This window comes from Poromitra crassiceps, assembly GCF_964638095.1.
Source record: "Poromitra crassiceps genome assembly, chromosome: 1".
NCBI lineage: Eukaryota > Metazoa > Chordata > Actinopteri > Beryciformes > Melamphaidae > Poromitra > Poromitra crassiceps.
In genome coordinates this window covers 56,652,961-56,797,139 of record NC_139623.1, presented here as the reverse complement: position 1 = coordinate 56,797,139, position 144,179 = coordinate 56,652,961, and the positions used below count along the sequence as shown (strand labels likewise).

The window sequence follows — 144,179 nt, the reverse complement described above, 5'->3', positions numbered from 1 at the left end:
CTCGTGAGTGTGTGGGGGGGGGGGGGGGACCTCTGCTATTGTTTACAGACAGCTTTTAAATCACAGCCTTACAGACAGCCTTTAAATCATGGGGTACAAAGTTTACAGCAATATCTCTATCTAACAAAAATTACCAAAATGCACAAAAATATCTGATTATCTCTGAAGAATATTACATTTGAAAAATTCCATGTTTTGCTTTGTTTTATTTGTCAGGGTAAACAGAAATCTGCAGATGAGGCGATTTGTTTTTACAAAATATAATCAAAATACAAACAAAACATATCAAAAACATATTTTTGCTAATAATATAATATATTCTGGGCTGTAACTGCTTTGCCTTTGCCCTTTGGTTTGAGGTCTGCAACACAATACACTGAACATAAGTCCTTGGAAACCAAAACATGTGTTTAAGTGTGTTACACCCCAGGAAATTGAGTTATTAACCACCCAGTAAAAATTTAAACTGAATTGAATGTCTCCAAGTGTATAAATTAGGAGCTGAACATTTGTTCTCAATGCAGTTCAGCTTTTCTTTAATGGATTTGGCTTCACGCCTCCGATCGGCTTCTCTGTACACAGGCTGAGCAGCCAGGCAGATGCTCCTCCCCCCCCACCCCCACACACACCTACACAGTAAAACTGTCAGTGTTATTTTTTCTGTGTTAGTGTAAGTCGTCAGTGTTATTTTTTCTGTGTTAGTGTAAGTCAACAGCATTCAGTGTAATTTTAACACTTAATTTATCATAACTAACACCACAAGTGTCCATTGCTTAAAGTGTTGTGGTGGATTTGGGGTGTTTACAAATTCCAACACTCTAGGTGAGCACTTGGACACACCTCCACTTCTCCAGAAACGTTTCACGTCGCCATTTTCTCCTCCTGTTTGGTAAGTTTTGCAATCAAATTTAACGTTTTAAGTTGGTAGGTCGGTTAGATTAGCATAAGTAATATCAGTGAATGTGGTCAGAGTTGAGTTTGCATGCGAATATTTGTCATCAAATCCAATTGTAAAACGTATTTGTCGAAGTGGCCGACTGCTACCATGAGGCCAGTCTGTTTAACCACACTCATGGAGAAAGGAGCTAATGCTAACGCTAGTAATATCTGCTACAGGTTTTAATACAAGTTCTTCTTTGTTTTCGTTTGCAACTGCTAAAGCCTATAACGTTATCTTGGTGGACAACGAGCGGGACATGCAGTGGAGGAGCGAGCGAAGGAAGAAAGGTAACGTGGTATTATGGTGGACTGTTAGCAATTGTAGCTAGTAAACGTTAGCTCAGACGGCATGTAGCCTCAGCAAACCACTTATTGTGATCATATCCCCGCATTCACAGCACTCCCAGTGCTGGCGTAATCCATATAAACCCCCTTCTTGCTTCACCCGAAATGAAATGTCCAGGATTTGTGTTAGTTGGTGGCTCAAAATTAAGCTTTAGGTTTAGTAATAGCTTCGATAGCCAAAGCTTACACTGGCAGCATTGAGGCTAGCTGTGCATTGATTCTGCTTTGTTTCATAAAGCATGGTGTGGCCCTGAGATTAAAACAGTCTCATAGACCAGTTCCACAGTGGCCATGGCTCTAACTACAAACAGTGGCAGCAGCAGGGAGCCATAGCGCTAGTTTGAGCCACTTTTGCCATGTTTAAAGGAACAGCTCACCCTAAAATCCAAAATACCCTTTGTTCCAACCCGCAGATGCTGTGATGCTTTCCGCGCATGAAAGATTACTCAACTGATTTCTGAAATGACTGCCCGCAATATGCTGCCGCTGTGTTTTGTTTTCATCACCATGAGTTTGCTGAACAGGTAAATAAATAAATATTAAATAATTTAGATAGAAGTAGCCTAGATGTTGGTTTTAACTTGAATGATTTACAGTTGCACACATTGTGTGTGTGTGTGTGTGCCTGTAATCACGAGCACACACTAAACGCACACTTGTCCACATGATCACGTGTTTTACTGCCATTTTATTCAACTGCAAAATAAATCTTTTTTCAGATTCAATTAGATACCAAATACTAAGAAAAATGGTGCAAATCATAACAATTCAGCGCAAATAATGGCTTTCACGTCTGTGTAAAAGTGATTTGTGAAACTACGTCTGTAATGCTGGATAAAAAAAATCCTGAATACAATACAATTTTTTCTCTCTCATTGTAAAGTTAGTAGCTGGGCAAAAAAAAATCAAAAATATTTAAAATACAATGCAAAGGTTTGGCAAAGTACAGCACAGCATAGCTTTGACTGATTTTGTCTGTTTATAGCTGTGGACAGTGTTTTGACTGATTTTGTCTGTTTGTAGCTCTGGACAGTGTTTTGAAGACAATGACTATCATCGGAGTCATCCTCTCCTTCCGCTCCTTGGCTCAGGAGGATCTGAGAGACGTAAGACACACACACACACACACACACACACACACACCCTCACAAATATAGACATGCATGTAGACACACAAATAATGCATGCAAGGACTGTTAGAACACACAGGCACAGTTGAAAGGTAAAACGTCAAAAAATGTATCTGTGCCAATCAGAAAATGAACCTGTCCCTGTTCCTAAAAAGTCTGTTTTGTCTCTTGTCTCTAGGTTTTGTCTTGTCATATTCCATTCCTGGTCAGTTCAGTGGAGGATTTCAAGGACCACATCCCGCGAGAGACAGACATGAAGGTAACACACGCTGAAAAGACACAAACCCTGGAAACACACTGGACACAAATAGTGGAAACAGTCCAAATTGCGTTCAAACCTGTTGTCTCTGTGTAATTTGCTTTCTCTCTCCTCTGTGTGTGTGTGTGTGTGTGTGTGTGTGTGTGTGTGTGTGTGTGTAGGTGGCAATGAATGTCTATGAGCTGTCATTGGCAGCAGGTTTACCCTGCGAGATCGACCCTGCACTGTTGGTGGCGCTGTCTTCACAAAAGAGTGGTAAGATAAACACAGACACACACACACACACCCTCACAAATATAGACATGCATGTAGACACACAAATAATGCATGCAAGGACTGTTAGAACACACAGGCACAGTTGAAAGGTAAAACGTCAAAAAATGTATCTGTGCCAATCAGAAAATGAACCTGTCCCTGTTCCTAAAAAGTCTGTTTTGTCTCTTGTCTCTAGGTTTTGTCTTGTCATATTCCATTCCTGGTCAGTTCAGTGGAGGATTTCAAGGACCACATCCCGCGAGAGACAGACATGAAGGTAACACACGCTGAAAAGACACAAACCTTGGAAACACACTGGACACAAATAGTGGAAACAGTCCAAATTGCGTTCAAACCTGTTGTCTCTGTGTAATTTGCTTTCTCTCTCCTCTGTGTGTGTGTGTGTGTGTGTGTGTGTGTAGGTGGCAATGAATGTCTATGAGCTGTCATTGGCAGCAGGTTTACCCTGCGAGATCGACCCTGCACTGTTGGTGGCGCTGTCTTCACAAAAGAGTGGTAAGATAAACACAGACACACACAACGAACACACACAAGTGTGTGTGTGTGTGGGGGGGGGGGGGTTTGGGGCAGCAGAGACACAAAGAAGTTATATTATGTTCTAATAATTTCCATCCATTTAATTATCTCCACTATAGGCATCTCCACTCAGCAGGGGACCCCAGCAAGGTGGCGAGGAGGCTGCTGCTTCTGCTGATAAAGATGACCATGACGGGCCAGACGAAGAGGACAACACAGCTTCCACTTCCTCGGCTGAATCCATTCAACCTCAACCAAAACGGAAGAAAAGTTCTGTGCTGGACTTTTTGGGGGTTGGCTATGGAGAGCATGCCATCCCCATTAAGATCGTGACAAGCTGGAGCGGTACTGGCTGGAAGCCTGCATCCCAGCAGACGAGGAGGATCCACTTGTGTGGTGGTGCGAGAAGGAGCGATCCTTCCCAAAGCTATCTCATCTTGCACGTCGCTATCGGTGTGTGCCTGCAACATCTGTGCCAGCGGAGAGTCTTTTCAGCTGCTGGACTCATAATTAACAGGCTGAGGCCTGACACCAGAACATGTTGACATGTTGATTGCACTGAACAAAAATTCCTCTTTTCACTGATGCAGCAATTTCATTGTTAATGTAGCCTTCCTAGTAGTGTTTCTGATGGCGATTTATTTAATAATATTTTCTGTTCTCTGGAATATGTGCAATGTTCATAATGCACTGGGAAAAGTGCCACCTGCATTTCAGAGCACTTTTTTTTAAGTTATTGATGGTGGATTATTTATTTTTATTTGCTGTTATTAATGTGTGCAATGTTCATATAATGCACTGGGCAAACAAGGATTTTTTCAAAATGTCTATGGGTGAAAATTAATGGGGAATTCTCTAAAAGTATGTTAAATAAGCATATTTACATTTTGCAATAACTGCTAATCCTGTTTACATTGGTTAATGCTGCCTGCACATACTAAAACCATGCTGATACCCAAATCTTTTTCTTCTTGTAATATTTCAGTCTCCTCTCCTTTGATGCTTTTTATCTTATATCTTAATTGTTTATGACATGTACATGTGTATTTTGATTTGCATTTGATTTAATAAAACTTTACTATTCACGATGTTCCTCGCAAATGTTCTTCCCCATTCAATAAATAAATATTGATGGCATTCATTGAAAGTGTAACAATAACGTGAATTTAAGCACACAGCATTGATTTATTATTATTATTAGGGAGGGGATTAGCCAAGCATGACCAATAGCAAAGCTATCATAAGATCTGTCAACCAATCACAAGTGATATTTCTCTGTGGCTCCATCCAATGAATGGACAAGCTAGCAGGTTAGTGACAGCTCTATCCACCAGTCACAAGCCATCTTGTATTGTAAGAGTGAGCTGCTCTCATCCAATGAATGAATTCGTTTTTCGCTAGAGGGCTGAGCTTGCTGCTATTCACATTCTAATTAGGCGCACTGCAAGGTGTGAAACATCTATTGTCGCGGCTGAAAGTCCCCCCCCGCCCCCGCCCCCCCGTGCCGACACCCGCGGATGCGTTTTCGGCGATCAGCGGACAAAACAAACGCAACACCACAGGTTTTGTACTGCCGTGAACTGCCAGGAATTAGAGAGGTATGTGGCCGTATGTGGCGATCTAAGGGGACGGAAACCTGGCTTTTCGTGCAGTGACCATCCTGAGGAGAGCTGGATCAAAGGGGGAAAAAAAATCGGAAGGATTTGGGGTTTATTGTTCTGTATTCTCGTATAGCAGCCTTAACCGAACAATTGTGCCAAATCTGGTGTCTCGGCGGTCAAAGGGCCCCTTTTAATTGCAAAAAAGCATGTTTGTGATGATGAGATTACTCGCCAAAACTGCTTTTTCGCAACTAAACGGGCTGCTGAAGTCGCAGCGACCCCAGATTTGACACATGTGATTGGTAGGCGGGTCTGAACTAGTGTGTAAAATATTGGCTCATTTCGGAAAGCGGGGGCAGTATAATTGCCAGAAAGCGGTTTTCGCGTACCATTGTATACACCAACAAATGCTTTTTTGCAATATTTTAGCCCGCTAAAGGCGTAACGACTCCAGATTTTGCACAGGTGATCAGTCCTCACGTCTAAACCTGTGTGCCAAATCTTGGCTCATTGCGTCCAGCGGGGGCAGTATGATCTCAATAAAGCTGTTTTTCGTCCAGTTTTGGCTGACTTGACCACATTTAATGGCCGTGCGGACCGACTTCCTGTAAACACAACTCCAGCAAATTTGGCTCACAGCTAGGGCACCCTCCAAAGCCTACTGTGAGCAAATTCTAGCCAAATCGAAGCTACGCTCAGAGAGATAGAGCCCGGCACAGCTGACAAAGTCACAGAACTCATGAGAAATCCTGAGTTTTACAAAAACTTTACAATGCTGGGGGCATAATACGCCTTTGGACACCATCCACAACATCCATTCTCGCTACAGGCTAACTACAATACCTACTCTAGACTCTCAAACAGTGTTTTCGGCCGTCGCTTCAACAATGGATTTTTAGAGAATTTCCTTATATGACACACATGTAGATTCTCCATGGTTGGGCCAAGACACCCATGTCACTACTGGGCCTATGAGCTCCAGGGCTGGGCCCTCACACCCAGGGCGGATACCCCCAGCCCCAGGTTGTCACTGCTGGGCCTATGAGCTCCATGGCTGGGCCTAGACACCCAAAACTGACTGCTTTCTTTTTGTTCTTTTCAAACTCTCCCGCTTCATCTTCTGACTCTGACTCCATTTCCTCATTCCCTCCATCCGCCAGCTTTCGTTTCGCGTCACCAGGCTCTCTCAGAGGGGACAGTCTTTGGCGCTACCTACTGTACCCGAGTGTGTAATATCAGGGCTTTACATACGTCTACATACTTCTAAAGAAAATGCTACAAAGGAGAAATAAATATATATCTGACGATATAATCCTGTATTTTTTAAAGAAAAAATAAAGAGAGCCTGGCAAAGTTCTGTTTCTTTGTGGTTTAATGACAGTTTGAATTGGTTGTTTGTTTGACTGTTTAATTTTATTTATTATTATTATTATTATTATTATTATTATTATTATTATTATTATTTACTAAATTACCATTATTATATTGACCTATTTCCAGTCCTGAACTATTATTACTGTTATGATTACTATTTTCATTACTATTATTATTATTTTAGCGCACAGGTCGTAGACCTGGTGAGACGAGGGAGGAACCCGGCCGGGTGGCAACCCACAGAGCCCGGTCCCTCTACGTACCAGAGCCCTCTCCCTCCCCCGGTCCCAGCAGAGTAGTTCCGGAGCAGCGGATTGAGTGGCCCTGACCACGTGACCTGCACCTTCGACCCTCCCTATAGGGCTGACCGTGGGTAGCTACTGGGACGTAAGTTGGGGCTTGGCCAGCCCCGGCTGGGTCACCTGGGCGAGGGTGTATGATGTTGCGAGACCCGAAACATCCTATGACCCCAGGGTACATCACTGAGGATACGTCCCAGTTATGCATCCATGCAATGTTTTTTTTTTTCTTTATTAGTTAGCCTGGCCTAGCCAGTGACTCATAGGAATAGACTATGTGACAACCAGGAAAGACTAGTGACTACTGGAGAGTCAGTTGACAGCCGGAACAGGGACGGCACCCGGGTAGCAGTATGGGTTAGCTCCCCAGCCTGCGTCTTCCGTGAGGAAGAAGCCCAACAACCCACGAGAGGCCTTTTAGGAGGGCCATTCAAGCCGCAAGTGGAGACTGCAGTGCCACCAAGTACTGGTACTGCATGGTGTCCACTAAGATACCATCACCTCGGAATGAGATGTTTGGAGCGGGGGAGTCTGGTGCAGCGCACAGGTCGTAGACCTGGTGAGACGAGGGAGGAACCCGGCCGGGTGGCAACCCACAGAGCCCGGTCCCTCTACGTACCAGAGCCCTCTCCCTCCCCCGGTCCCAGCAGAGTAGTTCCGGAGCAGCGGATTGAGTGGCCCTGACCACGTGACCACCTTCGACCCTCCCTATAGGGCTGACCGTGGGTAGCTACTGGGACGTAAGTTGGGGCTTGGCCAGCCCCGGCTGGGTCACCTGGGCGAGGGTGTATGATGTTGCGAGACCCGAAACATCCTATGACCCCAGGGTACATCACTGAGGATACGTCCCAGTTATGCATCCATGCAATGTTTTTTTTTCTTTATTATTAGTAGTAGTATAACTATGGTTATTATCATTATCATTATAATTACTGACATTTCTATTATGATTATTGATTACCTATGATTACGGCTTCCATTATTATTATTATGATTAGTTTAGCTACGGTTATTATATTATTATTATTATTATTATTATTATTATTAGGGGTCCAAGCACGAAGTGCGTGGATCCCTATTGTATCTGTTCCGTTTATTAGTGGCCGGGCCAGCGAAGCGGCAGGGCCACTGCTTGTATTTGCCTGTATTATTATTCTTCATCTCCCTGGAAGTCAGCCTTCCCATGCATGAATATAAACCAAACTTTGCACAAAGGTCCAGTCCCATGCAAAACTAAGTTGACGTGAATTTGGCGCCTATAGTCCTGATGGTGGCGCTACAGCGACCGTCTAAAGTTTCAAACTTTGAAAATTCATAACAAATCAGGCATATGGGCCACGGCTTTGGCACTTTCACCGAAATGTGTGCCCAAATGAGGAGAAACTTTTGTACGCTGCAACCTATGGCCAATTATGAAGTCTAAAGACAGCAAAACTGCAAAAACTGCAAAACTAATTAAACCCTACTCCTCCCACATTTTTTCTTCAAACGACACCAAACTCCAGCATCTGCATCGTTAGACTGTCCTCCACAAAACTATCAAACAGATATTTGATAGATCAAAAATTGAGCCCACAGTGCATCCAAATGTTTTACTGTAAATGGTACTTTAAACAGCTAATGCAAATTTTTGCTAAATAAAGCTTGAATCTCCACTGATCACTGATGATGTCATCAGTGATGTCATCAGTTTGGTGACATCACTGATGATGTCATCTATAAATCGCTCAGCCTTCCTCTCCATAACATCAGCTCTCCCACCTCATCGACTCTACCACAGCAAGGAGGCAAGTAACTTGTGTGTCTGCTTGTCTGTCTGTACACCTTTCTGGAGAAGAAGAAATATTTGTAGCCCTAGCATGAGTGCTAACTTATGATAGTGTTGTATTGTGTTTTAGGAAGCAAGGGTTCAGCTGCACCCTAGGACAGAGAAGACATGCAGCAGATGATAGAAAGCTCATCCATAAGAGACTTGACTTGGACTTGTGACTAAAGACTTGAGAAGCAACCTAAAAGACTTGAGACTTGCCCGGCCACGACCCATTGCTGCGCAGCAGCTATAATTATTATTATTTTTCTTCTCCCAGGAAGTCAGACTTCCCATGCATGAATATAAACCAAACTTTGCACAAAGGTCCAGTCCCATGCCAAACTAAGTTGACGTGAATTTGGCGCCAATAGTCCTGATGGTGGCGCTACAGCGACCGTCTAAAGTTTCAAATCTTGAAAATTCATAACAAATCAGGCATATGGGCTACGGCTTTGGCACTTTCACCGAAATGTCCGCCCAAATGAGGAGAAACTTTTGTACGCTGCAACCTATGGCCAATTATGAAGTCTAAAGACCGCAAAACTGCAAAAACTGTAAAACTAATTAAACCCTACTCCTCCCACATTTTTTCTTCAAACGACACCAAACTCCAGCATCTGCATCGATAGACTGTCCTCCACAAAAGTATCAAACAGATTTTGATAGATCAAAAATTGAGCCCACAGTGCATCAAAATGTTTTACTGTAAATGGTACTTTAAACAGTTAATGCAAATTCTTGCTAAATAAAGCTTGAATCTCCATGAAAAAAATTGACAATATTTTGCTGTCAGAGTAGTTGAAGTGTGCAAAGTCTAAGAATTGTATGTCAAAAACTGAATTTTTGACAGTATTTTGAATGTATAGCCTAAAGAGCATCGTAATTGCCCTAATTACCTAATGATGTGATGTCACTTGAGCAATAATGTCATCAGTGATGATGTCATCAATGATGTCATCCTTCCTGGCTGAGTAGGACTGGGTGGGTGATGTGTTCAACTGCCGTGTACTTAACCTGCTGCCTTCTGCCCCAGCCCTGTCATGAATGGCAGTGTTCTAATCTAAGCAGATTGGATTGCATGCAGCAGATGACAGAAAACTCATCCATAAGAGACTTGACTTGGACTTGTGACTAAAGACTTGAGACGCGATTTGGACTATAGCTAAAAGACTTGAGACCTGCCCGGCCACGACCCATTGCTGCGCAGCAGCTATAATTAGTGGCCGGGCCAGCGAAGCGGCAGGGCCCCTGCTTGTATTTGCCTGTATTATTATTATTCTTCTTCTCCCAGGAAGTCAGCCTTCCAATGCATGAATATAAACCAAACTTTGCATAAAGGTCCAGTCCCATGCCAAACTAAGTTGACGTGAATTTGGCGCCAATAGTCCTGATGGTGGCGCTACAGCGACCGTCTAAAGTTTCAAACTTTGAAAATTCATAACAAATCAGGCATATGGGCTACGGCTTCGGCACTTTCACCGAAATGTGTGCCCAAATGAGGAGAAACTTTTGTACGCTGCAACCTATCACCAATTATGAAGTCTAAAGACCGCAAAACTGCAAAAACTGTAAAACTAATTAAACCCTACTCCTCCCACATTTTTTCTTCAAACGACACCAAACTCCAGCATCTGCATCGTTAGACTGTCCTCCACAAAAGTATCAAACAGATTTTTGATAGATAAAAAATTTAGCCCACAGTGCATCAAAATGTTTTACTGTAAATGGTACTTTAAACAGCTAATGCAAATTCTTGCTAAATAAAGCTCGAATCTCCACGGAAAAAATTGACAAGATTTTGCTGTCAGAGTAGTTGAAGTGTACAAAATCTAAGAATTGTATCTCAAAAACTGAATTTTGACAGTATTTTGAATTCTGCCCTCATGTATAGCCTAAAGAGCATCGTAATTGCCCTAATTACCTAATGATGTGATGTCACTTGAGCAATGACGTCATCAGTGATGTCATCAGTGATGATGTCATCAATGATGTCATCCTTCCTGGCTGAGTAGGACTGGGTGGGTGATGTGTTCAACTGCCATGTACTTAACCTGCTGCCTTCTGCCCCAGCCCTGTCATGAACGGCAGTGTTCTAATCTAAGCAGACTGGATTGCATGCAGCAGATGACAGAAAACTCATCCATAAGAGACTTTAGACTTGACTTGGACTTGTGACTAAAGACTTGAGACGCGACTTGGACTATAGCTAAAAGACTTGAGACTTGCCCGGCCACGACCCATTGCTGCGCAGCAGCTATAATTATTCTTCATCTTCTTCTTCTCCCAGGAAGTCAGACTTCCCATGCATGAATATAAACCAAACTTTGCACAAAGGTCCAGGCCCATGCCAAACTAAGTTGATGTGAATTTGGCGCCTATAGTCCTGATGGTGGCACTACAGCGACCGTCTAAAGTTTCAAACTTTGAAAATTCATAACAAATCAGGCATATGGGCTATGGCTTTGGCACTTTCACCGAAATGTGTGCCCAAATGAGGCGAAACTTTTGTACGCTGCAACCTATGGCCAATTATGAAGTCTAAAGACCGCAAAACTGCAAAAACTGTAAAACTAATTAAACCCTACTCCTCCCACATTTTTTCTTCAAACGACACCAAACTCCAGCATCTGCATCGTTAGACTGTCCTCCACAAAACTATCAAACAGATATTTGATAGATCAAAAATTGAGCCCACAGTGCATCAAAATGTTTGACTGTAAATGGTACTTTAATGCAAATTCTTGCTAAATAAAGCTTGAATATCCACTGATCACTGATGATGTCATCAGTGATGTCATCAGTTTTGTGACATCACTGATGATGTCATCTATAAATCACTCAGCCTTCCTCTCCATAACATCAGCTCTGCCTTCTGCCCCAGCCCTGTCATGAACGGCAGTGTTCTAAGCAGACTGGATTGCATGCAGCAGATGATAGAAAGCTCATCCATAAGAGACTTGAGACTTGACTTGGACTTGTGACTAAAGACTTGAGACGTGACTTGGCCTATAGCTAAAATTATTATTATTATTCTCCGCTAAAACAGCATGCACGTCAAAAACCGTAAGGGCTACAGTAGCCAGACCTTGCACATAGGTTGGAAATGTGCCCCACTACTCAGAGACAAAAAAATAGCCATATTGGCCAGATGGTGGCGCTATAACAGACGCTTTTGCGTATTGACCCATAACTGCTGAACCGTGAGGCGTAGAATCAAAATTCCACATCTGCTGGATTCCCTGGATCAATACGCATCTATTCATATAGACCACGCCCATTTAAGTCTGCTAGATTTTCCGCCATCTTGGACTTTCTAAAAAAAAAAAAAAACGAACTCGTCCTAGGTCATTTGCCCGAATGAGCCCAAACTTTTTGTGTGTCAACTCTGGACTTCCCTGATCTAAAAACTTACAAAGAATTTGGATACGTGAAACCGTCTTGAAATGATAAATGTTTAAACTTTTGATAAACGAACTCGTCCTAGGCCATTTGCCCGAATGAGCCCAAACTTTTTCTGTGTCATCTCTGGACTTCCCTGATCTAAAGACTTACAAAGAATTTGGATACGTGAAACTGTCTTGAAATGATAAATGTTTAAACTTTGACACTATGTCATCACCGATGACAGTCTTGTGACATCACTGATGATGTCATCTATGATGTCATCTATGATGTCATCTATGATGTCATCCTTCCTCTACATAACATCGCGCACACACACACACACACACACACACACATGCACACACACACACACACACACACACACACACACACATGCACACACATATACACCTATACACACACACACACACGCCACACACACACACACACACACATACACACACACACACACACACACACACACACACACATATACACATACACACACACACACACACACACACACACATATACTCACACATATACACACACATATAAACACACACACATATACACACTTACACACATATACACTAACACTACTATTACTACTGCTACTACTGCTTGAACTCGGTCAGGTCACCAGATCTCAACCAAACTTTGTGCACTTGTGCACATACCAACTCTGACTAAATGTGCAATTCAGTGTCTATATTATCTGACATACACCCCCCAAGTCACCGGAAGCTTGGACCCCGCATCGCCGCTTGCGGCTATATTTATTATTATTATTATTGTTTAATATGTCCCATTATCCCCCCCCCCCCCTTTGACTGGATTGGTTTATTTTTGATTGTTTGACTGTTTAATTTATTTCATGTTTTGTTAATTTATTTATTGATCTATTTACTAAATTACCATTATTACATTAACCTACCTTCTGTTCCGAACTATTGTACTATTATTACATACAGTAGTTATAATAATGATTATTATAACTACTGTTTCCACTTCGATGATTATTATTATTATAACTATTATTATTATTAGGGGTCCAAGCACGAAGTGCGTGGATCCCTATTGTATCTGTAATGTTTATTATTATTATTCTGCCCTAAAACAGCATGCACGTCAAAAACCGTAAGGGCTACAGTAGCCAGACCTTGCACATAGGTTGGAAATGTGCCCCACTGCTCAGAGACAAAAAATTAGCCATATTGGCCAGATGGTGGCGCTATAACAGACCCTTTTGCGTATTGACCCATAACTCACACCCATTTAAGCCTGCTAGATTTTCCAAAAAAAAAAACGAACTCGTCCTAGGCCATTTGCCCGAATGAGCCCAAACTTTTTCTGTGTCATCTCTGGACTTCCCTGATCTAAAGTTGTATAAATAATTTGGATACGTGAAACCGTCTTGAAATGATAAATGTTTAAACTTTGACACTATGTCATCATAGATGACATCATAGATGACATCATAGATGACATCATCAGTGATGTCACAAGACTGTCACCTTCTCTATGATGACGTCAGTTATGACATCATAAATGACATCATAAATGACATCATAAATGACATCATAAATGCCCTTCTCCTGGTGCACTGCTACTACTGCTTGAACCCGGTCAGGTCACCAAATCTCAACCAAACTTTGTGCACTTGTGCACATACCAACTCTGACTAAATGTGCAATTCAGTGTCTATATTATCTGACATACACCCCCCAAGTCACCGGAAGCTTGGACCCCGCATCGCCGCTTGCGGCTATATTTATTATTATTATTATATTTCTACTATGATTATTTATTGACCTATGTTTATTAATATTATTATAACAAGTCACCACCACTGCTACCACTTTTAACAGTTATATATTATCATGACATCCTTAAATTACATCCCCATCGCTTATTATAGATATTTTACACATAGCTATCAGCACTCATCTCCATCCATAATTTTACTTTTTACATTTTACACACAGTTTGTTTTTATACACAAACAAACAAATATACTGTACATCCTGGTCGGGTGAAAAGAAGCAGCTGGTGACTGCACATCTATTGGAGGAAGCATGTGCAGGTCCACCTACGGCCCTCCCCAGATCCGGCAGAGGGGGTGGAGCAGTGACTGGGACAGCATGTGTGTATGTGCATGCACGTGTACATATTGAATATCAAACATAGGCCTATATATTAAAAATAAAATTATACTTTTATGATGATTTTGAACGTGGCACGTTGGTTCTCCTTTGCGCTGTTTTCCTCCCTCCGCTTGTGCTTCGATCTATCTATCTATCTATCTGTCTGTCTGTCTGTCTGTCTGTCGATCAATGCAATTGCAATGCAAACCTTGTATGCTGTTGCGTTGGGCAGTGAGTTTGCCCTGGTGTGTGTATGTGTGTTTGCTCATGTGTGGGGCTTCCATAGACCGGTCAGGATCGCACCGCACTTCACACGAAACATACTGGTTTTGATCTGCCCGTAAAAACAATGAATGGACATGTACAGTAAGAGTGGTTTCTTTTGAGCACACCATGTGAAATTACTATCTCTCGCCTCGCCTCTCCTCCGTCCGTGTGTCACACTCTCGCAGCACCACTGAGCAACAGAGAGAAATTATTCGCTTATTTGATCGAGTAGCATCACGTGTGATGATTTACAGCGCATGCATTGGTCTGTGAGCTTACTGGCAGATAAACCAGTAGTACCGTAAAGACTATAAAAGCATGTGCCGGTTAAAATAGAAACGGTCCGTGAAAATGTAAGTTATCAATGTTTTGTAGGTTATAGGGCTCAGTCCGGATAGGACGGCATCTCGGACCGGATGCGGACCGGAGTCCGGACTTTGAGGATCGCCGGCATATTGCATGCCTCCGCAAACAGCGCGAGACGGGAATCTGATTGGTATGGCTTGTATTTGCCTGTATTATTATTAGTGGCCGGGCCAGCGAAGCGGCAGGGCCACTGCTTGTATTTGCCTGTATTATTAGTGGCCGGGCCAGCGAAGCGGCAGGGCCACTGCTTGTATTTGCCTGTATTATTCTTCTTCTCCCAGGAAGTCAGACTTCCCATGCATGAATATAAACCAAACTTTGCACAAAGGTCCAGTCCCATGCCAAACTAAGTTGACGTGAATTTGGCGCCTATAGTCCTGATGGTGGCGCTACAGCGACCGTCTAAAGTTTCAAACTTTGAAAATTCATAACAAATCAGGCATATGGGCTACGGCTTTGCCACTTCCACCGAAATGTGTGCCCAAATGAGGAGAAACTTTTGTACGCTGCAACCTATGGCCAATTATGAAGTCTAAAGAACGCAAAACTGCAAAAACTGTAAAACTAATTAAACCCTACTCCTCCCACATTTTTTCTTCAAACGACACCAAACTCCAGCATCTGCATCGGTGGACTGTCCTCCACAAAAGTATCAAACAGATTTTTGATAGATCAAAAATTGAGCCCACAGTGCATCAAAATGTTTTACTGTAAATGGTACTTTGAACAGTTAATGCAAATTCTTGCTAAATAAAGCTTGAATCTCCATGAAAAAAATTGACAATATTTTGCTGTCAGAGTAGTTGAAGTGTGCAAAGTCTAAGAATTGTATGTCAAAAACTGAATTTTTGACAGTATTTTGAATGTATAGCCTAAAGAGCATCGTAATTGCCCTAATTACCTAATGATGTGATGTCACTTGAGCAATGATGTCATCAGTGATGATGTCATCAATGATGTCATCCTTCCTGGCTGAGTAGGACTGGGTGGGTGATGTGTTCAACTGCCGTGTACTTAACCTGCTGCCTTCTGCCCCAGCCCAGTCATGAATGGCAGTGTTCTAATCTAAGCAGATTGGATTGCATGCAGCAGATGACAGAAAACTCATCCATAAGAGACTTGACTTGGACTTGTGACTAAAGACTTGAGACGCGATTTGGACTATAGCTAAAAGACTTGAGACTTGCCCGGCCACGACCCATTGCTGCGCAGCAGCTATAATTAGTGGCCGGGCCAGCGAAGCGCCAGGCCACTTCTTGTATTTGCCTTTATTATTATTATTCTTCATCCTCCTGGGAAGTTCGACTTCCCATGGATGAAAACTAACCAAACTTTGCACAAAGGTCCAGTCCCATGCCAAACGTCTTTGACACAAATTTGGGGCCAATAGTCCTAACGGTGGCACTACAGCGACCGTCTAAAGTTTAAAACTTAAAAAATTCATAAAAAATCAGGCGTACGTGCTACGGCTTTGCAACTTTCACCGAAATGTGCGCCTAAATGAGGGGAAGCTTTTGTACAATGCAACCTATGGCCAATTATGAAGTCTAAAGACCGCAAAACTGCAAAAACTGCAAAAACGATTAAACCCTACTCCTCCCACATTTTTTCTTCAAACGACACCAAACTTCAGTATCTGCATCGTTAGACTGTTCTACACAAAAGTATCAAACCAGATTTTCGATCGGTCAAAAATTGAGCCCACAGTGCATCAAAACGTTGAATTCTGGCCCCGTGTATAGCCTAATTACCTTAATTACCTTTGGCAATTAGGTTGTATTTGTGATGTCATCAGTCAGTCAAGCAATTGTGATGCCATCACTAATGTCACTCGAGCAATTGTGATGTCATAATATTTTTTTTCCCCATTGACTTGCATGGGGTTTCGAAAAATCTTGTTACATTTGGCAATTAGGTTGTATTTGTGATGTCATCAGTCAGTCAAGCAATTGTGATGCCATCACTGATGTCACTCGAGCAATTGTGATGTCATAATATTTTTTTCCCCATTGACTTGCATGGGGTTTCGAAAAATCTTGCAGTAAATTAGCTGTAATTCAGAAACCATAACAGCTACAGCTACGAAACTTGGTAGGGAGGTGCACAGAGGGGCCTTATACTATACACGAAAGAAATACACAAATTGAGCAGATGGTGGCGCTATAATAGCCCTCTTTACAGCCTGCGCTCGGCCCCTAAGGAGGATCTGCAGTCCTCTTCGGCCGAGCTCGTGTTGGGCCAGCCACTAAGAGTCCCTGGGGAGCTATTGTGATGTCATGTCATAAGTGACATCACATGTGGTGTGATGTCACTCCTTTGCATCGACTTCCACACTACGGCAATTGGGTTGTATTTATGATGTCATCAGTCAGTCAAGCAATTGTGATACCATCACTGATGTCACTCAAGCTATTGTGATGTCATGTCATAAGTGATGTCACAAATCCTTTCTGGTTGACGCTATATAAGTGGGAACAGTATATCTTTCCATGTAAGGTCCCGAGTCCCATTAAAGAGCTCCAGTAAGCACTCGTCAAACCTGCAGCGTAGTCCCCAAGAAATACAAACTCCCCAGGTGACTATCAATCGCTCAGCCTCCTTCTCCATCTAACATCAACACCGCAGCAGCAAGAAGGGAATTCTGGTGAGATGCCTCGCAACAAAAAACGCCATCAGATGATCAAGAAGCTCCATGCTGCAAGGAAATCAGAAAAAGCTAGTGCTAACACTGCAATTGCTGAACAAATCCATATCAACAATTCCCCAGATCGATCAAGACATAATGTTGGTGAAATCCCTGCAACATTATGTTCCATGGAAAGAGGGCTATAATAGCCCTCTTTACATTCTGGTCCATAACTTCTGAACCGTATGGTCTATCATCAAAGCCTTGAGACTTGCCCGGCCACGACCCATTGCTGCGCAGCAGCTATAATTAGGGGTCCAAGCACGAAGTGCGTGGATCCCTATTGTATCTGTTCCGTTTATTATTAGGGGTCCAAGCACGAAGTGCGTGGATCCCTATTGTATCTGTTCCGATTTTTTTTTTTTTTATTCTTCTCCGGTAAAACTGTATGTACAGCAGAAACTGTAAGGCTCAGCATAGCCAGACTGGGCACATAGATTGTAAATGTGCCTCACTACTCAGAAACAAAAAATTACCCATATCGGCCAGATGGTGGCGCTATAACAGACCATTTCGCGTTATGGTCCATATCTTCTGAACCGTGAGGCGTAGAATCAAAATTCCACTTCGGCTGTATTCCCTGGATCAATACGCATCTATCCATATAGGCCACGCCCATTTGCGTGTCCCTAGATTTTCCGCCATTTTGAATTTTATCAAAAACCTACTTTTGCGAACTCCTCCTAGACCGTTTGGCCAAATCACACGGGAATTTTTCTGGGACATCTATGGACTACCCCGACCTGAAGTTATTAAAGGATTTTGGATACGTGAAACCGTTTTGAAATGATAAATGTCTAAACTTTTGTGTATTTGCTTTTGTTCTTTTCCTACCCTAAAAGTGTGTGGATCTCAGAAACCATACACCCCCCATCACCCAAACTTTCCACACAGGTTCACGACATCACCCACTACTCAGAGTAAAAAAATTACACCAATCCACCAGACGGTGGCGCTATAACAGCCAATTTCACGTTTGTCGGTCCATAACTTCTGAACTGCGAGCTGTAGAATCAAAATTCCACATCTACTGGTTTCCCTGGAGCATCATGTATCTAACCCACTAGGCCACGCCCATTTCTGTGTGGTAGATTTTCCGCCATTTTGAATTTGATCAAAAACCTACTTTTGCGAGCTCCTCCTAGACCGTTTGGCCAAATCACACAAAACTTTTTCTGGGTCATCTATGGACTACCCCGACCTAAGGTTATTGAAGGGTTTTGGATACGTGAAACCGTTTTGAAATGATAAATCTCGAAACTTTTAATGAAACACACGCCAACACTAAATTGCCCACAACTCATTAACCGGTCAATTACAACTACTGCTGCTACTACTGCTACCACTCCCACTACTACCAACACTACTACTACTACTATTACTACTTCTGCTACTATTACTACTACTACTACTACTACTACTACTACTACTGGAAGTTGGAATGTAGCATTTTGGGTGGGGTTAATGTGTTTTGGGGTTCTGCATCTGCTGTAACATAATACACAGTTGGTTTAGATGTCACACAGTAATGCCCGATCCACAAAGACTTGACACCCACGTTTGAATAAAAACAAGTTTATGCCATAATAAGGTTACATCCGTGCCTCGTCATTGCTGTGGAAGGATGGTGTAGGGGTAAAGTAGCAGACCCCAAAGCTGGAGGTCCTGGGTTCAAACCACGGCCAGGTAACTGTTTTATTTTTTGAAAATGTAGAATAAAGGTTAATCTGGATATAATTATGTATAACGCTGCTGAATACACACTGTGTACATAGCAGAATAACTGAATATGCCTATTCATGGTAATGTCATATTTCGACGTCATCTTGACATTCCTGTGTAGATGTCTAAATGATCCTCAAATCGGCTGTGATTTGGCCTAGTCCTGGACGTCACTGAAAGATGATATCAGAACATCATCATGATGTAATTGTGTTTGCTGGGAGCCTTCTTTCAGATGAGAGAGGAAAAACATTCCAATACATTATTGTGTCTTCACATGTGAAAGGTCCAAAAAGAGAATTCAATCTGAATTATCCTTGTCACTCATGTGCTCATTGTAACAGCACAACCCACACCAATTAGTTCAAACACCTCCATTCAGGGCATACTTTTAATGTAAAGTGGTGCATTATGTGTGTAATACAAAAATGTCCTTAATGGTAAATGGACTGCATGACAAGCTGCCATGCAGGGTGCTGGCTATAGTCACCAAAAGCAATTTCAGGGATAAACCCCATCAACCTTCTGTAGTGGACGCCACTACGCCCTATGGTTTGATGTGTGTGTGGGAAAGACACAATGACAACTGAAAATTCTGATTTCAGAACACAAAAGCTCCATCATGAGACAAGAACTAACCTCTCCTGTTGCAAAACACGTTCTTGAACACAGCCACGCAATCTCCAGCTAACATTTCCAAGATATTGAAAAAGTTCATGAAACACCGCAAAATAAGGAGGCAGCATGTGGGGTTTTAATTACTGTTACTGACTTACCTGTCTGAAGTTGAAAGTTTTTCATCCCACGTGGGGTTTGAACTTTGAGCGGCAATGGTCTTTAGTTAGCATAAGTCATGTGCTTTACCAAGTGAGCTATCCAGACTGTTGTATTTAACTTTGTAGACCATATTATATGTATCTGCAGAGCCAGAGAAGTACTTGTCGTATTGACAGTATGTTCTACCCAAATACCACTTTCTGTCCAGATACTTAAAGGTATATTGTACACAAAAACTGCTTTCTATCCAAGTACTACTTCAAGTTTCAAGACATCACCCACTACTCAGAGGAAAAAATTACACCAATCTACCAGATGGTGGCGCTATAACAGCCAACCACCACTACTACTGCTGCTGCTGCTACTACTACTACTACTATTGGCTACTAGTGAAGGCTGTGGCTCAGGAGGTAGAGTGGGTTGTCCACAAATTAGAAGGTTGGTGGTTCGTTCCCCGGCTCCTCCAGTCCGCACGTCGAAGTGTCCTTGGGCAAGACACTGAACCCCAAATTGCTCCCGATGGCTGTGCCAGCACCCTGCGTGGCAGCTGGCCGCCTTCGGTGTGTGAATGGGTGAATGTAGGCACATTGTAAAGCGCTTTGGATAAAAGCGCTATATAAATGCAGTCCATTTACCATTTACCATTTACTATTCTTAGTACTTCTGCTGCTACTACTGCTACCACTCCCACTACTACCAACACTATTACTACTACTGCTACTACTACTACTACTAGTACTGCTTGGAAACCGTCAGGTCACCGGATCTCAACCAAACTTTGTTTACTTGTGCATATACCAAGTCTGAATAAATGTGCACTATCTGACATATACCCCCCAAGTCACCGGAAGCTTGGACCCCGCATCGCCGCTTGCGGCTATATTTATTCTTTTTTTTATTCTCCGCTAAAACAGTATGCAAGGCAAAAACCGTAAGGGGTACAGTAGCCAGACTTTGCACATAGGTTGGAAATGTGCCCCACTACTCAGAGACAAAAAATTAGCCATATTGGCCAGATGGTGGCGCTATAACAGACCCTTTTGCGTATTGACCCATAACTGCTGAACCGTGAGGCGTAGAATCAAAATTCCACATCTGCTGGATTCCCTGGATCAATACGCATCTATCCATATAGGCCACGCCCATTTGCGTGTGCCTAGATTTTCCGCCATTTTGAATTTTATCAAAAACCTACTTTTGCGAACTCCTCCTAGACCGTTTGGCCAAATCACATAGGAATTATTCTGGGTCATCTATGGACTACCCCGACCCAAAGTTATTAAAGGATTTTGGATACGTGAAACCGTTTTGAAATTATAAATGTTTAAACTTTTGTGTATTTACTTTTGTTCTTTTCCTGCCCTAAAAGTGTGTGGATCTCAGAAACCATACACCCCCCATCACCCAAACTTTCCACACAGGTTCACGACATCACCCACTACTCAGAGTAAAAAAATTACACCAATCCACCAGATGGTGGCGCTATAACAGCCAATTTCACATTTGTCGGTCCATAACTTCTGAACTGCGAGCTGTAGAATCAAAATTCCACATCTACTGGTTTCCCTGGAGCATCATGTATCTAACCCACTAGGCCACGCCCATTTCTGTGTGGTAGATTTTCCGCCATTTTGAATTTGATCAAAAACCTACTTTTGCGAGCTCCTCCTAGACTGTTTAGCCAAATCACACAAAACTTTTTCTGGGTCATCTATGGACTACCCCGACCTAAGGTTAGTAAAGGATTTTGGATACGTGAAACCGTTTTGAAATGATAAATCTCGAAACTTTTAATGAAACACACGCCAACACTAAATTGCCCACAACTCATTAACCGGTCAATTACAACTACTGCTGCTACTACTGCTACCACTCCCACTACTACCAACACTACTACTACTACTATTACTACTTCTGCTACTATTACTACTACTACTACTACTACTACTACTGGAAGTTGGAATGTAGCATTTTGGGTGGGGTTAATGTGTTTTGGGGTTCTGCATCTGCTGTAGCATAATACATAGTTGGTTTAGATGTCACACAGTAATGCCCGATCCACAAAGACTTGACACCCACGTTTGAATAAAAACAAGTTTATGCCATAATAAGGTTATATCCGTGCCTTGTCATTGCTGTGGAAGGATGGTGTAGGGGTAAAGTAGCAGACACCAAAGCTGGAGGTCCTGGGTTCAAACCACGGCCAGGTAACTGTTTTATTTTTTGAAAATGTAGAATAAAGGTTAATCTGGATATAATTATGTATAACGCTGCTGAATACACACTGTGTACATAGCAGAATAACTGAATATGCCTATTTATGGTAACGTCATATTTCGACGTCCTCTTGACATTCCTGTGTAGATGTCTAAATGATCCCCAAATCGGCTGTGATTTGGCCTAGTCCTGGACGTCACTGAAAGATAATATCAGAACATCATCATGATGTAATTGTGTTTGCTGGGAGCCTTCTTTCAGATATATGAAAGGAAAAACATTCCAATACATTATTGTGTCTTCAGATGTGAAAGGTCCAAAAAGAGAATTAAATCTGAATTATCCTTGTCACTCATGTGTCCAGCTCAGTGGCCTTGTGGTCTGAATGTCCGCCCTGAGACTGGGAGGTTGTGAGTTCGATCCCCGGCCGAGTCATAGCAAAGACTATAAAAATGAGACCCATTTGCCTCCCTGCTTAGCACTCAGCATCAAAGGGTTGGAATTGGGGGGTTAGATCACCATATGATTCCCGAGCGTGGCGCACGCTACCGCTCCCCCAGGGGATGGGTCAAATGCGGAGAACAAATTTCACACATTGTGTGACAATCAGTGGGACTTTACCTTTACTTTACTTCCATTGTAACAGCACAACCCACACCAATTAGTTCAAACACCTCCATTCAGGGCAGACTTTTAATGTAAAGTGGTGGATTATGTGTGTAATACAGACATGTCCTTAATGGTAAATGGACTGCATGACAAGCTGCAATGCAGGGTGCTGGCTATAGTCATCAAAAGCAATTTCAGGGATAAACCCCATCAACCTTCTGTAGTGGACGCCACTACGCCCTATGGTTTGATGTGTGTGTGGGAAAGACACAATGACAACTGAAAATTCTGATTTTAGAACACAAAAGCTCCATCATGAGACAAGAACTAACCTCTCCTGTTGCAAAACACGTTCTTGAACACAGCCACGCAATCTCCAGCTAACATTTCCAAGATATTGAAAAAGTTCATGAAACACCGCAAAATAAGGAGGCAGCATGTGGGGTTTTAATTACTGTTACTGACTTACCTGTCTGAAGTTGAAAGTTTTTCATCCCACGTGGGGTTTGAACTTTGAGCGGCAATGGTCTTTAGTTAGCATAAGTCACGTGCTTTACCAAGTGAGCTATCCAGACTGTTGTATTTAACTTTGTAGACCATATTATATGTATCTGCAGAGCCAGAGAAGTACTTGTCGTATTGACAGTATGTTCTACCCAAATACCACTTTCTGTCCAGATACTTAAAGGGATATTGTACACAAAAACTGCTTTCTATCCAAGTATTACTTCAAGTTTCAAGACATCACCCACTACTCAGAGGAAAAAATTACACCAATCTACCAGATGGTGGCGCTATAACAGCCAACCACCACTACTACTGCTGCTGCTGCTACTACTACTACTACTATTGGCTACTAGTGGCGGCTGTGGCTCAGGAGGTAGAGTGGGTTGTCCACTAATTAGAAGGTTGGTGGTTCGTTCCCCGGCTCCTCCAGTCCGCACGTCGAAGTGTCCTTGGGCAAGACACTGAACCCCAAATTGCTCCCGATGGCTGTGCCAGCACCCTGCGTGGCAGCTGGCCGCCTTCGGTGTGTGAATGGGTGAATGTAGGCACATTGTAAAGCGCTTTGGATAAAAGCGCTATATAAATGCAGTCCATTTACCATTTACCATTTACTATTCTTAGTACTTCTGCTGCTACTACTGCTACCACTCCCACTACTACCAACACTATTACTACTACTGCTACTACTACTACTACTAGTACTGCTTGGAAACCGTCAGGTCACCGGATCTCAACCAAACTTTGTTTACTTGTGCATATACCAAGTCTGAATAAATGTGCACTATCTGACATATACCCCCCAAGTCACCGGAAGCTTGGACCCCGCATCGCCGCTTGCGGCTATATTTATTATTATTATTCTTTATTAGGGGTCCAAGCACGAAGTGCGTGGATCCCTATTGTATCTGTTCCGTTTATTATTATTATTTTTATTCTCCGCTAAAACAGTATGCACGGCAAAAACCGTAAGGGGTACAGTAGCCAGACTTTGCACATAGGTTGGAAATGTGCCCCACTACTCAGAGACAAAAAATTTGCCATATTGGCCAGATGGTGGCGCTATAACAGCCGAGTGCACGTATTGGCCCATAACTGCTGAACCGTGAGGCGTAGAATCAAAATTCCACATCTGCTGTATTCCTTGGATCAATACGCATCTATCCATATAGGCCCCGCCCATTTGCGTGTGCCTAGATTTTCCGCCATTTTGAATTTTATCAAAAACCTACTTTTGCGAACTCCTCCTAGACCGTTTGGCCAAATCACACGGGCATTTTTCTGGGACATCTATGGACTACCCCGACCTAAAGTTATTAAAGGATTTTGGATACGTGAAACCGTTTTGAAATGATAAATGTCTAAACCTTTGTGTATTTGCTTTTGTTCTTTTCCTACCCTAAAAGTGTGTGGATCTCAGAAACCATACACCCCCCATCACCCAAACTTTCCACACAGGTTCACGACATCACCCACTACTCAGAGTAAAAAAATTACACCAATCCACCAGACGGTGGCGCTATAACAGCCAATTTCACGTTTGTCGGTCCATAACTTCTGAACTGCGAGCTGTAGAATCAAAATTCCACATCTACTGGTTTCCCTGGAGCATCATGTATCTAACCCACTAGGCCACGCCCATTTCTGTGTGGTAGATTTTCCGCCATTTTGAATTTGATCAAAAACCTACTTTTGCGAGCTCCTCCTAGACCGTTTGGCCAAATCACACAAAACTTTTTCTGGGTCATCTACGGACTACCCCGACCTAAGGTTATTAAAGGGTTTTGGATACGTGAAACCGTTTTGAAATGATAAATCTCGAAACTTTTAATGAAACACACGCCAACACTAAATTGCCCACAACTCATTAACCGGTCAATTACAACTACTGCTGCTACTACTGCTACCACTCCCACTACTACCAACACTACTACTACTACTATTACTACTTCTGCTACTATTACTACTACTACTACTACTACTACTACTACTGGAAGTTGGAATGTAGCATTTTGGGTGGGGTTAATGTGTTTTGGGGTTCTGCATCTGCTGTAACATAATACACAGTTGGTTTAGATGTCACACAGTAATGCCCGATCCACAAAGACTTGACACCCACGTTTGAATAAAAACAAGTTTATGCCATAATAAGGTTACATCCGTGCCTCATCATTGCTGTGGAAGGATGGTGTAGGGGTAAAGTAGCAGACCCCAAAGCTGGAGGTCCTGGGTTCAAACCACGGCCAGGTAACTGTTTTATTTTTTGAAAATGTAGAATAAAGGTTAATCTGGATATAATTATGTATAACGCTGCTGAATACACACTGTGTACATAGCAGAATAACTGAATATGCCTATTCATGGTAATGTCATATTTCGACGTCATCTTGACATTCCTGTGTAGATGTCTAAATGATCCTCAAATCGGCTGTGATTTGGCCTAGTCCTGGACGTCACTGAAAGATGATATCAGAACATCATCATGATGTAATTGTGTTTGCTGGGAGCCTTCTTTCAGATGAGAGAGGAAAAACATTCCAATACATTATTGTGTCTTCACATGTGAAAGGTCCAAAAAGAGAATTCAATCTGAATTATCCTTGTCACTCATGTGCTCATTGTAACAACACAACCCACACCAATTAGTTCAAACACCTCCATTCAGGGCATACTTTTAATGTAAAGTGGTGCATTCTGTGTGTAATACAAAAATGTCCTTAATGGTAAATGGACTGCATGACAAGCTGCCATGCAGGGTGCTGGCTATAGTCACCAAAAGCAATTTCAGGGATAAACCCCATCAACCTTCTGTAGTGGACGCCACTACGCCCTATGGTTTGATGTGTGTGTGGGAAAGACACAATGACAACTGAAAATTCTGATTTCAGAACACAAAAGCTCCATCATGAGACAAGAACTAACCTCTCCTGTTGCAAAACACGTTCTTGAACACAGCCACGCAATCTCCAGCTAACATTTCCAAGATATTGAAAAAGTTCATGAAACACCGCAAAATAAGGAGGCAGCATGTGGGGTTTTAATTACTGTTACTGACTTACCTGTCTGAAGTTGAAAGTTTTTCATCCCACGTGGGGTTTGAACTTTGAGCGGCAATGGTCTTTAGTTAGCATAAGTCATGTGCTTTACCAAGTGAGCTATCCAGACTGTTGTATTTAACTTTGTAGACCATATTATATGTATCTGCAGAGCCAGAGAAGTACTTGTCGTATTGACAGTATGTTCTACCCAAATACCACTTTCTGTCCAGATACTTAAAGGGATATTGTACACAAAAACTGCTTTCTATCCAAGTACTACTTCAAGTTTCAAGACATCACCCACTACTCAGAGGAAAAAATTACACCAATCTACCAGATGGTGGTGCTATAACAGCCAACCACCACTACTACTGCTGCTGCTGCTACTACTACTACTACTATTGGCTACTAGTGGCGGCTGTGGCTCAGGAGGTAGAGTGGGTTGTCCACTAATTTGAAGGTTGGTGGTTCGTTCCCCGGCTCCTCCAGTCCGCACGTCGAAGTGTCCTTGGGCAAGACACTGAACCCCAAATTGCTCCCGATGGCTGTGCCAGCACCCTGCGTGGCAGCTGGCCGCCTTCGATGGGTGAATGTAGGCACATTGTAAAGCGCTTTGGATAAAAGCGCTATATAAATGCAGTCCATTTACCATTTACCATTTACTATTCTTAGTACTTCTGCTGCTACTACTGCTACCACTCCCACTACTACCAACACTATTACTACTACTGCTACTACTACTACTACTAGTACTGCTTGGAAACCATCAGGTCACCGGATCTCAACCAAACTTTGTTTACTTGTGCATATACCAAGTCTGAATAAATGTGCACTATCTGACATATACCCCCCAAGTCACCGGAAGCTTGGACCCCGCATCGCCGCTTGCGGCTATATTTTATTATTATTATTCTTTATCCTCCCGGGAAAACGATTAAACCCTACTCCTCCCACATTTTTTCTTCAAACGACACCAAACTTTAGTATCTGTATCGTTAGACTGTTCTACACAAAAGTATCAAACCAGATTTTCGATCGGTCAAAAATTGAGCCCACAGTGCATCAAAACGTTGAATTCTGGCCCTGTGTATAGAAGCCTAATTACCTTAATTACCTTTGGCAATTAGGTTGTATTTGTGATGTCATCAGTCAGTCAAGCAATTGTGATGCCATCACTAATGTCACTCGAGCAATTGTGATGTCATAATATTTTTTTTCCCCATTGACTCGCATGGGGTTTCGAAAAATCTTGTTACATTTGGCAATTAGGTTGTATTTGTGATGTCATCAGTCAGTCAAGCAATTGTGATGCCATCACTAATGTCACTCGAGCAATTGTGATGTCATAATTTTTTTTTCCCCATTGACTTGCATGGGGTTTCGAAAAATCTTGTTACATTTGGCAATTAGGTTGTATTTGTGATGTCATCAGTCAGTCAAGCAATTGTAATGCCATCACTCATGTCACTCGAGCAATTGTGATGTCATAATATTTTTTTTCCCCATTGACTTGCATGGGGTTTCAAAAAATCTTGCAGGAAATTCACTGTAATTCAGTAACCATAACAGCTACAGCTACGAAACTTCGTAGGGAAGTGCACAGAGGGGCCTTATACTATACACGAAAGAAATACACAAATTGAGTAGATGGTGGCGCTATAATAGCCCTCTTTACAGCCTGCGCTCGGCCCCTAAGGAGGATCTGCAGTCCTCTTTGGCCGAGCTCGTGTTGGACCAGCCACTAAGAGTCCCTGGGGAGCTATTGTGATGTCATGTCATGTCATGTCATGTCATGGCCCCGTGTATAGCCTAATTACCTTAATTACCTTTGGCAATTAGGTTGTATTTGTGATGTCATCAGTCAGTCAAGCAATTGTGATGCCATCACTAATGTCACTCGAGCAATTGTGATGTCATAATATTTTTTTTCCCCATTGACTCGCATGGGGTTTCGAAAAATCTTGTTACATTTGGCAATTAGGTTGTAATTGGACTATAGCTAAAATTATTATTATTATTCTTCATCTCCCTGGAAGTCAGCCTTCCCATGCATGAATATAAACCAAACTTTGCACAAAGGTCCAGTCCCATGCCAAACTAAGTTGACGTGACTTTGGCGCCATTAGTCCTGATGGTGGCGCTACAGCGACCGTCTAAAGTTTCAAACTTTGAAAATTCATAACAAATCAGGCATATGGGCTATGGCTTTGGCACTTTCACCGAAATGTGTGCCTAAATGAGGAGAAACTTTTGTACGCTGCAACCTATGGCCAATTATGAAGTCTAAAGACCGCAAAACTGCAAAAACTGTAAAACTAATTAAACCCTACTCCTCCCACATTTTTTCTTCAAGCGACACCAAACTCCAGCATCTGCATCGTTAGACTGTCCTCCACAAAACTATCAAACAGATATTTGATAGATCAAAAATTTAGTCCACAGTGCATCAAAATGTAAATGGTACTTTAAACAGCTAATGCAAATTCTTGCTAAATAAAGCTTGAATCTCCACTGATCACTGATGATGTCATCAGTGATGTCATCAGTTTTGTGACATCACTGATGATGTCATCTATAAATCGCTCAGCCTTCCTCTCCATAACATCAGCTCTGCCTTCTGCCCCAGCCCTGTCATGAACTGCAGTGTTCTAAGCAGACTGGATTGCATGCAGCAGATGATAGAAAGCTCACCCATAAGAGACTTGAGACTTGACTTGGATTTGTGACTGAAGACTTGAGACGTGACTTGGACTATAGCTAAAAGACTTGAGACTTGCCCGGCATATTATTATTCTTCATCTCCCTGGAAGTCAGCCTTCCCATGCATGAATATAAACCAAACTTTGCACAAAGGTCCAGTCCCATGCAAAACTAAGTTGACGTGAATTTGGCGCCTATAGTCCTGATGGTGGCGCTACAGCGACCGTCTAAAGTTTCAAATTTTGAAAATTCATAACAAATCAGGCATATGGGCTATGGCTTTGGCACTTTCACCGAAATGTGTGCCCAAATGAGGAGAAACTTTTGTACGCTGCAACCTATGGCCAATTATGAAGTCTAAAGACTGTAAAGCTGCAAAAACTGTAAAACTAATTAAACCCTACTCCTCCCACATTTTTTCTTCAAACGACACCAAACTCCAGCATCTGCATCGATAGACTGTCCTCCACAAATGTATCAAACAGATTTTTGATAGATCAAAAATTGAGCCCACAGTGCATCAAAATGTTTTACTGTAAATGGCACTTTAATGCAAATTCTTGCTAAATAAAGCTTGAATCTCCACTGAACACTGATGATGTCATCAGTGATGTCATCAGTTTTGTGACATCACTGATGATGTCATCTATAAATCGCTCAGCCTTCCTCTCCATAACATCAGCTCTGCCTTCTGCCCCAGCCCTGTCATGAACTGCAGTGTTCTAAGCAGACTGGATTGCATGCAGCAGATGATAGAAAGCTCATCCATAAGAGACTTGAGACTTGACTTGGACTTGTGACTAAAGACTTGAGACGTGACTTGGACTATAGCTAAAAGACTTGAGACTTGCCCGGCCACGACCCATTGCTGCGCAGCAGCTATAATTATTATTATTCTTCATCTCCCTGGAAGTCAGCCTTCCCATGCATGAATATAAACCAAACTTTGCACAAAGGTCCAGTCCCATGCCAAACTAAGTTGACGTGAATTTGGCGCCTATAGTCCTGATGGTGGCGCTACAGCGACCGTCTAAAGTTTCAAACTTTGAAAATTCATAACAAATCAGGCATATGGGCCACGGCTTTGGCACTTTCACCGAAATGTGTGCCCAAATGAGGAGAAACTTTTGTACGCTGCAACCTATGGCCAATTATGAAGTCTAAAGACAGCAAAACTGCAAAAACTGCAAAACTAATTAAACCCTACTCCTCCCACATTTTTTCTTCAAACGACACCAAACTCCAGCATCTGCATCGTTAGACTGTCCTCCACAAAACTATCAAACAGATATTTGATAGATCAAAAATTGAGCCCACAGTGCATCAAAATGTTTTACTGTAAATGGTACTTTAAACAGCTAATGCAAATTCTTGCTAAATAAAGCTTGAATCTCCACTGATCACTGATGATGTCATCAGTGATGTCATCAGTTTTGTGACATCACTGATGATGTCATCTATAAATCGCTCAGCCTTCCTCTCCATAACATCAGCTCTGCCTTCTGCCCCAGCCCTGTCATGAACTGCAGTGTTCTAAGCAGACTGGATTGCATGCAGCAGATGATAGAAAGCTCATCCATAAGAGACTTGAGACTTGACTTGGACTTGTGACTAAAGACTTGAGACGTAACTTGGACTATAGCTAAAAGACTTGAGACTTGCCCGGCCACGACCCATTGCTGCGCAGCAGCTATAATTATTCTTCTTCTTCTCCCAGGAAGTCAGACTTCCCATGCATGAATATAAACCAAACTTTGCACAAAGGTCCAGTCCCATGCCAAACTAAGTTGACGTGAATTTGGCGCCTATAGTCCTGATGGTGGCGCTACAGCGACCGTCTAAAGTTTCAAACTTTGAAAATTCATAACAAATCAGGCATATGGGCTATGGCTTTGTCACTTTCACCGAAATGTGTGCCCAAATGAGGAGAAACTTTTGTACGCTGCAACCTATGGCCAATTATGAAGTCTAAAGACAGCAAAACTGCAAAAACTGCAAAACTAATTAAACCCTACTCCTCCCACATTTTTTCTTCAAACGACACCAAACTCCAGCATCTGCATCGTTAGACTGTCCTCCACAAAACTATCAAACAGATATTTGATAGATCAAAAATTGAGCCCACAGTGCATCAAAATGTTTTACTGTAAATGGTACTTTAAACAGCTAATGCAAATTCTTGCTAAATAAAGCTTGAATCTCCACTGATCACTGATGATGTCATCAGTGATGTCATCAGTTTTGTGACATCACTGATGATGTCATCTATAAATCGCTCAGCCTTCCTCTCCATAACATCAGCTCTGCCTTCTGCCCCAGCCCTGTCATGAACTGCAGTGTTCTAAGCAGACTGGATTGCATGCAGCAGATGATAGAAAGCTCATCCATAAGAGACTTGAGACTTGACTTGGACTTGTGACTAAAGACTTGAGACGTAACTTGGACTATAGCTAAAAGACTTGAGACTTGCCCGGCCACGACCCATTGCTGCGCAGCAGCTATAATTATTCTTCTTCTTCTCCCAGGAAGTCAGACTTCCCATGCATGAATATAAACCAAACTTTGCACAAAGGTCCAGTCCCATGCCAAACTAAGTTGACGTGAATTTGGCGCCTATAGTCCTGATGGTGGCGCTACAGCGACCGTCTAAAGTTTCAAACTTTGAAAATTCATAACAAATCAGGCATATGGGCTATGGCTTTGTCACTTTCACCGAAATGTGTGCCCAAATGAGGAGAAACTTTTGTACGCTGCAACCTATGGCCAATTATGAAGTCTAAAGACCGCAAAACTGCAAAAACTGTAAAACTAATTAAACCCTACTCCTCCCACATTTTTTCTTCAAACGACACCAAACTCCAGCATCTGCATCGATAGACTGTCGTCCACAAAACTATCAAACAGATTTTTGATAGATCAAAAATTGAGCCCAGAGTGCATCAAAATGTTTTACTAATGCAAATTCTTGCTAAATAAAGCTTGAATCTCAACTGATCACTCATGATGTCATCAGTGATGTCATCAGTTTTGTGACATCACTGATGATGTCATCTATAAATCGCTCAGCCTTCCTCTCCATAACATCAGCTCTGCCTTCTGCCCCAGCCCTGTCATGAACTGCAGTGTTCTAAGCAGACTGGATTGCATGCAGCAGATGATAGAAAGCTCATCCATAAGAGACTTGAGACTTGACTTGGACTTGTGACTAAAGACTTGAGACGTGACTTGGACTATAGCTAAAATACTTGAGACTTGCCCGGCCACGACCCATTGCTGCGCAGCAGCTATAATTATTCTTCATCTTCTTCTTCTCCCAGGAAGTCAGACTTCCCATGCATGAATATAAACCAAACTTTGCACAAAGGTCCAGGCCCATGCCAAACTAAGTTGATGTGAATTTGGCGCCTATAGTCCTGATGGTGGCGCTACAGCGACCGTCTAAAGTTTCAAACTTTGAAAATTCATAACAAATCAGGCATATGGGCTATGGCTTTGGCACTTTCACCGAAATGTGTGCCCAAATGAGGAGAAACTTTTGTACGCTGCAACCTATGGCCAATTATGAAGTCTAAAGACCGCAAAACTGCAAAAACTGTAAAACTAATTAAACCCTACTCCTCCCACATTTTTTCTTCAAACGACACCAAACTCCAGCATCTGCATCGTTAGACTGTCCTCCACAAAACTATCAAACAGATATTTGATAGATCAAAAATTGAGCCCACAGTGCATCAAAATGTTTGACTGTAAATGGTACTTTAATGCAAATTATTGCTAAATAAAGCTTGAATATCCACTGATCACTGATGATGTCATCAGTGATGTCATCAGTTTTGTGACATCACTGATGATGTCATCTATAAATCGCTCAGCCTTCCTCTCCATAACATCAGCTCTGCCTTCTGCCCCAGCCCTGTCATGAACTGCAGTGTTCTAAGCAGACTGGATTGCATGCAGCAGATGATAGAAAGCTCATCCATAAGAGACTTGAGACTTGACTTGGACTTGTGACTAAAGACTTGAGACGTGACTTGGACTATAGCTAAAATACTTGAGACTTGCCCGGCCACGACCCATTGCTGCGCAGCAGCTATAATTAGTGGCCGGGCCAGCGAAGCGGCAGGGCCACTGCTTGTATTTGCCTGTATTATTATTATTATTCTTCTTCTTCTTCTCCCCAGGAAGTCAGACTTCCCATGCATGAATATAAACCAAACTTTGCACAAAGGTCCAGTCCCATGCCAAACTAAGTTGACGTGACTTTGGCGCCATTAGTCCTGATGGTGGCGCTACAGCGACCGTCTAAAGTTTCAAACTTTGAAAATTCATAACAAATCAGGCATATGGGCTATGGCTTTGGCACTTTCACCGAAATGTGTGCCTAAATGAGGAGAAACTTTTGTACGCTGCAACCTATGGCCAATTATGAAGTCTAAAGACCGCAAAACTGCAAAAACTGTAAAACTAATTAAACCCTACTCCTCCCACATTTTTTCTTCAAACGACACCAAACTCCAGCATCTGCATCGGTAGACTGTCCTCCACAAAAGTATCAAACAGATTTTTGATAGATCAAAAATTGAGCCCACAGTGCATCAAAATGTTTTACTGTAAATGGTACTTTAATGCAAATTCTTGCTAAATAAAGCTTGAATCTCCACTGATCACTGATGATGTCATCAGTGATGTCATCAGTTTTGTGACATCACTGATGATGTCATCTATAAATCGCTCAGCCTTCCTCTCCATAACATCAGCTCTGCCTTCTGCCCCAGCCCTGTCATGAACTGCAGTGTTCTAAGCAGACTGGATTGCATGCAGCAGATGATAGAAAGCTCATCCATAAGAGACTTGAGACTTGACTTGGACTTGTGACTAAAGACTTGAGACGTGACTTGGACTATAGCTAAAAGACTTGAGACTTGCCCGGCCACGACCCATTGCTGCGCAGCAGCTATAATTATTCTTCATCTTCTTCTTCTCCCAGGAAGTCAGACTTCCCATGCATGAATATAAACCAAACTTTGCACAAAGGTCCAGGCCCATGCCAAACTAAGTTGATGTGAATTTGGCGCCTATAGTCCTGATGGTGGCGCTACAGCGACCGTCTAAAGTTTCAAACTTTGAAAATTCATAACAAATCAGGCATATGGGCTATGGCTTTGGCACTTTCACCGAAATGTGTGCCCAAATGAGGAGAAACTTTTGTACGCTGCAACCTATGGCCAATTATGAAGTCTAAAGACCGCAAAACTGCAAAAACTGTAAAACTAATTAAACCCTACTCCTCCCACATTTTTTCTTCAAACGACACCAAACTCCAGCATCTGCATCGTTAGACTGTCCTCCACAAAACTATCAAACAGATATTTGATAGATCAAAAATTGAGCCCACAGTGCATCAAAATGTTTGACTGTAAATGGTACTTTAATGCAAATTCTTGCTAAATAAAGCTTGAATATCCACTGATCACTGATGATGTCATCAGTGATGTCATCAGTTTTGTGACATCACTGATGATGTCATCTATAAATCACTCAGCCTTCCTCTCCATAACATCAGCTCTGCCTTCTGCCCCAGCCCTGTCATGAACGGCAGTGTTCTAAGCAGACTGGATTGCATGCAGCAGATGATAGAAAGCTCATCCATAAGAGACTTGAGACTTGACTTGGACTTGTGACTAAAGACTTGAGACGTGACTTGGCCTATAGCTAAAATTATTATTATTATTCTCCGCTAAAACAGCATGCACGTCAAAAACCGTAAGGGCTACAGTAGCCAGACCTTGCACATAGGTTGGAAATGTGCCCCACTACTCAGAGACAAAAAAATAGCCATATTGGCCAGATGGTGGCGCTATAACAGACGCTTTTGCGTATTGACCCATAACTGCTGAACCGTGAGGCGTAGAATCAAAATTCCACATCTGCTGGATTCCCTGGATCAATACGCATCTATTCATATAGACCACGCCCATTTAAGTCTGCTAGATTTTCCGCCATCTTGGACTTTCTAAAAAAAAAAAAAAAACGAACTCGTCCTAGGTCATTTGCCCGAATGAGCCCAAACTTTTTGTGTGTCAACTCTGGACTTCCCTGATCTAAAAACTTACAAAGAATTTGGATACGTGAAACCGTCTTGAAATGATAAATGTTTAAACTTTTGATAAACGAACTCGTCCTAGGCCATTTGCCCGAATGAGCCCAAACTTTTTCTGTGTCATCTCTGGACTTCCCTGATCTAAAGACTTACAAAGAATTTGGATACGTGAAACTGTCTTGAAATGATAAATGTTTAAACTTTGACACTATGTCATCACCGATGACAGTCTTGTGACATCACTGATGATGTCATCTATGATGTCATCTATGATGTCATCCTTCCTCTACATAACATCGCGCACACACACACACACATGCACACACACACACACACACACACACACACACATACACCTATACACACACACACACACGCCCCACACACACACACACACACACATACATACACACACACACACACACACACACACACACACACATATACACATACACACACACACACACACACACATATACTCACACATATACACACACATATATACACACACACATATACACTAACACTACTATTACTACTGCTACTACTGCTTGAACTCGGTCAGGTCACCAGATCTCAACCAAACTTTGTGCACTTGTGCACATACCAACTCTGACTAAATGTGCAATTCAGTGTCTATATTATCTGACATACACCCCCCAAGTCACCGGAAGCTTGGACCCCGCATCGCTGCTTGCGGCTATATTTATTATTATTATTATTGTTTAATATGTCCCATTATCCCCCCCCCCCCTTTGACTGGATTGGTTTATTTTTGATTGTTTGACTGTTTAATTTATTTCATGTTTTGTTAATTTATTTATTGATCTATTTACTAAGTTACCATTATTACATTAACCTACCTTCTGTTCCGAACTATTGTACTATTATTACATACAGTAGTTATAATAATGATTATTATAACTACTGTTTCCACTTCGATGATTATTATTATTATAACTATTATTATTATTATTATTATTACCTTTATTATATTTCTACTATGATTATTTATTGACCTATGTTTATTAATATTATTATAACAAGTCACCACCACTGCTACCACTTTTAACAGTTATATATTATCATGACATCCTTAAATTACATCCCCATCGCTTATTATAGATATTTTACACATAGCTATCAGCACTCATCTCCATCCATAATTTTACTTTTTACATTTTACACACAGTTTGTTTTTATACACAAACAAACAAATATACTGTACATCCTGGTCGGGTGAAAAGAAGCAGCTGGTGACTGCACATCTATTGGAGGAAGCATGTGCAGGTCCACCTACGGCCCTCCCCAGATCCGGCAGAGGGGGTGGAGCAGTGACTGGGACAGCATGTGTGTATGTGCATGCACGTGTACATATTGAATATCAAACATAGGCCTATATATTAAAAATAAAATTATACTTTTATGATGATTTTGAACGTGGCACGTTGGTTCTCCTTTGCGCTGTTTTCCTCCCTCCGCTTGTGCTTCGATCTATCTATCTATCTATCTGTCTGTCTGTCTGTCTGTCTGTCGATCAATGCAATTGCAATGCAAACCTTGTATGCTGTTGCGTTGGGCAGTGAGTTTGCCCTGGTGTGTGTATGTGTGTTTGCTCATGTGTGGGGCTTCCATAGACCGGTCAGGATCGCACCGCACTTCACACGAAACATACTGGTTTTGATCTGCCCGTAAGAACAATGAATGGACATGTACAGTAAGAGTGGTTTCTTTTGAGCACACCATGTGAAATTACTATCTCTCGCCTCGCCTCTCCTCCGTCCGTGTGTCACACTCTCGCAGCACCACTGAGCAACAGAGAGAAATTATTCGCTTATTTGATCGAGTAGCATCACGTGTGATGATTTACAGCGCATGCATTGGTCTGTGAGCTTACTGGCAGATAAACCAGTAGTACCGTAAAGACTATAAAAGCATGTGCCGGTTAAAATAGAAACGGTCCGTGAAAATGTAAGTTATCAATGTTTTGTAGGTTATAGGGCTCAGTCCGGATAGGACGGCATCTCGGACCGGATGCGGACCGGAGTCTGGACTTTGAGGATCGCCGGCATATTGCATGCCTCCGCAAACAGCGCGAGACGGGAATCTGATTGGTATGAATGATGTAACGCCCAGCCATTGCCTGGCCACACCTGTGAATAATTCTGGTGCTTAAGACTGCCCAAATCCTGTTTGCACCGGCATTTTGGGGGCGCAGATGATTTGTCACGGCTCTAATTTGTCCCTACGGCACGTGCTGTAGACGTTTCCGCATCCCTGCCGAGAATTGCATCCCCACCATATTTCGGGGCTGTTTTAACTTAGAAAACAGGGAGGTCACGTCTACCCAGACAAATATATCACTTTTAAACAGTTACATTTCTGTATAAATCATTACAATATGCTCCCGTGAGGTGGGGATGCGTTTAGCTGCTCCCGGGCGGGGGTGCAAAACTCGGCATAACATCTGTACACCTGTGCAAGGCGGGCTGCTATCATTAAGGCACGCAAACCGGTGCACAAGCGCAAATAGGGGATATCGCCTATACCAAGATAGGGCCCAGAGTCCCTTCTCTGTGCCTGCCGTGTATTAGAAAAATTGCAAGCTAGTTAGCTTAGCACAATAAATGGTAGTCAATGTTATGGCTAGCCTACCCCTGTTAACATGAAAAAAACACATAAAACGCTTCCATACTGCTCACCTGGCATAATCCAAGTCTCCACAAGCCCTGAGATGCCAAATTGATGTGGAAATACATCATTTACACCCTGTGTTTAGCTTAAATCTGCAGTGTAGCCAGGTGTTGGGGGATGAAGTGACGTTCCAGCTGCACATGGCTATATTTCAGCTTAAAGCAGGGTGTAAATAATGTCTTTTCAAGTCAACTTGGCATCTCAGGGCTTTTGGAGACTTGGAATATGCCAGCTGAGCAGTATGGAAGCTTTTTTTTCTTCATGTTAACGGCTAGCCGTACCATTGACTACCATTCATTGTGCTAAGCTAACTAACATTTTTTTCTACTAGTACACGCGAAGAGAAGGTACCCTATCTTCTTGTCAAGCCGGTCGAAGCGGTTTCCTGTCTCCTGTATGTTTCAGGCATGGAAATGTAAGACGGCAACACACTTCTAAATGGCTTGTTTTACTTTAAAGAACTCCCAGATGGCACGTTTGCTTTAACCGTTCAACATACAGAAGAACGACACTATGCAGAAACATGTGCCCTGCACTTCTCCGAAGTAGCAGAGCAATGGGACATTGCAAGGAAGGTGACGACAATCGGTACAGACAGTGCACGGAATATGATAGCAGCAGCAAAAATCATGCCATACCAACACATGCCGTGCATTGCGCATAGTATACAGAGGACGATTACAACGTCAATACGTGACAGTGCTTTTGAGAATGTATTGCAAAATGCTGCAAACTGGTTGGACATTTCAAGCATAGTCCAGCAAATGCAGCAGAACTGCAATGAGAACAAGCAGAGAGAAGACAAGAGCCTGAGCCTCTAATCCAAGACGTTTCCACCAGATGGAACTCCACTCTGAGCAGGATCACTCGGCTGCTCAAAAACAAAGATGCCATCAGAGCTACACTTGATCTCCATCAGCAAAGGAGGAACACTCCAGCCATGCTGACCAATGCAGAGTTTGAGAAGATCCAAAAGCTTGAGACACTACTTGAACCCTGCAAGGTACTACTTAAACACACACACAAACACACACACACACACACACACACACACACACACACACACACACACACACACACACACACACACACACACACACACACACACACACACACACACACACACACACACACACACATTGTAGACATTTTTACCTCCTACATTCTACATTGCACTTCTATTGAATTTAAAATAAATCTAAAATTCAAGATCACAAGTACATTTATTTGCATTCATTTGATTCCCAATCACGACACACTGGTAAGAATTATTAATATCAAATAAAAAATGCTTTGAATGCAAAATAATGGCATTTTAAACATGCGATACAAGGATGCGGTTAATCGCGATTAACTATAGTCAATCGCAAGATTAATCGCGATTAAGAAAATTAATCGTTTGACAGCCCTAATATATGTGTAGCTATATATCAGTGGCGGCTCCTGAGCTTGAAAGCAAGGGAGGACAAAAACATTTGGGCGTTTAGTTTTTTTTAGATTTAGAGGAATATCTCATTTTAATTTAGCATTAGGATTAGACTGTTGTGATGTGATTATTCAGTTTTAACCATCAATAATTGTTCCTTTTCTCATTATTTGATTTCTCAGAGTAAATACTGTATATTTATTTCGAGATTTTTGTCAATTATTTGTGCTGTTATCGTTATTATTAACCTAGTTACTCACTTCTACACTAGCTTAGATTGTGTTACTTATGGATGGCATGGAATTAGAGTGAAAATAGATTATCCCCCCTTTTTGCTGCGGACCCCACTTTGAAAACCACTGGCTTAGGCTACAACTGTTGTGAGAAGGTTTCAGGATTTATCTCTATGCATTAGGCTGTGATTACTATTTCTATAAATCTATTTATTCACATAGATTCATGATATATTATGGTATACAGCCTACATGTGACATCAATGTTTTGATTAATCTGTCTAAATGTAGCCTATTAGGCTACTGCATGACTGATCCTATGATGTCATTGTAATCACACTCAGGTGTGCTTTCACAGGACAGGTGTTGTCCATTCAATCAGCCCACCTGTCTTTATAATGGCTGTCTTGCACTGTGTTTGTATGAGACTTGACATACTCGTTTAGTTACATTCCAATTCATCAACTTTGGAGCATTATTTACCCCCCCTTCCCGACATGCTAGGTTGACATGCTTGGTCCCAATCGATTCACTCACACTTTACAAATGTGCTCGCTGTCAGCAATGGATTTACGGGCCAAATTCATTTTAAAAATGTGGGAGTTTAAGGTTGCGGTTTTTATTAGGAAACATGACAGCATGAAACATAAATACGAAAAAAATAGCGCTGCTTGGTGGACCATTTGCACGCCAAATTTACTAGAAGGCCCGGATAACTTGAAATTAATTGACTTACAGTACTTGCACATCCATGCCGTCTGTAGTGTGTAGTGGCATGCAGCCGAGACGTTGCAAATATCCCAGTTTTCTCGGTCTCCACTCCGTACCGCGGCCCGTCCGATCGAAACTCGTGTCGGCTTGTAATGCAATGCAACGACTGTCTGGCTTATGAACTAAGTTACTGCTTGATAAAAAGTAAATAAAAATAAGGGGGAAATATAATATGCTGCTACTGTCGTCAGTGTCGTGTAAATCTATATATTCCTGTCAGCTCATCACAGCAAAGTGGAATTTTGATGTCATCACTTCCTCGTAGTGAACTGGATTCAGCGTTGAGAGACTCATTCAACATTGGACAATACAATGTCAATCTTACCGATCTATCCAATCAACAACCAATTAGGTTGAATAAATTAATTGTTTGGTATTGATTGGTGAGGGTGGGTTAGGCTCCAGCTAAATATGATTGGTTGAAAAACACATCATTTCACTGTTCCTTGTGAAATTCATGTGTTTTCAACCAATAATATTTAGCATGAGATAAATTATCATGGGAATCAAACGCCCTAGGGGAGAATGTGTCTGTGCGTTCGTGCGTGACTTGCTCACCTGCATTGGAAGAGTCGGCATAATCCTCTTCTTTCTGGAGCCAATCTGTAGGTAACTACAAGCACAATGTAATGAAAAGTTACCATGCACAACAGTCTGACTTCAAATTCAATTATATTACAGAGCTAAGATGGATGTACCGTAATTTCCGCACTATAAGCCGCACCGGAGTATAAGCCGCAGCAGCAAAATTGCCTGTTTGTTACATATATAAGCCGCACCGAACTATAAGCCGCAGGTGTTTTAATTTTTTTTTTTTTTTTTTTTTTTTTTTTTTTTTTATGTTTAATTACCATATGTAAGGGTTCATGCACAGAGGGGATTGTTGGGAAAGAGATGGCTGTTTGAGGAAGCTCCCATTTATTAACATTTCAACAAAACAACATGTGGATTTATAGTTAGAAAGAGTGCTAAAGAAGAGAGAATTCCGTTTTTTTTTCCTGAAAAAATCCATAGATAAGCCGCACCGTTATATAAGCCGCAGGGCCAAAAAACGGGGAAAAAGCCGCAGCTTATAGTCCGAAATTTACGGTAACTGTATTGACACATAACCCATTCCTAGTAGAAGATGACCATTTTCCTGTTTTGTCCCTGCATGCTTTTTATGCTCCTGACCATATCCTCAATTGTATTACTGATACATTTGACCCCTAATATCAATTTATTGCCACAACTTCAAGTCTGAAACTGGAAGTACACAAACCTAAACCTAACATGTCCGATAAATGTTAGGTTGAAGTCAAGAATGATATGTCAGCTTATGTGTTCTCAGGTCAGGAGGACAATCTATCAAAGCAACCACAAGCGCTTGTTTTGCACACTTTATATTTGATTTAAAACACAATGTGAAGTTAAAGGGATATTTCATGAATAGGTGCAGCTGTTACCAGTCAATCATAGGGGAAAAAAGTTATCGACACTTGAATGTAGGTAGTGTTCACCGAAAACGTCCGTCTGTCCCCAAAAAGCTGAGAAAAATGCATTTTGGTAAATGAAACGTTATGTTCACGGGTCCTGAACGGAATCACAAGTCTTTGACTGATACTGGCCAGTGTTACACCAAACTATGTATGCACGCCATATGATTTGGTTTCCCTTTCTACCCAAACATGCTTCTGTTCTGGTCACAACTTTTACTGTAGGCCCGGATCGAGGGAGAAATTCACCACGCACGCAGAGAGGGGAGGTGCGGGTCACACTCTTGTCTTGCCCAGGGCCTTCTGGTTCTCCATGTCTGGAGGTCTGAACCTCATGTCTGACAGCTGAAATGTACATGGTGTGAGGGCTCACAAACCGAATTACTAATCTACCTGAGAGGAGAAGTGACTTATGTACGTTTACCAGCGTCTGGTGAAAAACATCCTTCAGCTTTGAGTGACTGTCACGAGTCCGTCCAGTGCCGGTCCGCCCTATACGCTCACTACGCAGCTTGCGTAAGGCCATCAAACACTGTAAAGGCCCCGCAAAATAATTGCGCAAAGGAACTTGCATTGATCAGAAGTGACAACTAATCAATCCATTGCAAGACCAGTGCACAGCAATACTGCCATTTTGGCCTGGATGAGACACCTCTGATTGGCTGCCACGGTTCTGTGCTGTTATCCCATTGGCCAAAAGTGACGCTGTCAAAGTAAATGTGTCAACTCTTAAATCTTACCTTCAACACTCTTTCGGCCGCCCTAGCCGGTGCCGCGTCTATGTGCCGACAGGCCGCAGTGCCGACAGGTCGCAATGCTGATAGCCCACAAGCAGAACCAGCTGAGCGAGGCGGCGTGCAGCGTGTCGGTGGAGCTAACCTCTCCCAGCCCCCACGCCAAACCTAACCTCCCCCCATGCCTAAACCTAACCTCCCCCAGACCCTAACCCAAAACCTAACCTCTCCCAGCCCCCACGCCAAACCTAACCTCCCCCCACGCCATGCCTAAACCTAACCTCCCCCAGACCCTAACCCAAAACCTAACCTCCCACCCCCACGCCTAAACCTAACGTCGGCATTGCGGGTGGTTGGCATAGCGGGTGGTCGGCATAGCGGGTGGACCCCGCCCTAGCCTCCCCCAAAGTGTTTAGCGGGCATCAATGTAAACAGTAGCTACTACATGGGGGTCCACCCGCTATGCCGACCACCCGCTATGCCGACCACCCGCAATGCCGACCTTAGGTTTAGGCGTGGGGGTGGGAGAGGTTAGGTTTTGGGTTAGGGTCTGGGGGAGGTTAGGTTTAGGCATGGCATGGGGGGAGGTTAGGTTTGGCGTGGGGGCTGGGAGAGGTTAGGTTTTGGGTTAGGGTCTGGGGGAGGTTAGGTTTGGCGTGGGGGCTGGGAGAGGTTAGCTCCACCGACACGCTGCACGCCGCCTCGCTCAGCTGGTTCTGCTTGTGGGCTATCGGCATTGCGACCTGTCGGCACTGCGGCCTGTCGGCACATAGACGCGGCACCACTACATGTCAAGTTTGCTGACTGACTGCATAAAAGATGAAACGGATTTATCCCTCTGGCAATAAAAAAAGAAGACGTAAAAGAAAAACGTAAAAGTGAACTGCGACAAACAGCGGCCAGGTAGACGAAAACTGTTCACTCCGTCACCACTGTTGCACTGTCAATGGTTTGTTGTTGACTTCTGCAATGTAGCCTAATGTTAAGTTGACACTAGCAAAATGACACTAGCATTTAGCAACTTTTGGAGACCAGGCAGAAAAAAGTAAGACTGGATCATTGCAAGCCTGATGGATGGACAGACAGACAGACAGACAGACAGACAGACAGACAGACAGACAGACAGACAGACAGACAGATAGATAGATAGATATTCTATAAAAAAAAAAAAAAACTGAACTAAACTTGTACCACTGTTCCTTCAGAAGTTGTAGTTGTCATTGACTGTGTTGCATAATTGATTGCTCTATTGCTGACAAAAATGTGTTATTGTAAGTCGCTTTGGATAAAAGCGTCTGCCAAATGACGTAATGTAATGTATGTAATATTCTCATAGAGGAAATTAGGTTATAATTCACAATATTCACATTTGGTGGTGGTGCACAAAAAAGACGCAATAACAAGGCCCACAAATACATTGACAATAATAAACAAGACAACATTTAGTCTATCACACTCAGTCAAGGTTTAGTTAAAAGTCTGGACTAGGCCTACTGCATGATGGAAAGCAATGGATTGACATTGACTAAATAGCTATTGATTAGTATTGCAGCAAAGCTATATTTAATAGTATTTTATATTTCAACATGTATAACAGGAAATCTGGGGGAGAACAGTTTAAACAGGTTCAGATGCAACTGATCAATATAATAATAGTGTTCTATAATTTGCAGGTTCTACGCTTAGGTTTGTCAGTAAAGGAGATGCATGGGTCATCAGCCAGTACTGACACAGACCCAGTACAGTCGGCTTCAGCAAGTACTAACAACAAGACCCGGTACAGCTTCAGCTTCAATAATGCCAGGTGTACAGGAAGGCGTATTGTAATGGGAGCACTGAGGTGTCATAATGTGCGTAAGAGAGCCATCTATCACATGACGGATTGAGGATATCAATGAGATGAGATATCACGTCAATGACGGGGAAGCGTTGTCTCATAAATGACATAAATACACCTCAATGGCGGGGAAAGTGTTAAGCTAGCTCAGCTTGATTTGGTAGGACTAAACAGCTGGTGACTAGAAAAGTACATTCTATCAGTAGCATACAGCAGTGGAGGGGGTATACAGCAGTCTAGCCACCTGTTTCTCCAGATTTTTCAAATAATCGCCATCCACACCAGTTATCTATATTGGACAGCAGGGTGGCAAGTGGAACATACCATAGCATAGATAGACCATACAATATGGTCATTTGGTTGGTTTGTAAACTCCTGTTTTGGCACCCCAGGTTTAGCATTTTGACCGTCACCATCTTGGTTATTTGGAGTTAGAAGCAGCTAGCCTGAGACCATGGCCCTTTCTCAATATGGGTTCTTGTCTGTTCTTGTGTCCCTGTGAAACGTCATCAGTCGCAGCCCAAAACTGTTCCAATGCAAAGTTCACATTTCGCCAAGCACGCTTAAAATTTGCGGATGTGTTCTCGGCATGCCCACTTTACCGAGGATGCTGTGGTTGGTTACTTGTGTCAACTTGGCAAGGCATGTATCCCAGCATTCATTTCGGCATAAGCTTAGGCAGAATAAGCTCTGGTAAGTTTTTTTTTTTTACAATTTAAACGATTTTATTTCATCACTAAAAAAAAATCTTTTTTTAATACTTTATTTCAGGCATTAGGAGGTACAATTTTACAAATCAATTTATTTTCATACAACCTGCGGCATTTCAACTTTTTTTTTACATAACATAACAGCATAAAAGGCAAGGCACAGACAACATATTAAGACAGAAAAACAACAGAAGGGATAGCCAAAAAGAAAGAGAGAAAAAAAAGAAAAGAAATTAAGGTGTGTGTGTATGTGGGAGGGAAGGGGTAGGGAAGGAAAGTAGATCGGGTAATTAGGTCGGGTAAGGAGAGGGTGTGGGGAGGGATGAGGGGTGAGGAGGGAATTGGGGGATTACACTCACCGATGGCGTCATGCTGCCGTATTGTGGTCAGCGAGGTTGACATCATCACCACCGGTAGGTATTGGTCAGTGGAGTCTGATGACGCCACACCTACGCCGACATTGTATCTACCCGCGGCACCACGTCCGCGGCGACACAGACCTATGATGCCATCAATGAGTGTGTGTCTGTATCTACTCCACCTCTAAGACATACATATATGACAAAACCGAATAGTTTACGGCCTCATATCTCATTCATTTGTTCCATCGTCTTTCATATTCTGTCACTGCCTTTCTAATCTTATAAGTTATGCTTTCCATCTCTAAGATTTCCTGTATTGTTTCTTTCCATTTTTGGACTGATGGAGTTGCGGGGTCTAACCAGGATCTAGTTATTTGCTTCAGAGCTGCGATCCTGAGTATTCTATACAAATACCGATCTGTTTCCTTCACTAGCTCTGCTGGCGGTTTTTCAATAATGATATGGAAAGGTTCAACTGTTGATTTCATGATATCCCCTATGATTGAGTTTCTAGAAGGATTCTAGTACAGGGCAGAAAAAGAAGATGTGTGAGTGGTTAGCCTTTCTTTCACCACATTTTCTCCAGCAGTCTGCTTTCATTGATGTATTAATTTTAGAGAGCACGTTTGGGTTAAGAAAGAATCTTGTGGATAATTTCCGAGCAAATTCTCTACAGTATTTGGAATTTGTTGTTTTATGAATCTCTCTCCACACTATTTCCGCTGTCCATTTTTGTTGAATACTATTCTGGGTGTCTATATTGCCTTGAAGAGTTTTATATATTTTTGACAGGGCATTTTTGATTACCTTGTTATGATTTTTGATTAGAAAACCAATTAAAGGATGTATTTCTAAAATTATTTTCTGATGACTTTTGATGTCTACAAGCAGGGTAGTAGATTTCAACAATTGTCACTTTACGAACATTTATGGCAAAAAATTGAGCAACAAAAAAAGCTCCAGAGCACAATTGGCTGCATCTACATCAGCTGAGCTTTTTTATTTGTGTACTGCAGGCGGCCTCTGTGCTGGTATTGTGCAATACCCTCAAGAACGCATCGGCCCCTATCTTCCCACTGGCCTTAGGCGCTAAAACTGGTGTTAAACGCAAAAAAAACGCGCCTTGCGCCTGCCTCGGGAAGATAGCATCATGGTTTTAGGCCCCGAAATGCGCTTTACGCCGAAGAGGCATGGCGCAGTGCCAGAATAGGCCAGAATGGGTGTTTCGGCCTTAAAGGACGGCTTTCCCGTGGGGAATACGAATATATATAAAAGCTCACGCCCCTAAGGTTTTCGAATCCGTTGAAATTTTTGAAATTGGTTGTTCACAGCCAGAGCAATCAACCATCTCTCACATATTTTTTGGCCTCGCCGACGCGTTTTACGTCAGAGAGGCCAAGTCCGCCTTGCGGAAGTCGAGCACCTATGAACTACAAGTGTTGTAGGGCTGTGCCGCCATGGTCCCGCCTCTAGAGGTCCTCCACGCCCCTTCAGAGGTCCTGAAGAAAAACAAAAGGCAGCCATCTTTTTTCACCGCCTAGCCTAGGCTAGCTAATGTTAGCTTCCCATAGCTCCTTGCAAAGAACCATATCTCGGGAACGGAAGCACGTACAGACACTGGCGGCATTGGAAAGCTCGTCAAATTTTACATCTAGTAGAAGGTGCGTTGAAGTTACGAAATCAACGCTGAGCAATGTACCCTTTTTTACACATTTTTACATGAAATAGTTACAACATCAGATGCTCCTAACTCCTAGGAAAATGCCTTAAAATGCATGAATTTTTTTTTATGAAGACATCTCCCGACATATATACTACCGTTTAAATTTGGTGCAATTTGGAGGCAATTTTTTAAAAAAATTTATTCTTCTTCTCCTAATGTTTTTATGTCGAAGCCTTCTTCTTCTTCTTCTTCTTTGAGTTTTATGGTGGTTGGCAAACATATATGTGCATTACCGCCACCTACTGGAGTTTGATATCAGCCAAATGCCTGAGGGGTGGGCGTGGAATCGAAGGCCACGCGAGCCCAGTGCATTGTGGGAACTGTAGGATTTCGGCTCCCCGCACCCGCCCCTCCCCCCACCAGCCCCCCCCCCCCCCCCCCACCCCCACACACACACACAGAGTGGATTTTGGTTGATTGCTGAGGTTGTGAACAACCAATTTCAAAAATGTCAACGGATTCAAACTCCTTAGGGGCGTGAGATTTAATATATCTTCATATTCCCCACGGGAAAGCCTTCCTTTAAATACCGATTATCATTCTGCCCAAACAAATATTCACTGTGCTGGCTCCCCTACCAAAGCCACACATGTGAAATCTCCCAGCATTGAGGCTAATTCCTTTTCGACAAGAAATAGCAACCAAATCAGCCTAAATAGGCTAAGTGGTAGATAGAAATAATATTTATGTTAACACAACATGCAATTCGAGAACATTTCAATGTTGTACAAAATAAAACATAAAAATCAAAACACAACCCTATGTGAAACATATATGTAATCCAGGTGGAATCCCTCGCAAAGTTAACGTGATAAAGATGAGTGATAGCCGTAACACGGTTCTACTGTGATGTCCGCTCCAATAACACTTGGCTTACTTCACATGTACTTTTACAATAAAAACACATTTATGCAATGACTTTACATAATGTAGGCTATAGCCTATTTATGTGCATCATTTAGCAGGTCGTCTACAAGTTATAAAACTACCTGCCTGTAAAGTTTGGAAATGAGACCACAGCACAAAGGGAGTAACGTTATAACGCTTTTAGTGATCTTTTACTGTTCTCTAGAATACAGGCTTACAGACCTCTTATTCAGTTGCTTCCTGAACCCGCTACCCACGAAGAAGACCGGGCACTGAATATCACAACAACAAACTGAGAGTGCCCTCTTGTGGACAACATGAGAACATCACATGCATAGCAACATAAACATTACAACCCTCCCCCCCTTACTTTTTTCTTTTACATCAACTGTTAGCATGCAATTAAACTCAGATTTTTTTCTTTTACATCAACTGTTAGCATGCACTTAAACTCAGAATTTCTTCTTTTACATCAACTGTTAGCATGCAATTAAACTCAGATTTTTTTCTCTTTTAGCACTATACTTTTCAGTCCACTCAATTTATTCAAAGTCAGTGAGGTATGATGGGGGTCCTCTGTTTGCCCTGACTGGATATCTACGGACAGGTGACTGACCCCGGGGGGTCAGGGGGCTCTGGGTTTTGTTCTGGATGGATTTCAGTCCAGTCCATGGCATCCTGTCCACCACCCATGCCTTCCCCCCCACCTGCATGAGAGTGGTGATTTCCAACCCCCGGTAGAGTCTTAAAGTGAGATGAGTTTCTGGTGATGATATGGTTGTTGCGTTTGGCTGTCACCATGGAACCTTTCACAGCGATTACCTTATATGGGAGGGGATTGTAGGGAGGGCATAGCTTCCCTTCCTTCTTTTGACGACACAGGACCAAGTTGCCCACTTTTAGAGCCAAAGGAGCAACACAGCGCCTCTTGTCAGCATTATATTTCATCTTGTTCTTTGCCACCGCATCCGCTTGTCGTAGCTTTGCATCCGTCTGAGACTGAAAGGGAAGAGGAGATTCGGGCAGCTTGATTCTGAGAGGCCTACCGAAAAGCACATCGGCAGGGGCCATTCCAGTGGAGCAGTGGGGCGTGGCACGGTAGTTCCGGAGGAACGCATACAGAGTCTGTTTCCATGGAAGACCTTCAACATGAGAAGCACGTATTGTCTTTTCAAGAGTACGCATAAAACGCTCGGCCTCTGCATTAGCCTGCGGCCACAGTGGAGTTATCTTCCTATGTCTGAAACCCAGGTATGTTGCGAAGTCTGCAAATTCTGAGCTTTGGAAGGGCGGGCCATTGTCCGTTTTGACCTCCAATGGGATCCCCAATGTAGAGAATATTTTGTCAAGTTTAGGTATCGTGGCTCTGGCTGATGTGGACTGCAGAATTTCTACCTCCAGATACCTGGAGTATTCATCAGTGACCACCAAAAGGTAATCACCAGAGGGGAACGGACCACAGAAATCCACACCAACTTTTTCCCACGGGGATGATGGCAGCTCAGACATGCGGAGAGGCTCTTGTGTGTGATTGGGCACAACAGCCTGACACGGGATGCAGCCAGCTATCATGCTTTCTACTTGGCCGTCGATGCCAGGGAACCAGACCTTCTCCCTGATCAACCTCTTCATCTTAACCACCCCCTGGTGGCCTTCATGTGCAAGCGATATTGCCCTGTTTTGTAAGGAAAGGGGGACAACAATCCTTGTGCCCCGTAGCACCATGTCATCATTAGCGGTCACCGTCAGTTCATTTTTGATTTTCTTGAATGACATCCACTCCGTCTTCGTCAGCAAAATCCTGTTTTTCAGAGAGTGACTCCCACAATCCTTCTTTAATGAGTCTAATGACTCTGCACAAAGTGGGGTCAGCTCTGGTAGCATCCTGAATTTCGACCAGTGTCATTGCTTTAGGGACAGCATTTATGGCGATAAAGTTCACGTATTCTTCCGCTTGCCTCTCAGCGTTCGAAGCCTCCTGACAGACATGTGACACCTGCGCAGGGTGACGTGACATATAGTCTGCCGGGTTATCCTTGCCAGGTTTGTAACGGACCGTGTAGTTGTACGGCTGCAGACGCAGACCCCAGCGTTCTATACGAGCAGGCGGCCTGGATTTGGGGTTATTGAAGATCCATTCCAACGGCTTGTGATCAGTGATAAGGACAAAGGGTGCTCCATACAGGTAGATGTGAAAATGTTCACAGCCCCACACAATGGCAGTGAGCTTCACGTTCTGTCTGTGAATATTTACGTTCAATGGGGGACAGTGCTCTACTTGCATAGCTTATCACTCTAGCTGGTTCATTTGGGCCTTTCCTTTGTGCCAATACGGCCCCAAGACCCACTGGGCTAGCATCGACTACCAGTTCAGTTAGTTTGTGTGGGTCAAAGTAGTTCATCACAGCATCACTTGTAAGGCTTTGTTTCATCTCCTTGAGAGATCTCTGATGCTCATCTGCCCACGTCCACTGAACACTCTTTTTCGTAAGTTCCCTCAAGGGCTGAGTTATTGTGGCAAAATCTTTGATGAAACGGGCACTGTAATTTGCCATGCCGAGAAGACTACGGACCTCGCTGGCATTGGTTGGGGCAGCAGCATCATGAAGCGCCTGAACCTTTTTGGGATCAGGAGAGAATCCCCCATCTGAGAATGTGTATCCAAAGAAGTCCAGAGTAGTTTGTGCATATGAGCACTTGGCCTTATTGAGAGTCAGGTTCTTCTCCTTAAGGCACTGAAATGTTGCCCTAAGAGCTTGATCATGTGCAGCCTTCGTGTCACCAAACACCAAGATGTCATCACTTAGGTTGATAACTCCCGGGATGCCATTCAGGGTTTGTTGGATGGCATTTTGGAACACCTCTGCGGCTGAGGAAACGCCAAAGCTCAGTCGTTTGTAACGGCACAGTCCCACGTGAGTGGAGAATGTTGTGATGTATCGAGAGGATGGCTCCAGTTCTAGCTGATGATACCCACAGTTTAAGTCCAATTTTGAAAAGAACCTAGCTCCATTGAGTGACTGTATCACGTCATCCACTGTAGGGGTGAGATGTCTTTCCCATTCAATGGCCTGATTTGCAACCTTCATATCCACACAAAGGCGCACTGCTCCCGGGTATTTTGGCTTAGGAACAGGGACGATTGGAGAGACCCAGGGAGTGGGACCGTCCACCTTCTCGATTATATCAAGGTCCTCTAGGCGTTGCAACTCTTCCTCAACTCTCTTTCTTACATGAAACGGTATCCGTCTGTGAGGTTGTGCAACTGGAGGAACATCTTTCTTTATGTGCAATTTGACTTGAACGTCCTTCAATTTGCCCACCCCACAAAAGAGATCAGCATACTCTGTGAGGAGATCATCCACTGACTTCACTTCTGTCTGGTCCGAGGCGGTTGTGGGCTGCACTGGTTGTCGTGGAGAGGTGTGAAGTGCGTTGGCAACTTTGACCAGTCCCAGTTGAGTGGCAGTGTCATAGCTCAGTAGATTCCCATTATTACCTTGCAGCACATTGAACGTTGCGGTTGTAAATTTAGACTTTGATTCCACTAGTGTGGTAAATTTCCCTATGGCAGGCAGTGGGACACGTGAGCCATAAGGAAAGATGGGAACCATGCATTTGGTGAGTGGGGGCTTGCATCTGAAACTCTGATATGTTGCTTCAAGATGCCCCAGTATCAAGCATCACTATTATATTGCAGTCACTGACCCTTATCTTTGCATGTGGAAGCTTTGTTGTTGGTCGGGAAACTGTGTAAACGTACTCCTCAGAAGACTCTGTGTCTACATTACTCATTGCTTATGATGTGATGTCACCGCTTCCCCTGGTGTGTACATAATGCACTTCATGTCGTCCTCTGATGCCGCCTTGTGGTCGTTTAGAGCGACAGCATTTTGCAAAATGTCCTTGTCTCCCGCAAGCATTACATATTTTCCCCCGTGCCGGGCATGGCATCCCTTCACGGTGGGGAAAGGGACCAGAGCAGTTGTAACATTTTTTCTTTACAGCTCCCCTCCCCATATCCACAGCTAGAACGTCTTCCCTTGAATGTCCTTCTTTGTGCCTGTTCCATTCCTGATGCTTGAATCTCAGCAAGTGCCATGGTTCTGCCGATCAAGGGGAGCTCAGTCAACGTCATCTCTGGTTTCTGTAATGCCTGACGCCGTAGCTTATTACATGTGCATGTTTGAATTATCATAGTTTTGATCTCTCTTTCAACATCAGGGAAGTCACAGGTTGCTGCCAACTGCCGCAGCCTTGTGTGATAGGAGTCAAGTGTCTCCCCAGCCAGTTGTTTAGCTTGTCTGAATTTGTAAGTCTCGTAGGTTATGTTGATTTTAGGGGAGAAGTACTCACTCAGTTTGTATTTTGCTCGTTTGTAATCCTTTGCTTCCCCTGTGTCAGTGAGCGTGTCAAAAACGTCCTGCACACCTTCCCCTGCATAATGCAGAAGCATTGCCCGTTTTCTTGTATCATCTTTTACATCCAGGGCAATCATGACGTTCTCAAAGCATTGTATCCACTTTTTCCAACGGACAGACAAAGTCTGATCTTCACTGATGTCAAAAGCAGGAAAAGACGGCAGACATTACACTGCCCTGAATGAGCCGAGTGGGGGTGCTTGTTCACTATTGTGAAAGTTATGTTTACAACATAAAGATCATGGAATTGGATGCTATCAGGAATGTCACCCATACAGTAGTTAACGTTCTATATTGTAGGCTACAGGGAGACTGCATCAGCCCTGCTGAAGAGATCTGTATTTGCCTGGCTGTAGGTTGAATTGTTTTATTCAGGCTATGATCTGTGATGTGCTGAGATATCCAAATTGGCATGAAGAGATGACAGCATGCAGCCAAAACCCGGACATGGATCGAGTGGATCGGAGCTTCGAAAGGAAGAATGTCATTGAGTAACTGCAGTTCACCAATGAGCACAGTTGTGAATAATTATACGCTTAAAAGGCGTGGTTATAATGGTTAAGGCCGCGTGTAGCGCCGACACGAGAATAGCCAGTGCGCCGGTCCACGCCCAATAATATGCGCTGCGCCTGGCGCTAAGCGCTAATTTAATTTTTCATAAATTCATTAGGAAAGTGTTTATTGAGGTCAGTAAGAAGAAGTAGTCTCATTTTCCTATTGACTTCCATACAGCTTTTATTTGCAGGCAGTGGAGTCTCCCCCGTTAGGCCATTAGAAAGAATGCAGGTTTAAGGCACTTCCACATATTACATTTTCAGGACCAGAGGTTGCCCCTTGCAACATACCCATGATGCCAGAACACATTCCCACTCATAGAGCTACCTACCACTTCACTGCTGTGTGTTATTAATAGCTGCACAAATCACATTACGTGTAAGTCAATGTATAGGCCAGGTACAGTGCTCCTATGTTCAGTGTAGACCTCATCAGCTTGTACCATGACTCAATGAACAGGTTTGATGCCTGTTTGATGCCCATTAACTGTAACAGAGAGTTATAGTTATGGCTTACAGCGCAGTCCGGTGATGACTTTGAAACAGTGATACAGGCAAACCCTCCTGAGGACAAACTGTAAACTAACATAGGACTTGAAGTGTAGCCTAGTTCAGTGCAGTTCTCAAACTTTTTCACATTATTACTCTAAACACAAATGAGACCACAGACCCTCAATTGATAAGATTTTGTCCCAGGGTCCCCATCTGATAAGATTTTGGCTTTTAGATGTTTTATTAGCCTGCCTCCCCAGGGCGGCTCCAAACAGTTTTAGAGTGAGGCTCAGTGGATGTAAGTGAAAAAAATATTACATTAGTTATTACATTATCAAAAGGAGGCCACATAATAGGCTAAATGTGTGTGATTTGGTTAAAGAAATAGTTCATAGATACAGTAGTTTGGGGGAATTTTACAGTTTTTCCCACCTTCCCAGAGTCAGAAACAAATAAATGCCATCAGACAGACCTTTTTATGCCTCCGCCGGCGATAGCCAGGCCGGAGGCATTATGGATCCGGGTTGTCCGTCCGTACGTACGTCTGTCCGTACGTACGTCCGTCCATATGTCCGTACGATGTTTGTTAGCGCGATATCTGAGGAACGCCTTGACGGAATCTCATCAAATTTGCCTCAAACATCGACTTAGACTCAAGGATGATCTGATTAGATTTTGGTGGTCAAAGGTCAAGGTCACTGTGACCTCTCGAACGCCATTTTCAAGCTTGTTAACGCGATATCTCAGGAATGACTTGACGGAATGTAATCAAACTTGTCTCAAACATCGACTTGGACTCAAGGATGAACTGATTCGATTTTGGTGGTCAAAGGTCAAGGTCACTGTGACCTCTCAAACGCCATTTTCCAGCTTGTTAACGCGATATCTCATGAATGCCTTGACGTAATTTCATCAAATTTGCCTCAAACATCGACTTGGACTCAAGGATGAACTGATTAGATTTTGGTGGTCAAAGGTCAAAGGCCAAGGTCACTGTGACCTCTCGAACACCATTTTCAAGCTTGTTAGCGCAACATCTCAGAAATGCCTTGACGGAGTTTCATCAAATTTGCCTCAAACATCGACTTGGACTCAAGGATGAACTGATTCGATTTTCGTGGGCAAAGGTCAAGGTCACTGTGACCTCACGAATGCCATTCCCAAGTTCGTTAAAGCGATATCTCAAGAACAGCTTGATGGAATCTCTGCCAATTTGGCTCAAACGTCGACTTGGGCGCAAGGATGAATGGATTACATTTTGGTGATCAAAGGTCAAGGTCACTGTGACCTCTCCAACGCCATGTTCAAGCTTGTTAACGCCATATCTCAGGAATGCCTTGACAGAATTTCTTCTGATTTGGCTCAAACATCGACTTGGACGCAAGGATGAACTGATTCCATTTCGGTTATCAAAGGTCAAGGTCACTGTGCCTTCTTGAATGCCATTTTCAAGCTTGTTAACGCGATATGTCAGGAATGTCTTGATGGAATTTCTTCGAATTTGCCTCAAGCGTCCACTTGGACTCAAGGATGAACTGATTACATTTTGGTGGTCAAAGTTCAAGGTCACTGTGACCTCACACACCCAATTTCCAAGCTCTGTAACGCAACATCACAGGAGCGCCTTCACGGAATTTCTTCCAATTTGCCTCAAATAGTGATTTGGACTCAAGAATGAACTAATGGTGGAGGCATAAGTTCTAGTTGTAGTCTGAAGTATGCTAGCCGATAACAAAGCATGTGGATTAGATCATATTTCTGCTGAACATCTCAAGTTAGCTAGCCCCAAGGCTGCAGCTCTTCTTGCCATGTGTTTCAATGGCTTTATGACCCATGGTTTTCTGCCGCCATCTATGTTGTCAGTCACTCTGGTGCCTGTTATCAAGAATAAGACTGGCAAAGTTGAGAGCCTAGATAATTACAGGCCTATTGCCCTAGCCAGTGTGATTTCCAAAGTATTTGAAATGGTGTTATTAGATCGTTTAAATTTGTTTATATCCAGCACTGACAATCAATTTGGCTTTAAGGCCAGGCATAGCACTGATTTGTGTATCTATGCATTGAAGGAGGTTGTCGAAGTCTATAAAAGGCAGAACTCCTATGTTTTAGTTGGTTTCATAGATGCATCGAAGGCTTTTGATCGAGTCAATCATCATAAGCTGTTTCTAAAATTAAGTCAAAGAGGTGTGCCTGGCAGCATAATACGCATACTGGCATACTGGTATGCCAACCAGAGTATGCTGGTAAAATGGGGCAATAGTGTCTCTACCCCTTTTTGTGTTGGTAATGGGGTACGGCAGGGGGGGCTACTCTCCCCTGTTCTCTTTAATTTATGGATGATCTCTCTGTCCAGCTAAGAGACTGCAGAACAGGATGTATGATCGGTAACGCCTTGATTAACCACCTTATGTATGCGGATGACCTGGCGATCTTCTCCCCCAGCAGCGCTGGGTTTCAACATCTGCTGAATATCTGTTCGGATTACGGGGTCCAATTTGATGTTAAATACAATGCTAAGAAGAGTGTTGTTATGATCTGTAGAACGAAAGAGGACCGGGATCTTGCTTTTCCTGTCTTTCTTTTGTCTGAGCATGCTCTATGTGTCTGTGACAAAACCAAATATCTGGGCCACTTCATCACTGACCATATGGGTGGTGATGATGATGATATGTATAGACAGCGGCGTGTGTTATACATTCAGGCTAACATGTTGGTCAGGAAATTCCACTCCTGTTCGGATGATGTAAAGATCACACTCTTTAGGGCTTACTGTACCCCTATCTATACTGCCCCCCTGTGGGCAAAGTTTAAGAAGGCAAGCATGCATAAACTTCAGGTTGCCTATAATGATTGCATGCGCATCTTGCTGAAAAAGCCCAGGTGGAGCAGTGGTAGTGAGCTGTTCTGTAAGGCGGGGGTGGCCACTTTCCAAATCTGAGGTACAGGTTCATCTGTAGATTGAACGTGTCTCAGAATGTTATTATTAAGTTGCTCACTGATCCTGGGCTAAGCACTGTGAGATACCAGTCACATATGTGGAAATTCTGGTATGACCCTCTTTTATAATGTACTTTTGTTCTTTTATTGTGCCCTTATGTGCTTTTTGTAATTGTGTATGTGTCATCTATGGACCAAGCGTCTGCCAATAAAGGTTTGATTGATTGATATGTCAAACAGCAATATGAAGCTATCTTGTCTCAATTGTTGGGTGTTTATGGGATCAAATAAAATCAGGATCCCATGCCATCCATGAATTTAACGAAACTTGTAACTCCTTGTCCCTAAGCTTTTTCTGAGGGGAGGCCCACAGTCTCAGACTTTGAAAACCACTGGTGTAGTGCACCAACTACAGCTAGTCAATTTCATTGTGCAAATGTATGGCAGAATAAAAAAAAAAATCTGGATTACAAATGAGGAATATAAGTATGCAGTGCAGCGGTCACTATAGGCTAGAAGATGAAGCAATGCAAGCAATCTCAAATTATAAAGCGCAAAGACCAAAATAATTATAATAGTCATACATTCTGTCATTGTTGATGGAATTCTAGTGAAAATAAGTTATTTCCCTTTTTGCTGAGGCCATCCTGAAACGGCCACTCTGACTCAAGGACCCCTGGGGTCCCCAGACCCCTCTTTGAGAACCACTAACCTTATATAGACCATTGTTAGAAAGCACATTGGCAGTCCAGTCAGAGTAGGCTACCTGGCTATAGACTCTGATGCAGACATTTTAAGTGAAAACTGATAACAATTTTGACTCTTACTCCAGTTTCTTGAACCTCTCCCTCCCGGCAGCCACGTACTGCTCCCCGCTCCGCAGGCTCTCCAGACAGTCCACCCTGTGGCCTCCTCTAGGCGTGTAGATGTTCCTCACTGCGCCAAATGCCGGCTGCACGCCCCAGGTCACCTCTCGCAGCAGCGTCTCGAAGTTGCACACCCTCTTCTGGTTAATCACCAGCCGGCGAGCCTCGTAGTAAGCGTCGCCGTTTCGGTACATAAAGATGTTCTTCACCACGGGCTGCGAGAGAAAGTTTGGCTTTTCCGAGCTCATCCCTGTGCGTAAAAGGCGAGCGCTCTTTTAATAAATGATAATATGCCCACAATAAGATGATCCCAAGCGGGACGAGCACTTAAATGCCATTATAACAATATTGTAGCTGTAGCTCTTCCATCCTGCGCAAATGTTAAGGGTGAGAGCAGCAGTGCGGAGACAAGTTCGAGTTGGCACTTTGGGTAGAAAAAGCTTCCACGAAGAAAAGAAAGAAAGGAAAAAAAAGAGGTTCCTCACGCTGGTTATGGAATAGAATCCAAATACGCAATTTAAAATAAACTATGTTACAACATGCATGGAAAAGCGGCTCTGTTTCCACGTTAGAGATATCCACCGTTATCACCAACTTTGGCTCCCAGAGTGCCAAAGCGCTCCAGAGGAGACGATGCTGCGTTACTGCCACTCGTGTGCACCGCTATGCCCCAGACAGGTGACGAATAGAAGCCAGGCCACTGCTGAGTTTCCAGGCTGTCACGGGAGCTCATCTGTTGGGACGTACCTATGGCAACGTGCTGCAATCCTCTCACCCACTGCTAGGGACTTCTTCACACAGCAGCCATTATCAATAGGTATGAAAAAACATGTTTAATAAAATGCATGGAGTCCATGCCATGGAGTTCACATGGGAAACAATAACAATCATGCATGAAGAGGTCATGCATAAAGGATCAAATGACGGCTTGGTCACAAAAAAGAACAAGAAAAAACTCTGTCACAGCCCAGTTGAAGGTTAATTAGGCACCAAGGGACCAATTGGAAAGCCAGGTTGCCAGTCCTGAAAGAAGGTGAGTTGGGGACAAAACAACATGTTTGTTTTGTGTAGCTACCGCAATCGTGTTGCGCAACAACGTGGGGACATGCAGCTTATTTTGTATTATCAAGGGACACATTTCCAGCTGGCCCCTGGGACTCATATCAAGGACTGGAGTAATAATTTAGATTGATCCCCAATATTTTTTTTATAGTAGCCTATTCTTCCCTCCCCTTTGTTGACTATACAGGAACTCATGGAATCTTGTTTCCAGCACAATTATATATTTTTTACCACATGAAGTAGCTACAGCAAGCCAGTATTTTTTGTTAGTGGCTGTACATTATACTCATCATCATCATCATCATCATCATCATCATCACAACCACTTCAACTTCCAGTCCTTGTCTTCCTTTTCATCATAATTGTCGTCATCATCTCATCAGGACCACCAGCATCAGTAGCAGATAGGCTACTCACCCCTCAAGAATAGCCTATAGTGTAGCCCTGTATGACATGCAAGGATATTGATACTAGATAAGAAACGTAGGCTTTATTATAATACATAAAGAAATATAAATAGTTGGCTTTTTACATAGAGAAAAAGATTGAACTAAATTCTTCCCTATGGCTGATTGTAACCAAGTTTGCCATTGGGTAACTGCACCCCAGACTTATTTTTATTGTAAGGGTTCCAGTGGACCGTTTCTGAAAATGAAGCAAGAAGCAGGTGCAATGTTGATGAAGTGCTGTGGCCTAACAGGGAGATGAGACTGGATCAGACCGACTGTAATACAGTATGTGATGAAAACTATAAATATGAGGTTAGAGTTTCAGGAAATGCATCTAAGCGAATAACCGATTGAGAACAACTGTAATAAGGTCCAATACGTTTTGATGTGATTCTCCCTTGTAGCCACAAGATGGCGGTATTACACATTCTGCGGAGTCACCATATTGATGGATGTTGACATGGATGACATCTAATGAAAAATACATGCTTCTGGACATACTCTAATCCAAATAATAATAATAATATAATACTTATTATTATGATTATAAGAAGAAGCAGTGTGTGTGTGTGTGTGTGTGTGTGTGTGTGTGTGTGTGTGTGTGTGTGTGTGTGTGTGTGTGTGTGTGTGTATGAGCATGTGTGTGCGCGCATGCGTGCGTGCGTGCAGTCACTGTCTCTTGCTTTTCCTGAACAGATTTCCAAAATCTTGTACAATTTTGGTCAGACATGCCTGCACCATATTCGATCTAGTAATTTCAATATTAGTGCTGATTCCAAGTCAAGTCAAGTTTATTTGTATAGCCCTAATTCACAAGGATGTCTCAAAGGGCTTCACAGAGAATGTCTAGCTAAATCTAGCTGTCACAACAATAACAATTACAGTAATAATAATAACTGTAATTAGAAAATGTAAATAAGGAAGAGTCCAAAAAAGAAAAAGAAGATTGAGTCTTTAATGTTCATAAGTTCAGGAAAGCGAGATTCCACTCATTTGTATATCAAAATGCTTATCGATGAGGTGAAATTGGCCACCTTTGTCTAACTGTTAATTAGGTCTGCTGATGTAAAAAAAAATTGAGCCCACAGTGCATCAAAACGTTGAATTCTGGCCCCGTGTATAGCCTAATTGCCTTAATTACCTATGGCAATTAGGTTGTATTTGTGATGTCATCAGTCAGTCAAGCAATTGTGATGCCATCACTGATGTCACTCGAGCAATTGTGATGTCATAATAGCTCAAAGCCTTGAGACTTGCCCGGCCACGACCCATTGCTGCGCAGCAGCTATAATAATAATAATTATTATTATTATTATTATTATTATTATTATTATTATTATTTCCAGACCTCAAAAGACTTCACCAGTACCGCTCTGTGGCCAAAGCAACTGTTGATTCTTTGGGGTTTCTCAAGGATGACCCAAACGCTATATCGTCATGACAACAGACTCTGGGCTCCCTGATATAGAGTTTGATCTATGTAACATGAGAACCATAGGGGAATCTGGCCAAACACTTTCTCTTCCATAGAAAACCAAACACCAGGGATGTCTGCTGCAGCGTTTGAGTGAGAATCAGGCAAGTGGAGGTGTAGGAGCCAAATTTGGTCTGCTATTATTTCCTGTGATTATCATGTGTAATGCTTTATATGTCCTTGGGGTGTTGCTGTGCCATATTACCTGGGCTCAGGTGATCTATATAGGTACTGGCTTCACTGTGGTTCACCAGGTGTTTTGACCCCGGAAGGGCAAAGGGTCTTTGACCGCTTCACTGTGGCCCTACATTTGTTTGGTGTGCTCTGCCTTTTCTATGTTTGGACAACAAAATGGACTGTATTCACGTTTGTGCACTGGAGCAATAAATCCACATTTTCATCTGAAGGACTGCCTCGATCATTTCTCTACGCAACACACAACAATATGGTATCGTATTGAACATCAGCAGAGCAAGCGAGTCAGCCAGGCTATCCGGTGGTTGAACAACTCAGTAGCTTACAGTATAGACTGGGCTCCTTTAACAGGAGGCTTTTCTATAAGATTTGCAGATTGAGGTGGACTGACATGTAGCCTCTGTATTTCGTCAGCAGAGGGAAGTATTGAACAAATAACATGGCTCTCTCTCTTACACCAGTTCTCAAATCCCTGCATTGGCTGCCAGTAAATCTTAGAATAGACTTTAAAATTCTGCTAATAGTTTACAAATCTCTCAACGGGTCAGGCCCACACTACATCTCTGAAATGCTTCTACACTATGAACCATCCAGATCCCTGAGATCTTCAGGCACTGGTCTACTAATTGTCCCAAGGACCAAATCTAAACATGGTGAAGCCGCGTTCTCCCACTATGCCTCTCATAACTGGAACAAACTCCCTGAACACATTAGATCTGCCCCTACTCTGCCTATTTTTAAATCCAAGCTAAAGACCTTTATGTTTACTCTTGCTTTTAACTGCTACTAAACTACTGCCTCTCTCGGCCTGTAATTTTAAAAAGATTTTTCCTGTACATTTCCAACAAATGGACTGTACATGTAATAATAATACTGAAGAGTGCCTTGTAACTTATTTAAAACAGAAATAATGTTTCATGTTTGTTAATTTGAGTATATATTTTAACTAAAACTGTCGGCTGTGTTTTTTATGTGTTTTTTATATGTGCATTGCTTTGCTGCTTGTTTTTTCGATTATTTTTTTGTAAAGCACCTTGAATTGCCTTTGTGTATGAAAGGTGCTATATAAATAAAATTTGACTTGACTTGACTTGACTCTCACACACACACACACACACGCACACGCACACGCACACACACACACACACACACACAGACACACTGTGCATCCTGTCCTCACGGCCTTGTCTCCTCACATCCACAATGCTACTGTTTTGGACGTTAAATCTGCAATCGTGGTGAGAGGCGAGATGAGTCTTCTCCCTCATTTACCTTCCATGATCCAAAGGTATCATGAAATCATCATGGTATTCAGAAAGTCTGCAAAAGAAAATGCTGAATTATGTGAGTTTCCAGTCATTACGTTATGCACGCCGCGTAATGGAGTTGGTGAAGAGGTAGAGAGGGGAGGCTGGCCAGCGAGACTAGTGAAGAGGAGGCGCATTGATTGATGTGATTATAACATCGCCAGACACCAGTCAAACCCTAAATCGAGGGAATTAATCCCATTCCCCAAATAAATGAGGTAGTCTAAAGAGAAAACATCCAGGAGGAAAACATGATGTTAAAGCTGTAGGCTCTGCTGATCTGCTGCTACACCCAACATGCGTGCCGTTGTCTAGCTATGAAAAACATCTACACTATTAATTTAAAGTTTCTTGATTATACAGAGGTACATGAAATAGATTACCAGGCACCACTCGTCAATTCGGCATATAATCCACGGAGAGGTTACTCTAAGTTAATAAAATGTCAATTCTGGATGTGAGTCGTCTGTTATCCCCACTGGTTATCCCGCTGTCTTCCTCTGTTAAAACTGCATGTTTTTGAATGGAGTTTGATTACAGATTTGCTAAAGCCGTTTCCATGCATGATGCACGTATCACATTTCTTTTTATTGATAGCTTTAAATGTTGTACATCGCCCTCCATGGCATAGTGAAGTACTTTATGATGGCTTCTAGACGATATCAGGCCTCAAAAAGTTGTTTAGAACCTCTTGGGATATAACTTTGACAGTGACGGCTGCCATTTATTCTAGTCAGTTTGCCCTGTGTTTGTCCGAGTGAGCGCGGGGGGTGGGGCTTAGCGATAGGTCAATTGGTTAAAAAAAAATGCATGAAGGATCCTCCAAGTCTCCTTTCCTCCTTCCTCTCAGCCTCGTCTCCTAACTGAACCAAACAGACCCATAATTACAAAAACCCAGTAGAAAACAAAAATTAGGAAGGAGGTACAAATAAGAACTAACTGATCGGTGGTACTAAGTGCTTCACAAACATGAATGAATGAATGAATGAATTTTTTTTATTGGTCACCACCACCACCAAGCATACACATAACCAAAGGTTAGGGGCAGAAGCAAACGCTTATGTTAAGCCCCCCCTTTTCTTACAATTAAAATAAGAAAATCATCATGATCAGACATTTTGGACATTGTCCTTACTTGCCATCAAATAAACAACAAAGGATTTCAAGGAAAAATATCCTAATACAAGAAACAAAAAAAAGCAAAAAAAGTAAATAAGTAATACAACAGTCAAAAACCAGTGAGTAGCAAATAACAAAACAAACACAATCCATACATGCATATTCATACATTTTATAATCATCATTTTATTATTATTATTATTATTATTATTATTATTATTATTATTATTATTATTATATATATATACATATACCTATATATATATATATATATATATATATATATATATATATATATATATATATACCGTATATATATATACTTCTACATACACTTTTTTATTTATTATTTATTATTATTATTATTATTTATTTATTTATTTATTTTTTCCTTTTGTCCCCTACATCATTCAGTTACCTAGGAACTAGACTGTAATTTTCCATCATCATGTCTTTATACCTTTTTTTAAAGATCAACACATTCTTACTGGATTTTAATTCCTCCGGCAAAGCGTTCCACAACTTCACACCACAGACAGATATGCACCTGCTTTTCATAGCTGTGTTACAGAAGGGTTGTTTCCAATTTTGTTCGCCTCTAAGGACATAACCCCCCTCTCTTTCTTTGAACATTATTTGTATGTTGGACGGGAGCACTCCCTTTCTGGCTTTATACACAATCAAAGCTGTTTTTTGATCCACCAAGTCCATGAATTTTAATGTTTTTGACTTTATAAATAATGAATTAGTGTGATCATAGAATCCAACATTATTCACTATTCGTATTGCTCTTTTCTGTACTGTACAAACTGACTGTAGTGTGGTTTTGCAAGCATTACCCCAGATCTCAACACAGTAAGTTAAATAAGGTAAAATCAACGTGGAATAAAGAGTGTTCATGGATCTGCAGTTAAGGAAGTGTCTGACTTTGTTCAAAACCCCGATGTTTCTGGAGATTTTAGATCTTACTTTGTTCGCTTGGGATTTCCAACTGAATTTATGGTCTATTACTACCCCCAGAAAAGTGTTTTCGTATACTCTTTCTAAATCAACCCCTCCTATCCTTAAACCTACCTGAGTTATTAAATGTGTTTTGCGATTACCAAAAATCATAAACTTAGTTTTATTTAAATTCAAAGATAACTTATTAACATCGAACCACATTTTAAGTTTTTCTAGTTCTACTGTCTCCATTAACCTCTGTAAACAGACATCTGAGTAGAAAATATTGGTGTCATCAGCAAAAATTACATATTTCAAAATATCGGACACATTACAAATATCATTTATATACATAATAAATAATTTTGGACCAACTATAGAACCCTGTGGTACTCCACACATAATGTCAGCAGGTTTGGACATGGCATCTGCCACCTGCACAAACTGACTCCTGTACCTGATGTAACTCTTCAGCCATTCCAGTCCCACCCCTCTGATTCCAAACCTTTCCATTTTCTCCAACAGAATGTTATGATCTAGGGTATCGAATGCCTTCTTCAAGTCTATGAAAATCCCCACAGCAAACTTCTTATTATCTACTGCACTTGAAAGTTCTTGAAACATACAGCAGATGTGATGCTTAACACTAGAACCGCCACTGTGGTCTTGTGAGACTGTTTTGATATTTCCAATGCATGTTCTGTATTTCAATAAAAGATATGACTCTGCCTGTCCATGACTTTTCCTAAATATGTGTTTTTTTACTATCTATCAAAGTTTTAACGTTGTGTAATGAAAGGTAAGAGAGTAATAATCATTTATTCCTTCAAACGCCAGCACAGTCGCATAGACGCGCTTCAGGTGGTGAATGGAATGTTTAGAGTAAGTGCGCTACGAGGTAGCAACCGCACTGTTATTGGATAATTATTTGCGGGGCCTATACCCCGCAGCAACTTATCTAGAGAGAGATAACTTTATTCACTTCACAAATCATGTCTTGGACCAGATGGCTCGTCTACTCTGTGAAAGGCGCAACTCGCAGATGGCTAGTCACTGTGTTCTGTAATCTCCTGGACATGGCCGGAATAAACGCGTGAATGCACGTCAAGCAGGCCAGCCTGGCAGCACACCATGTAAATTTCACACTGTTGGCACTGGGGGTATGTCTTCCCATGCCTTCGGTGTCTAGTGCCCAAGTGGGCTATCTCGTCCAAAGGGCCTTTCTGTGTGGAGTGTGCATGTTCTCCCCATGTTCCCCTGGTTTCCTTCATATAACATCAATATGGACCCCCACTAAAACATGCAGAAGACCGTCGTCTGATCACCGGTGGTTGGAAGAAGTTGGTCCCCGGGCACTTCACTGAAGCTGCCCACCACTCCAGTCCAGAATGTGGAGGACGAGCCAGGATGGTGTGTGTGAATAATGCGTATGTGCATACAATACATTGCTTATCCATCCTGTATCTTTATCTAGAAAATAGTCTATGTAAAGGTTAATGCCGGATGAGGTGTCCATTATCACACATTAATGGACGCCGTGGCGGCGTGAAGCAGCCTCTGGGTGGCAGCGTGAAGCAGCCTCTGGATTGCCTCTGTGATAAATCAGGGGCGGTGGTCAGCCCACTCTCTGTTCGAAGAGTCAATAATGTCCCAAACCTTTTCAGAGAACAATCATCCCTTAATGTCCTCATGTGGTTATTGAGCCCTCTGTCTGTGCGGGTGTGGTTTTGGATTCCCCTGTTCCTTTAATGAACACTGGGGATTCAGGCTCATGCTGGCCTTTCTTCACAAAGGCCAAAGCAATTACAGTATTGCTTTACTGGGCCAGGCCTGTGCTTGAGTTTCCATATTGGTGCCGTCTCTGTTCAGACAACAGACATGATTGACGCCCATATAGATCTGTTTAGAGGCTAGACAACCAATGTTCCATTTGCAAGAGTGATACATCGTTTATGTTCGGCTGTGCATCAATAAGAGTTTAAGGGGGAATTCCAAACTATGCTTTTTTTTGTTGTTGCATGCAGTATGTTATTTTCGCCTATTGTATTTGAATATTTCTGCATACTGGGGTCCCCTAAACAGTCTTGGAATTGCATAAATCAGGTATTACTGAAAAGCTAAGACTGTTGTGGATTCAGTAAGCCCAATTCTATTAATATGTGATGACGTTAATCCCCATAGTAGCCATGTCAGACCAGATCAGTAGTGAGACCCTTTTTCCCCCCAAACTTGATCTCACTGTATGAAATGACCTATTGTAACCTCAAGGATAATCCCAGCTTCATGAAATTTTACAAGCCCAAACTACAGACCTAGGGCATTCAGGGGATGTGGGCTATGGCTTTCCTAGGTATATGACAACAAGGGGGTTTCTGAGCAATTTCCAGAAGATAAATGCTTATATTTATTAATTTTACTGCTATGCGGGAAAATGACAAAACACCGGGAGAAGCAGTTAAAACAAAATTTATTAATTTCTTGGACTTTATTCGACAGTACAAAACAAAGCCATACTGTCAGAAACAGCACAAGGCACAACAGCAGCACAGGCATGCAGTTTAGAACATAATGAATCCTCCAGTGTGTTACATGGACAACAAGATGAAAATGAGTACATGTCTGAAAAGGGTTTTAGGATTTCTGTCTTCTTTAAAATGAAAAAGAAAGGTTTATGAGCAGTACATATTATGATGCATTTTCCATGCAATTCTCATCAAGATCCTTAAGGATGTCTCAACTTCAGAGTAACAAAACACTAATTCATATACAGTAAGATTGTTGGTCTTGTTTAATATCATACAAGCTACAATACAATACAAGCCCCTCTACATTACATTTACTTACACAGATATACACAGATTTACATTACGCACAGTTCAATTGCAGTGTCATCAAAAGCAAAAAAAAAAATTAACAGTCTTGAAATACTAGACCAGGTTTCTGTAAGTTGCAGAATTAAAGCTTTATTATTTCTGGAGAAAATGTGATGAATAGCTTCATAACCATCTGGAGATAATGGGAATATGGGGGGGGGGGGGCATGCAGTGGCGCCTTAGGATTAATTTATTATATTCCTGGTGCTGTAAATGTTAACAATCAAGAGGTCTATTATTATTATTATTATTATTATTATCATCATCATTATCATTATATTGTTGTTGTTGTTGTTGTAGCAAATTTTGCAGTGTTAGTAAGTTGCAATTTAATTAGGAGTGTTGTCTGCCCACTCATACTGTAGAGCTGACATGGCTCTGTTCTAAACTATCTACGGTAATTAACTCTGATAGGTGTTGACTTACATAAACTCTGCCATAGTGCTGTTTGAGTTAATTAACACTGATGATTTTTCCATGAAGTATACATGATACCATTGGTGGACAACGGTAGCCATCATAACACTCATTGTAAAAAGAAAAAGAGTAAAGAAATTGATATTGCCTGGGATCTAATATAACTTGACATTCATTCAATAGCCTATCTCTGCTTGCTAAATACTTGCAGTAACAGGTTTTTGGCATCTGCAATAACCAAATTAGTTTTCACCCCCTTTTCCATCATTTTAAATGGCATCATTTTATTTTGCATCACAAGACACTTGACATGTGGTTTTTTTTAGCTTGTGGTTAGCAGTACTCAATGTTCTGAATGAGGAATGCCAGTGATTCTAACACACTGAACTGTTTTGTGAAGACAAATAAGAGAAAAAGAGTTGTATTGCCATTGATGAGGAGCTTTGTATCTATGGGAATAGCAGGTTGAACAGCACATTGCCTGTTTGACTGAACCCAAGTCACCCATGTCAACACATCAAAGCTTCACACACCCATTGATGAAATTAAACACTACCATTTTGACAGCTTTGTCTGCACTTTTAAACATCTCCCACCACCATCTTTGTAATCGTTATCATCACTTTGAATGGCTATTTCTCTTTCGCTCGGCTCTTCGTTGTGCATCCATGAATCTGAAACCATACATTCTCTCTCTCTCTCTCTCTCTCTCTCTCTGAAGCTTTCACACCACCAACCAGTGATGCAGCTGTGGGAACAACAATAGAATATGGCAATGAAACAAAGCATATACAGTGTCCTGCATGGGCTTCATTTTCACTGTTCTCCCCTGTGATATGGATACAGTATGTTCTCTGCAGTATACTATCTAAAGAGGGAATGTAATAATCTGTGTGGGTTTATTAAAATGATTAGAAAGCACACATTTTTCTATTCGAAAAATTGTACAAAAAAGCATTGTACAGCAGAAACCAGAAGATTGCTTTAAATCACTCCCTTTTCCCAGTATGCATTTACCGTGAACTGCCGAACTTCCCCATTGTCTACCAAGTGGTGCTCTGTCTCTGGGGTGATGGCATAAGCCAGTCTCTATACAGAGGGAGGGGAGAAGGGCAATTATAACACATTTTAAGAACATTTATAAATAACATGTTGAATATTTAAATATTGCTATGATCCTCACTATTTTTTCCATGAGAGCCGCATTGGCAGGACAAAGTCGATAGGGGAGCCACTTTTACCGAGAAACACCAAAAGCCAGCCCAACCAAGCATATCTGCCTAATTTCATCTAGGAGCCTATGAAATCAGTGTTATTGTTTTCCAAAATTATGTTTTTTCTGAATGCTATGTTTTACTGTTTATGCTATTAATAATCAGAAAGAGTGTCTAATAATGTGATGAATGAATAAATGAATAAATAAACAAAGAATAAGATATAACAGTAACTTTGTAATGTTGCAACACAACATTACACTTTTTTAATCAAATGCTTCAATACAGAGTCAAAACAAGTAGGCTACATAAAAAAAGCAATACAGCCACAAAGTGCTGAATAAATTCTAGTCTTGAATCTGCTGCAGAGTTTATTGAATTGCCTCCTATCTGAAGGCAGTCTCTGAGTGGATTAGTACAGAGTAGTTTACACTTTTATTATGCCTCCGCCGGCGATAGCCAGGCCGGAGGGTTATGGATTCGGGTTGTCCGTCCGTGCGTACGTCCGTACTGTATGTACGTCCGTCTGTCCGATGTCCTTTAATGTGATATCTGAGAAACGCCTTGATGGAATTTCATCAAATTTGCCTCAAACGTTGACTTGGACTCAAGGATGAAACGATTAGATTTTGGTGGTCAAAGGTCAAAGTTCAAGGTCACTGTGACCTCACGAACGCCAAGTTCGTTAACACAATATCTCAGGAACGGCTTGACGGAATTTCTTCCAATTTCGCTCAAACTTCGACTTGGAGGCAAGGATGAACTGATTAGATTTTGGTGATCAAAGGCCAAAGGTCAAGGTCACTGTGACCTCACGACCGCTCGTTTCATGCTCTTTAACACTATGGCCTCTATCTTCCAACAGGCGCTATCCCTAAATAGCGATTTGGGCACTGTTTGCGCATGCCTTAAGGCACGGAAGATAGCGTTCCGCCTTGCGCCGTCCGCCAGGTGTTCTGCCGAGTTTTGCTCCCCCGCCGAGCAGCAAAAAACCCCATCCCCACCTCACGGGAGCTACTTGTAATGATTTATACAGAAATGTAACTGTTTCAAAGTGGTATAATTGTCTGGTAGACGTGACCTCCCTGATTTCTAAGTTAAAACAGCCCCGAAATATGTTGGGGATGCAATTCTCGGCGGGCATGCGGAAACGTTCACGGCACCTGTCGCAAGCGCAAATTAGAGCCGTGCCAATTCTGCCAAAAATCATCTGCGCCCCCAAATGCCTGCGCAAACGGGATTTGGGCGGTCTTAACTACCAGAATTATTCACAGGCGTGGCCAGGCAATGCTGGGCATTACGTCAATCAAAACCAATCAGATTCCCGTCTCGCAATGGTTGTTTGCGCGAGGTTGCCTCGCCGAGGCATGCAATATGCTGTAATTCTCTCCATGCGTAATAGAGTGTACTCACTCGTACGAGGACAGAGGGAGCTTATTGACAGATCGTCTGTGGTGCCAATGACCCGGGTTATGAAGGTAAATAGCCTATGACCATTGTCCCACAAGTGTTCTCAATTCATTTCCCTCTTTGCAATGTGATAAAAGTTTCTCAGTAAATTATAGTTGATTGCCTCACTGAATTATCTGCTAATACCCCATTTTAGCAGCATAATTTGATGTCTTGGCATGGCAAGGCTGTGCTTAATGACATATCCAAAAGGAATTCCACTTTCCACTCCGCAAATACCTCTCTGCGCTGGGAGCGCAGCCGTAATCTCCGCGCAGAGCGCCCAGCACAGAGAAGTATTTGTAAGAGGTCCTTTTCATAGCTCTTAGCGCAAAGTAATTGCGCGCTGCTGACGATAGGGTAACGCCATCTATCCCACATTTTAGTGCTGAAACGCCTGCTTTGGCATGGGGCAGCCAATGCCCAGTACAATTATCACAGGCATGGCTTGTGTCCTCCCCCAATTTGCATTGTGCATGGCGTTAAACGAGCGCAATCGCAAAATTAGCACTTTTGGGAACACAGAAGGCTGTTATTTACCCTTTGTCGCCACCTGGTGAGTAAATATATATGTAACTAAAACCATTAAAATTGACAACCGGTCCACAACTCTTTTTTCCATGTATCTACTGGTCCTTGGCACAAACCCCCTGATGAACCCCTGATCTAGATGGCTTCCAGGGACCTAGCCGGACCCAGAAGCCCAGAATCTGCTCCGGGGGCCGGCCGGCCTGGTGTTGATGCGAAGCCTTTAAAACAATAATGTTATTTTTATGAAAAAGTTGCATGTGTATACCTTTAAGTCCACTACTGAGCAGGTGTAAGACCCCTTCTATTTGTTATACTGTATGTCACAGTCCCCCCTTCTCCATTTCAAGAGGTTGGCAACCTAAAGCTGGGAACATGCTCCAACGTCAGCCTTGATTTGGAGCCTTGCCGACGGCAGCTAGACCCATATATTCAAACGTCAGCTTGACGAGGGGGTCGCAGGGGAGTCCCCAGCAAAATTTGTAGATTGTGTGATTCCACTGAGATTTCAATGACCTGAAGTTAGCCCAAGGAGAGAATGTAGTGCATATACTTGGTAATAATTTCACTCTCTCCTATTATGTCCCCATCTACATTATATTACTTGCGCTGTTCACGTCAGCTGCATCGAGTCACATTTTCAGAGAGGTGCTGCTGCATGCCAGCTGTGCCGGCAGGCCCGCCAACCGCAGTGCTTGGCACATTGGGCTTTGACGCTGTAGCATGTTTTCCACATAACTGACTGAGGACATTTCAGTGAGCCAGCTTGCATAGACAGCAGCGTGACACCATTGACCTTGTATTAGTTTCTGGTTGGCTATCTGGAGCTACAGTAGTATGAGGAACAGCATGGATTGTGCTGAGAAAGGAATCTACCAATCAACATCATCATTGGTAAGTAGCAAATAGGGCTACATGCAGGCGCGCAAGAACATATTTTCAGCAGTGGGGGGGGGCTCAATATATGAGACCAATCGTTCATTTTGTGATAAAAGCACCAAATTTTACAGATGTGTTCATTCTGAACAAAACTGGATATTGGGGCATCGCAAATTTGCCCCCGGGTGGCCACCATCGATTTGTCGATTTGTCAATATTTCCTACCCGATTGGACCCATATGCAATACCAGACATAATTTTTGCACTTGCAACGCTTTCTCCAAATTTGGCACTTTTATCACTAAATGAACATGAATAGCTGCACTAATAGGCCTATAATGTACACACATAATGAAGTGACCAATTACTTTGTAAAAGTCCATATACCCCACTTCCCGCGCCATGGTTAGGGTTCCAAAAATTAGAACTATCATTTTAAATATATGCATAAACATATAGTTGATGACAGTATGCCTGGGGTGGACTGCCCTTGATGAAAGAATTCTGTCATAGCAATGATTAACATGTATACAACAAACTATAATGAATCAATGCAGCAATTTTTTAACAAGGCATACAGTAGCTCAGACTTACATCGCAGAACTTTCCAGGCAGAGTGCAGAGTTTGTAGATGGCGTAGAGAGGCACCATGGTCATTGATGAGATGGCCACACACCACCCCACCATGTTAGCCCATGTAGGAAACGTGTAGGGGCCATAGGTAGGAGGGTTAAAGGTGGCAAAGCTCACCACCACCACGAACTATGGAAAAAGAGGGATAAGTCTCAATCGATAAGGCTACATTTTGTATTTTAGAAAGAAAGAAAAATATTCATCTTCATTAGTCTTTCAAAAGCCATTTGGTCTCTGTATATTAGGAGCAACAGCTGTGTGTGCATTCGTGGCATTAAAGCCCCATTAAGTAACTATTTAACCTTAACACGTTCACTGCCAATGGCGAGTTGACTCGTCAAAAAAATTCCAACGGTTCACTGCCAATGACGAGTTGAGACGTCAAAAAAAAAAAAAAAAAATTTGACGGTGCTACGTGGATCAATGCCCCCCACGTCTCCTATAAAAATATTGGAGCGACCGAACGTGTACAACCCATTCCACCGACCCACTAAGTGGCGACAGTGCTCTCCATTCTAGAGGAAGGCAAGCAAAAAGCAGTAGGAAGCCATTCTCATGAAAATGGATTGGCGAAAACGCTTTCGCGCTTGGGAGCTGGCGGTGGGGTTTTGCAAATTTGCATAATAGATTACGGGTGGAACACACTTTGAAACACGCAGCATAAATAAGACCAGAATCGCAAAAGCTTCATCAAAGCTCTCAGAACCCCAAGAAACGAGCGAGCCCATCCATCCAGACTTGCCCAGCGGCCGCCAGGCAGACAGGCAGACAGGCACAGCAGCAGCAAAGCAGTGAGCCTGGTGACGCGAGGTTACAGCAGCAACGAGCTTGTGACACGCCCGCTGCAGCCAAGAAGAACACACACGGAGGGAGGAGTTTGAAGGAGAGGGGTGTTTCCTGCTGTTATGGAGGAAATTACTGTTCAAAACTATTGTTTAGATGTCTGACGTCTTACTGATGCCAAAAATGAATGGTTAAAGTGACTGTTCTATCGAATTTCACAAAAAGCCGTTTATCTCAGAATAAATTTACAGACGCTGAAACCATGCTGTATTCAACTGCTAATGCTTACATAACTACTAACTCTACAAACTAACTCTTTTAGACAGAGAAAGCACACATTCTATTAGTTCTTTTGAGATATTGTGTGTTCACAAAATCCTAACAGAAACGAATCCTCGGCTCTTGAAAGATGAGCCAGAATCCTCAAAAAAAACCTCTGGCAGAAGCTAACTACAGTTTTGAAAAACGGCTGGCAGTGAATGTGTTAATATAACAGTGTTTTAATCATGTTGATGTCCTAGTGACTTCTAATAGAGAGAATAGCAGCTCTGTCATTCCCGCAGCACCCTCTGAAAGCCTGTTTCTGCATTATGCATTTTTTATGTCCGCGTCCTGGAGCGGCTTGACAGTGTCAAGTTGCCTGCTGGGAACTTTTAAGTCCATTTCCTGCACAGAGCCTTCAAATTACAAGTGTTCCACTGACAAACTAATGGGACACTTTCATTGTGAAGTATGTTTAGGAAGTGAAACAGGTTTTGCTTGCTAGCTAGCCTGGTATCCAGCCCCATGAATAGCAGTTGTCAGCACTATATACGGGTCTATATATAGGGATGGGTACCGAACTCGGTACTTTTTACAGGCACCGACCGAAAGGGGGCGGTACTACCGAGTATCAGTTCACATGAAATCAGACGGTACCTCATTTCGGTACTTGAACGCATCTGAGTAATAAAAGAGAGTGGGTAAATTAGAAATTCCGACGGAACCTTAAGGCAACACGCGAGAGCGTGTTACGTCAGTACGTCACTCTACCTGAAACATCAACAAACAGGACCACCCGAAAATGTGGCTACACTTTACCAAGATAGACTCAGACAACAACACTGGTTGCAACGTTTGTGATGTGAATTGCAAAGCTGGCCAGGGAAACACCTCAAACTTGAGGAAGCATGGTCAAACACAATTTTAGCTAAATGCTGAAGACTGTAACGTCTTAGATAGGCTGAGGGTGAATGAAGCAGGCAGCGCATCGCAGCTAACGTTAGCAGCACCTCCTCAGCTGTAACGTTGAGAGAGGCATCAACTTCTACAACATCAGGTAACGTTATTTAATTAGCTAGCGTTAGCTGGATAAGTTGTTTCACTGCTGTTGTGGTTGTTAGATAACGGGGCTTTTCACTGTCTTCACAACGACTGCAAAACAGAGATCGCTAACGTTACTCTTGCTGCATTGTCAAGGGTTCAACAGAACATATTTCCTCAGCCTGTATAGTAGCTATCAACATGAAATAAAAAGCATTTGAGAGCTTAAACCCGTGGCTTTTTATTTGGAAGGGTTACATTTGCCGTAATCTTTATTAACATTTCTTAAAATGCATTAGAATCTTTTTATTTTTAGGGGTTAAAGATCTTTTTTTTATGAACATTAGAGCAAATATAATACGAAAAGCCAAAGGGTTAAGCTCTCAAATGCTTTTTATTTTGTTTCTATGTGCTACAGAGCCTGAGATATGAAGGCTTTAGTGAATACCGACCGCTCTCTCTGAGAAGTTTGGACTTTTTTTTTTTTTACAACTGTAATTTTTTTGTTATTAGAGCGTGTAAAGTACCGAAAATGGTACCGTTTTGGGTACCGTACCGAATTCCAGGTACCGGTATCGGTTCAAATGTGAACGGTACCCATCCCTATCTCTATATGGGTCTGGACACAAGCCCATCCACTCGCGATTATTCAGGACTAAACTTGCGTCACCAGGCTCTCTTACAGGAGAGAGAGCCTGGTACCCATTACTACAGGGAATGATCATCTGCTCTAAGACCCAGAAGTTCCGATGGGCTTTCCGCTTTGTCCCCCATAGAAGGATGGTTTTATATGGCGTTCATTTTATTTTTGTAGCTACATAGCTAAATAACGTGTATCACATTTATTTACGTTACTATGACTATGACTGTTTTCAGAGCAGTCATTTTTTTGGAGGGGCCGTTCCTCGCGTTTCCACCAGAACATCAGTGTGTTTGCGCCGGATGACGTGGTGCTATGCTCCTTTTGGCCCCTGACTAATTCAGGACAGATATTGCCCAAGATCTCTAAATTTGCTGGTCGACGCAGGCGGCGGGACCTAATGTAACGTTAGTGATGACGCATTACAGAGCACTGCAACAACACACCTGTATGTTAATATCACTGCAACAACACACCTGTATGTTAATAGCACTGCAACAACACACCTGTATGTTAATAGCTAGCTAGCTGTTACATACGCTTAATCCCACTCTCAGCACTCTCTCAATCTTTCTTTCTCTCTCTCTCTCTCTCTCTCTCTCTCTCCCTCCATCCCTCCCTCTCGTGGGGCCTGCGTAAAGGACTTCAAAGCGAGTGCAGCAACAATCCCCACCACTTGCTTTTCAAATCGTAACCTTTGATTGACAGGTGATAAATCATTGGTTAATTGACCCAATGAAGTAACCACCAGGCTCCAAGGATTACAGAGAAATTTGAATGCCAGAAATGGAGATCCATCTGCCTGTATGCGTGCACTCCTGTGAGATGAGAGGAGGCCACACTGGCCCTTGCCCGCAAGGCACAGATCAGCGCATCCCACCTCCTTCACAATACCACCACAGAGACACCACGACGCGTGCGCCTAAAGTCACGGCACCCCTTTTCCATGCAAGCCCACAGGCTACTCCACACAAGACCACCTGACACTTCCAAAGCCTCCTGGGTCAGGACGAGATGGAGGGACCAGTGGAGGTCAGCAGAACCATCCAGGCTGCACCTCTACATCAATGACCCTCTGGACGTCCCTGGTCAGGACTTGCCCCGGAAGCAGTGGACAACTCTCAACCGCCTAAGGACCGGCGTCGGACGCTACGGCGCCTCAATGAAGAGGTGGGGTCTTAAGGACAGTGCCTCAGGCGAGTGTGGAGCCCCTGCACAGACTGTGGAACATATAACCACCAGTTGCCCCAAACACCGGCCACCGCATGGAGAACGCGGCCTGATGGAACTGGACGATGAAACGTTGGCCTGGCTTGCCTCAACGGAGCTGCAGGTCTAAAGACACACGCCAGAAGAAGAAGAAGAAGAGGAGTGCAGACAGGCCCACAGCCCTGCTTGGCTGGTCTGTGTTTCGGCCAGAGAATCAACTCATCAGTAGTGATGCCAACACGGAGATAAGCATCGCACACCAATCAGAGAGTAATAGAGCCTTTTTTGCCATCATTCTGTATGTTCGCCTCTCATCTCTGTGGCTGTTGCATACTTGCATACTACACAGCTTTCACTGTGCCAGTGCCACAGTCACAATAATAGCTGGAGGTACAGTATCATCAGTTTCTCACCATGGTCTGTTTTATTGGCTGCTTATTATTATTGGTGTTGTTGTTGTTATTATTATTATGATTATTATGATTAAATAACAGCCTACTGGTGGAGGTGCTCACTGGGTCTCTCACCAGACCTGCCACTGCTCTCTTGCCTCATAGCTATGTAAACCCTGACCATGTTGTCACTGTTGTGGAACAGATTATGTACAGTATAGGCAAGTGGTTCTCAAAATCTCACTCTAGCCAGAAGCCTGTACTACGAAGCTAGTTTAATGCCTTATCCGAGTAAGTTTGAGTTTAAACCTGGTTTAGCCGTACTACAAAGCAAGTTAACTTTCAATCACCATGGCAACTGACGCTGCAAAGCTAACCTGGTCGCGACCAGGTTAGCTTCAGAGGATAAGATCAAAATCCATGACAGACCCATATAATCGGCTCTCTGGAGTCACTCACCATTCATATAAGATCGCCATATGAAAAATAGATTGCAGTCAACTGAGAATATAACAAGAAAAACATTTGTGGCTCTGTAGGCTACATAATTAAATTAAGCCTACTTACCACTTTATGTCTTAACAGCTCAACGATGCGTGGAGAAATATGATCACTATTAATCACGCAGCGCATATCATACACGGAGCCTCAAATGGAGTGAGGGTGATATTCTCCTACATGCCAGAAAAGCCTATAGCCTACATATAATATAGATATGGGATAAATATGGGATAGCCCCAATAGGCTACTAAATATGCAGGCAATTCTTGCATGTTTCAGCTCGAACTGTGTCCTGTAGGCTGTATGCCAATATATGAGCAAAAATAGGCTAGTTTTTATCAATGAAAACTATGCCCGCATCGTCTCAATTCAGTTCAGCAGTTTTCTCTTTTATATTAGGCATCAGCATTATCATTATTTTATATATTAATTATTCGATCAGTGCAACTACACACATAATGAGTGATAGAGATCATTATTCATTGAGCATGCGTTTCTAAATCTATGGTCTAAATAGGTTTACAGATTGTGGAAATTTATAGGCTGAGATTACACATTTAGGGGACAGAAATCACTGATCAAAGTAAATCAAATGACTGATGTGAATACAAGCGGCAGCTTTAGCAGTCCTTCAGCAGATTATATCCAACGCGGATTTTCATTCTGACATAGGTTACATTAAATATCCGCTAAAACTCTGATCACGCACTGCGCTTTCATTGAATGAGGAAATGGGTGTAGAAATGGGTGTGGGCGTGGATCAACTCAGCTGTTCATAATGTGATTGGCTAGCGCACCTCTTTCGCGTGGACGCGCGCCTGTGCACGAGCGAAAAACGTGCGCGTGCACAGGCAGATCCCAGATAAAGCCAGCTTCAGTTATCGAGTAGAAAACCAGCGTTGTAGTATCGGTTAACTAGATAGCTTTGATCCTGTTCAGTCAAACCAGATCAAAGGGACTTATCGCGGATCTGTTAAGATAGCTTCGTAGTACAGGCTACAGGTCCCCAAAATTGGCAACCCTGCAGACAATCAACAACAACAAAAGCAGTGGATTGGCTGAAACTCTGAAACAATAGCTAATGAAACCAAAGATGCTAATCACCCCCCCCCCATCCCAACACACTCAAAAACAGACACGAACAAGCCTGATTTGCTCTCAAATCCTACAACTGTTGTTTGTTATATTTAATTGGTTGTTCAACATCTAAACTTGCTTAATATGAAAAAAGAACGACACCCCCCCCCTTTAAATAGATTTGTGGATAAAAGATCGGGGATAGAACCAATTACGATCCCCCCACCCCTATGTTGTACTGTCAATATGTAAGTTGTGGGTAGAGATAAAATGTTTCCTTTTTCTGTTGTCATTGCCAATGTGGACATTACACTGCGTATGAGCCAAAGGCAAATATTGACAAAGATAACCTCGCGGTCCAAACACTTCCATCCATTTATCCATTTTCAAGTGGCATCTCGTCACAATCTCCCATCACAGACTCACCAGGAGGAAGCAAGGGCTGACAAACTTCCAGCACAGCCTCCAGTAGATGCCTGGTCGCTGGCCAATCATCTCCTCGATGTCATCACTGAAACGGTCCACCCCTGAAACACAATCAAACACAGTGGCATCAAACACAGTGGCGTCCACAACAGGCATGCAGTCAGTTCTAATGTAACTAATCCAAATAATGGAAAAATAAATCCTTCTGGGTTCAGAGATGAGTAAACATTGTGTGTGCTTTTGTCATCACACTCTGTATGACTTGCAATTAGAATATACTGTAACTTTGCGAGGGAGCTGGATTCGCGCGAGATCACAATCACAACACAAATCCATCTTGCTACGCTCCACTCTATTTCAATCAGGAGAGACTAGAGACCAAAGTATGAATAAAGTGATATTTATTACAATAAAGTGAATAATTGACTACAGAAGAATGTTGAGAATAAAGTATTGTTATTAGTCTTTGGCGGTTAGACACCGCAGGGAGATCTTGAGAGAGCAGCATCAGCCCAGATCAGCATCCAGATATATCCCCCTGCAGTGTCTAGATACTGGTGGTGCTGGTGATCTTCCTTCTGAGACTCATCATGAGACTCTTCCGACTGGAATCGGATAGGTCTGCGATGACCGGGAGGAGAAGGGGAGGAGGAGGGTGCGATCCTGACAGCAGCGGTGTTTGAGAGGCTGTATGAGACAGAAACAAGCATATTTAAGGAACCCGCCTCCAAGCAATTGGCTTACGACTGGGTTGTGGAGCAACGTGATAGGCTTATGCTGGAGGTGCGTAGGGTGAGAGGTGATGAGAGCAGTGATGTGACACTATGCAATTGGTTAACAGAGACTGGGCGGCAACCAGCTGATTGTTCATTGAAACCCGGAAATTGACAGCTTATTATGATCTTGTGAGTAGATTGAAGAGTGGAGATATAAAGTGAATTAAGGAAGTGTAAAAGATATTATAGTCTTCCTGCTTGAACTTACGTTGAGAACTACATTTGTTTGAATCTGAACCGCCAGTGGTTCTCACCAATAACCATCCTGAGGCAGGTACGGGCGGGCTTCGGTGTGACGACAGCGAGAAGCGAGCCCGTGATAGACGTGATAGACAGATGTGTCGGAGCTATTTGTTTATTTTTTGAATATTTCATTGACCAAATTGGTGTATTATCTAGGTAACAGATTAACTATCTAGGGGGCAGTAGAGAGCACCTACACTACAGGTATTTAGTGGGACAGGGGTGTGGGGGCGGGTATGTAGCCAGGAAGGGCATATGGTTTTTTACCTAGCAAGAGAGAGACTGCTTGTATGTTTGCTCTTGAACAATGGAAAATAAATCCTTTTTGCTTTATACTCAAAACCCTGGACTGGACATTGGAATCATTTTTCTTGCTTGAGTTATCTACTACTGCTTTGACTGGCTCATCAGTGGGTTTTTGAACTTTATTGGACAAAGGGACAAATAGCCACTACAGATGGTTCAACCAATCATCCGCCAAGTATTCTTCGAAACGGTAAATGGTATCCCGAGTGAGTTCCCACATGGTTGTGTGAAACAAACCATCTGGCAGCGACAGGTTAACTCATTCTCTGCCAAAGACGTACTCGGACGTACTTTTTACAATGGCGTTCTGTGCCAAGGACGTACTCGGACGTACTTTCATGTTTTGCTTGTTTACATTAGATCAGACCCTTTCCCAGCCTGTGACATTGTTTCAAGTCAAACTGATGAAAGGAAGCGCTAAATTACGTTTAGTATTTATAGTATAGTCACCCATTTAGCAGTAAACAGAGTCCGTTAGTGAGTGACGATCATGAGCGGCCATTTGTGCATTGAGCAGCATTTGCGGCCATTGAGCAGCTGCCTGTGATTCCTGTGTGCGTGTGTGTGAGACTTGAGAGAGAGAGAGAGAGAGAGAGAGAGAGAGAGAGAGAGAGAGAGCGAGAGAGAGAGAGAGAGAGAGAGAGAGAGAGAGAGAGAGAGAGAGAGAGAGAGAGAGAGAGAGAGAGAGAGAGCGAGCGAGCGAGCATAAGGGTTCATTTGGTCCGTCCAGTCTTGGACTATCTGGTAAATAAGTTCCAGGAAGTAAAAGTCAGTAAAAACTTTTTTTTATTTTTATTTTTATTTTTTGGGGAAAACAAATACTGTATATGTCTGATGTGTCACTGAGGCAAAAAATAAAAGGCTCAAAAGAGAGTTCTTCTTGAAACGGTGTCGTTCACTAAAAACCTATTTTTCTCCTATTTCTGTTACAAAGGAGGGCATTTTCAGTGAAAACAAGCTAACTTCCACTGCTTGTAACTAAACAAGGAAACATGGTCGAGTTTCAGTTTTTTACAAGGGGTAAGAAGAGAGTCTCTGCTTTATTGTGAGATATGTTGTGTAATTTTATTCCTAGCACAGAATATTCTGTGGGTCCTGGAAGATCAGGAAATATGCTCAAAATCCTGGCACTGGGAGCACACAGACCGAAATGACCCTGGCAGAGAATGAGTTAATTAGGATATGCAAAAACTTTAACATCGGAAAAATGTAGAAACCAAAGCTTTCCCTTCTTTCATATACCCGTGGTTCTACCTTCTCTCTTTGCCTTTCTCCCAGGAAGGCATCTCTCGCAGAAGCATATCTAGACTGAGGACCAAGTATTGAGCACAGCTGAATGTACTGCTGTAGTGGACAGAGGCCAGGGGTTAAGCGTTCCTGTCAGAAGTGACACGAACTGGAAAAGGCCCGCTGAAGCCTCAGGCTTGATTTATCCAGCTTGCCAAGGTCGGGACCTATCAAAATGGGGCAACATGCTGACCCCACTGCCTGGTCCTAGTTAGCATTTAGCCCTTTAAAGATCTCACTGTGCACAGACAAATACAGTAGTCAGGAGACAAGAGACTCAATACCGAGGTGCAGGTCAACCTTTTTACATGATCATTTGTAATGTTTTGTGCCTGCTGGTACTACAAAATGAGGGATTGGTTTTCTCTTTATGAAATGTCAATTTTTTCTTGTTTCTGGTTAGTGGGTGGGGTAGGGTGCTACAGGTTTGGGTGGGTTAGTATAATGTTTCAATCAAATGCCATTCATGCTTATAATGATTCCACCTATTAACTCATTGAGTGCCATGGACGTCTTTCGACGTCCAATTAAATAGTGACGTAGAGTGCCAAGGACGTCTTTCGACGTCCAATGTGTTTTTTGACGGTGGGACGTCGATCAAAGCCTTCTGCATCTCCTGTACAAATATTGTAGCTATTGGAGGTCTATAACCTATTTTACAAACCCATTAGGTGGCGACAGTGCTCTCCAGATTAGAGACAGGTCCTGAGAAACAGGAGGAAAAAGCCGTGATCAAAGAGAATCCGATGCATGCTGCAGCCTGAGCCATATAGATTGCTCTGTCTGGAGCTGACATTGGCTGCGAACAGGAGTCAATCCGCGCACACAACTGAGCCCCTCTGTCTCTGTCTGTCTGTCTGTATAGTTTCTCCACACGATTAGCCACCAGAAAAGCAGCACCCGACGCCAAACCATTCAGCAGTCCGGTTTGGCTCTTCCCTATCGCGCTGGGAGCCGCCCGGCACACACAAACGGAGCACTCCGAAAATAGAGTGGGTGCGTGAGGCTGTGTAGTGTGGGGAGGAGTTTGCAGCTGAGGAGGGGAGGGGAGGGGGGGAGAGGGGGGTGGGGCACGCAGGGCATCACACAACTACACCACGTCACTACATCAGAAAATATTATCTTCAGACTCAGTGAATGTGCTTGAAATGCTGCATTTCACAAAAGGCGGAATATCTCAGCTAATAATTTGAAACGCCTGTATTTGCTCAAAACGACCTATCTTCTCCGGCTCATAACTAAAGAACGGAAAATGGTATCAATAAACTTTTTTTTGCTGATGATACAATAGAGCCAGTTCGTTCTTTGTGCGTGTTCGGTGTTTACATAGTAATATCACACAATATTCTGTGGGCCTCGAGAAATCACTGAAAACGCTCTGAAAACTCAGGCACTGGGAGCGTCCGTTCTCCAAAAGTGGCTGGCACTCAATGAGTTAATTATTACCCAGCAAGCACGGACGGACCCGGACGAATCGAGAGAGCCCAATCGGGGCCAGCTCAAGTCATATCATGACGAGGCAGATCTGGCCCAAGTATCACTATCCAACTAATTTCACTCACCACTGAAATATCCATGAGGATAACTAAATGGTTGCAATCAATCACGTATTTCTCAGCCTGGGCTATTTTTTTTATCCAAAATCCGAATGATCAGCACTTGTGCACATCTGCTGATTAACAAACTGTTTATTCGTGGAGGTGGGACTACGAGGAGATGAATTGCGGGGGATTCCTGCAATTGTCTCACTTGCATATCGTGTTGCCAGATTGTTTTGAAAGAGAGAAAATACACTGCGAGGCGTAAATATTTGAGTTGGGAGTTGCATGCTGTAGCATGTGTTTCGGGGTTCTGCTTACACAGATTGTAAACTGTTGATGTGCGATCCACAAAAGTTCGGTAAAGTTGGAAATATATTGACAGATTCACATTTCCCGGATCAATAGCTCATAAACGAAGCGTGTACCTCATTTTCACCTAAATGAGCGATCCTCCGAGCTGGACAAATAACATTGGTCTCTATGTGCTGCGGGCGGTGAGGCGAGTGCTTGACGCCAACGTTTTAAATAAAAAACAAGTTTCTGCCATAATCCTATCGTATACGGTAGGCTATGTATTATCCGTGTCTCATAGCCTGTTTGTGTGTGCAGGAGCACTGGCACGTTATAGGCTGGTGACACTTGTACATTTTGAGGGGACACTCAATGATTCTTCCAGATTCAGTTTTTAATTAAATTAGCTATCGTTTTTAATAAAAGTGTCCCGACTCCATGGATGTTATACTGGTATAAAAATAACAAGGGGTCCATGTTTTGAAACAGTAGGCTATATTACTCCAACCTACAGCAGAATATTTCAGCGAACAGTTAGTGTAGCGGTAGAATAGCCGACCTGTAAGTTGTAGATCCCGAGTTCAAAACCCACACGGGGTGGTATTATATTTTTTGAAAATGTAGCATAAAATTGTTAATCTGGACATAATTATAGCTTTATGTATAAAGTTGCTGAATATACACTGTTTAAATAGCAGAATAACTGAACATGCCCATTCATGGTAACGGTCATATTTCGACGTCACCTTGACGTTCCCGCGTAGACGTCTAAATCATCCCCAAATCACCATGTGATCTGGCCTAGTCCTGAACGTCACTGGAACACGTCATCACAACGTTATCATGACGTAATTTTGCTTGCTGGGTAATATCGCCCCTAGTGGCTGATGGGGCCAAAAGGAATTCAGGCGACCCCTGAGTGTTTTGATGGTCTAGTTACCTGTAGTATCATGTGGTCAGACCCAACGTCTTATGTCAGCACGCTTCCAGTGTCACAAGTCAGCATTTCTGGATTTTGTCAGAGGAAATCCCCTGGCTCCAATAGTATAATGGTGGAAGTCTGGCTCTCTGCGTGCATTGGTGCATTTAAATGGCTGTCACGCATTTTGTTTTGGTCTTTTGGTCTTGAAAAGTGGTTTTCAAGACTTGTGCACCAGACATAGATATAGGGTTGGCTACTGCGTGACTAAGGGTGGTTTCACACTTGCTACTACTGCATGACTAAGGGTGGTTTCACACTAGCTACTGCGTGACTAAGGGTGATTTCACACTGGCTACTGCATGACTAAGGGTGATTTCACACTGGCTACTGCATGACTAAGGGTGGTTTCACACTGGCTACTACTGCATGACTAAGGGTGGTTTCACACTGGCTACTGCATGACTAAGGGTGGTTTCACACTGGCTACTGCATGACTAAGGGTGGTTTCACACTGGCTACTGCATGACTAAGGGTGGTTTCACACTGGCTACTGCGTGACTAAGGGTGATTTCACACTGGCTACTGCATGACTAAGGGTGGTTTCACACTGGCTACTGCATGACTAAGGGTGGTTTCACACTTGCTACTACTGCATGACTAAGGGTGGTTTCACACTAGCTACTGCGTGACTAAGGGTGATTTCACACTGGCTACTGCATGACTAAGGGTGATTTCACACTGGCTACTGCATGACTAAGGGTGGTTTCACACTGGCTACTACTGCATGACTAAGGGTGGTTTCACACTGGCTACTGCATGACTAAGGGTGGTTTCACACTGGCTACTGCATGACTAAGGGTGGTTTCACACTGGCTACTGCATGACTAAGGGTGGTTTCACACTGGCTACTGCGTGACTAAGGGTGATTTCACACTGGCTACTGCATGACTAAGGGTGGTTTCACACTGGCTACTGCGTGACTAAGGGTGGTTTCACACTGGCTACTACTGCATGACTAAGGGTGGTTTCACACTAGCTACTGCGTGACTCAGGTCGTTTTCACACCGCAACGTTTAGGTCGACTTAACTGAGTTTTAGGGCCAAACACGGCGCGACTGGGTCAGTGTGAACATGCCACTCGAACTCGTAGTCGACGTAATTCACTCGCTCTCGGTTCAGCTGGAGAGGGTGGTTTCGGAGCGGCTTGCGTCGCCCTAATCCTACCCTAAATACGGCGCGAGTGATGTGTGAACGCGCGCCGACTTCAGCTCGTTCTAATGCTGTATTTCTAATGTTAACGTCAATTCGGCGTTCACAAACATTGCATAAACAGTTATTGGCCAAATTACCACCAAGGGCATAGCAAGCCTAGCGTTACAAACGTTAATGTTTACAACTTACCTGGCTGTTCGCCGATAATATCTGCGTATGGTGAGGGCTTCACGGTTCAACAGAACAATCTGCGCCGTGTCCTGCTTTGTCTGGAGATTCGCATCCGCCGCCTCCATTACATGAAAACATTGTTTTCCAGATGCAGCCGTGCCTCGTTTTCAAATTCAACACTTTCCCGATATTGAAAGAGACAAACGATATGCAAAAAGCAGTACCAAGAGCAAACGGCGTTGTTCATTCTCCATTCTCCATCTAGAGACAAATATTGCAAACTAGCTTAGGATAAATGTCAGGATATATAACAAAGACTGTGAATGCTCTATGTTTATGTATCTGTCCCTATAGAAATAAACTTTTCAATCAATCGTTCAGTTCTGTTTACATCCCGGGCTTCCTTTCCGGGTGGAATTACGCTATACGCGTCTACTTCCGTCTGGTTGGCATGGATACATGACGCTCCACTCTGTAGAACGACGGCCTGGGCGCGGTGATAAAAAACACATGTGAAACGAAGCCGCTCTAGTTGAAAATTGAAACATTGTATACTTTTCACTGCTGCGGCAGCGCCTGGCTCGACCCAAATATGTGTGAAAACGACCTAAGGGTGATTTCACACTGGCTACTGCATGACTAAGGGTGATTTCACACTGGCTACTGCATGACTAAGGGTGGTTTCACACTGGCTACTACTGCATGACTAAGGGTGGTTTCACACTGGCTACTGCATGACTAAGGGTGGTTTCACACTGGCTACTGCATGACTAAGGGTGGTTTCACACTGGCTACTGCATGACTAAGGGTGGTTTCACACTGGCTACTGCGTGACTAAGGGTGATTTCACACTGGCTACTGCATGACTAAGGGTGGTTTCACACTTGCTACTGCATGACTAAGGGTGGTTTCACACTGGCTACTGCATGACTAAGGGTGGTTTCACACTTGCTACTGCATGACTAAGGGTGGTTTCACACTTGCTACTGCATGACTCCGGGTGGTTTCACACTGGCTACTGCGTGACTAAGGGTGGTTTCACACTGGCTACTACTGCATGACTAAGGGTGGTTTCACACTGGCTACTACTGCATGACTAAGGGTGGTTTCACACTGGCTACTGCGTGACTAAGGGTGATTTCACACTGGCTACTGCATGACTAAGGTCGTTTTCACACTGGAACGTTTAGGTCGACTTAACTGAGTTTTGGGGCCAAACACGGCGCGACTGGGTCAGTGTGAACATGCCACTCGAACTCGTAGTCGACGTAACTCACTCGCTCTCGGTGCAGCTGGAGAGGGTGGTTTCGGAGCGGCTTGCGTCGCCCTGACCCTACCCTAAATACGGCGCGAGTGATGTGTGAACGCGCGCCGACTTCAGCTCGTTCTAATGCTGTATTTCTAATGTTAACGTCAATTCGGCGTTCACAAACATTGCATAAACAGTTATTGGCCAAATTACCACCAAGGGCATAGCAAGCCTAGCGTTACAAACGTTAATGTTTACAACTTACCTGGCTGTTCGCCGATAATATCTGCGTATGGTGAGGGCTTCACGGTTCAACAGAATCAATCTGCGCCTTGTCCTGCTTTGTCTGGAGCTTCGCATCCGCCGCCTCCAATACATGAAAACATTGTTTTCCAGATGCAGCCGTGCCTCGTTTTCAAATTCAACACTTTCCCGATATTGAAAGAGACAAACGATGTAAAATGCAAAAAGCAGTACCAAGAGCAAACGGCGTTGTTCATTCTCCATTCTCCATCTAGGGACAAATATTGCAAACTAGCTTAGGCTATAAATGTCAGGATATATAACAAAGACTGTGAATGCTCTATGTTTATGTATCTGTCCCTATAGAAATAAACTTTTCAATCAATCGTTCAGTTCACATCCCGGGCTTCCTTTCCGGGTGGAATTACGCTATACGCGTCTACTTCCGTCTGGTTGGCATGGATACATGACGCTCCACTCTGTAGAACGACGGCCTGGGCGCGGTGATAAAAAGCACATGTGAAACGAAGCCGCTCTAGTTGAAAATTGAAACATTGTATACCTTTCACTGCTGCGGCAGCGCCTGGCTCGACCCAAATATGTGTGAAAACGACCTAAGGGTGGTTTCACACTTGCTACTGCATGACTAAGGGTGGTTTCACACTGGCTACTGCGTGACTAAGGGTGGTTTCACACTGGCTACTACTGCATGACTAAGGTCGTTTTCACACTGGAACGTTTAGGTCGACTTAACTGAGTTTTGGGGCCAAACACGGCGCGACTGGGTCAGTGTGAACATGCCACTCGAACTCGTAGTCGACGTAACTCACTCGCTCTCAGTCCGGCTGGAGAGGGTGGTTTCGGAGCGGCTTGCGTCGCCCTAACCCTTGCCCTAATGCGGCGCGAGTCATGTGTGAACGCGCGCCGACTTCAGCTCGTCCTAAATTCCAGATACTCCGCCTTTTTTGAGCTAGACAGGCACCCGTAACCAGCAGCCCTCCCGCTATTTTCACAACAAACATGGCAGAGAAAAAGAAGAGCAACCGTGGAGAAACCTGGAGCGCTGAAGAGACACATTCCCTCATTAATATATGGAAAGAAGAGTTTATAAACGCGCAACTGTCGACTACCCACAAGAACAGTACAGTGTACGATGTTTTTAGCAAACGCTTGAAGGAAAAGGGGTTCAACCGGTCGCTTGAACAGTGCCGCACAAAGGTGAAGAAGTTGAGAGGAGATTACATACGTATCCGCGATGAACTCCAGAAAACTGGAAGCGATGGGACAGAAAAGGATCAATTCCCCTGGTATGACCAGCTTCACGATATACTCGGGGGTAAACCAGTGGTAGATCCCGTTGATCTGGTAGAGTCCAGCTCCAGCCCATCTCCTGTTCCTACCCCATCTCCTGTGACTCCCTCTCCAATGGATGTTGATGCAGACATCACAGATGATGACCCACTTGCCGTGTTCACATACAACATTATAGAAGGTGAGTTTTTATGTTTTGCCTTTGTTACTACCAAGTCAAGTCAAGTCAAGTCAAATTTTATTTATATAGCACCTTTCATACACAAAGGCAATTCAAGGTGCTTTACAAAAAAATAATCGAAAAAACAAGCAGCAAAGCAATGCACATATAAAAAACACATAAAAAACACAGCCGACAGTTTTAGTTAAAATATATACTCAAATTAATTAACAAACATGAAACATTATTTCTGTTTTAAATAAGTTACAAGGCATTCTTCAGTATTATTATTACATGTACAGTCCATTTGTTGGAAATGTACAGGGAAAAAAAATTAAAAATTACAGGCCGAGAGAGGCAGTAGTTTAGTAGCAGTTAAAAGCAAGAGTAAACATAAAGGTCTTTAGCTTGGATTTAAAAATAGGCAGAGTAAGGGCAGATCTAATGTGTTCAGGGAGTTTGTTCCAGTTATGAGAGGCATAGTGGGAGAACGCGGCTTCACCATGTTTTGATTTGGTCCTTGGGACAATTAGTAGACCAGTGCCTGAAGATCTCAGGGATCTGGATGGTTCATAGTGTAGAAGCATTTCAGAGATGTAGTGTGGGCCTGACCCGTTGAGAGATTTGTAAACTATTAGCAGAATTTTAAAGTCTATTCTAAGATTTACTGGCAGCCAATGCAGGGATTTGAGAACTGGTGTAATGTGTTCAGCTTTCTTGGTTCTTGTTAGAACTCTAGCAGCCGCATTCTGAATGAGCTGTAGTTGTTTAATAGCTTTTTTGGGAAGACCATTGAAAAGACTGTTGCAGTAGTCTAGCCTGCTAGAAATGAAAGCATGAATTAGTTTTTCAAGATCTTGTTTGGACATTATGGGCCCTATTCTCCCACAGGCCTTCGGCACTAAAACGGGCCTTAACCGCAAAAAAACGTGCCTTGCGCCTGTTTTGGGACGATATCAATATGGCTTTACGCTGCCAAATGCGCTTTAGGCCGAATGGGCGTGGCGCAGTCCCAGAATGGGCCAAAGTGGGCGTGTCGGCCTTAAATCTCGGCGTACTGATATCTTGGCACCTGCCTTAAATTTAGCGCTTTGCGCCTTTGAAAACCAGGCCTATTCACTGCGCCAGTGCACTTGTGCCTCTCCCCTGTCACCCTTCTCTGTCTCTCTCTGAAACCAGGCCTATTCAGTGCGCCAGTGCTCTTCTGCCTCTGAGTCACCCTTCTCTCTCTCTCTCTGACTCCCTCGCTCAAACAGACACAACACATAGCAGCACCCAGCTTCCCATAGGAAATAGCAGTTGTAAGTTTACTGCCTGTGAATGTCCACTCCCAGCATGCAATTGGGTCCTCCATTTCGCTACTAAATAGCAACTAAATGAGCCGAAATAGATATAAAAGGTAGATCTAAAATAATGTGTAATGGTAAGACAACCTGCAATTGTCGAACATTTCAATATTGGACCAAATAAAACATGAAATGAAACACCACCCTATGTGAAACATATATGTCCTCTTGAGCCTATATATACCCTGTGTGGATTTAACGTGATTTAGGTAAGTGACAGCGGAACGCGCTTCGGAAGCTTCTACTGTCATCTGCTATACTGTGATGTGGGCTCCAATAACTTCGCCCTACTCCACATTTAGTTTTACAATAAAAACACATTTATGCAATGACTTTACATAATGTAGGGTATCTTTATGTGCATCATTCTACCTGCAGCAGGGGAGAGAAAACGATATCTTTCTGGACAAACTTTCACCAATCTAATAGGCTATATTTTTCTAGCTGATGCGTTTAGTACATTATTTTCACTTTGATCTTGCTATAGTGTAGCGTATTTACATGCTTGCAGTATTGAAACTGCAGTTAGATTGGTTTGAGAAGCATAATAATATGGAATAATAGCCTATAATGCAGACAGACAGGCTGGATGAAGGGAGGGGGGGGGGGGGCAGAGCGTTTGGCTTTCGTCTGGTTTTGCGGGATCACTGGAATTGGAGCTAAAAAGGCAAGCGTGCGATTCGTTTATTGCACTTATCCAATGAGCATGACGGTGCATAATTTTACGCCTAAAAGGCGTGGTTGTAATGCTTTGGGCTGCATCTAGCGCCAGCACGACGATATCAAGTGCGCCTTTCCACGCCCACTGCTTTGATCTGCGCCTGCCGCTCGGCCTAGAAACTGCGCCGATGCAACGATAGGGGCCATAGCCTCTAATCCTTGCTATATTTTTTAGATGATAGAAGGCAGATTTTCTTATAAGCTTGATGTGGGAGTTGAAATTTAGATCAGAGTCAATAATAATGCCAAGATTTTTTACCTGGTCCTTTGGCTTCAAAGATAGGGATTCGAGGTGAGCAGTAACTTTGAGCCTATCTTCTTTTTTGCCGAAGACAATTATCTCTGTTTTGTCTTTATTAAGTTGGAGAAAATTCTGGCACATCCAATCATTAATTTGCGCAAGGCACTGACACAGTGTCTCTATGGGGGCATAGTCATCCGATGAGAGGGCTATGTAGAGTTGGGTGTCATCTGCATAGCTATGATAAGCTATTTTGTTTTTTTGCATAATTAGGCCCAGAGAGAGCATATAAAGGTTAAACAGGACAGGACCTAAAATTGATCCTTGGGGCACCCCACATGTCATTTTGGTTTGGTCAGATGTGTAGTTGCCAATGGAGACAAAGTAGTTCCTGTCTTGCAGATAAGATCTGAACCACTCTAGGACCGTGCCGGAAAGCCCGACCCAGTTTTCCAGTCTGTCTAATAGAATTTCGTGGTCAACCGTATCAAAGGCAGCGCTGAGGTCTAGTAACACTAAGATTGAGATTTTACCTGAATCAGTGTTCATTCGGATGTCATTTATAACTCTGATAAGCGCAGTTTCGGTGCTATGATGGGGTCGGAAGCCTGATTGGAAAGGATCTAGGAGGTCATTGGAGGATAGAAAGGTATTGAGTTGTTGGTAGACAGTTTTTTCGAGTATTTTGCTAATAAAGGGAAGATTTGATATTGGTCTGTAATTGCTGATTATAGAGGGGTCGAGGCTACGCTTCTTTAGCAAGGGCTTAACAACTGCAGTTTTTAGAGATTTTGGAAAAATGCCTGTAAGAAGAGAGGTATTAACTCATTGAGTGCCAGCCACTTTTGGAGAACGGACGCTCCCAGTGCCAGAGTTTCAGAGCGTTTTCAGTGATTTCTCGAGGCCCACAGAATATTGTGTGATATTACTATGTAAACACCGAACACGCCAAAAGAACGATGAGACTCTCTTCTATCATCAGCAAAAAAAAAGTTTATTGATATCATTTTCCGTTCTTTAGTTATCAGCCGGAGAAGATGGGTTGATTTGACCAAAAACAGCTGTTTCAACTTAGAAGCTGAGATAATCACACTTTTGTGAAAGGAAACATTTCAAGCACATCACTGACTCTGAAGCTAATATTTTCTCATTTAGTGACACCTAAAACATTTGAACAGTCATTTCCTTCAATAAAACAGCAAAAACAAAGGAATTTTGATAGCAAAATATTGTTTTTTAGCTGCAACCAGCAGCTCTGTGGGATCGTCACTTTGGCTGTTTCCAAAGTTTTTATTGAATAATTCAAAAACCCCTTCACCAAAAAATGTATAAATTTACATACGGCAAGTAGAGACCATGAGTGACTATGCCAGAAAGAATGGCCAGGATTCATCCATAGGTGGCGCTATACACGTGTGTACAACATGTGTAAGCATTTCAAAATGCACAACTTTCATGAATAATTCAAATTCAAATCCCCTTGACCAAAAATGTTCAAAGAACAGTTCAAATGGTAACAGAGGCCGCCGGTCCCATCTGTATACCAGTAGTAGCATCGTCGTCATCGATTACTCTACGCTGAGAGGAAAAGCGTGCCGTGCTAACAGAGGCCGCCGGTCCCACAGTTCAAATGTTCAAAGTACAGTTCAGTTATTTTGAGAAAAAAAGAAAATAAATTTGTACAGTTATGTATGTATTCAAAGAACAGTTCAAATGGTAACAGAGGCCGCCGGTCCCATCTGTATACCAGTAGTAGCATCGTCGTCATCGATTACTCTACGCTGAGAGGAAAAGCGTGCCGTGCTAACAGAGGCCGCCGGTCCCACAGTTCAAATGTTCAAAGTACAGTTCAGTTATTTTGAGAAAAAAAGAAAATAAATTTGTACAGTTATGTATGTATGGGATGCTGCAACGATGCAAGTCCAGTTCAAAGTTATTGTTATGATGTACAGTTATGCATGTGAGTAGTCGGGCTGAGTGTGGTAAATTACGAAACACACTCCTGTGTGCAAGGGGACACGACAGGTCTTGCACCACATTCTGGTCTCTTTGCGCTGGCCCCTGCGTGTGCAGACCCTACACCTTTTTGTTGGTCTTGCTTTGCTGGTGGGCTTCAGGTTTGCCATCACGTGTTTGCCAATCGGGATAGTGAGCCTGCAGTCTGGGTCCTTGTTGTATGGTGCCCTGGGTGCCCCACCCCCCTCAACTGCAACTTCCTCCTCCTCCTCCTCCTCCTCCTCCTCCGGCACAGGTCGCTTTGAGGTCCATGACTTCACCACCCTCCGCATGAACTCCAAGAGGGTTTTACACTCCCCTGGGTTCCTGGCTTTGTAGAGGATGTAGGCGTTGAACATGCACACTTGGAACAGATAGGCTACAAACTTCTTGGGCCAGTTCAGTGTCTTCCGGATGAAGGGGTAGTAGGCTATGTTTTGGTCCAACCTATCCACCCCATTCATAGATGAGTTGTATGCTACAACACACTCTGGCTTGAGCTGAGCCACTTTGTTTGTCTGTCCCTTCTGCCACACGTCCACGCTCTGCATGGTGTCTTTGTGGCACGTTGTCACCATCTTCACGAGCCGTTTGTCCTGCCAAGCTAAAACCATCACCCTCTCATTGTGACGCACAACTTTTCCCCCCACCCCCAGGTCAGCCTTTGTCACCTCCCTGATGATCGGAGGTTCCCCCCTGTTTTTCCTCAGCGTTCCACACACATTGGTTTGTGCTCTCAGTAAACGCTCACACAGTGCAACAGAGTTGTAAAAGTTGTCCATGTAGAGCGTGTAACCATGACCTGGAAGGCGATCGAGGAGCGAGAACACAGTGTCTGGCAGAGTGCTAGGTACCCCAACATATGGCTGCATATTGAAACAGTACCCTGTGGCAGAGTCACACAGTATGTACGATTTGATGCCATACTTTACCGGCTTCTGTGGGTTGTACACCTTGAAAGACAGACGGCCCCTCCACAGCATCATACCCTCATCAATACAAATGTTTTGACCTGGTTGGTACAGCTCCTTGAACTTGTTGACTAATAGTTCAACACAGGACGGACTTTAGTCATTTTGTCCGTCGCATCCTGTGCTGCATTGTCACTGTAGTGAAGGAAGCGCCAGATCAGTTGGAACCGGTTCCTTGCCATTGTCTTGTTGAAATAGGGAGTTGCATCTATTTCGTCTGTACTCCAATACAATGCAATGCTTGGTTTCTTTATGTAACCAGTGATGAACGAAAGTCCAAAAAAAAAATTCAGTTCTGGGACTGACACTGGTTTCCAAGCATTACCCCTGCTATGTGGCAGATTGTCCGGGTGTGCTTGGAAATACTGAGTGGCAAAATTGTTTGTCTGGTCCACAATGTGCTGGAGTAGCTCATCTGTCAGGAACAGCTCCAGGAAGTCAGCTGGCAGGCCGGAATCCAGCTCCGCAGCAGCATTCTGGGGTCCACGGGTTGCAGTGAAGGGGATCTGGTTTGGTTCCCAGTCTGCCTGCTGCCAGCCTGCATCTTCCCCACCTCTGCTCGATGCAACTGTAAATGATTGAAATATATATAATTATCAAATACATTTTTTATTGCTTGGTTATGTGTGTATATATATATATATATATATATATATATATATATATATATATATATATATATTTTTTTACCTTTCTTCCTTGTACTGCATGTGGGAGTGGGAGTGGGTTTTCTCCTCGATGTAGGAGCTGTAAATTATTGAAATATAAATTATCATAAATACATTTCATTATTGCTTGGTTTTATGATGTGTAGGATATATATATATATATATATATATATATTACCTGTCTTCCTTGCACTGCCCGTGGAAGCCGTGGGAGTGTCTCTGCTCGATCCACAGTCTGTAGAAATATATAGGCTACAATTATCAACCACAATTGACCAGTTTTATTGCTGCAGTTTTACTGACTATAATGCCTGAACCTGCTCAATCCATGATCTGTGGAAATATATCTACCATAAATATACATTGTGTTATTGCAATGTTATGGCTATTTAGAAAAAAAGTTTTACCTGCTCTGCTGCGTGTGTCAGGCGACGAATCTCTGCTACCTCCGTCAGGCGACGAATCTCTGCTACCTGCAGATCCATAATCAGGCAACCACTCGTCGGATGAATCTGGATCAGGCTCACTGAATTCATCCGACGTATCTGAAGTTTCAGTTGTGAGCTGAGATGATGAAACTATGTCCGATTCTTGACCAGTACCATCGTCTTCTTCATCTCTTTCTTCTGCACGCTGAGAGGAAGCGCGCACTCCACCATGCTTCACTGTGGTGGGTGCAGAGCTAACGATCACTCCACGCTGAGAGGAAGAGCACCCCGGTCTAACGGCTCTGGTGTCTACATCGATCACTTGTTCTTCTGCACGCTGAGAGGGAAAACGCACCCGCCTACTCCTAGCTCTCCCACGCTCTGTGGTGGTGGTGGTAACAGAGGCCGCCGGTCCCATCTGTGTAGTATCGATCACTCTACGCTGAGAGGTAGAGCGCCCAGATCTAACGTTAGCTCTGGTGGTGGGTGCCGTGGTAACAGAGGCCGCCGGTCCCATCTGTGTAGTATCGATCACTCTATGCTGAGAGGAAGAGCCCCCCGATCTAAGGTTAGCTCTGGTGGTGGGTGCTGTGGCAGTAACAGAGGCCGCCGGTCCCATCTGTGTAGTACCATAGTCTTCATCAATCACTATATGCTGAGAGGAAAAGCGTCCAGGTCTAACGTTACCTCTGGTGGTGGGTGCCGTGGTAACAGAGGCCGCCGGTCCCATCTGTGTAGTATCGACCACTCTATGCTGAGAGGAAGAGCCCCCCGATCTAACGTTAGCTTTGGTGGTGGGTGCTGTGGCAGTAACAGAGGCCGCCGGTCCCATCTGTGTAGTACCATAGTCTTCATCAATCACTATATGCTGAGAGGAAAAGCGTCCAGGTCTAACGTTACCTCTGGTGGTGGGTGCCGTGGTAACAGAGGCCGCCGGTCCCATCTGTTTAGTATCGACCACTCTATGCTGAGAGGAAGAGCCCCCCGATCTAACGTTAGCTCTGGTGGTGGGTGCTGTGGCAGTAACAGAGGCCGCCGGTCCCATCTGTGTAGTACCATAGTCTTCATCAAAGCGCGCCGGGCTACCGTTAGCTCCACCAAGCTGCACCGTGGTTTCTGCAGTGGGAAAAGTTTTTTCCTGGTCGCCACCAGAAGTGGTGGCACCGGTACCACCACTAGTGCTTTCTCCAGCGATCGCCACACGTTTAGGCACAGAATACAAGCTCTCTTGCGGAGTAAGCTGCTTGTACTACTCGGGTTTCCTCTTACGCTTCGCCATGTCTGCCTCATCAAAGGATCGCCGCTCACTACAAAGGACCACCGCGTTTCCGTTTCCCCAACGACTTCTTCTGTGTGTTTTACTTCACTTTCTCTCATCGGGAGAGCACTGTCGCCACCTAAGGGTTCTGTAAAATAGGTTATAGACCTCCAATAGCTATAATATTTGTACAGGAGAGGCAGAAGGCTTTGATCGACGCCCCACCGTCAAAAAACGCAATTGACGAACATGTTCGTCCTTGGCACTCTACGTTACTATTTGAAATGACGAACATGTTCGTCCATGGCACTCAATGAGTTAATTATCTTCAGTATGTCGGTCGCCAGGCAACTGTAGACATTTTTTAGAAAGCTTGTTGGCAGGGTGTCTAGGCAACACGATGAGGATTTAAGGCCTCGTATCGTTTCTTCTAGTTTCTTGTGGTCAATGACATTGAACTGAGTCATGTTAATTAAGCACCTATTCTGTGGGTGCGGCGGAGCCACATTTGTTCTTGATGTGGAAATAGTTAGTCTGATATTTATAATTTTATCCCTAAAGAAGGTCGCAAATTCATTGCATTTGACATTGGATAGAAGATCAGGGGCAATTTGTGGGGGGGGGTTTGTCAGCCTGTCAACAGTGGCAAAAAGAGTGCGAGCGTCATTGGTGTTTTTGCTGATAATGTCGGAGAAGAAGAATTTTCTGGAATTTTTTAGTTCCTGGTTGTAGGAGTGAAGACTATTTTTATAGATGTCATAATCGATGTGAAGTTTAGTTTTCCGCCATTTGCGCTCGGCTTTCCTACAATCTCTTTTTTTGTTATTTACAGAGGGAGCGTTTCTCCATGGTGCTTTTTTCTTACCGGAGATTAGTTTAGATCTAATGGGAGCTACAGCATCAATAGCCTTTAGGGTTTTAGAATTGAAGTTATCTAGGAGATCATTGACAGAGGCTGAGGAGAGGGAAGGGGCCAGCGAGAAAGCCTCCATGAACCGTGTGCTAGTGCTCTCGTTGATGTGACGCTTTTTGATGGTTTTTGACCGAGTAAGAGCGATAGGGGTGATCTTGAGTTCAAGAAAGATACAGAGATGGTCGGACAGAGCAACATCACTAGCTGAAAGAAACGATGACTCAAAGCCCTTGGTGATAAATAAATCTAGGGTATGGCCTCGATTGTGAGTGGGCCCAGAGACATGTTGTAACAGGTCAAAAGTGTCAAGGAGGTTATTCAATTATTTGGCATTATTATCATTGGGGTTGTCAATATGAATATTAAAATCTCCTGCAATAGTTAAACAGTCATGTTCTATGGAGATTATAGAAAGGAGTTCTGAAAATTCATCAAAAAAACTACCGGTACTAGAGTACTTAGGTGGTCTGTATATAATCAGTAGTAAAATAGAGGGAGAGCACTTCAGAACAGCGGCCAGATATTCAAACGATGAAAAGTCGCCAAACGATACCTGCTTGCATTGAAAAACATCAGAGAAAATAATAGCTACTCCTCCCCCCTTCTTACCGACTCTGGGGGCGTCAATGTAGTTAAAGTTAGGTGGGGCTGACTCATTAAGAACATATTCCCTGTTGTTTAGATCAAGCCAGGTCTCTGTGAGGAACATGAGGTCCAGTTTATGACTCGTAATCAGATTGTTTATTAGAAGCGACTTGCTTACAAGTGACCTAATATTTAGCAGTGCAGCCTTGATAGTTGCATTGCTGGGTTGATTTTGTAAATGCTTTTCAGACTGGAGAACAGATACTAGGCTTGATCCTGGAACAGGACGTGCTGAGAGATAATCTTTGTTTGTTCTGTAGCTAATCAGGGTGGGGATAGCTAGACATTTGATCGTTTCATGATGCTGTGTGACCTTGTTTTTGGGGCAGGAAATTATTTTTTCAGTTTTCCCCTTTGGGGCGGGCAGGGAGATTGAGGGAAAGGTGAGCGGGTGGGAGGGGGAGGTGGTTTTGAGGGTGGGGGGTCGGAACAAGGAGGTCTTGGGGGTGGGGAGGAGCGAGGGGGTCTTTGGGGTGGGGAGGAGCAGGGGGTGCTGGCTATGCTGGCATGAGTCTGTTTAGCCAGTGTGTTCATGGATGGAGAGGGCTGATTAGCCAGCTCATTTAAGCGAGGGGGTCTTTGGGATGGGGGGGGGGCGAGGAGGAGGAGGTGTTGAGGGTGGGGAGGAGCAGGGGGCGCTGGCTATTCTGGCGTGAGTCTGTTCAGCCAGTGTGTTCATGACAGATGGAGAGGGCTGATTAGCCAGTTCTTTTAGGCCAGAAAATATTTGTAACGTTAGGCAATAATAGGCTACTTTTTAATGTTGAGGGTGTTGATGTGAATGAATGAATGAATGGCCAATTTTATTTGTCATCAGGGGATAAACAATGGAATGAAATGGTTGTGACATCAAATTAATAATATCTGTAGGCCCCATTTATCACTGGGTCTCATCCATTCCCTTTCTATGTGGGTCTATTTGACTTGTCACCCCCCCCCCCCTTCCTCTCCCCCTCCTCCCTCTCTCCCATCCTTCATGTCTTCTCTCCCCTTTTCTCCACCTCTCCTCTTCCCTCTCACCTCTGCTTCCTCTTCCCCTCTATACTATTCTGCTGTAAGGAGTCAGGATCTAGGCTGTATTGAACATGGGTCTGTAGCCATTCAACCATAAACATGACACAGCTGACTATTGTTTACTTCAATCAACAGGGGCAGAGTCAGCCAACATGTCCAGTAATACTGGTGCCACAAACACCTGTGCTGAGGCAGATGACTGTGATCCTCCAGGACCAAGCGCAAGCAACACAAGCAGGAACAGTGGATGGTCCACCAGAGGGGGAAGACTTCCCATTCCTGGAGCCCAGGCTCGGAAGAGAAAAAATAATCAGACAAACCGAGCTGATGTTGAATTCCGTGAATACATGACAGAAAGTAAAAAGATGATCCAAGACATGCGTGAAATGGAACAGAGGCAGTTGGCTGAGGAAGCTGCTACTTTGAAAGAGATGGTTCAGGTATGTGTTGTTTGATTGTGGCTGATTGTAACCCCTAAAGGGCGACAAAACATAACGCAACCAACTCCACAAGCTGCTATGGAATCTTGTGTATTTTCAGTATCCCTCTGCTGCTGTGGCAAAACCAATTCCCCCCAATAATGTCTTATTTTATCTACAGGCTCAAAAGGAGGGCGAGCAGAGAAGATACCAGGCTATGCAGGAACAGCATCAGTCCACCAACCAGATGTTCATGCAACTAATGAGCACTATTGCAGGTGCGTGGAATCCTGCTCCACCTCGTCCCTCCACTGTACCACCCTGGACCACAACACCCCCAGCAGCATCAACCCCCAGCGGCTGGTCCATGTCACGTCAGTTTTACCCACAACCTCCTACCATCCAGCTGCCAGTGAATCCTCCACCAGATCCTACCATCCAGCGTCCACTGCATTCTCCGCCACCTCCTTCTGCCCAGCTGCAAATGTGTCCTACACCACATCCTACCGTCCAGCGTCATGCGCGTTCTTCACCACCACGTCCTGTCCAGCTGCTAGGGCTCCCTCCACACCAGCAAGCCCCAGAAGGTGACAGTGCTACCACGATTCCACTGCACTACTACAACCTATAGTAGATTTGTTTTTTGTGTGCTTTTTTTTCTTGGAGGCCTGTAGGCCTTCAATAGCACGGTAAATTTGCTAAGGTACAATTCTAAAGACCAATATGTTTACAGTTAATGTAGAGAATATCCTATGCAGTTTGTGTTTTGAAATAGACAACCTCATTTTGAAAAAGTATTGTTTTTCATGTTCAATTTTAGACCTTTTATTGCATTGCCTTTAGTCCTTCAATGTGACGAGAATATCCTATGCACAGTTTGTATTGACTACCTAATTTTGAATAAGTATTGTATTGCATGTTCAATTATACTTTTTATTGCACTGCCTCTAGGACTTTATAATAGACCGCTTTCACGGCAGCCATTTTGACATGTCATCGCAGGGTAAACACAGGTGTAATTAAGGCCCCAGCCACTTGAATGGGGCCTTAATTACTGTCATTAATTACACCTGTCTTTACCCATCGATGACACATCAAGATGGCTGCCGTGAAATAGGTCTATTGCACATTCTACCAAAAATTGTTGAAAAGCCTTGTATCACTTTAAAACATATTGTTAAAATTGTTATACTACTGATAAGAGAAAGATGTTTACATTCAATGTAGCCTTTTCGTTTGTAATATCCTATGCAGACGTTGGTGTTTACAAATAGGCTACCTCATTCTGGAGAAAGATTATTTTTTATAGAAAATGACTTGATTGCACTAACTCTTGTCCTGATTGCACTACCTCTTAAGGCCCTTGTTATTGCACATTTATAATAAGATGTCCCAAAATGTTGAGAAATGTTCTTTTATTAACAAATGTTCAGCCTGTTAAAAAAATAAACAGCATTTACAGTAACAAACATATTATGCATCAATTTTTATACAAATCTTATGAAGTTTGCTCATTAATGAGCACATAAAAAATAGAGGTAGAAAAAAAATTCAAGGAAAGATCTTATAGTATTGACAACCCAAATTTGCATGCTGTGTAGCCTGTGTTGCTTAGAGTATTTTTTTTGATGTCACTGGTGTTGCTTAAAGTGTGAGAAGATACTGCACTCCCTCTAAACACTAATCAAGTGCATCAGAAAATGTCCATGGACTGAAGTAGCAAAGAGAAGGTCCCAAGCACACTGATCTACTAGTAAAGTCTTTATTCAGTTATATGTTTCAGGTATATAATCACACAAGACAATGGCACAGGAATATAAAATATATAGGAAGTAGCTACACCCTAGCTCAGGTGAACCATTAGCAGCTGCAGTAGCTGTCATCATCCACTGCAGCTGCTAATGGTTCACCAGAGCTAGGGTGTGGCTATTTCCTATAGCTTTTATATTATATACCTGTGCCATTGTCTTGTGTGATAATATACCTGACAAAGGTCGATTGGGACCAAAACGTTCTAGTAGATCAGTGTGCTCGGGACCTTCTCTTTCCTAGCCTGTGTTGCTTGTCAGCCTACTTCACAGTCTAGAAAAATATCTACACAGTGCATCTCTGATGATGTGCTGCTGCTGTGGCCCCTGCTGTCCCTGCTGCTGTTCCTCTGCATCTCCCTCCTCAGCTTCCTCCACATCTCTCCCCAGATATTCCTCGTTGTGGACTTCACATAAGTTATGTAGAACACAGCAAGTGTCAGGATCGGGGTGAGAAGTGTGGATCTAATCGCGGGTTGTTGATGACCACGGGAAACTTGGTAGGTCTGGAGAAGCTGGGGTGTTGTGGAACTTGGTAGCTTGAAAGCTGGGGCTGCACTGTTCGAGGTTTTGGGAACGGTTGCAGGTGGTATGATCCTAGTTTAGATTATGAATCACTGGCCAGAGCCTGCCGGAACAGGCCTTTATAGATCCGAGCATGACACCACCTGTGCTATGACATCATACCGTTTGTGACATCATCAGAGACATGACATCACCTGTGCTATGACATCACTAGCGAAAGGCATGAAAGACACTTATGAACCATGACATCATCAGTGATCGATGACATCATAGTCGGAATGACGACGTCAAAGTAGGAATGATGACGTCATCCTAACAGTACCCTCCCCTCAACGGACGTCACCTGGCGTCCAATGAGGCCATCAAGGATGGCATCTGGGAGACAAAAAATCCGTAGGTTCTGGTGGAGGTGCTCTTCCGCAGGTGGTTAGACGCAGGTGGTTAGGCCCCAAAGGGGGTGTAAGAGAGTGAGGTGCTCTTCAGCAGGTGGTTAGATGCAGGTGGTCAGACCCCAAAGGGGGTGCAGGGCAGTGGAGGTGCTCCTCCCTAATACAGGATATCGAAGCCATAGATGGACCGATACGTAGATAGAACTTCCTCCGGGTCCGGTGGATCCTCTGGGGCCGGCCATCCCCCGGGGCACGATCCAAACACGGGAGGCTGGAGACCATCAAAAGGGTCAAATGCCGCCGTCACCGAAGGCAGAGCCGCAGGGGGATCTGACACAGCGAGGCCTGCCCTCCCGACCTGTAGTTTGGGGAGGTCACCCACCGTCTCCTCCTTTAAACGCCTCTTATTTCTTCTTGCTCTTGACCGAGGGCTGACGACACTACGGGAGCCTCCCAGCATGAGGCTGGAACCTACGTGTTGGTCAGGGACAGGAATTGGCTGCTGCTGGGGTATGGGTTCAGACTCGGCGAGAGGAAGGTCCACAGGTTGTGCCTCAGGTACGGGTTCAGACTCGGCGAGGGGCAGGTCCATAGGTTGTGCCTCAGGGCCAGCAGACTCGGAGGCCCCCTGCGGGGGGACGGAGCCGATCTGCAGGCAGCGATTGAACTTCCCCATGAGATGATCGACAGTCCTCTCCAACTCCCTAACCCTCTTGGAGACACACTGCCACTCCTGGGTCCTGCAGGGAGCGCTACCCAACCGTACAGATTTCTTGGCTGGACACGTAGAGTCTTGATCCACTGAGAGTACCACGGGCCGGCGAGCGGTGGGACCACTTACTGGACGCCGGGAGCAGGAGGGGAGGTAATGCCCGGCTCGGCCACAGTACAGGCAGCTCCGGGTGTCCAAACGGCGCTGCCTCTCCTCTGGTGTGATGCGAACCCTGCCGGTCAGATCACGGTACAGATGGCTGCCGGGACTCGAATGTGGCTGCCCCTGCTCTGGGATGACGCGAACTCCCCCCCAGAATATGCCCTTAGCAGCTGGAGGCGGCCGAGAGGCAGAGCTAAAAGCAACGGCCGCTGTAGACGGGGGAGTAGCAGGTCTGGAAACCTCCGGAACGGCGGTGCGCTCGGAAGCTGGGGCTTCGAGACGATCTACGCGGCCAATCAAGAGGGCGTGCCGATCAGCGGCTGCGGAAGCCAGAGCCTGGATTGCTTTTTCCTGCTGGGCGTGCCGATCAGTGGCTTCGAAAGCTAGAGCCTGGATTGCTTTTTCCTGGTGGGCAATCAGGCGTCTTGACTCGAGTGCGAGGTCTTGCGGAGGCTGCGGGGTGACACCCAGGGGGCCTAGCCCTTCGAGACGATCTAGCCTTCTATCGAGACGATCTAGCCTTCGATCTAGGTGCTTAAGTATGATATGGAAGTCTCCGAACGTGATAGGACGAGTGGAGACATCAGGATGAGTGAAGGTATCAGGATGAGTGGAGATATCCAGCTGACCGCCTGGTGGGTCAGCTGAAGCGACCGGCCGGGTAACTGGCGTTGGGGCGACTGATCGCCCAGAAGCTGGGGCAGGAGGGGCAGGGGGGGCAGGAGACTGCGGAATGACGCCCTGGGGGCCTAGCCCGTTGAGACGATCCAGCCGGCCAACCAGGAGGGCGTGCCGATCATCGGCTTGGGAAGCCTTGAAAGCTACGTCCCGAAGGATGTCATCGAGGAGCGCCTGCCCCCGTTGCATTTCAGAAACAGCAGAAATCAGCGCTGTCAGGGGGGTGTCGCCTGGTGGACCACCTGACGTGGCCGGCGGGGAAACTGGGGTCTCGGGGGCCTCCTCCTTGACTGGCGGAAGTGTGTCCGCTGGATCCGCTTTAGAGTGATTGGGGGCCTCCTCCTTGATTGGGGTGAGAAATTTGCCCGCTAGATCCATTTCTGAGTGATTCATACTGTCAGGATCGGGGTGAGAAGTGTGGATCTAATCGCGGGTAGTTGATGACCACGGGAAACTTGGTAGGTCTGGAGAAGCTGGGGTGTTGTGGAACTTGGTAGCTTGAAAGCTGGGGCTGCACTGTTCGAGGTTTTGGGAACGGTTGCAGGTGGTATGATCCTAGTTTAGATTATGAATCACTGGCCAGAGCCTGCCGGAACAGGCCTTTATAGATCCGAGCATGACACCACCTGTGCTATGACATCATACCGTTTGTGACATCATCAGAGACATGACATCACCTGTGCTATGACATCACTAGCGAAAGGCATGAAAGACACTTATGAACCATGACATCATCAGTGATCGATGACATCATAGTCGGAATGACGACGTCAAAGTAGGAATGATGACGTCATCCTAACAGCAAGCAGACACTATCTGGCTAATAAAGGTGATGTGGGTCTCGTTTAATTTAAGCAAACAACGAAATCTGCCTTTGAGTCGGCCATATGCTCGTTCCACTGCCATGCGACATGATGACAATTTGTGGTTAAAGTCCAGCTGGTGGGGTGTCACTCCTGGTCCCTCTTGGTATGGTTTCATGAGCCAGGTTGACAGAGGGTAGGCCGAATCACCCAGGAGGAAAACAGGTACATCGACCCCCTCAAATCTTTCAGTCAAGTTGGGGAAAAGGGTGCCTGCACGTCCACGTTCATACAGTGAGGAGAGGGCATAAACACGGGCATCGTGCACCTTTCCCGGTCGGCCTACAACAATGTCCCAAAACCTCAGCCTATGGTCCACCACACCCTGTAAAATAATAGAATGGTCTCCCTTTCGATTAAAATAATCAGCCGAGTTCTCACTGGGAGCCCTGATCTTGATGTGAGTCCCATCAATACACCCCCCCACCTGGGGGAACCTCCACCTGTCTCGAAAACCTTGCATGATCTCCCTGAACTCTGCTGTAGAGGGATGCTTGATGTACTGGGGCCTCATGAGAACATTGATGGCAGTCACAACCTCCTGGGTGATCAGGCAGCATGTTGATAACCCTACACCAAACAGCTGTGCAATAGATCTATACTCGAGGTTTGTGACTAGCCTCCAAAGGCAAATAGCCACACGAGCCTCTGCGGGCACTGCCGCTCGGAATGGAGTGTTCTGCCGTGAGAGCCAGGGCCGGAGAGTATCACACAGCAGATCGAAGGTGTCTTTTCTCATTCTGAAGTGTCTCCGCCATTCTCGGTCGTCCCAATTAGTGCTGATGTGCTGCCACCAATCATGAGTGCGTGGGAAGGTCCATATGCTTCTGTGTAACAGAAAGGTAGAATTGGTAAGCTATTCATTTATGATTGGTAATATACTGTGTAGAAGACTGCAGCAGTGGGAGGTTATTACAGCATTCAATAGGCCACTTTCAATAACATCACGTTTACAAATTAATGTTCCAACTGGTGGCACCTTATATGACAAAGTTTGATTTATTGACAGTGTTATATTACAAATAATAGGGTTACACGGCATAACTATATGTAACGTTTAGTATCATCATGTGTTTGCTAGCTACTAATGCTGTATTTCTAATGTTAACATCAATGGGGCGTTCACAAACATTGAATAAACAGTTATTGGACAAATTACCACCAAGGGCATAGCAAGCCTAGCGTTACAAACGTTAATGTTTACAACTTACCTGGGTGTTCGCCGATAATATCTGCGTATGGTGAGGGCTTCACGGTTCAACAGAAGGAATCTGCGCCTTGTCCTGCTTTGTCTGGAGATTCGCATCCGCCGTCTCCAGTACCAGAAAACATTGTTTTCCATACGCAGCCGTGCCTCGTTTTCAAATTCAATAGTTTCCCGACATTGAAAGAGACAAACGATGTAAAATGCAAATAGCAGTACCAGGAGCAAACGGCGTTGCTGTTCATTCGCCATCGTTCAGTTTTGTTTACATCCGGCTTCTTTTCCGGGCGGATACGCTATACGCGTCTACTTCCGTCTGGTTGGCATGGATACATGACGCTCCACTCTGTAGAACGACGGCCTGGGCGCGGTGATAAAAAGCACATGTGAAACGAAGCCGCTCTAGTTGAAAATTGAAACATTGTATACTTTTCACTGCTGCGGCAGCACCTGGCTCGACCCAAATATGTGTGAAAACGACCTAAGGGTGGTTTCACACTGGCTACTGCATGACTAAGGGTGGTTTCACACTGGCTACTACTGCATGACTAAGGGGGGTTTCACACTGGCTACTGCATGACTAAGGGTGGTTTCACACTGGCTACTACTGCGTGACTAAGGGTGGTTTCACACTGGCTACTACTGCATGACTAAGGGTGGTTTCACACTGGCTACTGCATGACTAAGGGTGGTTTCACACTGGCTACTGCGTGACTAAGGGTGGTTTCACACTGGCTACTACTGCATGACTAAGGGTGGTTTCACACTGGCTACTGCATGACTAAGGGTGGTTTCACACTGGCTACTGCATGACTAAGGGTGGTTTCACACTTGCTACTACTGCATGACTAAGGGTGGTTTTACACTGGCTACTGCATGACTAAGGGTGGTTTCACACTGGCTACTGCATGACTAAGGGTGGTTTCACACTTGCTACTACTGCATGACTAAGGGTGGTTTCACACTGGCTACTACTGCATGACTAAGGGTGGTTTCACACTGGCTACTACTGCATGACTAAGGGTGGTTTCACACTGGCTACTGCATGACTAAGGGTGGTTTCACACTGGCTACTGCATGACTAAGGGTGGTTTCACACTGGCTACTGCGTGACTAAGGGTGGTTTCACACTGGCTACTGCATGACTAAGGGTGGTTTCACACTGGCTACTGCATGACTAAGGGTGGTTTCACACTGGCTACTGCATGACTAAGGGTGGTTTCACACTGGCTACTACTGCATGACTAAGGGTGATTTCACACTGGCTACTGCATGACTAAGGGTGGTTTCACACTGGCTACTGCATGACTAAGGGTGGTTTCACACTGGGGAGCCAGGCCCGTTTCTGAGCACACTTGTCCCCAAACCGACCCCAGGTCCGGTTTGTTTGATCAGTGCGGACGTTTCATTCCATGCCCCAGCACGGAACAGTGGACTGGAGAGCGCCCGGGGACAGAACACATGAGTGTGAACACAAGCGTATACCCAAACACTGAAGTGGACTGCTATTTCTTTACTGTGTGATGACCAGTTATCCTATGGTTTGGACTTTTGTCAGCCTGGGAACCTGATGCCAGCCAGCTAGCTCATTTGCAAATGCAAATTCTAGATCTCTGATAACGCCGCCCTTACTCATGTCGCCATGTGAATTGGCAAACGCAATTCTTGTGAAAACTAGCCTATAGCACTCAACAAACTATCATGACATCAGAGTCTGATAAAAAAGACATAATCTGCGATAAGTGCCCGCTTGCACATGTTAGGCTAATTTATTAATCGCTTACGCATTAAATAATTGAACGACCCTCAACTCACGCCCAGATGTATCGATTTCCTCAAGTGCCAGGTACTGCAAAGAAAACAGGTCTTTTTCATAGGACTTTGGCTACTGGGTTTTTATTCTGTAATGCAACCAATCTGCAGCAGTTCATCACCATTAGTGACTTCTGTGTCACTCTATCATGTATTAGTTTAGTCCTTTAAAGCTAAATCAATGTCGCTGTAAATAGACAGAATAATATAAAAATAAAAATAAAAGAAATACATTATGACTGGGTAAATAAAAAAAAACAGTCAACACTACGGGTTCAAATTGACTTTGTTTGTCTGTGTTCTATGTGTTATGTGTATTTCGGCAATGTGCATCAATAAAGCTATTACTTTATTCAATTGCCATTATTGTGAAGGTTCTAACTGGAAGTTTCCGTTTTATTCTGGCTCGCTTGACGCTGCCCAGAGTTGGTGCTGACATTTGCGGCTCCAGTCTGCATGTCGTTATCACAAAACGTAGTGTATAAACGCAGAATCAAAGGCCAGAACGCAACGACAGTTTGCTGTTTTATGCATAGAGCGTGTCGTCTAAACTTGGCCTTAATGAACGTTAGCCTACTCTTCTTTGTTTTGTTTATACGAGTATTTTACATGCAGCCAAAGCAGGCACACAAAATGGCTGCTTTGGCTGCATGTGAAATAGGCGTATTGGTGGATTGCCACCTATGGGAGTTTGTAGATAGGCAAGTGTTCCTGGTCATGGAACAATTTTGTAATATGAAAGCTGTAACCCAAATGTGTGTTCTGTTCCCATCTGCAATTTTATTTTTGTGGTAGCCCACCATTTGGTGAGTGAACACAGGGCCAACATTGGAGCAGTCAGAACTAGTGGTATTCAACATCAATGAGCTCTAGCTTAACAATATGGGCCCAGAGCCAACATCCATAAATGGGGGGGGGGGGGGGGGGGGGGGAAGGGAAAATGAGCCTCAGCATCCTTATTGAGGGACAGCAGACCCACGTCAACAGACATCTGTAATCAAACGCCCTAATGTGGCATCAGCTTTGCTGGTCATGAAAAGAGGAATCGTGCCTTCTTCCCCTCTTTCTCACCGTAGAACCAGGCGATGCCGATGGTCTCAATTAGCACTCCAAAGAGAATCGATGTTCCTGCCGCAAAGTGGTCCAGCAGAGTAAACACATACATCCCGCCCTAGAGAGAGCGACAGAGAGAGAGAGAGAGAGAGGGAGAGAGCAGAACAACGTTATATGCTACAGAAGTGCCATCATGGAACAGTATAAAGAAGGCACAAGAGCCTGTGCATTTATGTCAAGACCACCTAGTTTACTTATGGTTCTATGAATGTTATGAATGTTGACTATTTTATTGGTTGAAATCTTAGTGGACCAACAGACAAAGACCAAACCCACGCACGCATGCACACACACGCCACGGGACATGTAAATGATACTTGCATTAGTAACGCAGAAGAGGGATATGAGGAAGGTGGCAACGACGATGAAGAGGGTGAAGAGCTCTCTATGCTTGTGGAGGAATTTGAACTCGTCAATGAGGCCTGTGATCACCGACTCCATCCCACCCATCTACGGCAGAAGACACAATAATAATAATAATAATACATTTTATTTATAGAGCGCTTTTCAAGGTACTCAAAGATGCTTTACACGGGGGTTTAAAAAAAAGGTTCAGAAACACACCACAATGAAACACACCAGGCTAAATCAGCACACTAAAGAATATAGGGAATATTATGGACAAGGACAGGGATATTGTCTGCAGTGCTTGTGTTTGTCATACTGTCCTGTTGCTCACATATTTGCTTGTCTGTCTTAGGAAGCTGCTCTGGAATTGTCTTTCTGCTTTGTTGAACCTTAACTTTTTTTCTCCAATATTTTATTTTCAGTTTTTATAGAACAAACGAACAAGACAAACAAGCTCAGACACAGGAAAAGAAAGGGAACAAAAGACATCATCGATATCCAACTTTACAACATGGTGCTACCAGCCGCGTAAGGTGCTTATGTGTTTGTAAGAGATAGTATGCATGGGATCCCATGCAAGGGATCCATTAGATACCCACGAGCCGTCCGTCACCCCTAACCTCAGTCTGTAGTAATTCTTATCCTCGTCGAAGTAGGCCAAAAACGCGTCCCATAGCCGAAAACCTTTTAAGCAAGTTGGTTCTCAGGGACCGGAGTCTCTCCATCTGTATAACAGATATCATGTCCATCAGCCACAACTGAAAAGAAGGTGAAGAGGAGGACTTCCATTCCTTCAGAATGCATCTTTTGGCGACAGTTGTCCCCAGTGTCAGAGATTGTTGTAGGGACAGCTGTAGGGAAGTTCAGAGAGGACTCTGAGCAGCCGAAGATGTCAAGTTCTGCCTCCGGCTGTAGGGTTATTTTGTAGGCCTTAGAGTACCAATAAAATATTTTGTCCCAGAATCCCATTAATGAAGGGCAGAACCAGACGGCATGAGATAGTGTTCCCTCTGACACTTGACACCTGTCACACAGTGGTGCGACAGAAGGGAAGAACTTGTGCAACTTATGCTTGGAATAGTGAAGACGGCGAGCCATTTTAAATTGGATCAGCTGGTGTTTGCTATTAACTGAGCAGAGTTGTACCACAGACAGACTCCTTTCCCATAATGTCAGATAAATCAGGAGGCAGAACTTGTCATCTTTGGCTGCTTGGAGTCCTCTCTGAACTTCCCTACAGCTGTGCAACAGTTTCTAACACAGGGGGCAACTGTTGCCAAAAAAACTAATTCTGAAGGAATGGAAGTCCCCCTCTTCACCTTCTTCTCTTATGCGGATGGAGAGACTTAGGTTCCTGAGGACCAACTCACTTAAGAGGTTTTCGGCTGTCTGGGATCCGTTTCTGGCCTACCTCAATGAGGCGTGCGGGATCCCATGCATAATATCCCTTGCAAGAACATAAACACCTTATGTGGCTAGTAGCACCACGTTGTAATCTTGAATGTTGAATATACAGTATGTATCCATTGTTTGTATCCATCTTTTCTTGTCTTTTGCGGTGTCTGAGTCTGTTCTGTCCTTTTTATGTATTGTTAAAAAAAAATCTAGAATAAAATATTGAAAAAAAGATACCCATCCATCCAATTTCTCTTAATTGCGTGCACGTTTCCCTCACTTGCATCTTTTCTTTGCGTCTTAGTCCCTCCCACCAAGGAAACCATGCAAGGAGAGGGTAAACATCATGCTGATGACGGTGGCAGCAGATCACAGCTAAAACTTTGTTCCTTCCCTCACAGCTAAAACGGGTTGGATGAACTAAATGTAATTTACAGTAGGTTCCCCATGTTTTTATATTAATGTTATACCATACATGTATGATGGCCACTTCACACTTGTGTTGTTTCTCTGCCACCTCGTTAATATGAACTTCTTCACATGCGCTACGGGTGGAGTATAACGTGATGCTGTACAGTAGCTGTAGTCTTGATGATTGAGTGCATTTCAGAATTTCCCCTGCCACATTTTGGAAAGCTGCTCCCTCAGAGATCTCTCCTCCCTCCTCGCTCCTCTGAGCAGGATAAGAGCTTTGTTCTACCAAGAACAACTTCCGGTTCATGCAAGGATAGAGGAGCAAGGAGATATCAGATAAGAGAAATGGGAATGTTCCATATTTAGACCTGCACATATTTACTCAAAGTTTGCTGAGGTGAGTGACTTGTCGTGAGTCGCATAGAAAGTAGTTTTCATAAAAAAAAAAACTGAAACTAATTCAGTGGTTTATTATAGGTGGTTTCACTGGAATTCTGTTGCTAGGTTACCGTTTGAAACCTAGCTTTAGCTACTGTATTAGCAAAGATTGAAACAGGAAATAAATAAGGGTCCATTTAGAATGTTTGTGTTGTAAAGTTGAATGTTGCAAACTTCATGCGCAAAACTCAGATAAAGCCACACTTGAGAATTGAGATATTCCATCTCCTGTGTATATGTGTGTCTTTGTTTGTTTGTGTGTGTGTGTGTGTGTGTGTGTGTGTGTGTGTCTGTGTCTGTGTCTGTGTCTGTGTGTTTACTCACAGCACTGTCAATGCCCAGCGTCAGTAGCATGATGAAAAAGATGACCGCCCACACTGACGACCCGGGTAATGTTGCAATGGCTTCTGGGTAAATGACAAATACCAGCCCAGCACCTAATGACCAAATAACTCAAAGCAATGTAAAGAAAACATGAACAAAACAATACATAATGTTAATAATGGCCAAACTCAGGTTGTTACTGTTGTGGAAAAATAGTTACCATCCCTAATGTTACCATTATAATGTAGATGTTGAACTTTAAACTCACGTAATGTAGGCTTGGTATTTTACTGTCCTTCCTTACCATGTATTTATAGTAAATACCAAATAGTTAGTTACTTTTCCTAATACTGTAGGAGGGGCTACCAATTATTATAAAATGGATACCTCAAATCAAGCGATCTGATTTGTTCATAGCTATGATGTCATTGCTTTGCACAATTCAGTATCACTCCACATCACATCACTCTGAGAAGGGCGTTCAGCAGCGCTGCAGACCAGTTCGCAGAATTATTTCCCCCAGGATGGTGAAGGCATGTTCCGCCATACTCTGCCTCTGATTGGGTTGGGTTTCTGTGGCTCTGGTAGTAGTTAGCAAATGTGTGGTGGTGGTCTGGGAGAACCCTTCATATGTCACTGCTACACATTGTTGGCAATGAGCCAAAGTAAAACAAGTTTTGCAGGTATTTTGAGATTTTGAGTGATTTGGTTACTTCCATCTCTACATCATGGTGAATAATTATTTTCATGAAACAAAAGGGAAAGTGTTTAGCATTTCTATGGTTTTGGTGTAATGCCACTGTAGAAAATAGAATGTTGTTGTGGAATGTGTGAAGCAATTTTTCTCACATTTTACTTTTAGACACAGATTAAAAAAAACATTTTTGTGATCTAAGAAAGCTATCTCAGTCATTCAAAAAGTTATATAGGGTTTATATAGAGAGTTTCTAATTCATGGAAATATCAAGAAAGGGAAATGTCAATTTTTCATCATGTGAAGGGCTTTTGCAGGCCAGTGAGCACACCACACAAAGACTCTCAAAATGCTACTGAATGACTGAAACAATAGCTTGTTAGTATGTAAGTCAGTTTTTTTCAATGGTAAGATCTGTTTTGAAATCCATTGATCGGTTGTTGAGGTAATTGTGTTTTACAACTACCAAATTAGCTAAACTGGAGATATGTTGCTAGCTAGCTGCTGCTATACTTGGTAACCGTTTTATAAAAGCAACGCGTCAGGACGCCCCTTAGTGATATAATTACCATATACCATGGCTTGGCGTGAGTTATTGCTTCATTGCTTTATTCCAGTGTTTCCTAAAGACTGGGTCGGGAGTGGGACCCAGGCGCAGGAGCTTTTATTTGGGTCACCAAATTTCTTCCACTGATCTCATTTATAAAGTATTTGACATGTATATTTTTTCAATGATATGCATGTGCATAAAACAAAGTTATGATTTACCAAACGTATATCTCACCACACTATAATTGGAGAGCGGGCGGCCACAATTGCTCAACTGCCATTTGAGCAGGCTAGGCTGCGCTAGGCTGCATCTGTGAGCCCCCTCGAGGGCAAACCAACGAGATGCGGTAGAAATGAGCAATGAGAGGGGAAGGAGAAAGGGCGACGCATGGTAGGAGGCACGCTAGAAAGCAGCAGTGTGCTCTGTTTCTAGTCTCTTTGAAATCGCTGGTTTACCTATTCAAGATAATATAAGGTGATGTGGAACTAGCAGTAAAAATGGTCAGGAACATTCATTTATTCACAAACTCGCTCTTCTCACGATTTATAGATAAGGCCTATTGTGACTGAATTGGGTCGTGATGGTTAGTCATTTTTAAAAAGTGGGTCCCCAGAAAAAATAACTTTGGGAAACACTTCTCTATTCTATGCACTGCAACAATAGTTTTTGCATAAAAAACAATCCAATGCAGACATTGAGAGTTCAAACCTGATTCAAAACTTTCGTCACATCATCTGCTCTCTTCTGCCATCGTATGCCGATATTATATCTCATTAAGCAAATCATAAACCAAGCAGCCCTGTGCATCCACTAACAGCCCGGACTGGTGGCATTTGAAGCCAGTAGACAGGTTCACTGTGGGTTCCCTCCATCAATTACAGCCCAGGCAACCAAGATAGCTCATCTTAAATATCGTGACTGTGACTGACTACTCCTCTGGCATTTAGTATTCCAGTGGGCTGTTTCCAGTGTCATTTTACTCTTCCTCTGTGTTGTTTCCAGTATAATTTTATCATTTGGCTATTCCACTGGGTTGTTTCCCATATCATTTTACTATTCCACTGGGTCGTTTCCAATATAATCTTATCATTTTACTATTCCACTGGGTCGTTTCCAGTATAATTTTATCATTTTACTATTCCACTGGGTTTTTTCCAGTATAATTTTATCATTTTACTATTCCACTGGGTTGTTTCCAGTATAATTTTATCATTTTACTATTCCACTGGGTTGTTTCCAGTATAATCTTATCATTTTACTATTCCACTGGGTCGTTTCCAGTATAATCTTATCATTTTACTATTCCACTGGGTCGTTTCCAGTATAATTTTATCATTTTACTATTCCACTGGGTCGTTTCCAGTATAATTTTATCATTTTACTATTCCACTGGGTTGTTTCCAGTATAATTTTATCATTTTACTATTCCACTGGGTTGTTTCCAGTATAATTTTATCATTGTACAATTCCACTGGGTTGTTTCCAGTATAATTTTATCATTTTACTATTCCACTGGGTTGTTTCCAGTATAATTTTATCATTGCACAATTCCACTGGGTTGTTTCCAGTATAATTTTATCGTTTTACTATTCCACTGGGTTGTTTCCAGTATAATTTTATCATTTTAGTATTCCACTGGGTTGTTTCCAGTATAATTTGATTTTAATAGTACTCATCATGGAATAATGCCAAGCGTGTTGTGGAGATCCAGCTAGTTGTAAGGCAGCCGATCTGACATCTTGTGATGACATCACTGTCTGTCATCTGTTGGGAAGATCTGTAGGAAGATCACTGTATATTTGAACGGAACCTTCTTAACACTGACTATGGATTATCGAACATGCGGCATCCTAATATGAGCCATAGCTTCTCTCATTACACACACCACATTATTGAGCTGTGAGGAGAACAGGACAGGGCAGGAAATCCCAAGAAAGTTGGGGCCCTATTTTGGTACAGGCGAGATCCCCTATTTGCGCTTGCGCACCTGTTTGCACGTGCCTTAAGGCAGGGAAGATTGCAGTCCGCCTTGTGCTACTGTCCAGGTGTTATGCCGAGTTTTGCACCCCTGCCCAGCAGCAGCTAAACGCATCCCCACCTCACGGGAGCATATTGTAATGATTTATACAGAAATATAATTGTTTAAAAATGATATAATTGTTTGGGTAGACATGACCTCGCTGTTTTTAAGTTAAAACATCCCCAAAATATGGTGGGGATGCAATTACTCACGGGGGAGCATAACTCATCACAACAACGGGCGCAAGTGCAGATTAGAGGCGTGCCAACAATTTATGCATGGCGCAAGCGGGATTTGGGGGGTGTTAAGCACCAGAATTATTCACAGGTGTGGCCTGGCAATGCCTGGGCGTTACATCAATCAAACCAGATTCCCGTCTTGCAGTCCCTGTAATACAGTTTGCGTGAGGCATACTGTAATTCTCCCCATGCGTTATTTGGATAGGTGTAGGCCTATTGACTGTATACTGTCGCTCCTCACGGACTCAATGAGGAATGCGACCTGACGTGCTTCATTTAAATTGCCATGTCTCTCCTGTATATTGTTATATTGATATTGTTATTGTACTCTATAGCCATTTATGCCTATCTTGTGTATATATCCTCATAGGCTCTGTGTATATCCAGGCATTCTCATAGGCTATTTTTATTATGTTTCTCCCCTATACTTATTTCTAGGCCTACTTATTCTTCCATTCTTCTTTGTTCCCAGCGTGTTAATATTGATTAGTGTTTAGACATGTACTACATATGCATTTCCATTTGCCTTGGTTTTCCCCTATATTTCTATGACCTGGTAGTCTATGCTTTGTTTTCTACATTTTTGCGTCACTGCTGCGTCAGACTCACCTTCCGTATGCCACGTCACCTCACCTGTTGCCACGTATGCCCCTTTATTATAGGAGCGGTAGCCAACGCCCAGCTGCTACAGCCTGACGAAGACCCAGTGAGGTTGAAACGCGTTGCGTTTTTCTTGCCCGTGTCATATTTGTTTGAAGTTGTACATTGTATGTAAACCTGTGAGGTTACCTGTGTACTAACACTTCTGGATTAAATTGCTCTCTAAAAAGTAACCAGTAAGCTCCTTTTTCCACTATTATTCATTTGATTCCCAATCACGACACACTGGTAAGAATTATTAATATCTAATTAAAAATGCTTTGCAATGCAAAATAATGGCAATTTAACTCATTGAGTGCCAGCCACTTTTGGAACGGACGCTCCCAGTGCCAGAGTTTCAGAGCGTTTTCAGTGATTTCTCGAGGCCCACAGAATATTGTGTGATATTACTATGTAAACACCGAACACGCACAAAGAACGATGAGACTCTATTGTATCAGCAGCAAAAAAAAGTTTATTGATATCATTTTCCGTTCTTTAGTTATCAGCCGGAGAAGATAGGTCAAAAACAGAAAAAATTGGCGTTTCCATCTAGAAGCTGAGATATTGAGCCTTTTGTGAAATATAGCATTTCAAGCACACGACTGACTCTGAAGGTAATATTTTCTGATGTGACACCTCAAAAATAATTTACTTCAATAAAACAGTGAAAACAAAGGAATTTTGTTTGGCAAAATATTATTTTTTAGCTGCAACCAGCAGCGCTGGCCCCTGCGTGCGCAGATCCTACACCTTCTTGCTGGTCTTGATTTACTGCTGGTGGGCATCAGATAGCTTGTTTGCCTGTCTCTGTCAATCGAGCCTGCTGTGTGGGTGTTGTGTGTTGTACGCTGCCCTGCGTGCCCCACCCCCCTCCTCCTCCTCCTTCGTGGGAGTGTCTCTGCGCGACTCTGAGTGTCGCTGCGTTTGCTCTCGCTCTGCTTTTGCTCTCGCTCTGCTTTTGCTCCGTCTGCACTGAAAAGTGCGCTGCATCCCCCCGCTTTTTCACAGCCTGTCCCGGCTCCCAGCTGAGAATAATGTAACTTTTCAGAAAGAGGCTGGTGTCGGCAACTAAATCATATGGAGGGGCTATTGCAGCGGAGACGGAGGAGCTCAATTGTGGTGACAGCAGATTGACTGCTGTTCACAGGCACAGCTAACGTTATGCTTCATGCATATCGATGCGATTTCCGTTTCCTCATGACTTCTTCTCTCTTTTCTCCTGGCCTTTCTCTAATCTGGAGAGCACTGTCGCCACCTAATGGGTCCCTAAAATAGCTTTTACACATTCAACAGCCACCATACTTTCACAGGAGATGGATCTGGCTTTGATACACGTCCCACCGTCAAAAAACGCAATTGACGACTTTAGTCGTCTTTGGCACTCAACGTTACTAAAGCAATTGACGACTAAAGTCGTCATTGGCACTCAATGAGTTAAACATGCGATACAAAGATGCGATTAATCGCGATTAACTATAGTTAATCGCACGATTATCGCGATTAAGAAAATGAATCGTTTGACAGCCCTAATATATATACACACTGTATATATATATATACACACATATATATATATATATATAGGGAGAGAGTATATATATATATATATATATATATATAGAGAGAGAGAGAGAGAGAGAGAGAGAGAGAGAGAGAGAGATCGATGTGAGCCTTCACAAAGTGGATTACTAATCTAAATGATTATGTGTGTTTACCACGCTTCTAGTGAAAGAAATCCTCCAGCGTTGAGTGACTGTCATGAACCATGTCAAAATGTGCAGAGCCCGTGGTAAACATGTCCATGCACCACTTTGAGGCTCCAGGCTGGACGTGTTTTATGTGGTCCCTCCATGAAGGGAGATCGATGCTGAAAATGCTCACTGGTTTTGTGGGGCTAGCAGAGGAATATACGAGTATGGTACCACTTCATAAGGTGGCCAAGAGCGCCATCTATCGCATGGCGGTGAAAAGACAGGTTGACGTCTATAGATGCCAATGACGAGGAATGAGTTAATTTATATTATTATATTAACTTCCCCTCCTTCTGCCTCATTAAAAATTCCAAAGCAACCAATGAGGCTTATTATCTGAACATAACAAGCCAATCACAGCATACAAACAAGGGCTTAACTGCTGAATACTGGACAGGGATTGGCTCCAGTATTTGTGATGTCACGAATCATGCTAGTTGAAAATCGCCTTTTCAGCGAGCTCAGAGAAACTTTCCACTTTCAGCAGACGATTGTGAAAACAGCCTTCTAGTGTCAAACTCTGTACAGACATCAATCTGCACAGTGAAGCTCAAACATCCAACTGAAGGAACAAGAAGAAGAAAAACATGACTTTAATCATCTCTGGTAAATACACACACACATAATGCCATACCATCTGTGGCGACCTTGTCCAGAGGCACGTTGTGTTTGTGGGAAAGGTACCCGAGGAAGGAGAAGACCACAAAGCCAGAGAAGAAACTGGTCAGAGAGTTGATGGAGCTGGTGATGATGGCATCTCTGCATTAATCAAAGACAGTCCATTATCAAACAGTTAGGACCAGTCTACAGTCCATAAATCAGTGAGCTGGTCAGTAAGTCTATTGAAGCGAAGAAACTGTTTAGATTGAGCTGTTGGTGATTTATATAACTATTTCAGTTAGTCAGTGTCAGTATATCAAAGCCAGGAAACTGTTCTGAGAGTTGATGGAATTACCAAATAGTTATAGTATTTATATTTTAGTATATATATGTATATATATATATATATATATATATATATATATATATATATATATATATATATATATATATATATATCTTATGTCACTCACTTTATACGAATAGGAATAGTTTCCATAATGTACCTACTATTGTTTTTACTGCTGTAGTGTGCTGGACATGTTTAACAGAAGGTTATTGTTGTTATTGTCACCTGCTTGTCTTCCTCTGGCTCTACATTAGCCTCCTCTCTCTGTCTCTGTCAGTCTTCCTCTGCCTCTACATTAGCCTCCTCTCTCTGTCTCTGTCAGTCTTCCTCTGCCTCTACATTAGCCTCCTCTCTCTGTCTCTGTCAGTCTTCCTCTGCCTCTACATTATCCTCCTCTCTCTGTCTCTGTCAGTCTTCCTCTGCCTCTACATTAGCCTCCTCTCTCTGTCTCTGTCAGTCTTCCTCTGCCTCTACATTAGCCTCCTCGCTCTGTCTCTGTCAGTCTTCCTCTGCCTCTACATTAGCCTCCTCTCTCTGTCTCTGGCAGTCTTCCTCTGCCTCTACATTAGCCTCCTCTCTCTGTCTCTATCAGTCTTCCTCTGCCTCTACATTAGCCTCCTCTCTCTGTCTCTGTCAGTCTTCCTCTGCCTCTACATTAGCCTCCTCTCTCTGTCTCTGTCAGTCTTTCTCTGCCTCTACATTAGCCTCCTCTCTCTGTCTGTCAGTCTTCCTCTGCCTCTACAGTAGCCGTGAAGTGCAAATCACAGGAAAACATGGGGGGCAGCGTGGGAGGGGGGATGGCAAATAGGAAAAGACAACAACAAATCAAGGACAAATAAAACACTTTCAAAAGATGAGTTGGGTGCCTTTACTGGTAGAAGGTAATGTTGTGTTTTGTGGTTTCTGTTTTGCCATTGTGAATTGCGATTTGTTGTCGTGTTTTCTCTTTTGTTAATTTGAATTGTAATTTGTTGTTGTGTTTTGCACTTCACGACCAACATCCCGCTCCATCTCTTTACCTGTAGCAGTTGTTGCTGAATTTGTTGTAGCTGGAAAATGCGATCAGCACACCAAAGCCCACTCCCAGCGAGAAGCAGATCTGTGTGGCTGCGTCGATCCAGACCTGCGGAGCCACAGAACAAGCGGCAGACAAAAGGCACGGTAGAGAAAAGAAGCCGTTATTAGGGATAATTGCAGGAAACTCATTCAACGGCAGGAGATGAAAGATGCTTGTGAATAAGGGGGGTAATTTTGCAAATTACTGCTCCATGCATGTGTCTAATCTAATTTCCAAATTGTTGCCGTGTAGCTCCCTCTTCCATACTAGTCAGGTTTCCATCCACCTGTTTTTATGTGAAATTTCAATTTGCGCATAAAAAAACGCTGCCTAATTTGCAAAAACCTTCAAATATCGCAAAAAGGTTTTCACACTTGAGGGAGGCGGAAAAGTCGGGTGTATCGATAAAAGGAAAATGTGAAACGTGCGGTGGAAACAGATTAAGCGATATTCCGTTGTCTCTCCATTCAAAAACGACACAGTTTGCCTTGATCACTGCATGCCATGCCGTGTAGCCTGCACACACAGTAGGGCTACACACGGTAAATAATGGTAAATATGCAGGTAAACAGAAGAAGACTGGGATATTAACTTTAAGGCAACTCACTTCTAGAATTGAATGAAATTGTATTTGCTTACTATCTGCTCCGTGGATTATAACGTTATGCTTGCCGAGTCGCACCTGGTAATCCAGAAATGGCGTTATGGTACCTTTGTCTAATTGTAGGCTAGATCATCAAGAAACTTTAAATGAATAACGTTAGATGTGTTTAATAGAGCTGTATATCGGGTCTCTCAGCTGATCAGCAGCTCAGACAGCCTCAAACATGAGGTGATTGACAGCTCTATAATTCGCAAAATAGCAGTGGATGGAAACGTGCATTATTTCGCATTTTATTTTGCCGACTTTCTGAAAGTTCGATTAAAAGTTGCGATACATTTGGATGTATCGCAACTTTCTTGCTATTTTCTTTTTTCTTTAGTCGTGCGAGCTTACTTACTGAGCTCCTTACTGTCTATTAGGGTCAAATGGATAGGGGAGAGTGGGGTGAGTTGTGCCACTTTTTACTTGAGGTGTCTTTAAAGTGAGGGCATGACAGTAATGCCTCCAACTACAATATGTAAATATATTTCAGGATGTTGTGCACCACTGGGAACACTCCCTTTGGATCTTAAATAAACTGTTAAAAAAATATGGCTATTCTTAAAAAAGTGGTCTCTTGGCACAACTTGCCCCCGGTGCGGGGTAAGTTGTGCCTTTGGAGAGAATACGTTGGGGTAAATTGTGCCATTGATTACTGAAGTAAAACAGAACATTTTCATCTCATATACTGTAATGCTATATCAAAGCAAGACAAAATAAAGATAACACTAAAGTCCAGTGTACTATAACAGGGTTAAACAAGGCTAAACGGTAGCAGCAGTTGACCTACATATTTAACATTTTCAGAAATAAAAATTATGTTCAAAATGAACAAAATCAACTATCACAGAGCCAGGCTACACTTGCCAATACTGCAATATTCTTCAACAAGGTCTATTTAAACATTTAAGAACAAAATTAAATAAAATTTCACTAAATCAACTGCAACTGCACTGGCACAACTTAACCCAGGCCTTTTGGCACAAATCACCCCATCCCCACCATTTTAACAAACTTGTATCATATAGCTGGTTTGGAGCTAACATCATGCTAACAGTATAGCCTCATATTGTAGCTTACTAAAACACTAACACATGTGTGAAATGTTTTCAAGATTGTCTATAATTGTTCAGACACAACAATCAATAAACCTTGATCATAAAAAATTTACTTTGAGAGGCAAAAAACAGTTTTTTGAACTTAAATGTGCTTAGCTCTTGTGCCATCTGCCTCCCTTCTTTGCAGAGTGAGTAAAATGGATGCCTCTTCAAAAATGTGTGGTCAGATGACCAATTTCTTCTATAGTTTTCTAGATACAAGGGGTGGCACAACTTCCCCACTGGCACAACTCACCCCACTCTCCCCTATTGTCAGGATATGTGATGGATAAGAAAAAAATATTACTATGAGTTACATTTACAGTAATTGCTCTGTTCTCCTCTCCTCTCTTCTAGTCTCCTTTCCTCATTGTTATGTCTAGGATTTGCCTGAGAGATACATGTTTTTCTTCAGCAAGCACTTTGTGGGGAATTATGGGGAAACATCAGTGTACTTTCCTACTGTATATACAATAGTCTACGATTAACTGGAAAAATAACACGTCAGTTTGTGCTTGTGGCAAGCTAAACCCCTTTCATATGAGGCAGACAGTCTCCACTGGTTTGAATGAAGATTAGCAAGGCTACCATATTGGTTGTGGTTAGTTCAAGTGTAAATACATAGCATTTTGCCACCACAAAGAGAGATATATTTTGGATTGATACCCTTAATGTAATGCAACTAGGGGTTTGTGATGACTAATATTTTCTAAATTTCCAAATTCTCTAAAATTTGAATGTCAAGGTATTGCTTCAACACACACACACACACATGGACACAGACACACACACACACACACACACCTGTATCAACCCTCCCCCCCGGCACTCACCTTGGCGTCACAGAGTCTTAGGAAGTCGACAGAGAGGTAGGCTTTAATGCCGTCGATGGCTCCGGGCAGAGTGACCCCTCGGAGCAGCAGCACAGTCAGGACCACATAGGGCATGGTGGCTGTGATCCACACAACCTGAAGGGGGCGCCAAGCGCATGCACACACAAGCACAAACATACACATACAGCTATTTACCTTATGTAGTAGCCCCGTCCACTTGACCCATTGTGTCACGACTTCCTGTTCAAAACGCCGGCTGTTTTACCTCTCAAACTAGTCTGACTCACCTGGTCAAACCTAGTTTGACTCACATCAAAGTGTAAACACAATCGGAACTTCAGATTGTGTTTACACTTCCTGTTAGTCTCTCAAGCCAGACTGTCTCTTCTACACAAGGTGAATAGGCAAACATTGAACATTTCGGTTCACTGAGTGCTTCTTCGCCTTCTAGCTTATAATCAGAATTGACTCTGTACTTAACCAACACGTCCTCATACCCAAACGACAGAATAAGTCTATTTCCAATGATTTCCCAAACAATATGAGCGAAATAATGAGCGAAACGGTGTGTCTTATATGCAACCGCAACCGCAAGAGGTCGCATTCGTAAACATCAGCTGTTTTAACCACCTTGAAAATCGACCAATGTTGCCATTTTCCTTGTGAGGAGGACAGACTGTACAGTCTTATTATTAAGAGCATATTAATTGAATGTGGCTACTGTGTCATTTCCCACCTTTCCAGAGGTCTTCACTCCCTTCCAGAGGCTGAAGTAGAGCAGGACAATCACCACAGCCAGACAGGAGGTGAGCTGCCAGCGTGGTCGGCCCAGGTCATCAATACCTCCACTGTCCTGGATGTGGAGAACCCCACGTCTGTGGTGACAGGAAGAAGAGCCCATGTCACACCAATCAAACATTATCCATCATCTTTATATATACAGTATATATCTATATCTATCTATCTATATATATATATATATATATATATATATATATATATATATATATGAATAAGAATAAAAAGAAGTAGTTCTCTAGGGCACACCAGGATAGGAAAGATATAGACACTTTATTTAGTTACATTAAAAACAAGAAACAAGGCGATCCAACGCGTTTCACATTGTGCTTCATCAGGTTCGCTATGGGTATGAGACTGCCATCAGGTCTGCATTTAAGTCATCAATTGCTGATTGGCTGATAGGCAGGAGTCAATTACCCAATGAGATACTCACAAGGATACAAAATGGAGTCAGCCACATACAAAACATATCATTCAATATAGAAAATGTAAAAAAAGGGGGGGGAAATACATTATATATACACTAACAAAATACATATTAAATGGCTTGTAGAATTACACATATGTGGCACACAAACATTACAAAGTGGAACAATCATATTTGTCCTGTCTCAACAAGGGAGGGGAAGGAAAAGGGGGCTGTGCCAGGGAGGGTTCAGTGGCTCAACAGCCTACATACGAGGTCACCTGTAGACACAGAGAAACAAGGGTTAAACCAGGGATACTCAACTTGCTTTGCCCAGGGGCCACTTTCATGAAATGCTAGGAGGCCAGGGGCCAGTTAATAAACAAACAATGTACATTTTTCTGTAGCGGATTGTAGGTTTTTGGGGTGTCAGCCGAAGTTTAGTCTGACAATGTTGTGCACACCGGCTAGTTAGTTAGGTTAAGTACATAGGCTACATACTGTAAGTGCCTGGGTAGCGAGCAGACGGCGGTATTTGACAATTTAGCTGGAGCTCAGTCAAACTTTATTTTACGTTAGTTTTTATCGCGAATTAGATTCTAATTCACAATGAAAACTAATGTGAAATTATTAGAAAATGGTCAGGGGGGCACTCTGCACCCTGTCACGGGCCGCATCTGGCCCCCGGGCCGCAAGTTGAGTATCACTGGGTTAAACAGTAAAACAAGTTACAAAAAGGGGCTAGAGTCCAATGCCTCATTCAACCCATGTGGCTCTAAGGAGTTAAGAGTATGTATCTAATATCAACCCGTTCTCACTCTGAGCGCGTCGCATATTGGCGCTTTGTCCTGTCCCTTGTGCGTCGCTTGTTACTAACATGGTACCCTTGAGCGACACATGAAACGACTTGGGCTTTCCGACTAAACTCAATGCAAACCCATGGAAGTCATCTTTGACGCTTATGGCAACTGCTCCCCTATTAGCCTAACTGATCCACCATTAGTCAACTGCTCGCCCATTAGGGTCTGGAGGAGCTAACCTCTCCCAGACCCTAACCCTAAACCTAACCTCTCCCACCCCATGCCTAAACCTAACCTCTCCCAGACCCTAACCCTAACCCTAACCTCTCCCACCCCATGCCTAAACCTAACCTCCCCCAGACCCTAAACCTAACCTCTCCCACCTCCCACGCCTAAACCTAACCTCCCCCCAGACGCTAATGGTGAGCAGTTGACTAATGGGCGAGCAGTTAGGCTGATGGGGGAGCAGTTGCCATAAGCGTCAAAGTTGACTTCTATGGGTTTGCATTGAGTTTAGTCGGAAAGCCCAAGTCGTTTCATGGGTCGCTCAAGGGTACCATGTTAGTAACAAGTGGCGCATAAGGGACGGGACAAAGCGTCAATATGCTACGTGGTCGGAGTGAGAACGTGTTGCTAATATGCTTCTCTTTTTAACAGCTGATTTATCATGTTGCCACCCCTTGGATGAGGGGTGACTCTCTCAATGCCTATGAATCTAAGGGAGGCAGCAGAACCATGGTTCTTTTCTTTGTAGTGCCTCATGATAGCATGGTCCATATTTTCGTTTCTTATAGCAGCTTTATGTTCAGCTATTCTCAATTTTAAATTACGTTTAGTTTAGTTTGCCCCACATATAGAGCCACAAGGACACTTAAGCATACAACATGAGTGGACATACAATTAATAAACTCAGTGATTTTATACTTTTTACCTGTATGAGGGTGGCAAAACTCTTTGATGTCATAAGTGTTAGAGCAATGAATACATCTCCCACACCGATAGGTATACCTCTTTAGAGAGCCAATTATTTGTCATGGGTTCTCTATACATGATGTCACAATGGAGTTGCTTATATTCTTACCTCTTATGTAACAAAACATTGACATAGAGTCAGAACTCTGCTGTAAAGAAGGGTCACATTTTAGTAGACCCCAATGTTTTTTTTTATAATATTCTTAATTTTGACCAGAAAGTGTATTATATTCTGACACAAAATAAACTCTGTTGTCTTTAGGTCTGTGAGGCGAGACAAATAATTGCTCCCTTTTAAGGGTGCTGGCCCTTTCAATGGCAGTATCCATAATATGGTCCTTGTAACCCCTTTGGACAAATCTTTCCTTCATTTCTAGCTTTGACATCAAAATCACTGTCTTTGTTACAGCTGCGTTTAAGCATAACAAAGCAACAACAAAAATAATTTCCTTAGGATGGTAGCTTTGATGCAGGATAACATGTCAACATATCTGTCAGTGTCTTTTCGGAATATAGAAGTGTCAAGTGCTCAACACTCATTGACAGATATCAGTAAGTCCAAGAAGTGAATTTTTTCTTGACTATATGCCATCGTAAATTTCAATGTAGCGTAAGTATGATTAATATAATCACAAAAGCCATGAAGTTCTTCTTCAGTAGAGGTAAAACACAGAACCATATCATCAATAAATCTCTTATAGAATAAAATGTTCTTCAAAAAGGGATTATTATTAAATATATACTTTTTCTCCGACAGGCCCATAAACAAATTTGCATAATTAGGAGCAAAAGGTGACACCGCTCGTCCCTTGGGTCTGTAAATAGTAATTCTTATTAAACATGAAATAATTTGAACTCAAAATAAATTCAGTAAGAAGCATTAAAAATTCCACAGGTAATTCTTCTTTATTTAAATCAATTTGTTTTTGCATGGCCTCCAAACCGCCTCTTTGCGGAATGTTGGTGTAGAGACTTTCTACATCAAAAGTTGCCAAAAACAAACCCTTGGGTATTTTCACTTCTGACAGTAATTGTGTCCTTTACATAAGATGATAAAGTTTTTACAATATCTTTAATAAAGTGGTCGACAAATTTACTCAATGGTTCTGATAAAGAGTTATTTCCTGCAACAATAGGTTGTCCAGGAGGGTTAACAAGTCTCTTATGTATTTTAGGGAGTAAATAAAAAGTAGGGGTGACAGGATATTCAACTTTTAAGAAATCATGTTGTGCCTTCGTAATCCATTTCATCTCTAAGGCTCTGCTCAATATTCTATCTCTGTCAGTGGTAAACTGTTCACTCGGGTTGTTAGATAATAACTTATAAAAAGCATCATTAGACAATTGTCTCTCGGCCTCTGCAACATAATCAGTGGCATGGGCAATTATACGTTGGTGCACTGGCTGCACGTGCAACCCCTAGTGGCCAGATCTTTTTTTTTTTTTTTTTTACATAAACATAAACGATTTAAACCAAATCTAATCGAATATATTATATATCATGTGTTGTAGATATCTATATGTCGTTGTATTCGACATTATTCAATGCAATTTCTTGATTCATTCGATTCTGAAGAAAATAAATCTGTACTTGACCTCTCAACTCAGCTCACGTGATGCGCGCTGGTCGTGGTACTACGTGCTACTACGTGCTTGCGTCAGACGTCAGCGACAGTGTGTCAACAAAGGAAACATACCGAGACAGACGAGACAGAGATATTTAACATGGCTAATAGGGTCAACCAAACTCTCGACCGATTTTTCTCTAAGAAAACTAGGACTGATACAGAGAAACATGACTGCAACAATAACACCATACCGGTCACCTCAGCAGCAGCCGGCGGCAGCAGCAACATTGTTCTCAGTTCGACAGTAGTGTGAGAACAGATCGAGACATCACCTGACTGCAGCTTGGGTAAAGTTGAATCTACTGTAGGTGTCATTCAGCATATTGTGATATGTTGTTGGAGAATGTGTTGTCATATCCTACTATAGCATTCAGTGTTTCCTATACAGTTATCTATTTGTGGAGGTACAGCACAATAGATTTTGAGCACCACAAATAGATTTTGACTGCCACATATTAATTTCAAGTAGTTGACTGCAAACACCTGTACGGCAACCATTTTAGGGCATCCTCCTCCATCAGAGTATAGGCTATCGTTCCTCACTCTAAGCGTTGTCAGTTGTCATGTCTCCTAGTAAACTATATTGAGTGTGCTCTGAAACACCTTCAGTCCTCACATGAAAATGCTGTCATTCTTCCTGCATTACTGTTTCACTCGTCACGCGTCAGTCATCGCACAATATGGCATCACTCGTCAATCATCAGTCCTCATTCCTCAGTCCTCACTCGTCAATTCACTCGTCAATCATCAGTCATCGCTCCTCACATCTCACACAAAAACGTTGTCATTCCTCCTGCAGACTAGCTGTCAGTCATCACTCCTCAAATTGCTGCTCCAATATGTCACATTTTCAACTTGAGCTTTGAAGGTAATAACTGCCCGCTAATTTGGAAAGAAGCTAGAGTGATACCACTTCAAAAGAATGCCAAGAATGCCTTCACTGGCTCTAACAGCAGACCAATAAGCTTGTCACCAGTTCTGAACAAAATTCTTGAAAAAATTGTATTCAACCAAATACATGGTTATTTTTCAGAGAACAATCTAATAAGTGAATTCCAACATGCTTACACGGGAGGCCACTCAACAGCCACGGCACTTACACAAATGACAGATCATTGGTTAAGAGAGATCGACAGGAAAAATATGGTGGGAGCAGTATTACTTGACTATAGCGCAGCCTTTGATGTTATCGATCACAAACTATTAATTAATAAACTCAGGTGTTATGGTTTCACCCCAACAGCGATAGCATGGTTGGAGAGTTATCTACTTAATAGAACCCAAAGAGTATTTTTTAACGGCAACTCCTCAGAGGTTAGACTGGTTGAAGCTGGAATTCCACAAGGAAGTTCATTAGGTCCTTTACTCTTCACCATTTTTACAAATGACTTTCCCTGGGTACGGAAAAAAGCAAACATGTCCCTGTATTCGGATGATACAACAATTTATGTACATGCGCCCACAGTAGGAGAGATCAGTGAAATTTTAAACAAATAATTGACAGCAGTAATTGAATGGGTGACGAATAACAAATCAGTAAATTTTTAACCCGTAGTGAGTCAACTGTTCTGATTTTTTGTTACTAAGTAATACAACATTTATTTTATTTTGAAGGTAAAAACGTCTAGCTTCCTGTACTCTGTATAATTCTAGTAGGTTTGATGCATTTTAGGACTGAACAATAGCAAACCTATGTTCAAAGAAAACCTGTTTTCTTTGTAGTGCTTGAGACTCGAGGAAATCGATGCATCTGGGCGTGAGTTGTAGGGTTGTTTAATTAATTACTAACGTTATGCGCAAACGATTATATGCCGTGAACGTTAGGCAGTTATCGCCCATTATGTATTTTTAGCAACTTGGTTTCAGACTGCATGTCGTGATAGTTTGTTGAATGTGAATGCGATTCACTTAAGGCTACGCTCAGACAGTACACCTGTGTGGTTAGTTTTCACAACTCCCCATTGTGTGGTAATGCCCAAATTTCCCCCTGCGTGTACTCCCGGGCCACTTTAACTGACACAACATGGAGTACGCACAGAATTCACAAGACCGACGTTATGCCTCATTGCCACCCGACAACTGTAGTGTTTCCCGTGAGATGATATTTGTGTTGGGGTGAGTTTCATATCTAACAACATGTGTGTGAGTGCGTGCGTGCGTGCGTGCGTGCGTCTGTCCATCCGTCTGTCTGTCTGCCTGTGTTGTGTGTTTATCGCCAAACAACAGTTTGTGGATGGCTCTGGCTAACGTTAGCAAATTACTTAAAATAAGAAGTGACAGTTAATCCGTTGTAAGCGCACAGAGAAGCCATTTTGGCCTGTCTTTTTTGCTCTCGTTGGCCAAGGAGACGTTTTCGTGCCAAAATGGTGGTAGCGCTATTGTCTAAATTAAAGCATACAGTTGTCGACTCTTGCCTTCAATACTCTTTGATAGCTAGCTTGATCTAGCTAGCCGTTATGCTGTCGCCACACGTCAGAAAATGGACAGAATTATGAAACCGATACGCTACATGTAACGCTATGCCCGTTGCGGTGTTTTTGAGATCATCTGGGGATGCGCTGCACGCACACAGTAGTCAGGAGGACATGAGAACATGGCTGTTACTGATGTTTTTACAATGGCAGTAAAGTATTGCATCCATTTAACCCAGTGTGCCTGGAATCTGCTTACCTACAACTCAAATCAAGGACCCCTAAACTGACAAAGATTAGACCATAGACCCCCATTTCATAAGATATTTTAGTTGTTTTATTACAGAAATGCATGAAACCCATGACTATCTATCGTTCCGTTACTTATGGATGGAAGTATATGAAAATATAACCAACATTTTTGCTGGGGACCCCTGGAATACCCTTAAGGACCCCAGGGGGGTCCCTGGACCCCCACTTTGAGAACCCCTAACTTAAGAGAAGTGTTTTGTTTTTTTGTTTTTTTTTGTCACTGGGTTGTGTAGTGCACACAACCCATCTGACAGAGACTGACAGCTGGAATGGTTTGGGAGTGGTTAATGTAAATAAGGAGCTATTGTCCACTTCCCCCTTACCTGGCTGGCTAGGTGTGAAAAACTTTGAGGGCTGATTTATCAGATTCTTGCTTTTCAGAGTGTGAACATTCAAATAAGCATATCTTATTTTTCAGATATCTATTTTTTCAGATTACAATGTGTGACACATCATTTGAAAGCTTACAGTCTGCAGTTTCAGAATCTGTAAAAAGAAAAGAAAAATGACTTCGGCCTACTTGTGGGTCGAAACGCCAGGAGCTGTCACATTTGTTCCCATTCTAATTTGATTTGGTATAACAGCCTGACATTTCAGAGGAGGAACCGAGGAAACACATTGTTGATTTTGTTATTATTTTAATAGAATTTGTTGATGGTAAGCAATGCATTAAAAAACTATCCTTTAAAGAAGTTCTGAATATTTTCGGTATCATGCAAAATACATTTTGTCATGTCCTGGCCTCATGTAACCTCATTCTGCCAGATGGTTTGTTACAGAGAACCATCTGGAACCCATCCTTGGAAAACTGTTTTGAAAAGGGCGTTAAAAAAAAACCTGGATTGGATTAACTATGGGTATGCATGGCCCATTGTCTTTGTGCATAACTGGGAAACCCCAGGTTTCTTTATTGTATAAGTAAATAAAAAGCTGTTGATTTCCCCATGAACATTTGTCTATTTCTGGCTAGTTATAATTAAGGCATTTCATTGCAATAGTGTAGTTTGATCTCAGGATCCTAAAACACAATTGGCAATGTGCTGTCAGTAAGGGCAACACAAATCCATTATTCCAAGACAACGCCAATACAGTGTTAGTTTTATCCAACTGATGTGCAGGCCAACTTACTCAAAGTACTCCTGAGCAGCGTCGGAGCAGTTGGGGCTGTTCCAGGTGTTGTTGCAGTGGACCCACGGCAGCTCGCTGGTGAACGAGGAGAAGAGATAGAACAGCGCCCAGGAGATGATGACGTTGTAGTAGAAACCAACATAAAGGGAGATGAGGATCACCGTGAAGCCCACGCCTGTTAGAGGGATGCAGGTCGTCAATAGAGTACCACAGGAATGAGTCCGGAAGTAGCACTTTGGTTTGTACGTATAGACAGGTTTCTTGTATACAAACATTAGTGGGTCATTTGAGCAGTGAGCTAATGCATGTTTTAATTTGTTTACAAACTGCTGTTAAACAAAATTGTAGAAGAAGAAAAGCAGCAGTGAGTGTGCTGCGGGGGTGCTTGACTTGTTGACGCCTCACCTGACTGCGCTCGGCTGCTCTCGTCTGCTTTCCAGGCGAGGCGACAGTCAACTCAAACGAGTGTGTGGAGCATACAGTCTAAGGTGTGGAGCGGCTTTCTACCCCGGTGATGCGCGCGCATTTATGAGATGACGTTGCACAGAAACCCGTCTATAAAAGGCAATGGGATTTTAGTATGGGGATTGCGGTTAAATGCGTGAAATAAGGTCTGTAGTTAACAAAAGTTGATAAAACACAGAAGTCTGTGTTCAGCAAGATAATCCTCACACACGAGGACCACTTTTGAAGCATAAATGTGCTTTATTAAGCGATTTTCAGAAAATGCTTCAAAAGTCATAAAAGTGGTCCTCATTTGTGAAGATGATCTTGCTGAACACAAACTTTGCTGTTTCATAAACCTTTGTTAACCACAGACCTTATTTCATGCAGGTCTGTTCGATACAATCCCATTGCCTTTGCCCCTTAACCCAAAGCCCCAAACCAGAACAACTTCCTGGGCTTCAGGAGGAAGGTCCTCCTGCCAACCCCCCCCCCCCCCCCATCCTGGAGTCCCTTGCTTCAAAAGCATTGATCCTGAGAGGAAACAGTCATGTTGATCAGAGTAATTACTCTCATGGGCCGTGTGTGTGTGTGTGTGTGTTAATTACTGTTATCCGCTGGGAGACAGAGAGAGAAACGTGTGATTAGACCGCCAACCTCAGTGGGTAGCTGACAGACAGCACATGTACACAGGCAGGACACACACACACTTGTCTGAGGAAGAGCGTCAGCTCGAAACATCACTGTTGTTGGATGGCTAATTAAAAGGTAAACGGGAGCTCAGTGTGCGGACCTTCTTTCTTTTTGACACACACACACACACACGCACACACACACACACACACACAGACACACACACACAGACACATAGAGCCCCTAAAACCTAAGACAATCAATCACATATATATATATATATATATATATATATATATATATATATATATACATACATACATACATACATACATACATTAGGGCTGTCAAATGATTAATTGTCTTAATTGCGATTAATCTTGTGATTAACTATAGTTAATCGCGATTAATCGCATCTTTGTATTGCATGTTTAAAATGCCATTATTTTGCATTTCAAAGCATTTTTAATTTCATATTAATCATTCTTCCCAGTGTGTCATGATTGGGAATCAAATTAATGCAAATAAATGTACTTTGTGATCTTGAATTTTAGATTTACTTTCAATTCAATAGAAGTGCAATGTAGACAGGAGGACAACATATATCTTGAACAGAAAATAAATGCACAATTGTAAACAGTGCAGTACACGCTCCAGAACCGATACTTCCGGCGGCGGCGCTATGGAGCAGTTGAAACCCAAAATGACACAGCCGAAGAAGGCTGTGTCTGAGCTAAAAACTTTGGCACTTCCATGTGAATAATGACTCGGTATTGGAAACTACGGAAGATTTTGGAGTACAGTAGGCGCCGTAGCATTGGATAACAACATTGTGAGTGAGGTAGGTACAGTTTTATTGTGATTGATAACGTGTATATTGCGTGAAGCCATTGGAGCCGACCTCCCAGTGGCTAGAGGACCTGCGCATCCGAGACTCGCGTTGAGGCTACGGCGACGCTAGCTGCTCCGGTATGCTTAGCTTTTAGGTGATAGCTCAAACTCGATGTTCTTCGGTGACATTTTAATTCCGTTTTACACAAGGTGCAAACTGTTGACTTGTCCACTGTGCCATTTGGGAGTTTTAAAACGAGCCATTTAGAAGCATGTTGCTGTCTGTCTTTTCTTTTCTTTTCCTTTGCCTGCAACAGCAGGAGACAGGAAACCGCTGCAACTGGCTTGACTACAAACTGTACGGGTGCGTCGAAGGGACAAAATAGCGGCATGCGATTAACGTGATTAAAAAATCGCGTTATGGTCGGCCCTTAATCGTATCGTGATTAACGCGTTAATGCTGACAGCCCTAATATATTGTGTGTGTGTGTGTGTGTGCGTGCATGCACGCGCGTGCGTGCGTGCGTGCGTGTGTGTTGGGGGGATCGTGTGCATGAGGTAGGTGCAACAGCGAAGTGAAGTGATTCAAGTGTACAGCGAAGTGTTCAAGTGAAGTGACCAATTGACTGGTTTAAGTGTTCATCAGAGTGATGGCCTGTGGGAAGAAACTGTTCTTATGTCTGGTAGTTTTTGTGTACAGTGCTCTGTAGCACCCGGGTTTGAATTGGACCTGTGGTCCTTTGCCGCATGTCATCCCCTCTCTCTCTCCCCACATTTCCTGTCTGCCTACTGTCCTATCCAATAAAGGCAAAAATGACCCCCAAAAAAGAAAAAAAAATGGGGGGGGAAAGAACCAGTCATCTCTAGGATGGGTCTGTGATGATCTTTCCTGCCCATTTTTTGACTCTGGAGGAGTACAAGTCCTGGATGGAGGGCCAATGATTTTTTTCTGCAGTTCTGATGGTCCGTTGCAGTCTGTGCAAGAGATGGCTGTGTTGGCTAGCCGTCCGCCTCGTCTGCTGTTTATTTTTCGCTGTTGCCCTGTTTCTATGTGTCTGCTGCTGGGACATCTCTACTCTATTGGTTTATGATCGCCAAGCTCTTCTAAACCTAAGAGCGTTTGGCGAGACGCTGTCGTTGTCTAAACATTGTTTGGGTGAGCAAGCGACGAGTCTCCCCCCTGTTCTATTGGATATTCCCGCCCACCTACGCCGCCTTCCCTGCGCCTTCCCGCGGAAAAAGCGCTACAGCAGACGGGGAAAGCGAGGCGGTGTACTCGTAAAAACCAAGGCTTACCTGCTGGCTTCCTCATCCGTGGTCAATGACTGTCTCCTCTATGATGGACGCTACTTCCCCGCAGTCCGACGTTCACTGTTCCTCAGAGGCCGCTGGATCCGCTCCGTTGTCCCTGAGCCCCTGCTGCTGCAAACGGGACCGGCTCCTTCTGATGCCAGGCTGTCAGCGCCGCTTGGCCCGTGGCCTGCCCCGCCCGCTGCTGCCTCCTCGCCCGGCCCGATGACAACACCTGGCCCGCCCGTACTTGACGCGTCACCGTGCCCTAATCCAACTGTGTTCCCTGGCCGGCCCGTTCCCCCGGGGCTGGTGTCGGATCCCCCGCGCCAGTGCTGCAGACTGCGGGCCCGCAGACTCAGTGGCAGTGTGGATCTTGATGTTCTTTGGCCGCTGAGATGCGCTTCGCGCTCGGCCAGCGCAGAGCTAAACCTCCACTTGGCTCTGCTAAATGCTAGGTCGCTAGCCAACAAAACTTTTCTCCTGAACGACTTTATGTTCATAACTGAGACTTGGCTATAAGGCTGGTGAGTTTTTTCCGTTCTCCGAACTCCTTCCTCCTGACTGTACTTTTTTCAGCTCCCCTCGGCAGAGGTGGAGGGCTAGCTTCGGTGTTCAAATCTACCTTCCATTGCCGTCTGTCCCAGCCAGTAGCTAACTATGCTAGCTTTGAACTGCAGTCCTTTGAACTGACTCGGTCGTCTGTTGCATTTTGCGCCGTCATATATCGCCCGCCCAAATACAACAAGGATTTCATTAATGACTTTACAGACTTTCTCTCTGGATTAATGGTGCGAAACGATCATATGCTAATCTGCGGCAACTTTAATCTCCACATCTGCTGCCAATCGCATCCCCTGTCTCGGGACTTCCTAAACCTCGTTTAACTTCTCCCAATCTGTTACGGCCCCGACGCACGAGAAAGGACACACTCTTGATCTCGTGCTGTCATTTGGACTATCCGTTAATATAACTGATGTATGTGCTGCTGGTATCTCTGATCATTCACCTATTGTGTTTACTACTACAACTCCCTGCTCTGCTATTTTTTCTCATGTATCCGGGCCCCGCTCGCGCACGATCACTCCTGATACTGCTGTTCAGTTCTCTCATGCTTTTGCTTGCTCTTCAATCTGTGCTCTGGAAGCAAACTGTATTTCAAATGTCAATGAGTTCCTCTCTATGTTTAGTACGACATGTACCGATATTTTAGACACTGTTGCACCTCTCAGGTCTAAACACAGGAAAACCCTCCCGACACCCTAAATGATTCTACGGGCGCTCTCAGATGCGCATGCAGACGCGCTGAGAGGAAGTGGATGAAGGATAGGATTTCTAAACGCCGAACTGAAGTCCACATACAGGATCCTGGCGTATGTCCCCAGGGAGTCGAGATGTTGCAGTTTGTGATGCAGTCCCATGTTGACTGCATCATCCACCGACCTGTTTGCCCAGGAGGCAAACTGCAGGGGGTCCAGCAGGTGGCATCCTTCAGGTGGACCAACACCATTCGCTTAAAGGATTTCATAACCACAGAGTAGCAAAGCAGTAGGGGAGTGGCAGCTAGATGTTCTCCACCACAGACTGTTTGACATGCTTAAAAAACACAACTTTTTGTATTTTCTCCCATTATGTGTAATAAATGGTGTGGTCCTACCTTTGAAGATGGGGCAGATCTTCCAGACCCCGGCAGCGCCCTCTCTGTTGTACTGTCCCAGGGCCAGCTCCATGTAGAAGAGAGGCATGCCTGCTATCACCATGAAGAACAGGTATGGCACCAGGAAGGCACCTGCAGATATGAGTGAGGCATGGCCCAGCTCTAAGTGACCCAGCTCTATATTGTCTATGTTAACAAGACAAGCTATCCCACCGTGTTATTGTCCTCAAATCAATATCAAGATTTTCTCTGTCAGCCTGAAGTAGCGGGTTGAATAGCTGTGCTGTTTGATTAAACAGCTGTGCAGGTTGGGTAGCCGATTAATTTACATGTGATAAAACCTGAGCCGGACTACGTGTGCGGTGAACAATTTTAACACACACCTGCCGGCCAATCACAAAAGAGTATTCACCCAAACCATGGTATAAAGGGGGATATTACGTTAACGTGAATGCGACTGAGACCTGACAACGACTTGATATCATATTCCAGATGCAACCTAGCTAGATGTTAAGAGGTAGGAATATACCGAAATGCTAGACTTGATCATGGACTTAATGTTAATCAAAAACGGCCACACTCATAACGTTAAGGTGTGTTTGACCTAATAGAAATATTAACGTTAATGCACTCACATTTCAGCGTGGTTACAGATGTAACCTATTTAGCTAGCTAGATGTTTGGGGGCTATAACGTTAACGTGGATGTCATAACCTAGTGAGCGTAGTATTATTTATTTTATTGTAGTATTACTATAACAGACATTCTGCGATTAACGTTAAAGTTTTTGCACTCCAGAAACTGACTGATTGAGACCTGACATTAACGGCTTGATATCATATTCCAGATGTAACCCAGCTGTAGCTAGACGTTACGATCCACACTGCTGTAGGAGTAAAATAAAATGTATCAAGGCTTGATATCATATTCCAACGTGAATTCAGCTGAGGGGTTCCCTCCAGAACAAGACTGTTGCATTCAATTTTTGTACACGTTACTGTGCAGTAGTTACTGGCTAGTTAATTGTTGGAAGTAAGGTTTTTGAATTCTTAAAGGCTCACAGGATATGATGTTGTGTTTCTGACTTGGATTGATTCATCAAAACTTTCAAAATCCTTACTACTGTACTGTCCAGTAATAGTGACATCAGGTTACAAGCTGAAATGTCAATTTTTCTAGCTAATCTAGGTAAATTTCAGACTTGAACGTATAGTGTCCCGTCTTGTCTGAGGTGAATGCAATTGAACTAGCATTTTTCAATCCTGTCCAGACTGTCTTTGAATAAAAGTTGTGTTATACTTGAAAACCATGGCTCTGCTCCCTTATTTGTGTTTACAATTACAAAAAAATCTGTATGGTTTATCTGTTGGCATTAAACCGTGGTATTTCCTTGGGTAATATTCCCTAGTTGTCATTAGCCTACCTAGACCTGTTCACATCTGCATTTTCTACAAATTGGGCTACATTTTTAATGGGAAATCAAAGCCACATGTGAGATATCCAGTGTTGGGCAGTAGCTTGCTACAAGTAGCGAAGCTACATAGCTTAACTACATTTCTCAGTAGCTTGGTGGTAGCTTCACTACTTTTGAACCAAGTAGCTTTTTCAGTAGCTAAGCTATTTATAGACCCAAGTAGCTTGTAGCTTCCCGCAAAAGCTACAAGCTACTCGCCAGAGAAAATCCATGAGCAAAGCACGCAGTGGAGATTTCTGCTGCGGTTTGGATTAAACAGGAGGAGACATTGCATGTCAAGTGTGCCTGTGTAGCCAATAAAGCACTTCCAGTTCCATTATGACGGACAACAAGTGCCTATTTGTTTGGTGGAAAGTTGTTCTTTGACATTAAGTTGATTCAATGTGAGAAAAAAAGTAGCTTTGATGTATCAAGCTGCTTTTGCCATGTTGCTCGTAGCTTAGCTTGCTACATTTCTCTGGGGATAGCTTCAATGTAGTTTAGCTATATTTAATCGAGAATAACTGATAGCTTAGCTTACTACATTTTCCAAGTAGCTTGCCCATCACTGGAGATATCACAAGTACTTTTATTAAAACACCAACCAAAATAAAATTAAAAAGAGGTTTCCTTCTCTGACTATTGGTGCTTTCACAAAATATTCACACAATGAGATTTTTTATAAATAATCATCAATAATGTGGATAAAGACTTCGATGATGATGATGACGTCGATGATGACATCTGGTGCAGCTGTTGGATGTCGGAAAATGAGGGGAGACCGAAGACCAGTCCACCTGAAGCTGATCCCCAAGACCTTGCAGCACGCCACAGTGCCACACTGAATGGCCACACTCACCCAAGATCCACACTGCTGTGGTCAACGTTAATGTTGTTTCACAGTAGCTAATATCTGGCCATATTTCTGCAATTTCCCACTATATACTTAGTACGTTATAATAGCAATGATGTCAATAACAGATAAATCTTTGTTTAAACTTTTATTGTAGTTTTGTGTTATGTTAGCCTACCTCAACGTAACGTGAATGTGGGATGACGACTCTTCACTGCCTCACGCTCGCGACCGGAGCAACGAGAACAGAGGTGGATGGCCTGGGTGTAGCCCGTAGCCTGTTAGCTATAGCTTGCTAGCAGTCTGACCTAGCTTCAGCTAGCTTGACGAGCTTCCACTGCGAGCTAAGGTGGGCGTGTTTGTCAGCACGTAAGATCACCCTCATAGGGTATGCTAATCGGCGCTCATCCCACACACCCCCTTAGATCCACCCTCTCAACCCCCACCTTCCCAATGAAACCAAGATGGCGACACCCACCTAGTCTATGACTTGAACTCAGCCAGGGAGAAGAAATTCAATGGGATAGTTAAATCCATATTTATACAGTCTATGATATTACCCTATAGAAATCAGTTTGCGCCTCACCCCACATGCTACATCCTGCTCAGTTGTTTTGACACCAAATGCAAATAGTGAAAGTGTCATGCTCGATGTGGGCAGCCCACTGAGACGAAAATCCAACCGGCGGTCAGGTGTCATCATTACCTCTCAAACATGATCAGATTGGATGTCTAAAAATTTCTTGCGACTAAACGCCAACAAAACTGAATTACTAGCCCAACTTCCGCTTCTCAATGATCTTAGTCTGAATATTGAGAACTGCGTAATTACTCCAAACTCAAAGGTGAAAAACCTAGGTGTTACCTTTAATTCTACTCTTTCATTCGATGCTCACATTAAGGAAATCACTAAAATAGTTTTCTTTCATCTTCGCAATATCTCAAAGATCTGTCCCTTGCTAAATGCAACGGATGCTGAAACCTTAATACACGCCTTTGTTTCATCTAGACTCGACTACTGTAATGTCTTATTCTCTGGGCTTCCACTTTGTAGCACAAATACAATCCCTCCCCACCTCCTCCCCTTCCCGAACCCCCCCCCCCCCCCCCCACTATTCTAAAACATGGCATCCATCCTATTTTAAAGCATGGCACCCATTCTCTTTCTTTCCCCCTTCCCCTGCTCCTTCCCCACCTCTCCTTCTGTTCTCTCCTCCCCCACATTTCCCATTCCCTCCCCACCTCCTCCCTCTCCCTGCTCTCTCCTCCCCCACATCCCCCACTCTCCCTCCCCCTCCCCTCTCCTGCTCTCTCCTCTTTCCCCCTTCCCCTGCTCCTTCCCCACCTCCTATACTCCCCAGCATTTCCCATTCCCTCCCCACCTCATCACTTTCGTGCTCTCTCCTCTCTCACATTCCCCCTGCTCTCCCTCCCTTCTCCTGCTCTCTCCTCCGCTCTCTCCTATATTTCTATATTTTCGATATTTCTTTATCAATTGTTCAATGTGTTATCATTACTACTGTAATTTGCTACTGTTGTGTCAGCTAGAATTAGCTAGACATATTTTCTGAGAAACCCTCTGGGACATGCTTGTGAATTAGGGCTATACAAATAAACTTGTTTTGACTTGAATCAGGGCTCTATGGGAAACAGCCACACTGACACATCTTCAGATGAGCTATCTTGGGCAGGGCTGTGGCTGTGGGGGTTATTGCAAAAGTGTGTCATCCCCACCAAAATTGACTAACGCTGTGTTACCGAGCCATAATCCCCCCTCAATGATATCCCCCTTTAATGGAAAGGACAGACCGCTAGGAATGTAACTCCCAAACAAAAACTTTGTTCCCTCTTTTATTTGTGTAATTTCTTTTGTTTGTCTACATGCCCATCTGTTTGTTATATCTGTTTATAAAGTGAAACTCAATAAAGACTAAAGTGAAAGGAATTTTTGTTTTTACCCCCAGAGGGTGTCAGCCTGGGCTATGGCTATCATTAGCACTCTTAAACATAATGAGAGCTCTATGTTAAACAGCCATAATTAGTGGCAGTGATTGTCAGAGATAATCTATTCAGCAGCAGCTGTGGTGGTTTTTCCCCTATTTTTAGGGTGACCAGATGTCCCGCTTTGTGCGGGACTGCACAGCATTTTCATGATTTTTCACGCGTCCCGCAAATTGAGAAGATGCCCCGCATTTTGGGCGAGAGAGAGAGAGAGAGAGAGAGAGAGAGGGAGCGCGATCAGACCAAGGCAGAGAGAGAAATAGAGGGAGAGCGGGGGAGAGAGATAGACCGAGAGACAGAGGGAGAGCAGGGGAGAGAGAGCGTGCACACCGCTGCTCTTGTCTGCAGCACACACTGTGGCTCGAGAGATGTGCAGCGCACGGTTAACTTCACATAGTGCAGCCTGAGAGATGTGTATTCCCAGTAGGCTAACTAGTAGCAATAATAACAATACCAATGGCCAAATACTTACCATACTAATGATAATAGCGACTACCCATATTAATACAACAGTGCATCTTTGCACAAAGCTCTCAAGTGTTGTATAACTGGCACAATTGAAGACAGCCTCAAATCTTTCTCAACAGCTGCTACAGGCTATTTGCAACGGGCAATTATAAATTCCATTCTAATCTGTGCTCTTATTGTGATGTTAGTTAATGTTTTGTTCAGATGGAGCTAGCCTACTATGGTTCTACTTCAATACCTATATGGTTCAGTAGTATATTGTTCTACTAGAAAAGTCTGACTAACTTTAATGTTTTCATGTGTGGAAGGCACACACCTGCCATGTGTTTAATCTGTACATGAAGCCATGACTTGAATCCCATGTCAGCAACCTGTCTGGTCTGTTTTATTGTAGCCTACACATTTTAGTCAGATAATTTATGTTTTTATTTGCAGATTGTGTGAATCAACCAGAGGGCAAAGCATAGTGAGGGGTGAATAGAAATGTATATTTTTTGTAAGTTAGAAAATACAGTATATCTAAATTTTAGACTGCCTCAAATCATCGGTAGCGTGTCCCACATTGTCCCACACAAACGTACTCTTTGTCCCACATTTGGTTTGCTGGGATCTGGTCACCCTATTTTGATCTCTATAAAGAGGCTCCAAACCTCAAACAGCAACCACCATGTATACACCAGGGGGTGGAAAACACACACACACACACACACGCAGACGCACGAACACACGCACACACCCACATGCACACACACAGACACACGCACGGGCACACGTACACACGCGCGCACACACACACGCACGCGCGCACACACACACACACACACACACACACACACACACACACACACACAATCCTCATTCCACCTTCTCCAAGATGGTCAAACGGATTATGTCATCATCCAAGTCTGCCGCTCTCTCTCTGTCTCTCGCTCTGTCTGTCTGTCTCTGTCACCGTCTCACCTCCTCCGTTCTTGTAGCATAGGTAGGGGAACCTCCACACGTTGGCCAGGTCGACGGCGAAGCCGATGACAGACAAGAGGAAGTCGATCTTCTTGCCCCAGGTCTCCCTCTCCTCGCCCCGGCTGGGCGCGGCCACGAGGGTGGTGCTGGTGAACTGGACCCCATTCTGCTCTTTCACCAGGATTAGCTCCACCTGATTGGGCAAACGCAATGGGATTAAATAACACATTAGATAGAAATCCTTTAATAATAACTATTTGTACAGCACCAGCACCTTTCTAAAAAGAATGTTTATTACCAAGTGCTTTACATAGGCTACAATAAAACACAGACACTGTGATGTAAGGTACCACAGTTAGATAAAAGAGTTAGATAAAAAAAAAGGCTGGGGACGGGCAACAACATTAAATTGCATTCAATTGCCTCGGTATATTACAGTTTGTACCAGTGGCTCCTGCGTCACATTACTGGCTTTCCTGGGGAAGCATACAGTAATCAGCTCTGACTGTGGTTACTCCTTGGATGGGAAGTAACTGGAAGTGGTGTTGGAGGAGCTGGCCGTCCTATCGGCGCAGCTCGGCGGAGGGGGGCGTGCAGCTGTGACAAATGTGACTCTGCGGCGCTCACCGGAATGAGTTTTGAAATGGAGGGACAATCAAATGTCCCCCCACCGACATGATTGCAAGTTCTTGGTAAACGACACAATAACGTCATATGTAACGCACATAAGTGTACCACAAGCCACCTAGTGTTTTGGACGTGTACCGCAGCCAACGCGTCGAGTTACGTTCGAGTACGCACAACCACCGACATGATTGCAAGTTCTTGGTAAACGACACAATAACGTCATATGTAACGCACATAAGTGTACCACAAGCCACCTAGTGTTTTGGACGTGTACCGCAGCCAACGCGTCGAGTTACGTTCGAGTATGCACAGTCTCGCTGTCGCCGCTAGCCGGCGTCAAGGCTCCAAGTCGAGGCTGCGCAGAACCCTGTCAGTGCCTTTAGAGGTTTTGCCCCTCTGGTCTCATGAATAATATCCCCATCCCCAATGCCTGAGACAAGTACTCTGTCCTGTGAGTGAGCACCGGTTTTTGGATGAGACGTTAAATTCACTCTCTGGTGTGAAATTATCCAATATGTGATTTTTACATTATGTTTCAACTGAAAATGCGAATAAACAGATTTAGTAGGGCTGGGACTTTAACAAGGTAATTTAGATTAATTAATTACAGAACGTTTTTGTTTTTATGTTAAAACGTTAAAAAACTGATTTTAATCAGACTTTATTTTTGCAGTCCAGACACCACGGAACATTTCTCAGTGGACAAATTCCAGACATACCGATCATACCGATGTACAACATGCATTGAGTGACGTCAGACAACAAAGCCCCACATGTACGGCAACCATTGGGCATCCTCGTCATTCAGAGGTTTAGCTATCATTCCTCAGTCTAAGCATTGTCAGTTGTCATGTCTCCTAGTAAACTAGCCCCTAGTTGGGGCACGGTGGCTCAGTGGTAGAGCTGTCGCCTCGCAGTCAGAAGGTCCTGAGTTCGATTCTCGCCTGGGACACTGTGAGCGCTGTGGTTGTGTTCCCCCCATATCTTCAGTCCCTACTGCCCAGGTGGGGTATCTCGTCGTAAGGGCCTTTCTGTCTGTGTGGAGTTTGCATGTTCTCCCCGTGCTCCCCCAGGGGGGTTCCTCCGTATATAACCCCCCTCCATTAAAAACATGCAGAAGATCAGATCGTCATCGTCATCCGACCAGTGACGACAACATTCGAAGTTGGTCCCCGGGCGCTGTACGAGAAAAGCGACCACTGCTCCTGGCCTGCCCCCCAGAGGAAAGGACAAGCCAGGATGGGTTAAATGCAGAGGACAAATTTCACCGGCCACCGTCAGCATGTGTGTGTTGTGGCCGTCCGTGCATGTGTTGATGTGTAATCGTGTGACAATAAAGACGGGCTTGTCCGTCTGAAATCGTGTTTTTAAACCATGTCGAGTGTGCTCTGAAACACCTTCAGTCCTCACACGAAAACGCTGTCATTCTTCCTGCATTACTGTTTCACTCCTCATACGTCAGTCATCGCACAATACCGCGTCACTCATCAGTCATCAGTCCTCACTTGTCAGTCATCACTCCTCACTCATCAGTCATCACTCCTCACTCGTCAGTCATCACTTGTCACTCAAACTAGCTGTCAGTCATCACTCCTCATGTCTCACATGAAAACGCTGGACTGTAGACCACTTTCACTGGTAGAAGATGTCAAATATTGATATGCAATTAAAATGCGATTAATTTCAATTAATTAATTACAAAGCCTCTAATTAATTAGATGAAAAAAATTATCGAGTCCCACCACCAAGATTTATATTTAAAAAAAGACTCAGTGGTCAAAGATTCCATCGGCACTTATTGCAAGAGTAGGGGTGTAACCCCAGTGCCCTTGGGGGTGTAACCCCCGGTGCCCTCTGGGGTGTGACCCTGGGGGGTTTGACCCTGCTGCCTTGGGGGTGTAACCCCGGTGCCCTGGGGGGTTTGACCATGGTGCCTTGGGCGGGGTAAACCCCGGTGCCCTGTGGGGTGTAACCCTTGTGCCCTGGGGGCCATATCCCCGGTGCCCTGGGGGGTGTAACCTAGCCTGGGTAAACCCAGCCTCCACGTGACCTGCTCTCAGTCACTACAGTCACTACAGTGACTGAGAGCAGGTCTGAGAGCAGGTCACGTGGAGGCTGAGTTTACCCAGGCTAGGTGTAACCCTGGTGCCCTGCGGGCTGTAACCCCAGTATCTTGGCTAAATTCCCACACAGGCCTTCCTTCAATCATGGCCACCTAATCATCCCTCGTTACTTCGCACATTCAGTCCTCAACTCTCCACCGTGATAGCTGATGTGTGGTGAGCGTTCTGGCACAAACTGGCTGACATGCATCACCCAGATCAGTCGTGGATCATTTGTTGAGTTCCCCCCTCCCCTGATATGTGAAGCGCTTTGAGTATATCTACAAATTCAATCAATTATTATTAGAGTAAATTGACAAAGAATTAAAAAAATATAAATTAGAAAGACTTCCCTCAACAAAGAAAAATCACAGCTGCTGTTGTATTACCAAATTTCCTTTCTCTCCCCGCCCCGCCCATCCCCTTTTCGTCCCTTGCAGTGTGAGACAGACCTCTTTGGGACCCATGGTGTTGGAGGTGGATTTTTCGGGTGCCACAACCGAAGACATCAGGTCCACAGGGAGTCTTCCTCTCAGCATGGAGGGGTGCACAGCTGCAGGGAGAGACACAGCAGTGGGGTGTGGTGTGTGTGTGTGTGTGTGTGTGTGTGTGTGTGTGTGTGTGTGTGTGTGTGTGTGTGTGTGTGTGTGTGTGTGTGTGTGTGGCTGTGGAAGGGGTTGCAGATGGAGCAAAAGAGTCCTGGAAGATGAGCCCGGGTTTTTTTTGTGAGCAGACGGGTGGTTGAGTTTTGAACCATCTTGTTACAGCCTCTGTCAAAGCCTGGCCTTGGTTTGGTGTGTGTGGTTATTTCTCTCTATTTCTCTCTGGCCCAGACACACCCCTCTGCTGCAATGATTGAGGTGAGGAACCCTCACCTGGAACTGGTTAACAATCAACACCAATTGGCTGAGTTGCCGTTATCCCCCATTAGTGCTAATTTATATTTATCCTGGTTGCTGCTCCACCCTCTGCTGATCTGGGGAGAGCCGAAAACTGGCTCCATGCTTCCTCCAAGACATGGGCAGTTAGCCAGCCGCTTATTTTCACCTGACAGGGGAAGCTTCACCGGTAGGACATAGCACGTGGGAGGATCACGCTATTCCAACGAGTTCCCCTCCCTCCGAACAGGCGCCCTTCACGACCAGAGGAGGCACCACATCAGCAACCAGGATATTGCATGTTTTGGTGAAGGGGTTCCTATATGAAGGAAATCCCTGGGAGGCACGGGGAGAACATGCAAACTCCACACAGAAAGGCCCTTTTGACGACCCCACCTGGGCGGTGGGCACTCGAGGACATGCGGACAGGCACGCATTCCTTCAGCATTCACAGTGTCCCAGGTGGGAATCGAACCCAGGACCTTCGAGCTGTGA

At 43.5% G+C, this 144,179-nt stretch overlaps 1 protein-coding gene across 1 annotated transcript; it reads right to left on the bottom strand.

Moving 5' to 3' along the window:
• Nucleotides 1-67,730: 67,730 nt before the first annotated feature.
• On the bottom strand, nt 67,731-143,345 carry slc6a3 (solute carrier family 6 member 3; the record flags this gene model as incomplete). Its single annotated transcript, XM_083634614.1, has 15 exons — nt 67,731-67,754; nt 68,024-68,095; nt 71,671-71,838; nt 78,040-78,140; nt 107,594-107,693; nt 107,957-108,085; nt 110,555-110,667; nt 117,085-117,209; nt 118,419-118,522; nt 121,030-121,164; nt 121,766-121,904; nt 129,488-129,662; nt 134,343-134,474; nt 140,078-140,270; nt 143,259-143,345. 15 exons carry the CDS (start codon nt 143,343-143,345, stop codon nt 67,731-67,733), a joined length of 1,797 nt encoding a protein of 598 aa, XP_083490740.1.
• Between the last annotated feature and the right edge of the window lie 834 nt (nt 143,346-144,179).